The sequence below is a fragment of the Parasteatoda tepidariorum genome, chromosome 4, assembly GCF_982258835.1.
Source record: "Parasteatoda tepidariorum strain Cologne lab strain chromosome 4, Ptep-v5.0, whole genome shotgun sequence".
Classification (NCBI taxonomy): domain Eukaryota; kingdom Metazoa; phylum Arthropoda; class Arachnida; order Araneae; family Theridiidae; genus Parasteatoda; species Parasteatoda tepidariorum.
In genome coordinates, this window is record NC_141758.1 from 114,277,980 (window position 1) to 114,422,158 (window position 144,179).

The 144,179-nt window shown below is 29.7% G+C and overlaps 1 protein-coding gene across 4 annotated transcripts; it reads right to left on the minus strand.

Moving 5' to 3' along the window:
- Positions 1 to 22,705: 22,705 nt before the first annotated feature.
- On the minus strand, positions 22,706 to 73,839 carry LOC107441706 (uncharacterized). 4 transcript variants are annotated; one of them, XM_043055027.3, is made up of 20 exons: positions 73,681 to 73,839; positions 65,255 to 66,007; positions 64,898 to 65,031; positions 60,837 to 61,100; positions 58,316 to 58,410; positions 56,258 to 56,483; positions 52,714 to 52,887; positions 49,994 to 50,040; positions 49,807 to 49,918; positions 47,761 to 48,042; positions 44,349 to 44,438; positions 42,549 to 42,710; positions 38,700 to 38,792; positions 37,032 to 37,112; positions 35,522 to 35,605; positions 35,327 to 35,428; positions 33,121 to 33,285; positions 28,794 to 28,853; positions 27,706 to 27,750; positions 22,706 to 25,503 (listed from the first exon to the last, which is right to left on the minus strand). In XM_043055027.3, the coding sequence occupies exons 2-20, from the start codon at positions 65,979 to 65,981 to the stop codon at positions 25,483 to 25,485; spliced, it is 2,964 nt and encodes a 987-aa protein (XP_042910961.2). In that variant the 5' UTR covers positions 65,982 to 66,007; positions 73,681 to 73,839; the 3' UTR covers positions 22,706 to 25,482. The 4 variants fall into 4 exon arrangements, with proteins under 4 accessions (XP_042910961.2, XP_071038986.2, XP_042910963.2 ...); XM_071182885.2 differs by lacking the exon at positions 73,681 to 73,839 and adding an exon at positions 72,954 to 73,287; XM_043055029.3 differs by lacking the exon at positions 27,706 to 27,750.
- Between the last annotated feature and the right edge of the window lie 70,340 nt (positions 73,840 to 144,179).

Genomic DNA, 144,179 nt, shown 5'->3' on the forward strand with positions numbered 1-144,179 from the left:
TCCGTCTTCGAGTCAGTCTCTTTTCCGTCTTACTTCCGTCCGCGGACATTTTCGAAAGACGGAAATCCGTCCTGGGGACGGAAGACTTGCACCCATGACTGTCGATGAATCTTTTTATAGCAATCAGAAAAACCATGGACACTTCTTATACTATACAGCAGAGTTTCGGCTGAAAAGTTTCGTCTTCTAGCTTGTCGGATGAAATTGCGATTGAAGATGAATTACCATCAGCAATTATAGTTCTGCTATTGTAGCCAAGCAATTTAAATTCTTATTGCTGTTAGACATATCGCTAGCTCAAGTAGAATTTAAGCCTTCGAGATCGGAGGACTGTCGAATCTCGAGTGATGCTACATTCCTTGTGTGAAAATTGAACACTTGCTACAAAATGAAACAATTGCATTTTTTTGTCCTTCAAAATCTCCAATTAAGATCTGACAAATTAACAGTTCTCAAACTTCTCCAGATTCTGAGTCCATGTTAGTGAAGTGAACTTGGATTCAGATCACTCTGACAACACAATCTTCAGTTAATCATAAAAGATATTTGGATTCAATTTCCACAGCTTCATGTTTTCCATCCCAAATTGAAGAACTCTTTTTCCTTGTGAGAAAACCCCAAGATGTTAAAAACATGTTCATCACATCTCATAACACAGATTTCAATCTTCGTGAGATTTAAATATTTGCGCATGTTTTAATAATCTTTTTTAAAACGTTTGCTCACCATATTTGCCAACAGCAAACTCTGGGGAAACCATGGTAATTTGAAAAACAATATTTAACAAGACAAAAATTATTCATTTGCTCTTATAATTATCATCAATGGAGGGCTGTAGAAACTTCGCCCCCTGGGCCAGATGATCAGTAAAAGTGAATAGTCAAATCATATGATTGAAGACGAAGCCTTAAAAAGATCAAAGTTTACCAGTTCCATCTCGATACAGAAAATTATTAATTACAATCACTCTTTAACACAGTAACGTGAAACAACTTCAATCTTTCTACTAAAATCTAATGGATACACAACAAAGCAAAAACAGCTGATCCAAAATCGCTTTTTTATGATGGTGCACCGACAGTAACACACCACTTCAACAAATAACACCAGTTTTACGCAGCATTAGGTGCCATTTTAAAAATAAAATTGTAAAATTTAGCGTTGTTATGAGTAAAATTCTTCCATGTTTGCGTCTTGTGATAAAAATAGGCACTATTTCGGATGCATTCATTAACCGTCAATTCAAACTAAGGTAAACAACTTTAAATAGCACAAAAATATTATTAAAAGCAGACAGCTGTTTTGGATGCTCAAAGGGCAACCTTCATCAGTGCAACAGTTGCACTGATGCACTGATGAAGGTTGCCCTTTGAGCATCCGAAACAGCTGTCTGCTTTTAATAATATTTTTGTGCTCTTTAACGTTGCTTACCTTAGTTTGTATTTTAGCACAAAGGTCGCCCACTTGTGTATTTAACCGTCAATTATTAAATAGTGTTAAACATGTTGATTCGCTTTCACGCAGTCGGAGATTTGCGATATTAAAACTGTGTTCGGAAAAGGCTCAATACTTTAAAGACAACCTAATAAGAACATGACAACCATTGTGCAATGTTTGCAAATAACCAACTTAACATATTTCCCCAGCATGCACAGATAGAACCATTTTTTTTAAACAGGGGTCTGTCCAGACATTTTGTGAAAGGTCCGTTTTTCGTGAAATTGTGAAAAAATTACTCACATTCTTTCAACCAGGATCAGCTTTTATGAATTTGTGCAAATAGGGTCCGGTTATTGCAAAAAACTTTTTCAAGGAGTTTTTAAATTGTAAATAGATACAAGATTATGCTCGGCACTGTAAAATTATAATAAAAAAATTAAATTTTCAAAAATTAATAAATTAGAGATGCAACACGCAAATATTTGGTATTTAGCCTATACTGCTGAACGCAGAATATTCATTTCGGACGAATAATGGAAGAATCGTCTGCCGAAGACAAAACTTAATTCGTTTACATCCATCTTTCTTGTTTTCTGCCCTGGGAAGGGTTTATTCAATTAACAAAACAATAATGAAGATAAACAAACTTGTGAAGGGTCCGATTAAACGAAAAATCATTTTGTGAAGGGTCCGTTTTTAAGTTAAAATATTTTGTGAAGGGTCCGTTTTTATGAAAAGATATTTTGTGAAGGGTCCGTTGACGGACCCAAATTTCTTCTAAACAGACCCCTGTTAAAGTATAAACTGAAGCTCACAGAAGAAAGATACGGCAGTCCAGAGAGTAAACAACCTTAACAAACCTGCTTATGCATATTCTCAGGGGCATACGCAAGGGAGGGGTTTAAACACCCCCCTTGAGCTCAGACAAAATGGCAAAAATAAACATTTTAGTAGAAATTATGCGGACTATTATTTTTTAAGACTATATATTTTAATTTGCCTTGTGCCTGCTTTTTTTTTTCTCACGATATTTCTCAGAATACTGAAAAAACATTTACTATAATAGGGTTATACTTTTGAAACCAAATTCACGTGATACTGTTACGGACTGGTTCCTTTCTGACCTGCCAGTATAGTTTTCGAGACTGGCTGTCATTCGCGACGCTATGATTCTGGAATCCTAGACGTTCTGTCGTCTTTGAGACAATTCGAGAATTTTGGAGATGCGGTGAAAAATTATATGAAAAAGGGGAAACGGAGTACAGTGGAGTTAGTTTGTCAGACAAAGAGTTATCTCTGCCGCTTGTCTTTCGGAGCTCGTCGCTAAATCTGTTTCGTTTTGTCTTAACAAAAAGCTAATTCAATCGCCGAACCCGTCGTCGCCACTATTTCGACTAGTGAAGAAATCAGTAACAGTACCATTGGAGATACTGTGCTCGTTGAAGTTATTCATTCCAGCTGGAAACTTCGAGATCGTAGCATAGCGGATATATCTATGCCAATAAATATATGTATATATTTGGTGCTCTTGGATCTTTAGGATGCCAAAACGCAAGAATTTAACAATTTTTAATCATTTTGAGAAAAAATCACGACCTGAAATTAGTGAGGTGACAGCATCTGGTACCAATGTAAGTTTTTCTATTGAACAGAAATGTGATACTTCCGTTGAAGAAAACGTTTCTAGCATAACAAAATCTGATGAATGTGAAAGTGGCCCTCAAAGTGTTACTTCCCATATGACATTGGACTTTTTTCAGAAGATATTACATGCGAGAAAATATTACACCATAGTTCTTAAACTTAAAAAATCAAATCAAAATTTACCTAAACAATGCTGTCTATATAAGAAGTCAAAATTGTTAGCTGTCTAAATTAGGGAATTAATAGTGCTTTATTACATACTCGAATTTCTTTTAGTAATTTCAGAAAATTATGAACACCCCCCTTGAAAAAATTCTGCGTACGCCACTGCATATTCTTATGCTCGTCATGAAACGAATAACAGAAAACCTTTTATATTACAAAATGTTATACCGCCAATCTTACAATACAAAAATGTTATACTGCCATTTTGCTTTAGTAACAGTATTAGTACTTAAGTACTCTCTGTCTCCGTTACCGAAGTAAACAGTGAGCGTGGTTTTTTTAAATCCTTCATGTCTACACAGGTAGAGAGAATTTGAAGCCCTCGCTTTCACGGCATTGGGAATCAATTGAAGAATTTAGTTACGTTTCCGTTTGGCAAACTAAAGAAGTAATAATTAAGTCTTACATTCTATTTAAGCAAATGCAAATAGCTGTTAAGCAAATGGCTTTCTACTAAGCAAATGGCTGTCTGGAGATTAAACATAATAGAGATAAACAAACGCTATTATCTTCCAAAAAAATATAGAATTTCATGCTTTGTTATTTGAAGGTAATTTATGAGCAAGGTAGGATTTTAGACAGGATATCGAAAACCAATAGCAAAGTGTGACCGCGTGTAATTTTATATGTACTTATATAATCACTTCATATTTATTATAGATAATTTTTTTCTACAACGCAAGTTCTGATTTTAGTCAAATATAGTATTTCATATTTTTGCTGTATCTTTCTTATTTACGAGTATAGTAAAATAAAGTGCTGTATCTTTCATTTCTATAAAACTCAGTTTATACATTTAGGCCTTTTTTCCTCATAGCATACTATCTCAAAAGTAATAAGACTGGTCAGATATTTAAAAAAAATCGGGCGGTACATATCAGGCAGACGCTTTACTATATTTTTTTTCAACAACAGTGAGAAATGATACTTGATGCCAAGAATGATTCAATGAGTTCTTCTCAAGCCCTACTTCTACTAAATTAGGACTTCTACTGAATTAGGGCTTATAACATAAGCTATGCCAATGTTATAAGTCCTAAGTAAAATGTACTCGCTTCACATTTTCATCTGTTTTAATTAATGTATACTGGAATACTGGAGTGTTCCTTTTTTTCCATGTGTTCAGACCATATTTGGTAGCAATATGCCACTTAAAACTAATGGGCGAGACAGGATATCCCCTCTGCAAAATTCTGAACGTGTTCACACGGAAGCTGTCGAAACTTAGTTTCAGAATTCGTTAGCATAACGTTGCTCCAATTTGTCTTTCTGTCTTGAATCGTGTCGAGACGAACTAAAATTCTGCAGCAAACTGCGATACCTTGATCATTCCAAAGTTGTAGCGAAATCACATTTTATTCGTTAGAGGGCGCTCTACTGCTGGAGAAACGTTGTATGAAAAATTCTGTTTTACTTAAGTTAGTAATTTAAAATTTAAAGTATAAAAAAGAGTTCAGATAAACTATGAGTCAAACAAAGTATCAAAAGCTGAAACTCTTTTTTTAAATTATCAAAATACAAACAAATTCAGTCAGGATTAAGCAGAAGGCGATTAATCCTGCCATAATTTGTATTTTGATAGTTTGAAAAAAAAACTTTTCCGCATTTGAAACTCCAAATTTTACTCTTAATTTAACTGTTTATAATCAATAATGTAGGTATTTCAGCATTATAGCGTCCTCTTAAGACCATCCAGCATCAAATCCACCCAGTTCTTTCATCAATCCTAACCCAACATGCGCTTTGTACTTAGAAAGCGTACAACTTATGTACGCTTTCTATGCGATGGGTGACCATAGAATATTAGTCTCATTACTTTTGAGGCAGAGCCCCACATGTATCAATAACAGAACCAGTTTCTGAACATTTCACAATGGTATGCATTCCATTAAAACAATTACAAAGAACAAAGATTAACAGGGCTGCTAGTGAGGTATCATTAATTTAAATAATAGAAAAAATGAAATTTTACCTTTCAAAATGCGAAATATGTGGATCGATTTTTGACGCAGAATAAAAATAGTAACTAGTTAATCTTGAAAAATATTTACCCTTTATTACAAAAATACTAATAAAACAAGTTTTAAAATAAAATAAGAGGATGATTCCGTATGCATCTTGAAGAGGATCAATAACGAGCAACGTGCTCGTTTCTAAAATACTAATAAAGAAAAAAAACCAAGCAATCACTAATTTTTCTCTCTTTGGGCTACTTCTGTTAATTAGCCCAACTATATATTTTTACAGCAAAACAGCAATAAATTGATTGCAAATATCTTTTTTTCAAAGAACAGAACAAGTTCAATAGTACAAACAAAGTAACGAAGGGAGAATTTGAAAAAGGAATTTCAAAAATATTAACGAAGAAAAAAGGATTTTTAGCATTCTATAAAAGGATTTTTAGCATTGAATTTGAATAAAGGTATTGAAATGAAACCTTGGTCAGAGGTTACGAGTGAGTTTATTACAAGTGAAACACTGAAATTGAATAAATGTATTGGAATAATACCTTGCTCAGAGGTTTAATTCCTGTTAGAAATTAAACTATTATTTTTATCTTTAAAAACTAAATTACTTCATTCTTATACTTTTGAAAGGATAACGTCTACACCCCTGTAAACTACCTCAAAATTTATTTTTTGTATTAACATTATTCTAGGTATTTTAAACAGCACATTATATGCAGTGTTATAATTCGAATTTTAAATATACTTGTTTTTTATATTGAGTACGAAAAAAACTATTAGAATTCATAACTATTAGAATTCAAATTTAAGGTATCCGGCCGGTTTGGGCGAAATACTTTTTTAAAAAAAGACATGATTAAAATTTTAATTTTATGTTTGGTAAGCAAGCAGGGGTCCTAAAATTTTAAATTTAAAGTTTAAGAATTTTTAAAATAATTTTTCAAAATAAGGGCAAGTTTGAGCTTAAAAACTACAAATTTTTCATGTCACGCTAACAGCTCCACAACAAATTGTAATGCATATATTTCAAAATATTTTTTGTACAGATCAATAATATGTTTACCTACGTTTCGAACTAAAATCCTAAAATTAAAAAAAAAGGAAATAGCTTTTAGTTAAAAACGCTTAATTTATACAAAAAAAAATTGAAAAATTCTTTAATAAACTTTTTTTCTTGTAATGTGTGTCAGAGTAAAGAAATTTTCTCAAAACCAACGTTCTCCGGAAAATGCCTTTTAAATTAAAGAAAGTTTGAAATGTAAAATTACTCTGACAACATAACAATTAAAAATCCAAAAATTTCATTCTGAAAATGAATTTTATTTATCGCATATATATATAATTTATTCAAATAAATAAAGGTTCCAATACTCAAAGCAAAACAAAAAAACATTTTAATTTCGTTTTCGTGAGTTTAATTTTGTTTTGGTTTCACCTGACAACATATGTAAAAATAACTTCATTTCTAAAAATCGGAGATTAAAATTTTAAGGGTTTGGGAAAGCTAATGAACAAAAGTTTAAATATGGAAAACAAAATAAATCAAAAAATTTTTTATCGTAATTGCAGATTTTCACCCAGTTGGATACCTAAAAAGAAAAGTTATTGATGTAATATTCGAAAATTACCAGTTTATCTAAGCAACATCCAGCTATCAATTTAGCTATAAATCACAAAAAAAAGCAGAATAAATGTGAAGTTGCTTTAAAAAAATTATAATTAATGAAAAAGATGTTTAAATATTTTAATACCAATACTATTTTTTTTTTCTTTAATACAATCTTAAATGAAAAAAGCAAAGTGTATTTTTTTCTGTAAGCAAATACAAATTTTAGAGTAATTTCTTATGCAAAAATTTGCTATAAAAATACAAAATTAATTATGTAGATATTGAAACTAATATGTGGCTTAAAAACCCCATTTGATGTCTTCAAGGTTTTTTTTTTTAATTAATTCTAATATGGAACCAAGTTAAAAAAATTAATGGAAGTACAGAGTTATCATTTTGTAATTATGCATCATTTCAAATATTTTTCCCCTTAAGAAATATTCTGTTTAAAAAACCAATCCGATGTAATGCATAATATAAAAGTTGCATCAAATCTTAAGATTCCTTAAAAAGATGAACTAAAGGAAAACAAAAAAAAACTTACATAAAAAAGTTTTTACACAACAAAACATCAAATGTAAAGAAGTGAAAAAGTAAAATCTTATTTGCCATTATACTTGAGAACGCTTTAATTGAAAAAAAATTTTATATATATATATATATATATATATATATATATATATATATATATATATATACAGTAGGGAACCGATTATCCGGAACGATCGGGACCATCGATATTCCGGATAACTGATTTTTCCGGTTTTCTGAATCGCAACAAAAAGCAGTTTTTTTATAGTTAAACCCAACGAAAAATTTTTTTTTAAATAATCTTAAAAAGAAGAAAAAACGATGAAGTAATACATTAATGATTATTTCCAAAATGATGGTAAGGATCTTTCAAAAAAGAACGAAAAATCCTAAAATCTTATGAGGAATTTTTTTTTTTTTTTTTTAAAAATGGCGGGGAAACTAATCGAATTTCGTTCCGGTTTTTTGGTTTTCCGGTTTTCTGATTTCAGGATAACGGGTTCTGTACTGTATATATATATATATATATATATATATATATATATATATATATATATATATATATATATATATATATATATATATATATATATATATATATATATATATATATATATATATATATATATATATATATATATATATATATATATATATCAGTCCCAATCACTCATGTCAAAATCAAAAACCGAAGGGTTAAAGAATCCTTGTCTTCTGGGTTAGATACAGAAGTACAAGGCGACAGAGTTGAACTTAGATAGTCGTAAGGAAGGTCAAAAATGGATCGGCTTCTCAAAGCCGGTTATAAAATAAAATCTAAATATGCATTGTTCACATAATTTAATCATATTTTAGTGACCCCTAGCAGCCCTGTGACATTTAAATACAATTAATAAGAATTAATACAAAAAGTACTTATCCATAATATTCCTTTAACATCAGAGTATGGCATTCACTTATGTAGTCCAGCTTTCAAAACAAGTTGAGACGAGACGAATCTAAAATATACCAAGTAAAATAAAATTTCAAAGAGGAAAACATTCCATTTTTTACTTTGTTTGTAATTACAACTTCATACCACTCGGCAACTAAATATGACAAATGGGATTTTTTAAAAAAATGCATCCAATGTGCACTTTATTATTAATTTTAATAAAAATGAAATTATTGAGAACATTTTATAATATTCTAAAAATTACTTTATTTCAAGAATTTTTCTTAAAAATTTTCCTTCATTTTTAAGAGTTGTTCAATGTTTTTAAAAGAGAAATCAAGTTAATAAGAGATTAAGTCATGTTTATATTTTTACAGTTTTAAAATTCTTAGTAAACATATTGCTGTGTTAATCAGTTTCAGGGAGCAAAATCATATTTCTAATTCTTTCGAATAATCTTTCAATAAATCAAAATTACAACACTCATAAAACGACATTTTAAAAATCTTACAATTATTTGAATTTTGCAGTATAAGAAAAAAGGAATATTTTCATGCATTTTTGTTTTATACTTCAGTAAATAGTATGGAATGTTTCGGAAAAATTAAAATTCCATACCAATTCCCTATATTAAAACACAATGTTCAAAAACACATTTTATATTAATACTGCAAGTATATTTCTGAATTTTAGTTCATAACTAGGAATTTTTGGGCGATTTCTTTTATGATTAAATTTTTGTAAGTATTCTGTGTATGTTTTGTATGCATTCATGTATGTTTCTAGCAACATTACTTAAATTTGTTACTTACATATTTTGTCATACCGATGCAGGCAACAGAAACCTCTGAATTGATGTGTAACGTCATGAGAAAAACGTTACTTCTTAGAATATTCCTTGAGATAAGGTTAGAACCCTTATTATACTAAAAATAATTGCTCACGAAATAACATAAAATTTATTAAGAAAAATTCCTATTACTCCTGTAACAGTCAAATTAAAATCAAAGATTTTTTTTAAAAAAAATATCAAGCGATTTAACTCATTTGTGCTTGGCGTCCTTTTGAAAATATTCAAAAAAGAAAAAGTGGTAGCACGAGCGTCTCAATTTCACAAATTAGTTTGTAGAAACTAGATAGTTCTATACATTAATTATGTATATATATTTATGTTTCGATCTCATTTCATCGAATAATTCTTTTCTTAAGCTTAAGTGGTTGGCAACAGAATGAAATATCCACTAGATGTAGTGTAGATAAATATGCACTATAACTTTTTTCACCCAAGTAGTTTTCATATACAGACCACTATTTGTGGCTAGGCATATTTAGTACTTAGCTGAATTTTAAACTTTACTTAATGAATAAGATATAAGAAAACAGTGGGACAATATATTTTTAAAATACTGAAGAAATTTCAAGCCTGTGTTTACTAGGAGATAAATCCCCCTGAAAAGGATGAGGGGGATTACTCATATTGAATAAAATACAATAGAACGTATACAGTATGAAATTTTAAATATCTGAACATTTAACACAACGGTTCAGTTTTTCCATAAAAAGCGTCTAAAATTAGATGTGGAATTATAAACGCAAAACTTTAAAAAAAAAAAAATGGAACGAAGAAGGTGGTGGAAAAAAGATCATATTACATTCTGACATAGGATGGGCAGGCGGAAAGAAGCTCAATGAATTATTTGTTGATTAACTATTATCTAAATCGATTAGAACAGCGGTTCCCAAGCTGTGTTCCGAGGAACCCAAAATAATTCTTTTACTATTTCGCATCGATTAAAATTAACCGAATTCCACCTTTTTCATTTTCAGTCTATGCATGCATTAAAATCAAATTTAGAACTTATACTACTCTAGAACGGTGAATTAATTCAACTATCAGACGTTAAAAACTCCATTTTAAGACTAATTCTCTTAAAACGATATAAAGAACATATTTCTCTCACTAAATATTTAAAAGCCTTTCGTTAATTTATGTGTTTTTAAAATTGCCAAATAAATTTATTCATTTAGTCTCGGGGTTCCGCCAAAAGAATGTCGATCATTTAGGGTTCCACAATCGAAAAAATTGGGAATTGCTGCATTAGAAAACCGCCTTCGATTTCGATCAACAAAAAAAAATAAAGAAAAAACTTTAATGTAACAAATGCAATTACAACTTCAGAGTGTCAAAACTCATAACTCAGTTTTAAAAAAAAATGAAAAAAAAAAAAACAATTTTGCTTTTTATTCTTAAATCCTAAAAATGTGAATACATTAATAATATGGAGTATGCTTGCAATTGCTAAAACCTACAAATGAAATTTTAAAACAATTATCGCATTGTCCTAAAACCTAAAAATTCCAAATAAAATTTCATTTCTTCAATATGAGAAGCAGCTACATTAATTAATTATATGTGTAAACAGCTGCGTTTAAAAAATTTCAATGTTAAAACTTAAAGCAGAGCACTAAATCAAAGACGTAATATTTGACTTGCATTTTAGATTTTGATAATAACGAGTTTAACATTTATTTAAAATCATTATATCTATTAATATTTTTTATAGCGAAACAGTGCAAAAACTAATTAAATTGAATAAATCCTAAATTTAACGTTATCGCCATAAATAAAAAACTTATTTCTTTTCCAACTTTGAAAATAAAATGTTCAATTTTACAAAACTTCAATTTCATCTTATCAAGATTTGTTACCAGATTTTTTTACTTCAAATTTGACATCGCTAAATCTATCAAATAATTAAAGAAACATAGAACTCACCAAATTTCCTTATTAAAAAGCGTTAAACAGTAAAATCATAAATTTCAAAACTTCGATTTTCTAATATGAAAACACAAAGGGAAAATACGTCAGAAAATGCATGTATATGTATAAGATTTTAGCTGTCATTGGTTAAAATAGCATTGACGTCACAACGAATGATTAACTAGCATTAAAAAGTTTTTTTTTTTCCGAATGAGCATAACAATACAAGTGATCGAGATTTTTTTTATTATTATTATTATTTAAACCACGTGGTCTCAGAAACTTTCGTCTGTCAAATTTAAAGAAACTGGAAATTAGATACTCCGCAGCTATGAAAGAGGGTAAAATGATGAATCCGCCACGGACTGAAATTAACTTTCACTTTTCAAACAATAAATCGAAGTTCTGCAATTTATCACCCAATGTAAATCCGTTATACTAAATTCTAGTATATATATATTTAAAATTAAAGATTTTAGAAAATATGCAACGTACTAATTCTTTACTCAACTTTTGCGTCACTTTTATTAGAACATTTTTTTTTAAGAAAGTCGAACCTTTTACAGCATATTTTGATTAAACATTTTTTTACAGCAAAGGGATTGCGTAAAGATGATTTCAACAAATTTGCCGCATTATAAGAGTATTTTAAAAGGCTAAAATTAAAATTTCAAGAACATAGATATAAAATTGGTCCAGTCCTCGTATAATTTTTTGTTTTAAATTATTACTTATATAGAGTATGAAGCTTGATCGACTGAAAGTAGTATTTTCCGGTTCTCGTAGCACTAAACTCAACATTTATCGTATCTTTTTGTTTATTTTACTATTTGTTTGTTGCCTTGATCACTTTTTCCAATGTATTTATTAACTCGCTTTCCTGCATGTAATGTTGGAATCTTGAGAACGACATTTCGATCACTTTTATACTAGCTAGAGTTCTCAAAATTTTGTGCATGATGGCAATGCAAGTTCTGTTTCATGATCACTACAGACAAATTGTATCGCCATTTTATTCCCAAATATCGTTATTTGAAATTTAAACCACTTTTCGATAGACTAGATAGCTCAAACTTCATCTGAAACATATAATTTCACTATTAAATTAATTAAATGTTTTGCTTTTTAGGTATTACAATTATTATTTTAATACAAAACTCATTTTACACATGTTCCAAAATTTGTATTTATTTTATTTACGGTCCTAAAATCGCATCATAAATTCAGAGCTCTTATCTATATATTAATAGGCTAGCAATATTTTGTCTCGCTAAAAACTCCCAAACTACGCAACAGAATTAAACAAATAAGGTGTCGTTTTAAAGGTATTGTTATGTAGATGTGCAATAAGGTCTTAAATTATGAAAATTTCCTTTAATTAATTAATAATATTAATAATTTAGTTTCAACCAATGAGAATTCAGCAAATCATTTTTCGGGAGGTTCGCATAAGCATTGTTTCCGTAAGCATCGTTTGATTTAAAGCATTTCTGAATTAATAGATTGATAAACAAAAATAAGAGTGGATAAAAAAAAACGGAACTGAATTTCTTAAAAAAAGAATTCAATATCTTTAGTTCCTCTGATAAATTTTTAGTTTTATGATAAATTTTTTGTTTCGTTACAATAGAATGGCAGTGGCATCGTGCGAATATTCAAACCAAAACAAACGTGCGAATATTCAAACCAAAACAAACTTTCTACAAACAATTATTTTGATTTGAGATTTAAAACGATATCTTAGTTATTTAGTTCTAATTTTATTTACTTAGTGTCTGCTGCCTAAATAAAATGCCTGCTATCAGGCGTCGAAATATCTCTGGCGGACATCAGAGAAATGAATGGCGGAATTCTAAACGGGAAAGCATTTCTTATTGAGATATATTGTCTGCTACAGCTCCAAATTTCTCAGCTACATGAAGAAAAGATAATCAAATTGTGAAGGGGGCAGAGAAGTGTATAAATTTCATTAAGTAATTGATTTCAATATCTGGCTTTTTTTTTTTAAATTTAAATTTGTTAAAATGCTTTTATAAGATTGCGAAGCAATATGCAATGGAACTGCGAAGCAGTTCTGGGGGTTGGCGAGCAGGGGGAGGAGCCCCCTAGTAGTATTTAAGCACAAATTGGACATAATTTGGCTTGAAAATAAATGCCTCAAAAGAGCTATACCAATGGGTTATCGGCGACTGTCTAGGATTCATATGTAAGGTTCCTTGGGGTATTCATCGACTTTTCCTTCGAGGTTAATATCTTCCTTACCTGTACTATGCATGATTCTTTATCACCTTACAAGATCATCGCCAACAAAACCAATTATTTTTATTTTTTGAAATGCCGGATGCTATTTAGGCAAAGTATTAAATAATCGTCCTGGTGAGGTTATTATGTAAATGATGTGCATGTTACTGTGAATGACCAAAATCGGTGGTTGTTGACTTTCACCGGTGAATGTTGACAATCAAATTAGTCGCTTTGGTGAATGTCCGAAATATTTATTATTAAATATTTGATATTAATTTATTCGTGGATATAATTACATTTATTCGATATTTTAATACTTACTGAGGATAGATTAGAACAAACATCAGTGTTTGGAGTATCGGGCAAATATATACCGGGCAATGGCACTTGACTTTAAAAAAACGTCAGTGTAGGGTATACCGGGCAAATGTATACCGGGAAGTGGCACTTGACCTTAAAAAAACATCAGTGTAGGATATACCGGGCAAACGTATACCGGGCAGTGGCACTTGACCTTAAAAAAACATCAGTGTAGGATATACCGGGCAAATGTATACCGTACAGTGGCACTTGACCTTTAAAAAACATCAGTGTAGGGTATACCGGGCAAATGTATACCGGGCAGTGGCACTTGACCTTAAAAAACATCAGTGTAGGATATACCGGGCAGTGGCACTTGACCTTAAAAAAACATCAGTGTAGGGTATACCGGGCAAATGTATACCGGACAGTGGCACTTGACCTTAAAAAACATCAGTGTAGGGTATACCGGGCAAATGTATACCGGGCAGTGGCACTTGACCTTAAAAAAACATCAGTGTAGGGTATACCGGGCAGTGGCACTTGACCTTGAAAAAACATCAGTGTAGGGTATACCGGGCAAATGTATACCGGGCAGTGGCACTTGACTAAAAAAAACATCAGTGTAGGATATACCGGGCAGTGGCACTTGACCTTAAAAAAACACCAGTGTAGGGTATACCGGGCAAATGTATACCGGGCGCGTATTGACAAAACATACCGTAGATTATAAAGGGGTTGGCGAAACTTTCAATTGGCGTTAAAGGAGCGTTCTCGCAAATCGCCAAACAGTTGGGTGCTTATGTTTTTGTTTTCGGTATCGCATAACATGCAACAAATTAAATATGGGTGCGACATTTCAATTAAGCGGGTCTTCATTAGATTCTTCTGCATTAAATGAAATATAAAGCGTATTTTTTTTTATAGCTCCGACATAATCGTTTGTATCTGTTGTTGACATAATTGTGTTTATTAGCGTTTTTTAGAAGGTCGTAATAAAACTAAGATAAAAAAATTATATATTATTACCTCCATAATTCTGTATTTTCATAACTTTCATTAAATGTATTTCGAGTAGTGAACTTCTTTACCTACTCATCCACTAATTAAAATTATAATTTCACAATAACATCTAATCCTTAATAATGAAATGATTTTATTACAATAAAGTTTGTTTACTTAAAAGATTTAAAAAAATTTATTGTTTAGCAGAGACTTTGTTACTAATTCTATATTCATTAATTAAACTTAATGGTTCTGCTCGATAACCATTTACAATTTTTTTGAAATTTGATTTAATTTTCAGTTATTATGGGATTCCTTAAATATTTTTCGACGTAGAGATTTAGCAATAATGCGAAAAGCTGAAATTTATAAATGTATAATATTTATAAATGTTTAAGAGAATTTTAGCAGCTATTTTGTACTAATTATTTTAGTTGAAATGTTCATTATACACAGTTTTATAAAAATAATCGTAAAATTCATTGAACGATTGAGTATTACATTTTAAAATGCAAGTAGAATTCAATAATTATTTCATTTTATATATGTAAAACGGTAGATAAGTAACTTCGTCATAAAGTTTTACATGATACGAGATTATTATGCGATTGCTTTATAATGAAAGAACAACAATTTAAGTTTTAAACTTTTTGTGGAAAAGAAGAAAAAAACGAAATTTTTTTCCTGTCATCGGTTTTAGCGATTAGAGAGTGTTTTATCGTATAAATATTCAGTCAGCACTGTTCCATTTTAAATAAAAATGCATTTTGCTCCGGAAAAAAAATTATTTGAATTTGTCAATAGAAATTCCCTAATTATCGCTACAAGAACTTTTAAATTTCTAATCAAACTTTTTCCTTTATTATAATTTTGTGCAAATAATTATTATTAATAATATAAATGACTATTAAAAGGAATTAATTGAGAATGTTCAATTTTAATAAATTAACTGTTTACGCAATCAGATTAATAACTTTTTTCATAATTTACAAATGGAGAAAAAGTCTTTTACAGTTTAAAAGTGAAAAGAAAAATAAAGTTGAGATTAAATTTATAAAGTAAGCATAACTCGAAGGAGGTTGAAGTAAGGGCATTAAAATCAAAATTTCAAAAGAAAAAAAAATCACCTTTTAGTGTACAGTGAGCAATAAACGAAAAATCTAAAACTAACTTTTGATCTAATGATCAGATCTTTACGTTCTAGGACTCAAACTTTAGATTTAGAATTTCCTTAATTCCCTACCACTATTGTAGATATTTACTTTTCACCTAACTTGTAAAATTGTAAAGTTTAGAATTTCTTACAGAATCACTCAGACGAAGTGATTGTGTTTTATTTAAATATTATTTAGAAAGAATTTTTCTAAAAGTATTTCTTTTAAAGTTTTTATCAAACTTTTGTTTTTTATTTATCTATAGTTATTGAAAGTTAAGTTGATGATTTTTAAGTTGAAATGAATGCCGCCCTGCTTTGCATATTTCAAATATTATCTCTAAAGAAATGTATAACTTAACATTAAACACCCAGGAAATTACAATTGTAAATCAAACAATCACTACATTTATTTATTAAAAAACACTCTTATGACCTGATAATAAATTGATCTAAATCTTAAATGTGAGTTTTATAACATATAATTTATTTAAACTCAGCACATACATCTAACCTCTGTGGTCGCCAATGTCTCAATTTTAAAATATAGTTTTTCTTTTATAAATTTTCTGATATTTTCATATAAAGGATAGTATTAAGTTCGAGAATTAAAAATTTGTGCCCAAAAAAGTTGCTAAAAATTATGATTATTATTAATATATGACAACAGGAAGTTTTTAATTGAAGGTTGAAATTTTTTTTAATTAAGTTATTTTTTAATTATGTTATTTTTTAATTATATTTTTAATTACCAAACTCATATAACAGTATTTAGGAATCTATAAATTTATGTTACGTATGATAGTTGCATTATAACCTGTATGCAATGCGTGTAAATAAAATATATTTTTAAAATTGTGAATTTTCTATTAATTGCATTTATTATTCTTATATTGAAAAGGTATCAAGTTATCTATGACCTCCATAATGAATGAAGTATTTACCGACTTTTATATATATTAAGGGATTGAATCAATTTTTCACAAAGTTTAAAATCTCATCTCATTCCAAAAAAAAGTTATTTCATAAAATTATGCAAAAAAGTAATTTAATATATATTTTTTTTATAATGAATGCTTCTAGTAATGAAACAAACGCTTTCAAATTTTATTTTAAAAATATTGATTATTTCGTTTACAAGAAACTATTACTTTAAAGAGTGATAACATTTTTGAAAACGCAATTTTTTTTCTAGTAAATAATATGTCTTTGTTAATTTCTAAAAAAATAATCTTTATAAAAAAGCTTACATTATTCTTTTCTAGAGAATATTGATTTCATAGAAAATATCACTAAAATAAAACAGGTTATGTTTTCTTACAATAAAAGTTAAATAGAATTAATTCTTCAAAATAGCGTTTCAATAAAACATAGTATTAAAATGTTACGTTATTTTTTGTGATTGGTTCATTAATAAATTATTTTTATTTCTTCGCAAACACAATTCTTGTAAAAAAAATTAAAAAATTGAATCTGTTTTATCAAAAAACTAGATCGTTTTATAAAATATAAATTATAGCGCTTAATAAAATATGAATACAGTGTATTTGTAAAGTGATCCTGACAATAAAAAGGTGTTATTTTATTTTTTATTTTCTCTGCTAAAAGGAATTAATGAGTTATTTTTATTCATAATGGCTAGTCGAGGAGAAGAAGAAAATATCGAATTACACTGCTTAGGTTAATGTAATTTCGTTCTCCCACCACATTTACGCGTAATCCATCGCCAACTCCACCTGCAATCGCCACGTTTACAATCTACGGTATGTTTTGTCAATACGCATCCCGGACCTTTCTTTATAGGTTGCATACAAATCATGCTTTAAATCCGTTGAACTCAGTGGTCGGAATTGGCGCTCTACAAGTTGTGAAACTACTGTAGTCACTACTTTTTTTTTTCTTAGTTTGAAGTGTAGAGTACTCTTTTTTTTTCTTTTTTTTTTGCAAAAAAAGTAGTGCAGTGAGTAGTGTGATACAAAAAAAAAAAAAAAAAAAAGGAGAAGAAACAGTAGCTCATGGCGATTCCAACCAGCTACTTTTAACTTACTTTACCACTTTTAACTTTTAAAGAAACACGATTCGAACGAGATTAATTTTTCGAATTCGATTGGTACAAATCTTCGCAGGTCCATCAATGGATACACTGTGGGCCAGAAGACCATGCTCTTTGGCCAAAAGTCAAAAATTTACATTTTCAACGAAAATATGTGTATGTAAATTTTTGATAAAACAAGAAGTAATTTTACTAGCTAACTATCTAAAAGATTTGTGTTTTTCTGATTAAATTCTTTGTAATCACCACCATTGTAAAAGTTAGTTAATTTTCTTGACAAGATTTTAAATTCTACTAAGGCTTATTCCTCATTGTTAGGGAACATTACATAAGTATAATTTTCTTTTTATCGACAGAAAATTTTTGCAGCTGAAATGGCCTGTCAACGAAGAGACCTTGTCACCTATCGACCACATCTCCCAGATTCATTATATACTGTCTTTTTTTCCTTGCTACCCTTCCTTCAATCACTCCCTACATGATTCACAATAGTTATTGCTTTTGCGATGCTAATCTATAATATTGTACATTAAAAATTAATCTTAGAATTAAATGTGTTAAATATGACTAGAAAAGCATTGTGTAATATACAACTTAAATGTGTAAAATACAATTAGAACACCAAATGTCAAAAATGTTTCATTTTTGCAACGTGATGTGAATAGAGGAGTGGGCAATTTTCAAATAAAATGCTTCTTTTATAGCAACTTCAACATACATCTCATGGTGTTCTTAGGTTGGATTTGAACTGTCCTCGTCATTCACACCATTTTAATCCACTTTTACTATTTCAACACTATTTTGATGATTTTACTATTTGTAACTCGTTTAATTGTTTCCTTAATAGGCAATTTGCCCTATGATTAGTTTTTAAATTTTATGCCATTTGATTGCCTCAATATAAGGGTCTGTTGACCTGGAATGGCAATTTATATTTTAATTTGCTTCTAATATTGCTGGTGGTTTAAATTTAATTGTGCTTTTAATCCTTATTTTAGGGTCTGTTGACCTGGACTTTTCATGGCATACATGCCAGATATATCTGTCAAGTTTTCTTAAAGATTTAATATTCTGACTAATTGTAGATAACTAATTTTGTTCAAGAGTATTGTTCACCCGCAAAGTTCACGGTCTGTTGCCATTTGACTTTTGTATCTTATGTATTTTATGCATTTTATGTTCCTTAATGTTCTTTTTTACTTGGTTTTTAATAAACATTTACCCGTATGCCCTCAATTGGGGCAGGTCGGGGTAAATATTTTCATACCATTAAGATTCTGCATCAGGCTAAGTTTAAAAAATTTCGACGATGACCTTGTCGATGAAATGGTCTGCCGATGAAAAGGCTTGTCGACCCTTAATAATCCAGAATCAGGGCGATATTGTCGCAGAGCGTTAGATAGTTTTTGAAATAAGAGAGAGGAAGTAAAAAATTTTAAACTTGTTCAAAACATAACATGAATTCAAAAGATGTCTTATTATGATAGGAAAGAAATACTTATGATTTTTCTCTTCTCATTTGAGACGAATGAAAAATAAAGAACAATCAAGTAAAAAAGTTCTGTTTTTCTTTTCTCCGGAAATTTTCGAAATATTTTTTTTCCCCATCCTGATTTGTAATCAAATGATGTCTTTCTCGCGTATAGAAGGGAAAAGAAATAAATGCTCGCGATTTTTTCATTTTCATTTGTTAATAATGAAAAATAAAGAATAATGAAGTAAAAAATTTTGATTTTCTTTCTGCAGAAATTTTCGAAAGATATTTTTTACTTTGTGGAACTAGTTTCAAAAAATGTCTTTCTTGCCCATCAAAGGGAAAAGAAATAATCCTTATTTTTCTATTCTTATTTGAGAAAAAAGAAATTCGATTACAGCTTCAGGTAGAATTTCAACTAGATAATATTTTTTAAAAAAAAGAAATTCGAAATCACGAAAGTTTAAATAATAAGTTTGCTCTAGAAATCATGTTCTTTCATTTTTATTTTCATAAAGCACTCCATATTGTACATTTAAATAAAATCTGGGAATTTTGTTACCATTTCAGATTTGTTGCAAGATAATTAATTAATACATGTGTGCTTATTCCATCGTAAACATGTGTATTGTTTTGATCATTGTTCACTTGTTTTTTTTAAATTTATACTCTTGTGATTTTTCTTAAAAAAATATTAAAATTATTACGGCACGCTGAAACTTAAAATCACAGATTCAGAAAACACGCTCGGTTTGTGCAGATATCCTCGTTAATCTGTGCGGGTTTCAATTGTTCTTTAGATTATTATAAATTGTTTGCTAGGAATTTTCCCTGTTTTTTTTTTTAAAAAAAAACTAATCCCGTTGCTTTTTAACTGATTTGAAAGAAGAAAAAAAAGAAACCTCGAATCACTTATCACCAATCGCAAAACTCAAATTACTTATTTTTTAAAAAACTATTTGTAATGTGAAAAATTTCATTTTTTTTCATTGCTGGTGCTCAGGGCCTGAATATCGCCTAAGCATGGGTCGAGGGCCCACAGTTTCTGGGGGGCCCCAAAAATTAGTAAAAAGTCTAATGATGGGTGGGATAGCTTTTTGGTAGTTTATGTACAAAATTAAAAATTATTACAGCTTACAATAAATAAAAAAAATAATTGAGCTAATCAGTGACTTATAACAAAAATCACCGATTTCAATTGTTTGTGGTCACCAAACTATTTTTATTTAACATTGTTTTGTTGCTTTAATTTATAGATACGTAAACTTTATCTTAGAAAAATAATCTTCAATTGTCTGCTTTCAATATTTCTTAGAATGTTTTATCTTGAATCATGCAGTTCAATAGATTATTTTCTGATATTAGGACTAATTACTCAAAATATTATGTAAACTTCAGTATAATTTCAAAATATTTTGTAAGGGGCCTGTCTTGATCGGTCCCTGCTGGTGCTCTTTCGGTTAGCTTATTTATCAGTTAATGTTGTTATTTCTACGTGTGAAATTTGAATCACGCATTTAAATACACTTCTTGATGCATTGAATTTATGCCTATAGTATCATTAATCCATCTAATGTTTTCGGCAATAATTGTTAATTATTTTGGGGGTTTTAAATATCCCAATATATTTCAGAAAATATGGGAAATTCGAATCGCGCATTTGAGTATTTAATTTTTATCGTCGCGATTCTGTCAATTTTTTGTTGCAACTATTGATTTATCCTTAGTTTTTAAAATCCGATGGTATTTATTATATCAACCGATTCTCTAAACTAAAACTGGCATTTAGTAACCAGTTTTTGAAGGATTCGTTTTGCTGTTGATCTTTTTCTCGATAATTATAACTATGGATTTCATAATTTTTTAATGTGTGGATTATTTAGAAAATGCACAAAAAATAATAATTCATACGTTTTCTTCAGACACAAATTGGGAGAATATCGCCCATTTTAGAATAAAAAATATATATATAATTTTAAAAAAATTCTTTACAATTTTATTTTATCCGAAAAAGTTTTTTTCTAACACGTTTCTATTATGTTAAATTAGTAACTTGTATGTCTGTTATTAAGAGTATTTGACAGAAAGCCAGATGAAAAATTCTGCCACAGAGATAATATTAATTGTAAATTAATGATTGTAAAATTCAATAAATGACAGAACATTAAAAATGCATTTAAATGAATGCATTTTTAAATTTTATAAAATAGTTTTTACTATAAAAATATTTCATTTATAAAATGCAAATTCGGCAAAAACAAATTTTTGATAAATTTTCATAGCGCAATTTTATACATTGTTTACACAAATTACATATATGCATCATAATTATACTCTTAAGGCTACAATAAAAGTAATATCTGTCTTACTATAAAAATATTTAATCTTTTCAGCAATTTTATTTTTAATTACAGTTTTAAAATTTATATTGGCTATGTAGGGAAATATATATTTTCTTATTTAAATTAATATTCATGAAAATTTATTAAATTACTTTAAAGTGAATTTTTTTATCTGTTTTTCAAAACTCTTATTTATTTATTTATTTTTTTTAAATCCTATTTTCTGAAAATTTTGGCTGCTGTCTCTGGCTTTGGGAACTTGGAGGACATTGTGACCCAAACATTTTAAGTTGCACCCGCCACTATTTAATAAGCGGGTTTCTTCGGGCAGCGGGATTCGAACTTTCGTTCTCACATGCAAGAGTCCAACGTCCTACTAGCCAGCTCATGCTACTAAGGTAAAAAATAAATTTTTAATATTAAACCTGTTCTCTATTAAAATAACTTGATTAAAATGTGAGATCTCACTTTCAGCTCTATAGCTTCTGTTTCACTGTCAAAATGAGGCGTAGATATTATTACATAAGTATTTTTTAATTTTATACTAAGTACTGTCTTTCAGATTTCAGGGGTGATTGTGAGTCAAACTCAAAAATCCTGAAACTGTCTTGAGCAAAATCATTAAGGAAGCACATTTCATAAAATTTATATCTTTATAAATTTAAATCATTGATATTTTCAAAACATGAAACTCTTGTGAAATTATATGCAGCACAATTTAAATGAATAATTATTTATAAGTTTGCTTTTTATCTCTAATCACATTTATTATTCTACTAGAAAAAAAATATTTACAAATGAAAGAGATGCCATGTATAAATTCTAGTCCTAATATTTTGAAATAAAATATACAAGAATTGTGAATATATGTGGTCGATGATTTCTCGAAACTTCTGGACCTCGGATCGCGATTAATGAAAAATCCAGTTTTTTTCTGGAGCACAATCATCTCTGAGATTTGAAAGGAAAAAAAAGGTCAAGTGATAAATACCATATGGGTAGTTCATAATCAAACAAATACACTTTATGAATAATAAACTTTATTCCATAACAACAAAGCAAGCATATTATTTTGAGGAAACAAAAAAAAAAGGTATGAGGTTACACTGCCAGCGTGGCAACCATTGATTCTTTGCACACAACACAAAACAGTGTTGGTAACAACACATGCAATAGCAAAAACATTGGTCCCACTTGCCCATTTTATTATTATTTTTACTGCAATCGAGAACATCAATTCACGATATTTATAATAAATGCAAATTTACAACACATACAGAAAAAAAAAATTAATGAGATTTTTTTAATAATTAGGATAAAAAATTTAACTTTCAAGTGTCACAAAAATTTGTTGATCTTTTGATAGACAAAAAAAAAATATAGTGTTAAAGGAAAGATAAGGAGTTGATTAAATATACTCAGAAAAGCTAAAAACCTCAGTCGCAATTTAGTCAATATAAATAAATTTTTGACAATATATTAATTTATAAATAAAAGATTAAGGAGATATACAAACTCGCCAGGAGTTTATCGGATTGAATCATTCCAGTTATCCTGCGGGGAGAACAATTTTTTTTTTCTTCTTCCAGAAATAATAAAGATGTCAATGATATATTGCTTAAATCTTTAACCAAAAATTATGATTAAACATATAAATTGAGACTAATTAAATTTGAAAATCATGCAGTTAAACCTAGCTAGTTAGAACTCAAAAATTATACAAAAAAAAAATTAAGAAAAACTTCATAGTAGTCATGAGTTATTGATTTATAATTCTGTCAATGAAATTTATTGCAATAAGTAATTGTTTCATAAAAATTCTGAATCAAAATCAAAGAGAAAAAAAAAAAGCAAGCTTAAATGAAGAGAAGCATTTAAATGAGGGTCAAAAAATAATTCGTTTAATATTCTGTATGACAGCAAACCAACTGAATCAGATTTCTAAGTACTTAAATACTAATAATCATATAGAAATAAATAAAAACCTTAATTTCTATGTTAAAAAAAAAAAACTAAACTTATTAAAAAAATGTGTAATTTAAAATCATGCTTCTTCAAAATCCCTAAAAGAATTTTCATAGCAAATCAATAGCAATTTCTCATTTATCTGCTTACCATTAACAGCACTTCAATTTATTGTACTTAACACAAATGTTTGACTAAAAATATCAAAATATTTTTAAAAGTATGCCAAAATCATAATTTAAATGTAAGAAAAGAAAAGTAGAAGAAGCCTTATAAATTGAGGACTAGGGAGAAATATGTTATTTAAAAACATGAGATTTTCAGCAATTTTTGAAAATTTTCCAAAATAAACAATGACTTCTTATTAATCCTATTTTTAACAACACTGAATTATAATAAACTTAGATATTACAGGGTGCATAGCCAAATTTTTCAAAAATAATAAGTACCTTTTAAGCACTCAAAAAATATTTTTCAGCACTTTAAAAAAATATTATAATTAGGATATACTAATAATTTTTTTCCCCTTCATATTGTTGAAAGTTCATATATATATGTTAACAAAATGCAAAATAATTTTCTAAGTTACTTGATCATGATAAAATAACTAGTTTCTGACAAAGAATTATTTTCGTGATTATATTAGCCACCATAAAAACAATTAAGCCCAATTTTAAATATATTCAATAGTGAGTGAATCATTCAATTTTTTAGATTAATATTACTTTACACAATTATATAAAAAAAAATTTAATCTAAATTCTAAATAATTAAAATTTTATTTAAAAAGCTCAGCATTCAAAACTCGCAAGTATCTGCTAAAATGATTGGAGCTTTCATTACGCTACAGATGCATGGTATGTCGAAATAGATTGTGGTTGAATGAATCATGAAAACGTTGAATAGAACAATGTCAAAACTACGTATTTTGCAAAAATTGATATGGTAAAGAAATATCTCATTTTGGAAAAGGGAAAATTTAGCACCCTACGCACCCTATAATAAAAACATATCTAATAATATTACGAAATAATCATCCAAATAGAAGTCATTTTTAATTAAGAATAAACACAATTTAATAGAATTTAAAAACAATTCAGATTATCACAATTTTTTTTTTTTTAAATCTTCCAAATCAGAACAATAAATTTAGAAATGAAACTTCTTACTTTTAACAGCGCCTGAATGAATTTTAGAAAGGAAAAAATATATATAATTACAACACTTTAAACATAAAAAAAAAACCTAAAGAAGTTAAAACTAACTTAGATTTCCTTGATTCTTCAGAATTTTTTGAAGATAATCCACAACAGAACACAAAAATCAGTTAACTATGAAGAATTTACAGCATTGACAACAAAAACAAAATATAAAAATTAATGTTCTCCCACCAGAAAAGTTGATAACTGATATATGTCACGTAATATATAATTTCTAACAGTCATCCATCTCTCATATAAATCATAAAACACTGTCAATATATAATATATATTTATATATAATTCCTGTATTGGCCACATCAAGTCGACACAATTTAAATTACGAAGCTAAACTTGATTTTGAAAGAAAGAATGTTCCACGAAAAATGGCTTTCACATGTAAAAAAATAGGACAGGCACTATTGTAAGATATACAAGAATATTAAATTTTCACATTCAATGTAACATTGGCTCTTTTTAAAAGATTTCATTTTAACTTGAACAACATTGGTAAAACAATGAGAGTATATATATAAAGTCTTTAGTTATAACAGTCTTATTTTCTTCAAAATGCACTTTTGAAAAATATTTCTTTTTTTTTTTTTCTTTCACATTCGCAGCCATGGTTTTAAACATCTACTTCTTAGCCGAAGCATCCTGAAAAAAAAATGAGAAAATTATTTAGCGAAAATCTTTGTGAGAAAAATTTATGATAACTGGATCAAAATAAAATTAATAGGTTGCTAGGCTACACACATCAAAACCAATGTTACAAAAATGGAGTGAGAATTAAACTAAAAAACTTTTTTGTTGTTTGGAATTCAAAATCTAAATTAGCAAAGGATTTAGTTGTAATACAAAATATCAACAGAGGTTATTTTTCTGTAACAGCCACAGCTTTTTAAGCATCTTATTCAGGTAAAAATAACTTAGTTTTTTATTTATTTGTATTGATTTTTAATAATATTTAAAATTTAGTTTTCAAAATAGTAAACATATCTACACTTGGATAAATATAATTATGTAAAACTAATTAACAATTAAAAAATTAACTTTAAGATTTAAATTATTATTTGAATACAATTTTTTTTAAAAAAATGAATCCTTGATAACATTTAAAAATCATACTCAGACAATAAATTTTTTACTTAATCAAATTTTTCTGTTGTGTAATAAAATTGATCTTTATAAATATGTTAATGAAGAATAAAAATGTTATTGAAGAATATAACTTTTTGAGTAAAATGATGGATAATGCTTAAACTAAATGCTATGAATATCCAAAAGAATTACCTAAATACTAAAAAACTAATTGAAGAAAAAAAAAATAATTTTTAACATTTAGCAATATATATTATTTTTTAAAAACAAAGTTAAAAAAAATTATTTTTAAAATAATAATTTACATGAAACGTTAAAACTAAGTTATGTTTAATGACAAATGTGAGTTCTTGTAATATAAATTTATTTAAAAAAAGAAAAAATGCTTTTAAATCTATTCGGTTAAGTGTACGCAGTTTCTTAATTAATTTTTCCATACATTTCAAAAAAATTATATATCATTATCTAAAAATAAAAAATTTGACTCAGAAATCATTTTGAATTATTCACTAAACTAACAACTGAAAAAAAAAATATTCTACTAAAGTGCAAATAGCTTAAGCATACAGAAAGTGCATCAATAATGAGCAAACCCTTTACTGTTCAAAAGTATTCTTACTTATAACAATGTAAGATGCATTTAATCTCATATAAATAACTAAAATTGGCATTGCATCAATGAGAAAATGAAATTTGTCAACCATCTATTAACCCTTATCTGAAATATTTTATTGACAAACACATGTGAAACTTCCTTGCAACAATTTAAACTCATCATTTTTAAAAAGCAATACTTGAGCGACCGCCGGCTAAGTTTTCCTCCAGGCAAAAGAGAAGTTTTACTGCAATTTTTTTAAAATCCCTGTAATTAAAATAAAGAGCTTTTTGTTGATCGTATACCTATCTAGCAAAAACTTGTCCAAACATTCTAGTTTTAGAAATTTCTGCATTTCATGAAGTTAACATAATTCAGTCTACTCTGTAGTCAAAAAGCTTTCTAATCTAGATATGTTTATTTTAAATCAAAATAAAAAGAGGTAATTATGTATTTTATTTTTTAATGCTATTTTCGAATTAAATATGTGTATTTTTTTATAACAATAAGCTCACTGTAACAACATTTTCATTTGTTTTTATAAATTGTCTTGATAGCGGACTTTTACAGTCAATACAGTTAACAATTATCAATACAGTTAACAAAATAAATTAAACCATAAATTAAGTAATTAAGCAATAATCAAACACATTTAACACAAAATACAATACAAAGAATGTGCAATGATTATGCTATTTTATGATTAGAAAAAAAAGAAACAAACTCAAAAAAGTGTGCTATTATTTTACATCCGCTGCAGGTCAAAACAACTGATTATTTTATGGTGAACCCAAACTACAGTTCATTTAAAGCCTGGCATATGTTTATTCGAATGAAGATGCAGAAATCTGAAATACTTTTGAACAGTATAACACTTATTTATAAATGATAAAAAAACAGTTAAATATTTGCTATAAAAAAAACCCCACAACCAATAGAAAAGAGAGAGGAGAATCAGGCAAGGAAAATGTTTTGGCAAAAATGAACATACCTGTCATTTTGTGCCTCCCCTAGGATGCAAAGATTTAGAAACAAACAGAATTAGAGGGAAAGAATATTCAGGTAAATTAACTTTCATTCAAATTGAATTCTACCAAAAGACTACATGCAGGACATCATGCAAAAATAAAGGGGTTTATCTACAATGGATGTACATTTCTTACCGATTTCTTTTTAGATTTTTCAGAACTCTTGCTCTTTGCTTTAGACTGGAAAAATATTATAAATGTTTGTAAGAGATGCGAATGGTAAAATTAATCAATGACTTTTGACTGTTATATTTTTTTTTTTAAAAAAGAAGAGAAACAGAGGTACAACTCTTATTGTATACTATAATGACAAAATCACACTAACTTCTCATAAATTCAAATTGAATAGCCCCCTATCAATCATTCACTGCATTTAAAATTTAGAGATATACAATTAAATAAAAAAAATTCAAACTAAATAAAAACTACAAGAATACTATAAAATAATTTTTCAACAGAAGTTTGATTGTTAAGAATCCTTGATTTTAAGAACAGCAGCATGGTGGAAATGTAGTCAGCATTGCCTAATTGCTTTTCTTAATTTTTAGGCAAGATAGTAACAATTGATCTACAACTAAGTGGACTTCAAATAGCCACCAGGACTAGAACCCCAGTCTTCACAATGACAGCTCAGTGCCTTAACAAAAATACTTTGAATATTATGAATGGAATTGTTAGCCCTGAATATGTTAATCTAATAATAGAATATTAGATTGAGAGCCTAAAATTTTATTTTAAATTCTTTAAAGAAATATAAAGTATGTCTTAGGTTGAACTTTAGCTCTCAATGGGACAATTGAAAAGTAAAATCTGTGAATAGAAGACCATCATCATAGTAGGCCAGACAGCTCAACGTGGGCCAATGCCTTCCTCTGAAGATTTCTCCATAATAACTTTCGATTTGAATAGAAGACCACCCACAAATTTAAGTTGCCTTTTAGTTTGAAGGATTTCTAACACAGCTATATTTTGTAATTTTAAGGATCTTTAAAAATTCTTTTAAATGTCAAAGAATTCCTACATTATTTCTTAAGATAAATCGAGCAAGTTTATAAATTGTTGTCTATAAATAATTATAATTAATGTTGATAAATCTTCAATATGATACTGAAGATGGTTAAAGATTAATGTTAGGATGAATAACAGGTGGTTAAGGTTAATAATTAGTAATTGTTAGGTAAACATTCATGCACTGAATAGGAAACTAATATTTATCTACTAACCTCACTATTTGTAACAGAAGTCTGCTCACTTGCTGGTGGGCTTCCATTTGCTGATGATGACTAAAAAAAAAAAGTAAAAAGAGTTAGTTGATAAAGAAATATTCATAGCTATTATAAATTAGTCTGACACAGTATTGTAAATTAAAAAGTAAAATGTCAGACTGCCTGGTTCAGATAATAAATACGAAATATAACTGCATCCATTCAAATAAATATCAAAGTAAAAGCAAAACAATATATAGTGCAATTTTAATCCCCTTGTTTCGGTTTTATGCTGCAAGTTAGGATAAAACCATAGCAGGGATTTCAAGTACATTTAACAACTGCCTATAAGACAGAAGTTTCTCAAAACTCAAGATGTAGAAATGAGAGTGTATATAAATTTTTGTACAGTTTTCTCATAAACATTAGCAATTTCAAGTTTCTACATCTTAGTTCTTGCACAGTAAAACAAAATGTAATGTTAGGTTGCGCCATTTTCATAAAGCCTTATAATTTTTTAATATAATGAGAAATATTGTTGAGTATTAATGCTCAGAATGAATTTAAATTAAGATGAGGTATTCAGTTTAAAATTCTGTAAAAGAATTTTTAAGAAATATGTAACTAGCTTTTTCTGAAAAAGTAAATTCGAAAAATTTAACTTTCTAATACAATATTAAATTTAATTTGGGAAAATTAGAGCTAGTCTTACAATATTTATAAATAGACATTTATATTGATCATTTTAGTTTTTTCCATTTTATACAGCTTTTTCCAGTGTCTAGTAAGAAAGAAGTTTTTACAGACAAACTGCCAAACCAGAAATGCAACGAATCATTTACGTTATCATTAATTATATCTATATACTTTTTTCTTATGTGGCACCATTAACTAGTACATTTCTCTATTGGCAACATTAAAGTTATTATCCATTTGGTTAGGTTGTCTTAAGTAATAATTTAGGTATCGTTATAAAGTTATAGTTCTAAAGCTAAAAAAAGTTTGAACTTTTTTTAGCGTTAAAGATATATAATTTTCCCCAGCTTTGCATTTATTTTGAATAATTTTGTATTTTTATATAAATAAAATCTTAGCTACTAAGTAATTACTTAGAATAATTTTAGATTCTTTCTAAAATAGCTGTATATATATATATATATATATATATATATATATATATATATATATATATATGAATATACATATATATATATAGATTAAATGATTCTAAAGTTATAATTTTAATACTTTTGCATGTTTTACTGAAATGTTACTAGCTCATATTATGATGGTTTGTGTGATTTAATGGCTGCCGGGCAAATTTTAAATTACTGAATTTTAATGCATAGAGAACTTTGACAATATCGCAGACATCTCTTAAAAAAAGCTAAATCTGAAATAAAAGTTCATTTCAGTTAGCAGACTCAGGCCCGACAGCTAGACACAGAAAAAAAAAAAATAGTTTGTATAATGTTTAAAACTAATTAAGGCCTTAACATTGGAAAAGGGGTTGAAGAATTAGAATATTTAAATACAGTTGTGCTGCGCAGTCAGCTTGATTACCATTGAAGTTTATATATCATAAAAGATAATTAGAAAGGAGATCAAGCTGGTCACCAAAGGCGACTATTATATACATATTTTTTTACAATAACACAATATATATATATATATATATATATATATATATGGGTCATTCTCACAAAAACAGTCATTTTCATGTCCCCAGTATATTTTATGTTTGTTTTACAACTTACGAAAAAAATTTTTTCAGGGAAAGTGTCCTTCAGAATGCAAGCTAACAAAAGAATAAAAATAAAATTATCAATTTTTATTTTTTATTAATTTTAGGTAATAAAAATATACCAATATGTCATTCCCTCACTTGTCCCCACTGCTGATTTAAAAAAAGAAAAAAATTGTTTCTTAAATAAATATTTTTTTTTTACAAATTTGTGTTTTTTATTTGAGAATATTGAAATATAGAATTCAGAAAATAAATTTTAAATTTAATTTCTGATAAAAATATTAACACAGCACTATTTTAAACTTTGTCCCCAGTGTTTCGCGTCATTCCCTCACAACAATGTTCTCATCACCTGCAATCATCTTAGAATAAAAATATTTTAATAAAAACTTCAGAAGTTAACAACTGGCATCATAGAACAAAATTGCAGTATGTTTCCATCTTCAACTTAAAGAAGCTTTTCTGTGGAATAAATTTGAATGAATCAAACCAGGTAAAATTTTTTACATTTGTCATTCCCTCATGTCGTTTTTTAGAGTAAAATAAAATGCAACTTCATCGAAAAAGTGGATAATTATATGTTGCTTTCTTGTATGAATATAATTGTATGTGATTGACTTCAGAAATTAATAAAGCGTAACTGTTATTTTTAAATTTTATTGAATTCGTCATTCCCTCACTAGTGTATAAAGTGAGGGAATGATTCAAGATGAGTATATTATAAAATTTTTTTTTGTTCAATCGTGCCAGCCAATTTTATTTCCCAAACCTGTAAAAACTATTAAATATATAAGACTAAATTATAATAAATATTAGATATACTTAGTATGTTATCATTTTCAAACTTTAGGTAGATGTAACTTAGATAAAAACATGTATTAAAATAAAATATCATTCCCTCACTATTAGTGTCAGTCCCTCACTTTTTAAATAGTGAAAATAATTAATTTACTTATTAATTAATTTGAAAAATAAATTAAAAAATTAGTAAATTGATTTATTAAACTAATTAATTTATTTATTAAATTAATTAATTAATTATTAATTATTATAAATTAAAAATTATAAATTAATTATTTAAAAAATTAATTAATTTAAATATTAAGTATAATTTATAGGATATATACTTTCTTTATAATGCCATTACATATTTCTATTAATATAGAAAGTTTCAGAGCTTTTTATTCACTTTACTTTTTTGGGATTTTATGAACTGAAAAATGACAGTTTTCGTGAGAATGACCCATATATATATATATATATATAGATATACACACATAAATATATATATATTCAGGATACACATAAATATATATATTGTGTTAAACAAATTATATCCAAGTGAAAGAATACTGCAACAGAAAGAAAGTTTGCTGTTTTCTGAAAAACTATAATGCACAGAGCAAGAAATTTATCACTATAGATTAAGCTCAAAAACGCGAGTCACTACAGTTAAAATCTGAGAACCCCAGTACTGAAAAAAAAAAAATAATAACTTTAAATGAGTTGCAATTTTATAATTACACAATCACAATAGGATTTTACAAGGGAATTCTTATTTAGTGTCCCAAAAATAACTGACAATTTTTAAAAATGAATTAAGAAAATCAGAAGCAGATAGCATTCTGCTAAGGTAAATAGTTATTTTATTCTCACCAAATTAAAAAATTGGCCATAAGCTTTGTCAACAGATAACATTGCTAACTGCAAGAACTAGAAAATGTTATCTGCAGATTATCAGACACTCCAAACTGAAGTATTTGTACACTGTTTCATGGCTTCACTCAGTTAGTAAAACTATCTCAGGGTGCGTAGTCATATCTTTGAACAAGCACCTTTCAAGTACTAAAAAATATTTTTAAGCACTATGCACATTAACAAAATGCAAAATAATTTTTAAAGACCTTACATGATCATGATAAAATAACTAGTTTCTAACAGAGAACTCTTTTTTTTATTATATTAGCCGTTACAAAATTATCAAGAGATTTTCGGTTCAATATCAGAGGGTGAAAAATGAAGCCTGAAATTAAGAGTATCTGGCAAAATGCAGCAGAATTGCACATGAGAGTGCAAAAATCTCACCGAACGCAGCTCAGTAGATGCACATGCAGACTCACAAGTATTTCATCTAACATGTAAAATAAATGGTGCTTTCATACGGTATGACCAAAGGGATTGTTGTTTGAATGAATTGTGCATATGTTGGATAGAATGCATAATAAAAAAGCACACTTTACCATGGCGAAAATCAACATGGTAAAGAAAACTCATTTTGTGAAAGGGAAAATTCAGCACTTTTTAAAAACACTCAATGAAAAAAGCACCTTTAGAGGGGTTTTTTTTTTTAAAATCGAAAATAAGCACCTTTGAGCATTTTTTTTTTAAAAACGCTACGCATCATGTATCTGTTAAAGAACTTTGGTACAAATTTTGAAATTTAGCTGGCAGACACTACATTTTTATCATCCTATACAATTTTCACTAATTGATTTTTCAAATCGTAAATCAGTTTTGGAACGCACGGTAAGAGATATTCTGCCTACAGTATAAAATTAAAAACCTTTATAAAAAAAATTTTAAAAACATTTTTTTTACTTGTAATGTCTCTATTTGGCTTTTTAGTTTCTTCACAGTCTCTTGCTCAGCAGATAAAGAGTCTTGACCAATCTTGACTAAAGAGTTTAGACGAATCATTTGAGAAGAAAAGTCTTTATTAATTTTCTTTTCTTTTTCTAATTTAGATTTTAAATCTTCAATCTCCTGAAATGGAAAAAGAAATATACTTTGTAATGAACATGATCACTTGATGAAAATATTTAATGTTTTGATCATAGCTTGGATAGGAAAAAATCCAATAGATTTTAAGAAATATAAATTTCATGATAACTGTCCCAAAATGTACTAAATATTTTACACATAGGGAATTTTAGGGATTTTTATAGTCATAAAAATAGAAAAACTTCAATATTTTCCAATTATGATTAACATTAAATGAACTTGAAACATTATGTATTATGTTGACTCACAATTTTAAATAGTAATAGGCATTTAATTCATCAAAGATAGTTAAAAGATTATTTAATTAATTGAAAGAAGTAGTTATGTATAAAAATAAACTTAACATTTTAGAACAAATAAAATTTTAAGCTGATTTTTATAAATGAGTACTCACTTCATTGTGTATTAATAACACTTATTTAAATATTCAAGTAAGCAAGAATCTACGCAAAAGTTCTATTTTAATAGGAATTTTTTTAACTGTACAAAAACCACAAGAATTTTTGTGAAAACAGTAGAAACTGGAAAAATCCAGTAGTCTACTGAAAAACCAGTAGAGTAGGCAGCTATGTTTGATATATTAACCAATAATTTATAAGAAAAACTTTTGTAAAATAACTAATAATTCAAAAACTTTCTTTATGAGGCATAAGAACTAAATTTATTCTTGATTAAAAGTAAAAATTTATAATTTGCCCTGCATATTATGTAATGGACATGACAAAAATTACAAAACTTTTTTATAAAGGGACATGAGAATAACTAATATTTTATAAAAGGCTTTTTCGGTGAATTAAGAATGTCTAATAATTTTTAAAAGCTTTCTAACCACAATTAAAACATCAGTCAAATGGCGGGCCGCAACTTTATCAGCATTTTATATAGGACTCTTATTTTTGAAGGAACATTAAATATTACCATCAGAATTACAAATTAAAATAAGAAGTAGATTTTTAGACAACATACAGGATTAATTTTGTATTAGAATAAATATTTTCTTGGATGCAAAACCTGAGAAGTAAATTTTTTTTGCACCGTTGGTATGTTAAATATCACAGAAACAAAGAAATTAGTAGAAAAGTATTTTAAACCCATATAGATTTTTTACGAAAATTGACCGCAAAAAATGAAAGCCAAAATATTTTAGTTTGCAGGTCACAAAAGAAAGAAAAAAAAAAAAAAAAAAGAAAAAAAAAAGCTTCAAGAGGCCAGATGCGGCTTGCCAGTTAGTAACCACTGTTCTAAACTATGGATAGTGTTCTTAGTATTGTTTTCCAGTTTTAAAAAATTAATTCGATGGTTAAAAGGTTATTTATGAACCCCGACAAACCCAGATTTTTTTTTTTACTGCTACCTACTATAAAACTTAATATTATTCAAATTTGGTTGTTTATACCATATTTACAAATTTATAAGCCTACTTTTAAAGCCCTTAAAGTAACACTAACAATACATTTCCATTCTAAGATTTTTTCCCCCCAAACATATATCATAATTGATTAAACGATTTTTAAACACTTTGATAGTTGTCAAATCTATATTATGACCACATAAAATGCTAATTAGTTAAAAATTATTTTTTTAAAAACAAGTAGAAATTCAAAGGTTCAACTTTTATAAGGAACTAACACAAACTATTCTTATGTTGAAAATAATTGATTGACTTAGTTTGACAACCGTGTTACGTGTAGGAAGATTTGATAGATTAAAATGTAAAATTTCCAAACATATGTAAAAAATCCTAAAAAATTAGTAATTAAGATACACAAAAAAACATTCTTTAATCTAAAATTACTTAAAATGTACATTTTTATAGCATATGCAATTAAAAAAACAAATTATCTTTAAGTAAAATTTTGTAAATGTCTACTTAAATTAAATTTAACATTAGTAATTAAATTTTCATTCGTAATTACATCTAAACAAAAAATGGAAACGATTTTAACTGAGTATGCTATTTATAAAATTAAATCACATTTTGTTCATAAACTAACTGGAATAATAATAAAAAATAACACTGTACCTGAGCCAAATGTTCTGTACTATTTTTCCCTTTTTCAAGCTCTGCTAATAGGTTTTCTTTATTTTCTAATTGGTCCCTAAGATTTATACAGTTTTTGTTTATCTGTAAATATATTAAAATTTTAGCATGATCTATTTTTCCTTTCATAAGAAAAAAGACTCAAGGAAATCACTTTTGATGTAAAAAAATTTTTACCTCTTCATATTTTTGCTCTAAGTGAGATTTTTCACTCTCCGAGTTTTGAATAGTTTCTTGAAGCAATTTTAATTTCTCTTGCAGCTACAAAAATAATAGTACATTTTAATAACAGTAGGTACTTAAACTAAACTCAGTGGCACAACAGCGTGCAAAGGGCCATGGCCTAATGTTAGTTTTCTTGTTATGAGGTAGAGGAGCAGATGTTCCTGTTCGGTGGTCAACCCACAGTGTTAAGTATACAAGCATGTTTGCAGTAGGTACTTAAAAGTATAAAAATGAAATCTAGCTACAAGATTTTAATTGTTAATCGCTTTTCCTTACCAATTTTTTTGAAGAAAAAAAATGCAAAACATCAAGACATTTTTTTTATTTCATTAATAAATACAAGCAACTAAAACAAAACATAATACACAAATCCTAAGCTGAAATTTTAATTTTTTTAAAATGTGTAAAATGTAATGTGTAAAAAATATTTAATTTACCAACAGTTTACTGTCTTCAAGACCAAATATTTTTTGAAAAGTTTATCTAGAAAAAGACTACAATGGTGATCATGTGTTTACACTGTTTTGCAGGAAACATTATTTTACATCCTTAGAACTTGCTTACTCTTTATGAGCAATTGTTACAATAGGGTAAGATTATGAGGATATAAGCAAAGTTGCAATCACATTTTTTTAAACCTTCTAATTGAGGATGAAAAAGCTTTTATTACATATCTGCATTTTTAGTTCTATACTTAATCGTGTAAACTTTACGAGTTGATAATCCTTAAAATCTCCTTAAAAAAAGTGAATTGCTTCAATCCATAAGACTTTAGCGAGGAAGTGTTCCATCGAATAAGCAGATTGTAAAATAAACTATTTCTAGAATATGGCCAGTTTTATTTTTTTCAATTTGCCTGAATTTCTTTTAAAACGTGTAACTCTTTACAAGTTTCTAAAAAGTCATTTATTATCAGTTTTGTCAAATTAAGATTGTTAAATTTTTCTATAATGAAAGTATGACTCCCGACTTTTCTGAAACTACAAGTAATAAATGGCATCAATGTTCTTCTGCCAACACAAAAAAAAAAAAAAATGATTGTCATGCGCTAATATCTACAATAGTATGTTTAATATTAATATTTTTCCAGAGAATAAAAGTAATTTTTTATACAACATTAAAATTAATAGAATTAAAAATACATCAGAAATTTAAAATTATTAAAAATAAGCTTTTCGAACTTTTTATAATGATATTTGAATTAAAAATCAAATATTTATGCTCCTTTTCTGATTGGGGCAAAATGACTGCAATGGTTGTTTTAGGTCGTCTAACATTCTAGTGCTAATAATATCTATACTCTGATTTTTAATGTCATGAAAGAGTACATTTTTTTTAAATTAAATTTTTATTTTAAAAGAAGTAAATCATGCTAAACATAACCACACAAAAAAAATATTTAAAAAGAATTATTAAAATTGCATAAGGCAAAGCAGATGCATTAAAACACATGAATACATACTTCTTCAAGCTGTTCCATTTGTTGGAATGTAGATTGAATAGCTTCTTTTTCAGATAATAAGGAATCTCTCTCTGAAATCACCTGTTTATAAGAAATAAAAACAAGTTCATTTACAAACTATTAAGATCTCATAATTTTTATAGCTGTAGCAACATCATACATTTAATCTTCACAAAAGATTGGTAGAGAGGTGGTAGTAAAATTGCATGTCCAGAAATATACCATTTATTTTGCAAGAGTGCACTAGCATAGAATTATCATACTTTTATATATATATAAATATATATATATATATATATATATATATATATATATATATATATATATATATATATATATATATATATATATATATATATATATACATATATATATGTTTAATTTATTTAGATACAGTGAAAGTCAAAATCATTTTAAATTTATAAATCCAAAAAAGAAATAGAAAGCATAAATTTTACTACAATAATAACAAATTTTTGCAAAATTCGTAAAAGTTGGCAGCTATGTAACAAAAAACAATTCAATACCTTAACAAAAATAATTAAAAAAATATCAATTGAATCTTTGTACATTTTATGTATGAAATTAAATCAAAGAAATTTATTCTTGGTGTTAAGAGTTGAAAAAAAACTTTTTTCATTATTACAAGACCTATATTTTAAAAAAGATTTTGGACTCTTAGGTATCTGAAACATAAATTGAAATAAATTTCCCTGACTGTTTGGGTATTGAAATTAAATTCCCTAACTTTCCCAGATCGAGAAAATTACTTGAACTTTCCCTGTTCTCCTTGCTATCCCTGTTTTGTAACCAACCTTATTTGACTTTGAATGAAATTAAGACCTGACATTTCAGATCGAAAAGCTTAGTTAGGTTAAAAATTTAGCTTTTCACTATTGTATCTTCAATAAAAAATATTAACAATTTTTTAAATTTTAATAGGTGTCTGTAAGATTAAAAAAAAAATTAGATAAGCTAAAAACAGTTAAAGAGGAGGGAAATAAGAGAAAAAATGAAGTGGTTGATTCAACATTTTCATTCTAAATTAAAAATAAATGTTAAGAACCCTTTTTAAAGCACTTTGAGCTTAGACTGTTTAAGGCACAATGATTTGAGCTTATTAACTCTCCGAATGTCGAACTTTCCCATTCAAATACCAATTTTGCAGTGCAAGAAAACCTCCACCTGAAAAAAGTCTGAAAGTCAATGAGAGGATGCACAGTGAATTAAGACACCATGATCTGAGCTCTTTTTAATTATAAATTTACGAGGATTACTTTATAAATTTTAAAACTAAGTTTTATTCAATAGCTTTACTGTAGCTATACACTAATTAGCAATGTCTTCATTGCAATTGTTTAATCAAGGTCTCAAGGACACATGCCTAATTAAGATATGAGAATAAAAGATCTCTTAAATTACAAATTATACATGTGTAGGTTGCAAATCATAATAATTGCAACATCTTAAAATAATAAATGAATAGTAATGATTTAAATTTATCTTATGATATTTCTGCACTGTTGTAGCATTAAAATGGTATAAATAGAAAAGATTAATTAAATACATCTCATATAAATAATAGTCCCACTTCTTTAATAATAACAAAGTTTTTCATTCAAATGGTTTTTCTTATGTAACAAATGCTTTTAAAAAAATTAAACTAACTTTTTGTAACTCATTGTCTTTTTGCTGCATACTCTCTCGCCATTTCGATTCATTAGCTTCTGCACTTTCTTGCAGATTTTGGAGGGTAGACATCTAGAAGAAAGAAAAAAATATTCATCATTTTCAAAATACATGCAACCCAATAAAGATACTTCAAGAAAATACTTGCACAACTTAAAAATACTGGTGTAAAATTACATGCCCATTTTCTGAACTCAAAAACAGCTTTTTGTTAAAAATTATATACATTTTTTTTAAACTTCATACTGAAACATTATGGGCAACATTATAATGTTTCCAAAAATAGAAACCTGTTAATGTAATAAATAGTATCATAAGTAATTAGGCTTTAATGCAAAACAGGCAACCTATGCCTGAGGGGCCAAAAGTGATCTACAAAGCTTCTTAAATCCCCCTCTGAATTTTCATTAAATCTAATGAAAGATTTTTTCTGTTACAATTCTTTCTTTTAATATTTCAGATAAATATTTTTTTAACCATGTCCCGCAACAAGCATAAATTACTGATCTACTTTGACTTTCCTCAGAGTACTGAAGGGAAACAATTTCTTTTAAACTCGTTAAACCTAAATGTTAAGAACACAAAATTTCAAAAAAAAAAAAAAAAAAGATTAAAAAATTTGGAATTTAAAATTTATGATCTTCACAGAGATTCTTACAGAGGTGAAAAATTCTGTGAGAATCAACAATGCAGGAAACAAAAATTCATTTAACAAGAAATTTGAACTGATTTGAAATAAATTTTATTTAATCATGCATTTAAGCAAGCACTACTTTTTCTGACATATTTAGCAAAGATTCTACCATAAATTCACATGGTTTTGTCAATCATTATTTTGGTAGTCATTTTTCAAATGGTTTTTAAAATCTCAATAATTTAATAAGATTATTAATTTGTTTAATGAATTTTCAACCTTGCATTTGAATAATCACTTTTTTATGCACTAGATTAATTATCATTTAACGTAAACCCACATGGATCTATAAATCGCACTTATGTTAGTTATTAATATGAATTTTTTACATGTTTTTTAAAATTTTGATTATTTAATGTTACATTATACAGAGCTCATTCTAGGCAGGGTAAACAGGGTGCAGCATCCTGTTGCCCTTTTATCCAAAAGGATCCACCCTGTTGCCCCCTGAAGTAAGTTAGTGCCCTGATGTAATCGACTCCATACCCTTTTTGCCCTTTCTTTCCTCAACCTTTCTTTATTTTTTCCCTAAGCTCTACAATGGTTTTCTTAAGCTCTTGTTATTTTCAATTCTTTTTATTTAGTTTGTCATTGCTGTCAATATATAGATTTATATGGGAAAGGAAAAATAGCCATCATGCCCCCTTGTTGCACTTGTCTTTGAAAGTTTGCAGTTACTTCCACTATCTTCCAGAGCAGAAAAGTTCAATAGGGGCCTCTGAGTTGTCCAACAGGAATTCATTAGTGGGGAGAGGGATAAAGATGCCTTTCTCTAATTCTTGGTATACTCCCAAAAAGAACATAAATCTGTTTTTCTCACGCAATGTTCTATTGTAAGAGTGGTCAGCAGGTGTGGAAGGTCATCCTTTTGGTGAACGAGAACTGTCTTTTGGAAAACTCACAGTTTTAACAAGCAATAAAAAATTTTATGACTGTAATTGAACTACCATAAATTCAGGAACACCACTTACATTTCAACTAAACTGAACTCCAACACAACAAAATATCACTATTTTATTTCAACAATATGCTTACTATAATCAAAAGCATAAATGGTAATAAGATGCTTCATTGAATTTTGTACGTTATTTTTCAGTTAATCTTAAATTTTTTTTAAAAATTTGTATGGTATTGAAAACAGTTTTTTATGAAAATATTTTTAATAATTTAAATTCTTATTTCTGTTACTGGCATAAATAGTTTTCAATTTAATATAATTAAAAAAAATATAAACTTTTAAATTTTAAAAAAAAAATTTTGAACTTTACTACAAAATATTACTATAAAATATGTTCATTTAAGCAGATTTTAGGTTCAGGCTTATCTAAAAAATGGTGGAAATAAAAATAGACCATCATTAACTGTTGAGTCGCAAAGTCCTCCATGTTCCCATATACCTCTGGAGGTACTGATCCAGGAGTTTCCCAGTCTTCTGGATTGGTTCAAAATAACAAGGCTACGGAGTTGAACATTAGTAGTCGTAAATCCAAAATTGGGTCGGCTGTTCAAAGACTGATATAAAATAAAATAACACTGGCGATAGTCGCGATGGCTCCAGGGATAGAGCGTTTGCCCTCCAATGAGGTGAACTGGGTAAGAATCTGAGTATTGGCTGATCCATGCAAATTTTTGATCTAGAGGACACTGACCACAGTGCTGGCTTAAAATATCTTCAGCAAAAATGGATAATGGGTGAGAGTCCCCTTGAGTCAAGCTAACCATGGGAGGTTTTCCTCTCCATGCAACGCATATGTGGGTTAGTTCCATCAAAAAGTCTTCAACCAAAGTAAATTTCTCCAAGGACACATGTCCAAGTGGTTGTGGGTTCGATCCCTGCTGGCCGAAGACTCCCCGTTTAGTAAATGGTGACTGGTGGACATTAAATCTGTTGAGTCCCAAAGTCCTCCATGTTCCCAGAACAAATCAATACCTGTGGGGGTACTGATCCAGGAGTTTCCTAGTCTTCTGGATTGGTTCAAAATGACAAGGCTACGGAGTTAAACATTAGCAGTCACAAACCAAAAAAATAGGGTGGGCTGTTTAACGACTGTTATAAAATTACAAAAAAACATTTTAAAAAATTTTTGCTCTGGATTTACCCATTATCTGGGATATTAATTGAAGATCTATGGAAGAACATTTTTCTTCCCAGAAGAATCGACTTGATTGAAAAGCATTCTTCCACAAGGTAAGAAATACAATCTTTATTAATCTTTCATTAGGTGGAAATACAAATCTCATTATATGTCAAGTAGTAACCAAAATTTCAGATTAGAAGTCAATTAAAAAAAACTTGTTAAGTGATATGTTCGAATTTAGAAGATATACATACCTGCCAACATTGGAGAAATAAAACACCGGAGATTTAACTTGAGAAATTTTTTAGGCTACGAGTAAAGTTTTGATACATCATTAAAAAAAAAAGTTCAAAATTGGAAATAATTCTCATTGCACTTACATTTAGTGTGAAGTAAAAAATATGTATATAAATCTTAATCTAAAGAAGATTTTTTTTAAACCATTATTTATAAGTACTTAAAGTATTTTATTTTATAACTGTCATTGAACAGCTGACCCAATTTCAAGTTTACGATTACTAATATTCAACTCTGTAGTCTTGTCATTTTGAACCCAAACCAGAAGACAAGGGAACTCCTGGATCAAGTATTGGGAGAAATTTGCCTTCTTGGAAGATTTCTTGATGGAACTAACCCGCATTTGCGTTACATGGAGAGGAAGAAGTCTGATCTGAAGAAAAATGATATGTCTACCACTGAGGATATTTTATGTCTGCACTATGATCGGAGAATTCATATCGACCAACCATCTCTGGGATTCAAACTGGTTTACCTCATTGGAAGACAAACACTTTTTCCTCTGAGCCACCACTCAACATACTGTAGAACTCATAATTGCACCATACGTTGAGGAATAAGAAGTACTTTTTGTCATCAAATATTTTATCGCCAAAAAAAATTTTTATTTTTTTTAAAAATTTAATAAGAAATTCGAGAATATACGGGCAAACAGGAGATAGACGTAAAATACAAGAGTCTTCATTAAAAAACAGGAGACTTGGCAATATTTTAAGGACATGAAAAAGAAAAGAATTTAAAAAAAAATTAAGTGTTTACCATAACATCTTTTATTTGAGTTTCTTTATCTAAAAGCTCTTTATTTTTTTCTTCTAAAAGACGCTGTAACCTAGAAAGTTCTTCATCAGAGGAAGGGTTTGCAGCTTGCCCTACAAGAGTACCAGCTTGCTTCTGATATTCTAATAACCAAGCATCATAAGGCTATAAAGAAGACACTTATTAAAGGTTACATTCTTCACTAGAGATATATCACTCTTTTATCTCATTCAGGGTGTGTAGCCAAATTATTCAACAAAAAATAAGCACCTTTTAAGCACTTTTCAAGAACTCAAAAAATATTTTTAAGCACTTTAAAAAAATATCATAATTAGGCAGAGTTGAAAAGTTTTTGACAATTGGCGGTTTTCTTGTTTTAACTATCATGTCAAAAAAAAATAATAATAATAAAAACTTTTGGCATTGTTTTTGACAATTGTCAAAAATCATGAAATTTTGAATCATGTAAAACAAATGGAGTTTTAATACACTACGAACTGACAATACGCCGAAATAGATTGGAGTTGAATTAATTGTGAAAACATTGAATAGAACAATGTGAACTGCGTCTTTTTGCATAATTTGAAAGGAAAATCAACATAGTAACGGAAAAAAAACTAATTTTGAAAAAGGGAAAATTAAACACTTTAAAAGTACCCAATGAAAAAAGCACCATTAATGGCTTTTAAAAAACAAAAATAAGCACCTTCAAGCACTTTTTAAAAATGCTACGTACCTTGTCATTACAGAATACCCGACAGCAGAATTTAAGGAATGAAAATCCATATTTGTCTGCACATGTAAATTCAGCAATACATGTAGCAAATATATATTTTAAGTTTCATATATATATATATATATACATATATATATATATATATATATATATATATATATATATACATATATATATATATATATATATACATATATATATATATATATATATACATATATATATATATATATATATATATATATATATATATATTTATTTATTTTAAGTTCAGATATTTTATGTAAGTTGAACTTCCCCCAATGATACTAAAGAATGAGTTAAACCGCAGCAGAGAAAAAAGTCTTTCATTTTTCGATCTTTGCAGTGTTTTTCGCAATTAGACTTTTTAATTTTTATCACAAACAAGTCTTTAAAATGGCGTCCCAGCAATTGTCCTATCCTGTTTGTTTGCTTTTTAAAAATAAAAATTTCAGGAAAAATAATGTGCAAGGCCTAATGCAATGTTAGAGGGTTTCTGACACTGGGTATATATAAATATATACAAGAATAGATAACTGGTTAAATGAATGGTTAAGGTTTTTCCCACAATAACAATAGTTTGATTTTAATTCATATTATTATTTAAATGCTTAGAATACAGGTCGAGTATTCTCTGAGTTCCATACATGAGGTTTGAAATACCATCAGCTGGGAAATACTGTTTTATGCTCATATAAATACAAATAAAATAAGCAATTCAATACAATCATTTTAAAGAATTCCCTACCACTTCTTTGCTTTTTTCCACAATATGAATTTAAATCAAATATAACACAATACAGAACAATTTATTTTCCGTTTTTAGTTCAAATGAGACCCCCTTATAACTTATTCACTGTACCCTTACATTTGATTTACAAAACATTAAAAATTTTTATTTGAATCAAAAATTAATTAAACTGCTAAATGAAGATATTATTTATTGAGAAGTGGTAACTAATTAAATCATTTTTCTCGAGATAGATAAAAATACAATATATTTTGCAAAATTAATTAATTAAATAAATAATCTAAATTTTTCTCACCAAAGAACTATCTATTGTTACACTAGGGTGTATCCTTAATAAGCATTCTCTAGTTCTTGCTTGACAGGTTTGAATTTGAGAAGTAAGATCCTATGGGGGGAAAAAAGTTTTATAGAGCAATTTCATAGACTGCCATTTGATAGGTTTTCTTATTTTTAAACTTTTTTCATTGATAAATATTTAATATACTTCTAAAAAAATTATGTGGGATATTTTAAATACTCAATATTATTATAGATATGAGAAAAAAATAGAGAAATAATCAATGTGTTAAGCAGAATAAATGTATAAAATGAGCCGGACATTAAATAGAAAAGACATAAAACATTTTTATTGTGAAAGTCTCCTTTTTTAAATATAATCCTATTATTACTTCCATAGGCAATAATAGGACTATTTATTTAAATTTATTTTTAAAAAATTTTTCAAATTAACAGGAAAAGTGCATTAGAAACTGCATATAAAGTAGAAAATAGGGGAAAAGGTCTTCTTACTGATGCTACATATACAACCTATATTAAAATTTTGAAAAACTTTTATTATTATTACAAAGAACTTAAAAAATACAATTTTTGATTTTACATATAAAATAGTTATTAAAAAAACCAAGAAATTTGTTATAGGAGAGATGTTACTAAATATATATACATACTTAGTAACATCTCTCATATCATATCAGAGTTCCTCATATCATAGAGTTGTTGAATAAGTTACTTTATTTTCTCTATTGTTTATTCATTTCTTAAGATAAATGGATAAACTAAAATTATAAGCATATCTAAGGCTTTAGCGAGATTGTGCAAAACATAATCAGCAGGCATTGCATAATGCACCATGCATGACACATTAATGCAATTCCTTAACATATTAAAATCTAAAAATAAAAAAAAAAAAATACAAATAAATAAACTATAACCTTATCAAAATGTTAAAAGAATGTGATCAGCTTGAATCAATAAAGAAACAATTTTAAATCAAAGAAACAATAATATAGATAGAAGGAAAAAGAACAGTTTAAAAAGATGTAGCAAAAAAAAAAAAAAAAAAAAAAAAAAAAACTAATAAAAGAAAATACATGTGATGATTATTTGGTACACATTTTATGAAAGTTTTTTTTTTTATTCATTCACTTTCCTACTGACAACTAATTAATACTTTTATTGCATAATAGTTTAATTACATAATAGATTTCTACAGTAAAAAGATGCATGTGACAAATAAATTTTCAGAAAGAAAAATCTACAACATAACAAAATTTAAATAGAAACGCAATTAATTTGAATTACTGTGATAACTTGAACTTATGCAATTTTTACTAGCAATACTAAAAGTAAAAAATATGTCGAAAAAAACCCATTGTTTTACAACCCCTACTAGTGTTCATATGAACTAAGATTTTCTTGACACAAAAATCAGGAACATAAGGACAAATAAGGTCAAATTATTTTGTATCAGGAAAAATCAAATATCAAGAAAACTATGAACTCTTATATACTTAATGTCCCATAAATCATCATAAATATTTTAAAAATTGTTTGATAATGATTTGTTAATTCTTCAGTGATTTAGAAAACTAAAACAATAAAAAAAATCAGAAAACACACCTTTTAATTTATTTCTTCAAATTACAATTTGATAAATATTTGTAAAAAATTTTTAAGGTCTAGAAAACAACTGAAACAAATTAAAAAAAAAATTTATTCTAAAAAATAATCTCTCCATTTCTTTCTTCTTTTCATTATAATTTTTAAAATATTACAGTAGGAATTTAACTTAATTACATAGAATAGCGAAGGATAAGCAACTAAAAGGATTCTTAGAATAGAAAAAGAAAATGCAAATGAAAAAAAAAAAACATGAAACAAGATTTATCTGGTAACGAAAGACACGTATCTCTTAAAAAAAAACATTTATCTAGAAATTTATTGTTAAAAACATTTACATATAGTAAATAGACATTGCAGAAAAATAAAATTTATGCAAACATTCTGCTATCAAGTAGACTTTCTTATGCAACTCTCCACACTTTGCACAACCATACATAAAGTTTATGAAAATATATAATGTAATTTTAAAAAAGTTAATTAGACACATCAGAGCAAACTGCAAAAATTCTAAATTTTAAAGGTACTGAATGATTACAGTGGTCCATCCATAAAGCAAAGTCCTGCATCGAGTCCTACCTCTAAAATAAACCAAATCTTGCAGATACAAAAGAAACTGACACTAGTAATCTAATTTTAGAATTAAATTTAAATAAAAGATGTAACTGGTTTGCATGAACAAAAAAGAATTATTTTATAAAACTTTCAAGTGGAATACTCTTTAAGAATGCTTTGTCTTTTATTTTTGTTCACAATACTTTTTTTTGACCATTGAAACTCTATAAAGAATTATTCTTCCATTGTTTGGAATTCAATTTTTATTTCAAATTTAAAACTTTCGAACATGTAATTTGTTTCTGTTACATTATCATTTTTAAGAAATTTAGAAAATACTGTATTTTATTTTTTGACATAAGCATTTAATTTTAGCCCTTGTCAGGTATGATTGTGGGACAAAGTAAAAAACCCTGAAAACTTTATGTGCAAAAAATCAAAATCTATTTATTTACCATTGTTTCACATTTAACCTAACTTTTTTAACTAACATTTATAATTAAATTACTTACTAGTGCAGAATATCACACCTTTAGAGTAACTAATTTAAGAAAAAGCGTACTTTTTACAAGAATCACAATATAGGATTTTACAATTGCGTGAATATGAATCACGATATTGGATTTTAAAATCTCACAAATACGAATCACAGTGAATAATTATTAAATCCTGTGTATACGAATTGCAATACTGAATTTTAAAAATGCATAAATGTAAATCTTGATATTGGATTTTAAAATCACATGAATACGAATCGCAATGCGTAACTATTAAATCGGGTAAATACGAAATCAATGTTTGACATTAAAATCGCGTGAATAAGAATCCAAATATTAGCAGACTCCGGTGCGGTTTCAAATATATATAAAGGCGAAAATCCGCAAAACCAAAAGAATCAAATTGTAGAAAGAATCATGTAAAACGTAATTCTCCACGCAATTAGTAAAAGAATGTACATAAACGTCTCGTTAACAAGATTTAGAAAAAGCTTCAAAATTTTGTTGGATTATAAGTTTTTGATTCGCGGAAGTCCGCATCCAGTGGTCTTGATTTACGCAGAATTTTGTGACATTTGAGCAAAAATCGCAGCTCCTAGTTTTTTACCTGAAAGAATGATATGAAAAACTGGGATTTCCGGGGTACCCTCCGGAATATAATCACACCTGCCTTGTTATAAAAATAAACAAACCACAAACATTTGGTGCTAACACTTAGTTTCACTTTAAGAAGTGAATGGGGGGGGGGGAACTCACCTGAACAGTTTTATCTGATTCAGTTAATCTACTCTGCTGAGAAGCCAGCCTGTCTACTTCTGCTGCTAATTTTTTATTCTTTTCTATCTCACTATTGTAATCAGACTGAACTTTTTGCAGTCTTTCATTAAGCTCTGTAGAAATATTTGATTGATCACTAGATCTCTTTAAATCACACAAAGTTTTCTCATGTGACTTTTCAAGTTCTTTCATTTTTTGCTCAGCACTTTGCTCAGCACTTTTCAAAGCATCCATGGCTTTCCAATTTTTCTCTCTCAGCTCCTACAATTAGAAAATTACCCTTTAAAAATAAAATCACAAAAAGTAGAATGCATACACAGAATAAAATAAAAATATTTATATGCATTGATCCATGCACCGTTTTAAAACAGTTATGATTCATTTAGGTTTCTTTACACAGAATTTATAACATAAATTTTGCACCCATCACTAGATTTTTTTTACAAAGAAAATGAATTGCCAATCTCCAATTGAAATTTTCCATTTTTTCCCCCTTATACTTAGCCATCTTGCAACAATTGACCTAGATAAAGAAAATCATTCGATTTGAAAAATAATTCATCAAATTGACATCTGCAACTTATTTCTTTTAGTTTTTAAGCCAGATGCAACTTTTTCAAGAAAAAAGATTCTATAAAACTTTCATGGCTATATTCAGATTTTCTACACAATAATTAGAGCCCAGATTTGGATGACTTAAAAAATCACTAAAATGTCCTTACAAATATGAAAAAATCCCCATAAGTAAGAAATAATTATTTTCAAATTTACATGCAACTGTACCAATAAAAAAAAAACATGTACATTAAACAAAATGAGGTGCAATTTTCATTTAAGTTTAAAAATAAAATATAGGTATTATATGCAGTTAGGATAAATTATGGAAAATTTCAAACAGATTTAAAGAATTTTGTTCAAAAATTCTTGCTGTGTAGCATCTAGTTTGTTGGGGTGAGAATTACATCATGAATCAAAACATGTCTACTTTTACCACCATCATAATTGCTTAACACGCAGTTTTAGTTTTTAAATATAATTAAGATACATTTTGCTAATTTAGTTTCTTTGGATTATTCATTTAATTACACAACTGCTAAGCATGTTTAAAACTGACAATAGCTTTACTTTTGGGAAAATTACAAATTTTTATTTAACTAATTAAGAATCAAAACAACCTTAATAGTATACATATTAAGCACTAAAAACTAGTTCATATGGGACCTTTTCAAGACTGCAAAGTTACCAAAGACAAGAGACATTTCTAAAAAATAAAGATCAATATAATAAAATTTTGGTAACATTTTTGATTGGGATCTAATAAATAAATAAAAGTATTCTCCCTTTTAGTCCATTTCAAAATCAAGTACTTAAAAGTTATTCATTTAGTCGGAGAGGAGCCGAAAAAAAGGATTTTAAACATAGATAAATTGACAGGAAATTATTATTGAAACTTGAATTTGCAACTACACAAAGCTCCAGTTGGATTTAATCACTCTAAGATGAGGTACAAATTTTGTTTGATCTTACTTAGGTAACAAGACTGCAATGATCTCCTCATGTTTGTAATAACCATGGGTGCAAGTTGGAAAAAAGGCCAAGACTGAAAATGTTTTGACTGAAATACCTAACATACACAATACCCCCTCGACATATGCAAACTATCTAAGAAATCTTTACCATAATACATCAAGTTTAAATACTGTACAAAAAATATTTATTCATCTGTCTTTTGATAAAATAACAACAGGACATAAGAAAGTAGACCAATAACGTAGACCTAAAAAATATTTTTAAGGACAGAAGAAAAAAAATTCCGATTTCCGTCTTCGAGTCAGTCTTGTTTCCGTCTTACTTCTGACCGCGGACATTTTCGAAGGACGGAAATCCGTCCTGGTGACGGAAGACTTGCACCCATGGTAATAACCAAAAAAATGCTTGTCATTAAAACTAGTGTTTTCCTCTAGCTTCAGTTAAAATTTGAGAATTCATTAAACAAAATGTGGTTATAAATGAGGTATTACTTACATTATTTTTCTTTGTTTGTTCCTCTAATTCTTGCTTTAAGTTAGAAATCTTAGTCTTTAAATTAGTACACTCTTCATTCACTTCAGCTAATGAAGATTCTTTTTCTTTGAGCCTAGAAAAGAGAGAATTGTTAAATAAAATTGTGTATCAAATTTACATTAAATTGTTGAAAAGTTGCAAGACTTACAATTTTTCTTTCTCATCTAATGATTTAATTGTTTCCTCGCTTTGAACCTTGAAGAAGAAAAAAATTTAAATTAGAAAAATAAAACAAAATTCAAACATTGTATTACATTTTAATTCTGTGCTCTAACTTAAAAATAAGATATTTGGATAGAAATTATATTTATCTAGTTCAGAAATACAGAATATATACATGAAAATATCAAAATTATTAATTAAATATTTTGTAGTAAAAATAAATATTCTTCCGTAACACAATCACATTTAATTACCAAAGAATGAGCATTATTGAATTATCAACATTAAAGAAGTAAATAAATCAATTAAGAGTTAAGAAACAACTATTAGCAAGGTTTGCATGGCTGGCTGTCTAGCTTAAATTTCCACCCTGCATGCTCTTTGAACCCAATTAATCACACACCCAGATCAAATTCATCATCATAGTTGGCCAGACAGCCCAATGTGGGCCAATGCCTTCCTCTGAAAATTTCTTCATAATGACTTCCATTTTATCATTGATCTTCAATTCTTTTAATCAATTACAAGAAAATCAGACTCCCAAGAGTCAGCCCATCTCAATAGTGGTCTTCCCCACTTACTTGTTCCAATGGGTTAAAAAAAGCAGCATCTTTTTTATTATATTGTCATCACTCATTTGAATCATGTTTGCCATCCAATTCATTCTACGTATTTTTATGTATTTAATAGTATCGGGTTGCTTATAAATCTTGTACAGTTAAAAGTAAAATCTCCTCCAATTATTGTTTTCATTTACACCACCAAGTATAGTCTGCAAAATCCTTCTCTCAAATAGTGCAATAGAATTTTCCTCCAGTTTTGTCATTGTCCAAGCTTCAGAAGCGTATGTCAAGACTGACCTGACAAGAGTTTTGTAGATTAAGAACTTTGTTTTTCTAGAAAGAAACCTAGATTCAATAAATCTTCTCAGCCAGATAAAATTAGAAACAGTATATTGGAGTCGATTGTTTTCTAAATCTACTTTACCAATCATTTTGCAGAGATAATATACTTATTTATTTTTTTTAAAATTTTGACATATTAAATACTTTATTATGTCATGTGCATTTCAAATTTGAGCTACTACTTTTTTTTTATTTATCTTATCCATTAAATTGCAAAAGTTTTTTATAATAGTTTGTGCAATATAATTTTCAATTTTAATATGACCATTTGATAAATGCCTTTCAGAAAAATAAGTATAAAGTTATCTCTATTCAAAAGCACTACTGCACCAGATAACAATACTCTTTATCTTCTTTCTTTTAATAAACTATTTGCATACCTACCAACTTTTAAGCATTTGGCGTAAAATTTAATTTCTATATTTAAAGTGGTAGTAAAGTATATGCTTTCTATTATCCTTGCATTTATAAATTTAATTTATATAATCTTTTTGACCACCACTAATTTTAAAAAAATTAGGAATATATATTAATATGTAATACAGCATACAGCTTCTGCCTAAAATTATAATTTAAATTCCACTTTAAACCCTTCCTTCTCGCTCCTGTAAAAATGACGGGCTAGAATGTTCAGTAATAACGCGCTAATAAGAATAAAACTAATTCATTTCTTTTGCCCGGAAAACATTTTATTTCTTATTTTGCACACCAGTGGCAGTACCAGGATATTTTCAAGGTAATTGTAGATAATTAGTTTACTTTAAACTAGTTGCACCACTAATCAAATACATAATACAAATGCAAAAGCCAAAAAAATAGGCACTTTTATGACCGTTTTCTTGAAAATTAACCGATCGTTATTGGGTTAATACCACTGGGGAAATTCATCTTCGATAGGATTAAAAGTTGGCAAGTATGTACTTGTACCTGCAACATTTCATTCTAAAATATTAACTGCTTCCATTGATAAATATTCTTTGGCAAACTTCGTGAGGCATTCTTCAGATTCCATAGGCACAACAAAATTAAATTTTCCTAGCAAAAAATAACAGACTTCCTTCTAACAGAAATGGAAGTCACGAAGGCAAATTAATTACAAGGTACTGATTTTAATAGAACTAGAACAGGTTGTGTAGCCAAATATTTAAGCAAAAATAAAGAACCTTTTAAATACTTTTTAAACACTAAAAAATATATTTTTATGCACTATATACAATAACAAAATGCAAAATAATTTTCAAAGAATTTACTTGATCATGATAAAAGAACTAGTTTCTGACAAAGAACTCTTTTCTTGATTATTTTAACCACCATAAAAAGAGTGAGATTCTTCAATTTAATTTCAGAGGAGGGGGAGGGAGAAATGAAGCCAGAAATTTAGAATATCTTGCAAAATGCAGCAGAGTTGCACACATGAGAGTGCAAAAATCTCACCGAACACAGCTCAGTTGACGCACATGCGGACTCGCAAGTATTTAATCTAACATGTAAAATGATAGGCGCTTTCATACGCAATGGACCAACGGTGTGCCAAAATAGATTGTGGTTGAATGAATTGTGAAAACACTGAATAGAACATTGTGAAAAGTAGGTATTTGTATAATTCGTGGCAAAAATGGACATGGTAAAGTGAAAAAATCTCATCTTCGAAAAGAAAAAATTAAGCACTTTTTAAAAACATCTAATGAAAATAAGAACTTTTCAAAAACGCTACGCACGATGTTAAAAAATCCCGCCACTTCTACATTAATTTTAGATTAAAATTATGTAAAATTGTAAATGTGAGAAATATGAGTAGAACCTTTCCATTCATTTCTCCATTTTGGTGAACAATTTCCTGCCCATCTCCGGCAACCCTTTCTTTGGTTGAAACAAGTTGCTCTGTAAGTCTTTCATTCTCAGCTTGCAAGTTATTCAATTCTGTCTGTAGTTGATTCACCTTCTTCACTTGAGCATCAAGATCAGCACATCGTTTCTAAACGATAGAAAAATGAACATTTCTTAAAAGTTGAATAAATGTTTAAAAAAAAAATTAACATAAATTAGACAACCATGACAATAACACAACTGTAATAAAAAATATTAAAATAACCTCATCAACATGTTATAAAATTCTGCTTTAACTACTTACTATTAACTACTTTAACTACAGTGCATCAGTTAACCATGGAAAAGCACCTGTTTATCTGGGCTCTCTCCGTGTTTTCTCATCAACAATCTTTCTGTTTATTAGTGACCAAAGTGGGCAAGGATTAGGAGAGAATGGATTAATTCGCGGTTTAAAAACCAGGCTTTAAACTGTCCAGTTCAAAACCCCTTTGTCCAAAGCCCTTTTATTCAAATTATGTCACAATTTGAAACAATTATTGTGAAAAATAAAAGGTTAATTTTTGAACAATTAACGAAATGAAGACAAATCTTTGTTTAATTCAAAAACATTATTATTATTTTGATTTTGCATTGTTTATCCTTATGCAATAACATAATTTATCAGTATTAAAATTATTTATTCATAATTAAAGATTAAGGTTTTCGCTCGTTGTTCAATGAATTGTGGAGCTTCAAAAGTTATAAATCTTTTCCTATTATTTTATTTTCTTTTTAATAAGCTAAAGCAAATTACATAAAAAGTGTCAAATATTTATTAATTTATGTAATTATTATGTGTTACACATAAAGAATTTTTTCCTTTTACCAATGTTCAAGGTTTTTGACACTTTAGGACAGTTTTAGTCACTTTAGGAGAGTAAAACTCGGGTGTCCTGTCGAAAACCAGTTTAGGACGTGCAAAACCCCAACCCATTAGTGATATTTATTCCTGGCAAAACACATCACTCAAGAGCACATATTTATATTTCTCAGATAAACATAAAATCTCCTAGAAGTACTTCTGAAGCCCTCAGAAGTATTCTAACTGCATTATGGTCAAAAAAATATTCCATATACAGTCTAACCCCTCTATAGGACAGCGTTCCCCAACCTTTTTATCAACGCGGACCTGTCAACGTTTGATAATTTTATCACGGCCCACCGGGGGGGGGGGTGTTGATTGTTTATATTTTAGGTTACTTTAATTGATTAATTTAAATTTAAGTGTACTTAAGCATGTCTTCAAAATAAAATACAGTTACACCAAAAAATAAATATAAAGTGATTTAACATTTTAACTTACTAGAACGCTAAAACTATGAGAACCCTGAGTATGCTTCTTTGCAATGAGACGGTTCCATCTGGGGGTAATCGGAGACAATGTTACATTACAAACATTAAAAAATTTATGTCACTACCTTCGGGGGACCATTTCTTTTAAATAAATAAAATTTTAATGGAACACAGATATTTTTAATTAGGGGTATAAACCTAGGAATTTAAATTCAGTTTCAATGAAATGGGCGGCCCGGTATCATTTGATCAGCGGACCAGGGGTTGGGGAACACTGTTCTAGGAAACAAAATTTCTGTTCACTACAACCAAGAGTTCAGTATATTCGTACTGCAAAAAAAAAAAAAATTAACTCATTTTTTCTGAGCTGCTCCTTTTTATTACACATTATTTAAATAAATGATCCATAATAAGAAAAATGATTAAAAAACAATATGTAGTGACAAAAAATTAGTTAACTTTTAATTTTTATGACTCTTCGTCTTACGTACAAAAGATTTAAGGATGACCTTTATTTAGGGAAGGGAAACTGAAACAGAAGAAGCAAACAAGAAAAAATGCTTATGGCTACATTCCACGCAATAGATTTTAAAAATCGGTGTATTTTATGTAGAAATTTCAAAATTACCAAAGAATGGAAATCAGTGGAAGACAGAAAAAAGTTCATAATATCCAATTTCCTCTTTTCTTTTGGTTCCCCTATATCCACAAAAAATAACATTATATGTGTATAGCAAGGCACGAGAGTGAACATTTCATTCACTATATCTGGGAGTTCACTATAACGGGGTTTGACTATATATTAAACCAAAAATATAGTTAAATGATTCATTTCTTAACATTCAATTTAAATAAAAATAATTCTTCAGAGAAAACTTTTCCAGGTGCAATAAAAGTGTCCACTAACTTTCAATTTGTTTAAATAACTAAAAATGTTATTTCATAGTTAATTTAAATTTCTTAAACTGTAAGCAAATTATGTCTGTACAAGTCGAAAAGCTTTTTTTCAATCACTACAGTCAATTAAAGTAAAAGAACTGACTTAATACAAATATAGGATAACTGACTCAATGTAAATTCCCAGGGGCAGAATTCTACAACAAAACTTTATAGCACTAATATCTTCCTGCAAGATACTTTCAATAATAACAAAGATGTATGTTACTAATTAAAGGCAACAAAAAAGCTGTGTTTACAAAAATAATATAATTTTTTTAATTGAATATCTGATATTTTTTTTTATTCTAATATTATGGGCGATATTTTGTTGAAGGGGTGCATAATTTGTTTTCTTCATCGCATTTTGCAAATCATCATATCACATCAAAAAAATTAAACATCAGGAAATCTGTAGCAATAAATAATGAAAAACAGATCGACGACAAAATAACATGAATTGATCTCTTCAGAAAGGTGTTACTCAAATGTAACGTTTCATTTCAAGATATGTTTGTTGATTGATTGATTTCAAAAACCTTGTAGAAATCAAATGCAATAACTGCCAAAAAAAAAATCGATAAAATGATTGCCTTAAAGGAAATAATCAAATGCACAATTCGAATTTTCTATATATCCTGAAATATATCCAGATATCTGAAAGCCATGTGAAAATCAATGTCAATATAACTGTCGAAAATGCAATCAAAATGAATTTACGATATCGCCATAAACTGAGCGCTTCAAAAAGTGATTATTTAACTGTGCGATCAATTCAAATTTTGCGTGAAAATTTCTGCTGAAAAGCAAACTAATATTTTTTACTTCCCAAAAGAAAAATCTTTTTGCAAGAACTCTAAGTTCTGCGACAATGTAGCCGTGATACTGTCACGGCGTGCAAATTGAATATTTTGTTAAAAGTTCACTAAATGAGAGCAAATATTTATCAATGAATATAAATAAAGAGTCTAAAAATAAAAATCGCTAAAACATATTTAAATTTTAACATTCATTGCTCATCATGACAAAAACAGCCAGACAAAGAACTGATTGAAGCCAAACTTAACTCCATGGTTAATCAGCAGATTCTGCTATTTTCGTATATGATAGCTTCACTATGCAATTCTATGAAAAATCTGTAGTTATGTAAATCTGTTACTACCAAGGATAATTAATAATTTTAATTATTTTAAGATGTGATTGCTACATCACAAAATTTGATGGTTAATCCATAGTTACAGCCTTACCTGTTCAGTTTTCAGAGAATCTTCCAAATTAGCTTTTTTGGCACTGATTTCTTCTAATTGCTTTTCAGAGGCAGACAATTTCTTTTCAACACTCAACAAATCCTTTTTGTGAGAATTAACAAGCTGAGTATGTTGCTCAATCAAAAGATTGTGTACTTTCTGTAGTTCCTCTCTAGACTTTTTCATGGCCTCAAAATCATTCTTAGATGCTGCCCCACTATTCGACCTATTTCCAAAATAACAAAATTATTTATAAGTCAACCAAACTATAAATATTAGTGACTGTTTTTGCAATTGAAACATAAAAAATTTGTCATGCAAATCATAGCATAATTATATGTATATTTTTATGTTATTAGTAAAATAGTATACTTTTGATTGATTCTGCAATTGACTTAAGCCTTAATAGATTTTAGAATAAAAGTTTAATTCTGTAATTAAAAGCTGAATATTGCCATGTTTAGGGGCAAAACCCCTATTATCCTATACATTTCAATTTTATTTTTATAAGCAAGTTCCATAGAAATTAGGATGAAAGAAAAAAGAAGAATCAACTAGTGTTAATTATTTTTGTGATTAAAGGTATGATTTTTCATTAAAATAAATCTAAATAATAGACAAAATAATTTCGGAGAAAGCTATTTTAAAGGCAAGTAGGTATTTAAGGATGCTCTTAATTCATCTGCTTTTTTCAAAGTTAATTATTCAGTCTGAGCTCCTTTAAAAAGTCTTCTTAATAACATGAAATAAAACTGACAGCCTAAAAGCAGAAGAATATGAAAGTGAAAATCTAAAGAATTAAAAATCCTTTCTGTCATTTTTCCTGACAATTGAATGCCATTAAATTACTGTAAACATTATAATACTCAATATGCTATTAACTGCTTCTCTAACCAATTTTTTTTTTAATGCAAAAAATTAAAAAATTTTCATTTTATTAATAAATACAAGGAACTAAAGCAAAACATAATACACAAGATTTAAGTGCAATTTTGAAATTTTTTTTATGTGTAAAATTTATATAATTTACCACCAGTTTACTATCCCAAGTTATCTCGAGCAAATGAAAAAAGTGATAATTTCCAAACACTAGTGAAGTGATACGCCATTTTTGTTTATTCTTTTTTTTTTCCCTATGTAAATTAAATTCAGTGATCACCGTATATGCAATCACACTAAGTGTGCAGTCCCACAATCCAACAGCAATACTCCCAAACAAAATTTGGCAAATTTCCAAACACACCACATTATGTATTGTTTGCTTCCAGTAGAGCAAAAATGCGATAAAACAAACTTACAAATTCTGCTACGCCTTAGTTTTCTTGGGATAATAAATATTTGCAATATATGCATATCCGAATTAACTCGGGAAAATCAGGAAAGAGGTTAAAATGGAAATCCAATCACGAAGTTCTTATATTTCAGAGGATAACATCATGCATTAGTATAAGTTTAACAAAACAATGTAACTGCAAATGTATAGTGTATAGCATAACCAGGGCTCATGCTAAGAATTTCAAATTATTAGCAAATAAGTTTGCCGAACATCAAAAGTATTCGTAAATTTTCGAAATTCTTCGCCAAATGCAAATATAAACAATTTTTATGATTATTTTTTTTCACATAGAAAACTATTTTACGGTAGTTTGTTACAGGCTTATATTATTTAGATCCAATTCTAATTAGTTATGCAGCGCATCTATCGAAAATTACCGTAACTGAATAAAAAATATTGATTTGTTTGGAAAAATCAATTTTGACACAATTTAAATTTTTTTACAGTGCGAAAAAAAAAAATCTCCAACACTTTTGCCAAACACAATTTCATTCGGCAAATTTATGATTTTTGATTTGCCAAATTTACGAACTCTGGATAATCAAGGAAGCGGTTAATGAGGGCTACTAACTGAATGTTTTTTTTTTAAAAAACTGTTCGGAAGATTTTAAATTTATTTTTTTCAGAAATGTTGTATTTTCTGCAAATTAAAAATGAACTTATTGTTGAAATAAACTGAAAGAGTATAAAAGTTATTCAGATACACTTTGTGATTATCTTACTCTGTCTCCAGCTTTTTCAATTTCTGTTGCAACTTAGCTTTCTCTTCTTCACTATTTTTCAGAGTAAGGTCTTTTTCCTCACTTTGTTTGTCATTCTGAAAAGAAATAGTAAAAAATCAGAATATACAATGTTAAACATGCTACAAAATTTTAACAAACAAAAAAATTTTAAATTTAATACATTCATTTAATTGAATATAAATTAAATGTGATCAAATTATAATATTTGATAAGTAATTTTTTTTATTGAATTTTAAATTTTAATAATTTTTTATAGCTTGGCGATGCACTTTAAAGAAATTAATATGTAAAATAATATAGCCGAATAAGGTCAACTTAAATTATGTTCATTAACTAATAATTACACCATTCATTTACCCAGCATGTGCGTGATGAATCTTTTTTACTCCCAAAAAAACCCAGCCAAACTTCGTTAAAATATACTAAGTGTTTTCCTAAAATATTCTGTCAAATTTTTAATATTGTCTTTTTAGTTAAGTAGGTGCAGCACCAAATTTTTATTGTTCTAAATAATGTGTTCGAATTATTGGATTAAGTACGATGAGTTTATGTAAATAGTTCAAATGTAGTCAAGATTTTTGTTTTAATACATTTCTGCTTAACATACTAATTTGTCTTTCATTATAGACTATGTTTTATACCATTCTTTTTAAACTATAAAAAAAGCGATAGTACATGTGCAGCCTGGTACCATAAACCTCAAAGATCGTGTTTAATCCCTCTAAATAATTAATTATTTTATGAGATTGGGTAAAATAATTTAAATTAAAATTAATTCTAGTCAAAATTACAGCATGACCAAATTGATTAAAATTATTATTTGACCTCGGGGCGCGTGGCAGGTCTGCATGAGCATGTCGGAGAATGGCAATTGATGTTAAACGTAGAGCATGAAACAATTATTTTCTAATGTAAAATCACAAAGCAATATACTTGAATATTAAGTCATTTTCATAAATTTTGTTTAATTTACTCGCAACGCAAATTTTACTCTAGTTAGTTGTTCAGATTACTATACGATCTAATTAGGGGCCATTCAAAAAGTACGTACACAAAAATGGAGAAATTTTAAACCCCTCCCCCCCCCTTCGTACATTACCGTACATAAGGTCGTACTCCCCCCCCCTTCGAGTACGTACATTTTATTAGTCTACCCCCCTTTTTGATAAAAACTAAAATAATTATGTTTTTAATAAAATTAAATATTTATTTAAAATAATTTATTCATTTAAATTATTTAAACAATAACACCCAACGAAGAAATACCACCAATCGGGGAAAGTTTGGTGCTTGCAATTTTTTATTTTGCGAGACAACTTATTTTGAGAACTGATTTACTCAATCTAACAAGTGGTCGCCGTGTGAAAAAAAAAATAAAAGAACAAACATATGCATAATACGTGTGTAGGAAAAGGTCAAATTTAAATTTGGTGTATGGTTATAATGTACGTAGTTTGAATAATACCTCCCCCCCTCCCCATCGTACAAAATAGTAAAACCCCTCCCCCCCTTTCGTGATGTACGTACTTTTTGAACGGCCCCTTATATATCCTTATTTTTATTACATGATCAGTGCTAATGTCAAAATATATTAATTGTTAGCTTAAAATGAACCATAAATTAAAACAAAACTAAATTATAACAAGACCAATCTTCTCTGAACTAAGTTGACATGCATGATTCCCAGAGCCATCTATAAAGTCTTTACTTTTATACTATTAAAAATAGGGTTGGGGTTTTGGACGTCCTAAACTGGTTTTGGACAGGACACATGGGTTTTACTGTCTTTAACTATCTTAAATTGTCCTGAACTGTCTTAAAGTGTCCAGAAACTTGAACATTGGTAAAAGGTAAAAATTTTATATGTGTAACACATAACTACATATATTAATAAATATTTGATACTTTTTATACAATTTGCTTAAACTTATCAAAAGAAAATAACATAACAGGAAGAAATTTATAATTTTCGAAGCTCCACAATTCATTGAACAACAAAAGTGAATACATTATCCCTTAAATATGAATATATGCTTTTAATACTGATAAATTATGTTTTCATATATGGATAAATATTGTAATATTAAAAATAATAATTAACCTTTGTAACAAAACAAAAAATTGTCTTCATTGTGTTTCTTGTTCAAAAATTTTTTTTTCACAATTTTTTTTTTAAATTATGACACAATATGAGTAAAAGGGTTTTAGACAGTTTTGGACAAAGGGGTTTTGGGCAAAGACGGATTAAACCCTGTTTCAAAACGCATAATAATCCAGTCTGTCCTAAATTTTCCCAACTCTGCTTAAAAAATATATAACAGAATTTCTCACATAAAATAGTAATTGCTAAGAAAAGATTAGATAGTTAAATACTGAATAATAAGCAAATATCATGTTCATCCAAACATTTGTTTCCTATTTAGGAAAAAAAATGGAAAATAAGGAATGATTACTAGAATACCAATTTTAAGAGTATAAACTTAAAGGACAAGCAAAATACCTGATTATTCTTTTCTTTTTCTGCAGCCAATTGCTCTTGTAGTTGTTTTATACGAGAACTGAGATTTTGAACCTCTTGTTGATGCTTTGTCATTTTTTCCTGCAAGCTTTTTTCGTGAGCAGTAGCTTTTGCTTTGAACTGGTTGTACTCTTCTCTGACATCTTTCAACTTAAGAACAACGGCTTGCTTTTGGCTATGTTCAAGATCCAATTGCTGTTCTTTCTCTTGGAGGTCTTTTTTTGTATTGGCTAGCTGGTCATTTTTCTGAAAATAAATTCAGACTAGTTATGTTTGCTTAGTAAACACAAGAACAAAATTTGAGATAAATACACGTTTAGATTTTTAAAATATAAGAAAAAGCTGATTCAGGATTTATAATTTGATGCATTTTAACATTTGTTAAAAAAATAAAAAAAATTACATCAGAACAAAAATATAATAAAATTAATTAAAAGTTTAAAATAATAAAAATAAGACATCTAAAAGCATAATTAGCCGACAAATAAATTTTATCTGCATAATTTTGTTAAATTATTGACTTGCTGTGGTTGAAATTATTTGAAACTTTTATCCTCAAGATTTAAAATGCCAAAAAGATAATGTTGCTATCACTAAGAAAATTATTTCCCCCAATGGCTGTACAAGTTTGCAACTAAGCATTTGTGTAGTCTATTTCAAATTTGAAAATAATAAATATTTTATTTGTAAATTAATTATTTTTACTTCAAACACCACTGCTTTTGTCACAATTGTTTTCCTTTTGCTTTTTCTTTATAAAATGAAGTGAAATATAAATAAAAACCATTTAAATATTCTTTTAGGTTAATTTTGAATAATGTATTTCATCTCAGTAACCTAATAAAAGTTGCTTAGCTACGTTGTATATTAAGTTATTTAAATTAAAACTGTTAAATTAAGTCTTATTTGTTATTTATTTTACTATAATTATTCTGAGGTAAGCAACTCAATTTCAATTTTTTGAAAAACAACTTTAAATCTATCAATTAGCAGAGTTCTCCATAAGAATAAAAAAGGCTGGGTGCTTCCTCACAGAAAAAAGCACTTCGAGTTTTGAAAGGGCACTCGCCTAACACCCTAAAAATTTATCAAATATGTAATAATTATAACTAAATTTGATCCTCAACAATTTTTGAATTATCCACTCATACTTATATTTAATGTGTACAGTTCAAAACATAATACTCACTCATTATCAAAATAAGAGAAAAATGTGTAGTTATAGTTATTAGTAGTATGTAGCTTATATTATGTAGTTTATAGTTATTTTCCGATACTGGCCCTATATAGAACTGTTTGATTCACCTGTAAATTTTACATCCACTTTACAACCAATATCAGCCCTATATAGAGTTGTTAGATTCAAACACTATTTTATTTTCATTACATTATTCATCCAATATAGGCCCTATATTGATCGTATAGTGGCCCTATATAGGACCAATATTAAAAAATCTAGACATCTTAATATCATTCCCTCCGTACATGCTCATATAGAACTAATATTGAGTCAATTTTGAGACGAAGCGGGGCCAATGTAAAATTGTTGCTAGGGTTAGTTGTATTAACACTGTTAATATATGCAGCACAATTACAATTAGTCATTTTTCAATTAACTTTTACAATATGGAAAATGTTAAAAAAACACATTGATCCACCATCTCAACAGGAAATTGAGGACAATTTAAATTTAAAGAAACTCCTTAGTGGAAAAAAAAATTTTTATAGTATTAAGATTTTTAAAAAAAAATTAAAGTAATTTTCAGTATTTAAAAATTTTATTGTTAATTTTAATTTATATTCAACTTTAAGGAATTACATCTGACACACAAGTAAAATATTTTAATTCTATATCATATTTTGCAAGTTAGGATCTGCATAGAATTCTTTATTCAAATGTCAACTCCAAAATTCAGTCAAGTTTCCATTTAAATTACAAACAAATTCACAGAATTTAGATTGTTTTTAAATGAGTAATCATTTTTTGCTTTTGTGTTATTTACGCCCGCGTCTCAAGTATAAAAATAAAGTATTTAATCAACTTTTTAAAACTGTTTATAAATGCAATCTAGTTTAAATTATAGTATTAACTTTTAAGCTATTTATTTAATATATCATTTTTAAATTACTTCAAAATAAGAAGGAACAATTCAAAGAATTTCTGAAAAACTAAAAATACCTGTAGCTTTGAATATTTAATGTAAATGAGTTTAGTAAAACCTAATTATTATTAAATTAAAAGATTAATTTAATAATAATTAGGTTTTATTATATTCAAACTATACTGTATACTATACTCATATTAAAAGACATAATCAAATTTTATTATTTTAATACTTAATTTTACTTAAATTTAATAAAAAGTAAAAGTAATTATATTTTCTTTATTAAAAAAAAGTAGAAGTGAAAAACTTTGAATTTTCAGGAATTATACTAATAAAATTTAAGCCATTCTTACAAGGTAGCAAAAAACCAGGGTTTTCCCAGAAAAACCAAACCCGGTTGGGTTATAATTTTTCTCTTCTGATTGTTGTTAGTTTTTTCACAATAGGTTCCTTTTTTTAGGCTAGACTACATATATATTTCAATAGAACAGCTCTTTAATATAACAAAGTATTAAAAAAAATCAATTTTGGAAAAAGCCAGTAACACCCACTTTAAGATGGGTTTTACTCAGGGTTCACCAAGTTGGCCCACTTTGAAAAAACCCATGAAAAAATACATTTGGAACACTAAGTGGGGGTTTCTTTTAAAAAAAACTGTTTTCATTAAAACATATTGAGGCACATTTAATTTTATATAATTTATTGTGTAGCATAAATTTTTCCAATAGAGTTGTGTGCTATATAAGATTAAGTTTTTAATGTATTTAAAGTATAAGAAACTTTAATCTATAATTTTATATTACTATTGAAATCTTTAAGTGGGTTTTTTATAGGAAAAAACCTGCTTAAAAATTTTTTTTTTACTGAGTGACACATTAACAAATTTAAAGTTTTATTTTCTGATTTTAAAAAAATAAGTTAAAACTTTTTATACATGCTTTTTTTCATGATTTTAAAGATTAATTGGTTTCTTGAAATTAAAAATATAAAGTTAAAATTATTTATCTAAAAATGAAACCTTTTTCTGCACATTAAATATTTGAAAAAAATGGGACAAGTAGCTGATACTCATTATAATTATACGTCATTTTAATTTCACTTTCTATTAATCTTATTAAAAAAATATGGAAGACCATTAAATATTTATTTCAGTTTTATTTTATTAAAGTTAAAAGTCAGATGAAATTTTAGCTTTTACTGATTATAAATTTATAATGCTTAATAAATATAGTAAATAAATGTGAATGAAAACAAAAAGATTAATAAACTTGTTACTTTTATATTACATTTATAGTTATAAATTTATATTTTATAAAGCTTGAGTTAAAAATTGTGAAACCTTATGTCTTTAACAGTAAAGAAGATTCAAATATGTATTAGTGGCAATGTGTTATTTAAACTTATTTTAATTTTGTTATATGTATTATATATTATTGTTTGGATTTATTTCTATTTTTAAGCTTATACAACACTATTTAATAAATAAAATTATTTACACAGTAAAACTTTAAAGTTAATGTTTACTAAATGAAAAATCCCAATTTTCTGTGTTTTTTTAATAAAATCCAGGCAGGGTGGGGATTTTTTTTTTTCCTTTAAAAAACGGATATTTTCAAACTCTGGTTTTACTGGGTTTTTCAGAGTGGGTTTTTCTGGGTATGTGGGTTTTTTGCAGCCCTGCATTCTTAGAACAGTCATTGCTTAACAAAAATTTATTAATCATTTTAATGTCTTCTCAATTGTATCTTAAAGAATTTTAGCTGCTAAAAGATGTACCTATAATCAGGCACAATTTGCAATTAATATGCCATGTTTTGATACAAATAGAATTTAAAGACACATCATGGGTATCAGATAGCTTTCATAGTTATCATTTTATTTGAACTATGCTTCTTTGATAAAGTAATACAAAGATAAATAAAAATAACATATATTTACTTTGGTCCAGTTAGCAGAATCCTTTTGTTTATTTAGCAAAATATCAATTAAATTTTGAACTTCATCAGCATCCAGAGCAGCTTCTTTAATAAGAGAGAACAGTTTACCAGCAGTCAACGCCTCTACACCAGTGACTAAAAATATAAACAAGAGATAAACATGAATAGGATAACATCTCTAAAAATTATTTAAAAAACAATAAAAATACTTAAAGAATTTCAAAATTAAATTAACTTTAAGCACACAACAATATCTGAAGATATAAGAGGATAAAAATAATGAATTTGCGTAAACTAACTTAAAAACTTCTTCAAGTAAGAAATCTTGAAATAATTTTAGCCTTTAAAATTAACTTACTTTTTTCAGATTGTTCCTTCTTTTTCTTTTTATTAGAAGTACTCGCAAGAGTAGCAGATACATTTTCTTTGCTTTTCAGGACATCAGTTTTTATCTTTTCAACTTCTTTCTCTTCTTTCTTTTTTTCTACAATGATCACTTCTTTTTTCTTTTCTTGAACATCTTTCTTCTTTTCCTGAACAGGATTATTTTCTCTCTTCTTTTCACTCACAGATTCCTTCTTTTCAGTAGCGGCAGGAGATTCTTTCTTTTTATCAGGAACGGAAATTTCTTTCTTCTTCTCTTGTACAACAGACTTATCAGGAATGACTGCATTCTCTTGTTTCTCAACTGAATTAGAAATCTGATTAGAAGCTGGACTTGACTTTTTGTTTTTTTGCTTAACAGGTTTGCTCTCTTTGGGCTCGATTATCTCGATTTGCGGGATCTCTCTTTTCTCTTCTACGGGAGTTATATCCGGAGTAGTATCTCTTTCGGCTTTCTCTTTTTTCTTGTTTGCCCAGCTACGTTTAAAAACTTTTTCCTTTTTTGCTTTCTTCAACTTCTGCTGCTGCTCTTCCTCGAGCTTACGCCTTTTCTGCTCCTCAATAGCATCCTCAAACGATTTTTCTTGAATGCTATACTTATAAATAATAGCAACTAACACTATGACAAAGAACCCTCCAGCAATACTTGTTATGACAGGAAGAGACACAAGTCCGGTAGACAAAGCTGATGCGATTTCCATTATACTTTTAATTCTAAGCTAATTACCTAAAAATAAATATAAAAATTAATGAAATACAAAAACAAAACGAGATAGGTTGTTGTTGTTAATTTACGTCGCACTAGAGCTGCACAATGGGCTATTGGCGCAAAAATGACATAGGATATCACTAGTCCAAAGGGCCAGTAGTTTAGTTATATTGCTAATGCGTAACTTAGGGGTTCACAATTTTTTTGAGTGAAAGGCCACAGCAGGTAGATTAACTAAGGGTTGCACACATATTTAGTCACTATTTGTTCTAACATTATTTGTTCTAAGCACTGAATATTTTTATCGGTAAACTTAATAACATATTTGCAGAAAAAGAGATACTTTTAATTATTTGAATTTAACATAACATAAAAATGAAAATAAAAATCTAAAAGCACACAGTCTCTTTACATTGAAAGTTGCGTCAGGATCCCACTGATTATTGGATGCCACTATCATTTTGAAATTATTTCCTTCCTATTAAACTTGATTTTTGTTCTCTTTTAGTTCATTTCTATAAATTTCACAAGCAATGACATTTCATTGCAAACTCAGTGCCTGATTATCGTCTAGGCCCACTAGGCAAGGGCCCACAATTTCTGTGGAGCCTCAAAAATTAGTAAAAAGTTTTCATTATTACTGTTTCTTTTAAATATTGAAAAAAATAGTTTTTCTCAAAAATATTCTTGTTTTATTTAAAATTTTCTTTAGGTACATCCTGATACAACCAAACTCACGTAAACTTTGCACTAATCAAATTTGAAAGTACAGCTGAATTTCAATTAAGGTAATTTTTATGCAAATGGCTTAAACGGATGCAACGAGAATGCACATTCGCAAAGACTCTTATAAATGATTAGTGTCAACAAGAACTATATGCTAATTCCTAACAAATATATAAAGCCGTAGACGGAGAGCTACAATCTATGATGTTGATGTTTTAAACTGTTTAACCCACTTCTACAATATTAAAATTTTGATTTACTTGATAGTTTTGGAATGATAAAACCTAATTATCAATCTCGTTGAGCAGAAGGCGAAAAAAAGCTTTAAATGATAAAGTCAGCAAAAAAATGAGAAATTCTTTATCAAATTATTTATGCAGTGCGACAGGATGCCACTGAGTATTATTTTAGGGAGGTGTGAGTCAAATCATATGAAACCTCATATGAAAAATGAGTTTCATATGAGGTTTCAGAGAACCACCATTAATTTCAAGCCTTATATATAGTCTATATATGCAAAGCAGGAATGCACAACCATACCTGCTAACATTGGAGAAATAAAATAAGGAAGATTTAACTAGCAACAATTTCTTAGGCTACGAGGAAAGTTTCGATACACAAGTCAAAATTGCAAATAATACAAGAACGAAGTAAAAAATAGGTCTATAAATCTTAAACTAATGAAGATTTTTTAAACCATTATTTATAATTACTTAAGCAATTTTTTTATTTTTTATAACTGTTGTGAAACATCAGACCCAATTTTGTGTTTACGACTACTAATGTTAAAGTGACCACATTTTCATTGAGACAAAGTGGGACAAATGGGATGAAATCAGAATCACAATTTAGTTATATATATTTTATTGTATACATTCATATACTTGTACAAAAGTATATTTATTACTAATTATTGGTAACTATAAAAATATTTGTAAAAAATAATAATTTGAACATCCTGATTTTTAATTAAATGAAATTTTTTATTTTTAAAAAATTATGATTTTCTTTCACGGTCATATTTTTGTTCCGACTGAATACTTCGCAATAGATTCGGATCATTTATTAAAAAGTCGTGAAATATTTCACATGAATTGGTCAAATCATATTTTACACTTACTATAGATTTTACAGTTTTAATGTTCAACTGCGCTTTTTCAGCTGTCCATAGTTTATTGATACTAGAAAAAACAGGTTCTGTTGCTGCATTTGTTCCTGGAAGGGAGAGCGCGAATTCTACAATTTTCAAAATAGTTTGATAAGGAATATTATTCTGTTTAAAATGAAGGTTTTTTGTCTGTTTCCACATTTGCAGACAACCAACATTTAATTTTTTCATCTGTAACATATCTTTTTACCAATGACACCTCATCAAAAAGATCATCTTCGCAAATATTATTTTTCGGAAAATGGTTACTAATATATTAAAGATTTTTCCACATATTCTCATAAAATCTCTTTTTTTAATGTCACCCAAAATGGCACCTTGTTCTTCCAACCTAGTGATGTCTTTTTGAATAATTAAAGGAACATTTTTTTTTTTTATTATTTCCAATGGCAGGCCAATTTAAAAGAACAAAAAGGATAAAATAACAAGAAAAACAAGGCAAAAAGAGATAAATAGAATTGAATGGTGACATGCTTAGCCCATACGGGCCCTAGCCTCCCAGTAGCGTCCACACAAAGTAGTGGAGATGAGCGCAGGACAGACGGAAATATGGGGCCAGTCCATGTCCTCCCCAAGACAACAGAGCTTGCATTTAGGACAGTCAAAAATGTTTATACTAAAAAGGTGTTTGGCCAGACAGTCATGGCCTGTTACAAGTCTAAAGAGAGCGACTGCCTTAAACCTGGGCTGATAGGAACATAATCGTTATCAATTCTTTCTCGTAATTTTGTTTCTAAATTATTGATTTGAATTGACACTTCCGTAATAAAAATTTCGTCCCCTTCAATAATTTTCACAGCATTGCGAAATAATGTGTTGTGGATGAACTGAAGCCAAATTTGGGATGTGTCATTTCAAAAAAAGAGCTACAATATTCTTGGACATTTATCTTGTGATAAAAAGTATTATTTTAATGGTTCGTATATTTTTTAAATATTTTCTACACCTGGTAAAAGAGCTAGCCATAGTGTTTTGCAGTAACCAAGAATTTTTTTATATTCGATTTCTGCGCTTTCACAAAAATCCTTCAATCTTTCAACACGCATAGTATGTATATAAAAATATGAATAAATTTTTGCAATAATATTTTCAACATCAACTGGAAGTAAGTCAGATGCTGTTTGAATAGTATTATGTAGAATGTGCGCTGCACAACCTATCTCCAATAAACTTTTGGTTCAAATGTTCGTTAAGTTTCATAAAAACGTTATTGATGCCTCTTCTTCCACCAAAATTTACGTTAGTGTAATCCGCACAATAGGCAATAATTTTATTGTTCAAATTATTCTTTTTTAAAACAGTACTTATTGAATCAAAAATTATTTGTGAAGTTTCACCTGGCAATGAAACAAAATCTAATATTCCAATTTTAATTCCTGTTTCTGGATCACAAAATCTAACAATTGTGGGAAATAATTTTAAATCTTTGTGGTTGGAAGCATCAGAATATATAGATATAAATGCGAATTTTTCTAATTCTTTCTGCAATTGTGAAAACGAATATGGTGAAAAAACATTACAAATAATTGCTTCAGTTTTTGTCCTTGCATATGGAATTTTTTTGTTGTATAATGTTTCGATCATTTGCGACGTAGAATCTATTGATCCGAAACTTTGATTGTGGTTTATGGTGTGGAAAGCAAATAGCCCTTCCGCTAACGCTAACTGTTTTTCCACGCTGTCAACGCTAGCACTGCGAAAGAACTGTTCCGTTTTAGACCAGGAAGCGGTATTATTCAAAAATCTTTCGTGCCTCTTTGTCGCTAGATGTTTAGTAATATTGTTTTATCCACCATGTGAAACCGAGAATTGAGCATTGCATTAATCCAGTGTTTTCATTACAGAAAAAAAAAGAGAGAATTTCTCACCCTTTCTCAAAAATAGGGTGAGATCTCAAAAAGTTAAGTAAAATTTCTAAAAATTAAAAAAACACGATTAGACTTGTAAAAAAATATTTCTTCAATTATAATACATTTTTAACATCTCCTAACTTTTAAAGCATTGAATATTTTTGCTGCATCATCATATGGAAAATGTTCTATATCTACTTTTTCATCAGCTTTTCTCATTAGGTTGCTCAAATGTTTATCAGTCATTTGTATACGATATTTTGTCTTAATTCGGTTTTGAGTGCTAAATGACGTTGCAACAGATGCTGAACAATTCGGAATCACTAGTAAATTTGTAGCATTTCATTTAAAAAAATTTAAACGTCTTACATGAAGAAATCTTGCCTTCGGTGAACACGTGGTTGCAGAGAAATGTGTTCTGAAAGGGGGGGGGGGACATTGTGTTCTGCTGTTCGCACCTGTTTGAAACAATACTGGTAAATAGGGAAGCTGTATAACAAGCATCGATGTAGAAAATAATGAAAGATCAAGGAAGAGAAGTTAAACGGATTCTATTCAAAATGGCAGAAGACGAAATTTTTCCAAAATTCGCACTCTTTGAAATTGATTAATAGAGTGTGCGATCTTCTCGAGTTAATAATTTTTTAATGCGAGAAAAGTAAAAAATAAGCAAGATTCTCGCACTGTAGTGAAAACACTGATTAATCACACCGCACCATATAGTCTATTTTGGTTTTTTTAATAAATGGAAATTCTCTGCTTAGCTCTTCATTAAATTTGCATTCGCTTTTTTAATTCATCTTTTATTCTGTGGGTAAATACTAGAAATAAATAAAAAAATTACTACAAAGGCTAAAAAAGAGTAATTAAATTTTACCTTATTGACTGTTATGTTGTGGCGACTATTGGTCTACCTTTATCAATCAAATAATGAGTAAAACCGAATGTCAAATTGAAAACAGCAAACCGCACTGTCTAACGGCAGTGCGCACTTATCTGAATTAAGCCGAGACGTAACAACAATGATGGAACACCACCGAATAAATCTAACTTGACACATTGCGTAATTTAGTTTACTCGGCATGCATTTTTTATTTCTTTATATTCGCCATAATACTTAATAAATAATAGGTAATATATTTTTACAGTACATTTAAAATAAGAAACGACGTCATTTTCTAAAAAGCGGGACAATTTTAAAAATCGGCGGGACACGGGACAGTCGACCAAAAAGCGGGACTGTCCCGCCAAAATCGGGAAGTGTGGCCACTTTAACTAAAGTTCAACTCAATATCCTTGCAATTTTGAACCACTCCAGAATACAAGGAAACTTCTGGATCAGTACCCCCAGAGGTATGATTCGTTATGGGAACATGGAGGACTTTGTGACTCGACAGATTTAAAGTGCATCAGACACCATTTAGTACACGGGGAGTATCCGGCTGGCGGGGATCGAACCCATAACCTCTTGGGCATGGGCCAAGTACCCTACCCTGCGAAACAGGCTATCCCGGCCTTAAACTATTAACATTCAACATACTGCAGTACAGACTATAGCACTATCTGTTGAGAAATAAGAGAAGCATTTTTGCAATCAGCAAATAATTTATCGCAAATTTGTTTTTTTAAATCTCTGCAACAAATACGGAGAAATTTCACAATATATGGGTAAACAGGAGATAGTCATAAATTACATGAGTCTTCGTTAAAAAACTGGACACTTGGCAGGCATGCACAACCATCCTCAGACAATGGATCACAAAATAACTTTCAAAAGGGCACTCACTTAACACCGGAAAAATTTAGCTAAATGAATATTATGAAATAGCTGCATTTGATCCTCAACAATTTTTAAATTACTTACATTATTTATGTCTGCAATTCAAAAAGTAATTTTCATTAGTTATTGCAGTTAATTTATAGTTAATAAAAAATGATTAAAAGCATTCTAAAAAACAAAAACTGTGCAGAAAAAAGAAGGGTGAAGGGGTGCATGAAAGGACAAGTGGCCCTTCAAAAAAACACTTAGGGAGAACACTGATGAATGCTTGCCCCCACACACAGAACCCTCTTACATTTAATATTTTTATAAAAATCTCAGCTGCCATTCAATTTTCGGTGACTAAAAGTCAAATACATATTGGACCTTTTCTATTCTATTCTTATATAATGAGTAATATTGTAAAATTTTACATTGTGAGAAATGTTCTGCTAACAGCATCTGCATTTTTTATGCATATCTGCCCCAGGCAATGGGTTCTGATTATTATATTACAGTGCATTTGAATATTTATTATTAATAAAGTTTGCTGCGAGATATTTCTAGAATTTGAATATGGGTATAACTATAAAATATTAACCTTTCCTGAAGTGACATTTTCAGGTTTCCTTAATCTTGTGGAAATCACAAAAGCTGTATTTAAAGAAATTTAAAACTTTTCAGCACAGCTAGAGTAGTTTAAAGCAGAATTGAAAGAGGCAATTATAGGGGAGATTTCCGTATCGTGATCTGTGGCAGAATAATTGCTAAGTCTGGACAACTCTAGGCTGTGGCCAGCGAGAAACTAAAAAAAACATCACAGAAAGGGACCAACTTGAAAAGTACAACACGTAGCCACCTCAGGCAAACATATCTGCAGGTTTTTTTTTCCCTTCTTTTTTCAAAATTTGCAAATTAAAAATGGATTTGATAACTTGGCGATTGTAGTTGATGCGACAGATCAGAACATGGAAATATACCCCAATTTTACACAAATATGGCTGTTTGAGTGCAAGATGGATTAAAGCAGAGCAACAAAATATAACATTTTTATCAATAGCCACTTAAGATAGCTCATATTATTATTATTAATAGTGGGAGATAATATACCAGCTAGTGTTTCATAGATAAATAATAAGCGACCCTTATTTTTAACTTATTCAGTTCGTGTTCATAAAACCAGTCAATAAAAAGGCAAGTAAGCAAACCAGGCAAACTTTTTACACTTATTATCAATGTTGACCTACAGAACAAAATTTCTAAAATACAAATTAGCACAAGTTAAACCATATTTGAAAAACTAGTCTAACACGTATATACAATATGCATTACTCAATATCATATCAGGAGACCTGAAAAAATGTGAAGATACACTGAATTATCACAAACATTCAAAAAAGATTTATTTTAGGAAAGGGATGGATAGAATAACAATACTTATGACATGAAAATATTTCTAACCATAAAAAGCTAATAAGTCATCAATAATTCAAGAGGGGGAAATAAGTGATCTAGACAAAGTGTTATGTAAACAAACTGCTCCCCCTTCCCTCCCGGATGCCCCCTGTCAAATACCGATTAATACTCCGGTTTTGAAATAACGAAAGAAATTGGATGAAATAATGACACAGCATCCATTAAATAATACAACTTAAATTGAAAGCACAGATCTCATAAGCAATTCACATTCCAATCAACCAGCTGGTCGCACCCACATATAGTCCAACGTGGCCAAGGCCAGTGCATAGGCCTTCGACTTGCCACGTTACAGAGAGCCGCCATAGCAATCGCAAATCAGAGATCTCTTATTGATTATTAGAACTATTATTTTTTCTTTTACATAATACTAGGAAAAACTCTACCTAGTAGAAATTCAGCTGTACAATTCTAGGCTCAGAAAAAATCTCGAAACGCGGAAATGAACAATAATTATAGATAAAAAAAAAAATTGGTCGCCAAACCGGATAGCGATGACGGGGGAAAACGAGCTGGCAATTATAATTTAAAACAAAAAGTACACAAATAACTTTAAGTAAAATACAGCAAAACACATCATATATCCAACATATGTATAATAATCGCGTTATTAATAAAAAGGAATGCAACTATGGAATGTTTTTATCACTATTTTTGATAAGGTGTTTCAAAAGCAACATATTTACATTTCAATGAGGAAATTTTCGCTTACCTATAACAATTCGATTTAAGAAGTAGAAACAATATCCTAGTAGGCTTAATTCGGGGATGGATTAATTATGACGATTAATATAACTTAATTAGCCGCATAACGCCTTGAGCCAAGAGGCATCGGATGAGAGGATTACTATCAGTATATGAGACGACGAAACTGTTGTCGGTCTCATAATTCATTCGCTTGGAGGTTAATGCCATATGAAAAAACGGAGCCTTCCTATTGGGTGTGAGGTATCACGTGCTCTGTGAAAGGGATGTTATTGGCCTTTAATAAGTCTAGCAGATGATGACAGCTTTGACAGAACAGTCTAAACGAGATGTCCTATTACTATTCGATCTGGTTCTTGTTTCAAAGCTAGTAGAATCGGTCAGTTAAATTTCTAAGAAGAAAAAAAATTCCGTTTAAAATTGATTAATATTTAAGTTTGTGTTTCAGAAATTTTCCAATATGAAATGTTTTCCATGCTCTTAAGAAGATTAAAATCTACTGCATTTTTTTTTTAGAAAAATTTTTGATGCATGCTTTAAAGCTGTTATGTTTTATATTTATATTTAATTTGCAACTTTCATTATTTTTAAATTATAAAAATTACAAGGCCCGTAATTCTTAGATGCATTTAATATTTGTGAATAAATCGGAGAGATAAATAAAATTGCGATAGATATTATTTATCAAAAATAGTTATTCCAAATATTAAACATTTTGCTTATAGAAAATATTTCATAAAAAAAAAATAATAACCTATGATTTTCAAGTAAAATTTAGTAAGAAAGTTACTGTCTAAATATTCTTTACAGTAAGAAATTTAAATACAGTGCACAATTGAAATTTAGTAGGATAATAATAAATTTTTTAACCGTTGAATTCCACTTAGATCAGAATGAATTTTACAATGGATTTATAATTTTACAAACGTATGTATTTCCAATTTATATTTTTCTTTCTTTAATTGGATCTTTTTTTTAGGGACATCTAATTCGAAAATTTAACTCCAACCTAGTGTGTGGATATCCGGAATTTGAAGTAGATGTGGGGAGAGTGGTTTTCGACAATGTCAACCTTCATTTATGAAAAGGAATCTAGTCGACATGTATCTACATAGAATCGAGTTGACATGTCTTATATACTAGTGAATTGGAATTGTATTTTTGTAGTGGTATCGATACACTATAGTACTCCCCCACCAGAATTCGATGAGCGGATACCACTAGTTGATTCATCGCTGTTTTGTGAGAAGCCGGGAGAGTTGTATTAAGATCACCGTAATTTTTGAGTGCTGATCGTGAGAACTGTATTAAGTTCACTTTTGTGGTCGCTCTCGTGTTGCCATTAGCAGTCGAGTGCATACAGGCCAACGTTGTGCGTGATCAAGACTGAGTAGCAACAGCACGAGGAGGCGAATAATGTCGCAGTAGCAAGTCAACAATTCAATGTGGACCATCATCAAAGTAGCCGTGTTCAGATCGAAGTGGACGTTATTGCCAAGATAGGCGGGCTCATATCGTAGAGGGAGTTACTGTCAAGGTAGGCATGTTCACATCACGTCCGGGTCACCAATGTGGGGAGAGTATTAATCGACTATGTCAACCTTCATCTATGAAAAGGTACCCTACATAGAATCGATTTTACATGTCTTATACACTTGTGAATTGGAATTGTATTTTTTTAGTGGTAGATACACTGCAGTAGACATCATTTAGGTGTAAGCCTGGTAAGCGGCTGCGTAGGGCCGGTAAGGCTAGATTTGAAAAAAGAAAGAAAGAAAAATAACTTTTTGCCCCCCCCCCTTTTTAAAAACTTCTTTTTTTTCACTTGCCTGCAGAAAAATAAAAGTAATAATGCACTTATTTTCGTAAATAATTAAAATATTAAACTACATATATCTAATACTCTGAAATAAAATAACCCTTCAAATAATGTAGCATGCAGCATTCCTCGTCTCATTTCTTACTACTCATATGCTGGTAATACAGCACTGATGATTTACTATCTACATGTGCAGGTAATGGTCACTCATAGAGATTAAAGCCTGTGTTGAGTTTCCTTTAACGTTTCTTCAAGAAAACCCTTTGGGGGTGACTTGCCTTTAATATTTTCATTGCCCACAATGTTTTATAGGAAAAGTTTGCTTTGCGTAGGCAGGGGTTTTCTTTTAAGAAAAATGGAAAGATGAAAATTTTGGTGCACTTTACACTTGTGGGGGAGAGTTGTTACAGACAATACAGTACTCGACGACCAGAATTATAGCTGCGATAGAATTCGGTACCTGGATTCCACTAGTTGATTCAATGCTGTTTTGTGAGATAAGAGTGTTCATATCGTAGAGGGAGTTTCTGTCAAGGTAGGCATGTTCACATCACATCCGGGTCACCAATGTCGGGAGAGTTGATATCGACAATGTCAACCTTCGTCTATGGAAAGGTAGGTAGGTACACCATCGTAGAATTGAGTTAACAAAGTTTGTGAATTGGAATTATATTTTTGTAGTGGTAGATACACTACACACTCATATAACACCGCGCATAAGATCAGTTGATTTGAAGTTCTGTTATTCGAACCAAAAATACTGGTCTAGCTAAATGTGGAATATTTCTTTTTTTAATAAAAAGAGATATTTGATTTGTTTAAAGACTTTTTATAAGAAATTCTTTGATCTCAACAGGGGAAATAAAAGTACATCACAAGTACTAGCTCGTGAGTCGAAAAAAGAGCAAGACGGCAGCTTAACAATTTTGTCCACTGTAACATTAACTGAGTTTCCTTTTCAGGAAATTATAGATAATGTAACAATAACAGATGTTGTATATAGGACCTTTGATCACATTTAAAATTATTTTCTGTCCATGACACGACACCAATCAACCAATCATAGATAATGTGACAATAGACAAAGTGAACTTAATTTGTGGAAATAAGTAAGATCATTAATTATTGTTATTTTTTTTATCAAAACTCAATCTAACGAGCTTTATTAACATTAATCGTAGTAAGATTGCAATAATTACGAATGAATATTTTTAAATTATCAAAAACTGGTAAAAGTTATAATACAACTGAAACTATCAATATATATCTTTAAAAAAAGTTTTCTTAACTTTATTTCTGAAAGGAGATTTTTTTTTAAAATTAATATGTGTTTGATTGCTCTATTCTTCAATCTAATAAAATTTCCATTAAAAAAATTGTATTTTATTTTTTAAGTTAATAAAACAACCTCAAGATATAAAATTTTTTTGCTTGTTTTTTAGGAAACTGAATTAGCTTTTTCATCATTACTCTTAAAGTAACATTAGTAAGAAATGAATCATAAAACATTCCACAAATCCTATTACCGTTGTAATCGCTATCAAAAATTTGAAAAAAAAAAAAATATTATTATTTAAGTCAGCGGTGAAGTAGAAATCTTGGAAGACGTAGGCCAATTCATTCTAAGATCATAAGAAAAGAAAAATAAAAATCTATGATCAAACTTCATTTCTATAGTATCTGTTGGTATGACAAAAATAAAAGTCACAAACTTTGAATTACGTTTAAGTGTTTTTCTCTTATACATTCGTTAGTTAATAAAATTTGTAATGCATCAACTTTCAACTATCAAATTGAGTTTTAAACAATTAATAAAGTACAGAGAAGTAAAATGTACATATTTTTTTTTAAAAAAAATCCTAATTTTTTTTATATTTTTTACAATATTTTTAAATTTTGGACGAAAGTAACCTCCTGCTTCTTTGGACTTATTTCAATAGAAATGAAATACAATTCCTATGTTAAACTATTCGCACAAGAATCTGTTTAAGAAATAACTCTGAAAATTGACGAAAGAAAATACATATTTCAACGTTTAAAAAAAAAAAAAAGATTTGCAAGTTTTGAGAAAGACTTTATTTTTGCTCAGTTTGACTCAAACTAATAATCGAATCGTAATTTTTTATTATTCCATCCAACTCCTTGTACGCTTTTCAACACGATTCCGAAATTTCAAATTTCTAAGTTTCATAGAATTTTGGACATCAAAGCAAAATGTAACATAAATCAAAAAAGGGGAGAAAAAATTCTGAAAAAGCACTTAAAATTTTAATAACTTTCTAACAAATTCGAATTTTGGAAAAAAATAAAATAAATAAATAAAACTCTGTGTGGTTCCTAAACAAATGAGACCTTTTTAGTATGCCAAATTTCAACTCTGTAGTCGCATTCCTTCTAGTCTGTAGAGCAGGCCATACGATATTTCCCTAAGTTTAACAGTTGATAATTTTCGAACAAATTGTGGAATATTAATTTATTCATACCATCGTAATTCCCGTACACTTTTTTACACACCTTAGTAATTTAAATTTCAAAGTCATAGTTTTTGTGCAGCAAGCGTCATACTTGTTTGTTTTTTATCCCTATCATTATTTCCAGAAGAGTGGTGAAATTCGCAAAAAGGGAAATAACATTTAAGAATCCAAACTTTCCACCCTAAACTATTGAGGCCAAATTTTCTTAATTCAAAATTCGTCGTAAAGAAGGCGTGTTTATTCAGAAAAGATGCATTTTTATGTCTAATCTCGTAATTTAAAATATCGTCTGCAAATTAAAATTATGTCTAATATCATCTGCAATTATTATTTAAAATATCGTCTGCAATTTAATTTATGTCTAATTTCGTAATTTAAAATATCGTCTCGTAATTAATTAGCCAATTTAATGTTATACCCTCAAACTATTAAGATTGACTCCTAGTACGTGAAAATCCGATCAGTAGGTCACAGGGGTGGGGGGGGGGGTCGCATTTTTATTTTGCGCATCACTGTGCATTTACTTCTTCTTTTTCTTCTTTAAATAACATCAAATTTTGTTCATCATGAGCTGAATTGTGGTAAGATCGTGAAGTGCTGATAAAAATATCCCTCATTCTCATCATAAATTTTCTCAACCTTTTTTTTCTTCCCCTTTTTGTCTTAATTTAAGGGTCAGTTGGCAGCTTGAAGCATTTTTCTTAAACAGATTTCAAATATATTATAAAATTCTCGAAAATGGTTTAATAAGTTTAATCTGGAAAACATGTGACATTGTAAATTTATCACTTCCTTAAAATCATATCAAACGAAAATTCACCTCAGATAACGTTCATCACTCATATGCTGAGTTATTGTAATACGATCATAGATAGTGAAACATTTATTTACGGTTTGATAAATTCGTTAAAGCGATGACAACGACTGAAAATAATTTAGAAAAGTTTGCAATTTAGAGAAAGATAACTTATTAGTATCGCTTGGGTTACTCGAATGTTACGTAAGCACCTAAAAAGGGGAGAGTGTTTCGATTTACAAATTCTTTTTGCTGACCAAGGGTAGAAATTGGAGAAATACACTCAATTAAGACACTTGATTCCCTTATAAACCGTAAAAATTATTCAATTCGGAAAAAATAACAAAAAGAATCTTACGTCATTCTCGTTTGATAATTTTTGCCGAGAAGAAGGCGGGTCAAAAATCCACGACAGTCTCTGGCCTGTATATGAGGTGCACCTATATAAGGTGTATTTGGTACCTATTAAAATTACCATTATTTCAGTAACACCTATCACCAAAATTAAGCATCGATAAGGCGTTTTCTTAAGCGAATAGGTATTTTTCCTCTATTAGCTTTTAAAACAACCCTTATTTTTTTTTACTTCAATTTGTAGCTGTTACCAAAATTAATTATCATTGTCGATTTAGTACCATTTTCTCCTTAGTTTTGTTTTTTAGTTTGAAACTTTTTTATTTTTATTTCAATTGCAGTTGGTTTTAAATTATTTAGTAAAAATCCGAATAACCTTAAATAACTTTTGATCTAATGGTCGAATTTTCACATTCTAGGACTCAATCTTAACGGCTTGACTCAAATATGCTAATTAGTTAGTGAAGACGATATTCTAAGTTACAATAATTACGTATGGTTGAAAGGTTTTTTCGATTTTACAGGATTTAGATCGATTCCGCTTAAATGTAAAATTATATTCTTTAACATGATGTAAAAAATTGAATATATTACAATTAAAAAAAATTTCGACTATTATTAAATAAAATAATAAAAAATAATAAATGCTTCCTTTTCATGGAACTATCTTAGGAAATTTATAATTGTCGGCAAAAAATTTTCAAATCGTTTTTTACGAGGTATGGTGAAATACGCAAAGAGCAAAATTAACATAAAAGGCTCCAAGCTCTGGACGGCTCTACTAATAAAACTAGTGAGACCTTATCCAAAGAATATGCGCATTATATATTCTTTGCCTTATCTCCCAGATTGCGGCTACCCCCTACATCATAAGGGTTAAAAATCCGAATCCGCCGAAAAATGTTTTGTTTACTCAGAGAAAGCACGATTTTGAGTCTGATTTCGTAACTTAAAATATCGCCTACACTAATTAAATAGTTTATTTGATTTCCCCCTTGAATCATTAAGACTGAGAACTATAGAACGTGAAACTCTGATCATCAGATCAAATGTTATTCAGAAGACTCCCTTCAGAAGAAAACAAGATAAGAACTTTTTTTAGATTCGTTAGCACCTTTTCAAGCCAAAATATATTAGGTTCTCGGGTTTACAATAATAAAAAATTGACTTGGATAAAAATTTTAAAATGTTTGATAGGAGTTAGACCTTGCTTTTTTAATTGAGTCAAACCCAAATTTTTCATTGAAATAGCGAGGGTTTATTTAATCAAATCTAATCATATTTCTTAGTTTTTAAAAATTTCTCGTTTTAAATAATATCCTTATATTTCAATGTAAATTTTTAAAACTAATTAGTTACATGAATTAAAACATTTTGATCAATGATATTAATATCTGTTTATGAATAGAATGGTGAATAAAATATTTTTTTTAAAAGAGAAGCTATTTAAAATCATTCAGTATCTTCCATGAGCTTAAATAGCGGTTAATATGTAAATTTACATTTAGAAGTATTATTAAATTAGAATATGAACTTATCAATTTTGTTCAATATACTGTGATATATATGTTCTGTGATATAAGTAATATGATATAATTCTCTTTTTATTTTCAGGCTACCGAAGCTGTTGTGGCACTCTTTGTTTAAAGCCTATCCACCACGACAAGGTGGTGCCACATCGGATAGGGTCGGTTTTTAATTGTCCTGCCAAAAACCGTATAAAAAGCAGATAGTGATTCGATTTTTAATTGTCCTTCGGCCAGAAATCGTGTAAAATGCAAGCAATATTTTGATTTTTAATTGTCTTAAGGCCAAAAATCACAGAAAAAGCTACTGCAAGAAAAGGTCCGGACACAGCGTAACCCTCAGAACATGCTGATGCTACTTATCCGGACATCCAGAGAGATTAAATCAATCTCTCTGGGCCATACAGAATAATTATTCTGTCTGGCTCAGAAAATTCAATTGCATGTGAACAAGGTTCACCCTGTTCAACGCTGTGCATTGGACAGCAATTGAGTTTGGAAAAGAACTTGCAGATCCTTCTAAACCACTTCATAATACCAGTGGATATTTAAAACGGTTTTTTTGAAAAGAGCTTAATAAGGACAAGTTGATCGCACCACTATCAAAATGGAAATGATTGAAACAAATAAATATTTCATTATTAATCTTGTAACAATTAAATTAGAGTATTGTTGGTATGGAAAAAAGGAAGTTGTATTTAAATAACAAATTTAAACAATGAATAAGCTTATTGTTAAAATGAACTGTGAGTTAGAATTGTCATATTCTTAAGCACAAGCTTGAAGTGCAGATGATCATTTCCAATGAAATGGGAAAACACTTTTAAAAAAGTCACACTATGATAGGAATAAGCTTTCGGAACACAATTTTTTTTTAATACAGTAAAAACTCGATGTAACGAAAACAGTATATAACGATAAATCCATTATTACGACTATTCCAATAATCCGCTAGTTTCCGTCAAAATATTAGTATTAAAGATACAAAAATTGTATATTTAGGACAAGTTAGCCCACTTTCGTCACAAACTTTTTTAGGACTGGGCATTTTTCGGTCTTTCATGTAAACAATCCTATACGACAAAGGGGAAAATATGGAAGATATCTTTATTTCTTCTTTGAAATCATTATTTGCTTATTTATTTGAAAAATTAATCAAAAATATGAAATAAATTTTTGATTGATCGATTTGTGCACTTCCAATCATAATTTCTGTAGCTTTTACGGCTATGTTTTTAAAAATTCCATATTTTTTGAATAAGACTAATCACTTTCTAATACGTTTTATTTATGATGATTTCATTGTAAATATCATTCATACGACTTTTCGACAGTTATTGTTACGCATTTCCGCACGATTTTTTCAATACCCGATAATTTTAGTACGATATTATTACGATTCGCACTCGAACTTAAAAAATTATTCACACCAGTCCGCGGGTTTCTAAACATCCCGAAATAATACTTTTTATTAAAAAAATCTCATTGAATACTTTATCTCAAGATTTCGTGAAGATGTTTCATCTGATATGCATATGATCAAAAGTAATAAAGATGCAATCAATAGAATTAAGTTAACCATCCATGAATTTCTAAATTGGGTATAATATGAAAAAAACACAACTACTTCGATTTAGTAGGAACAACATATGACGCAATGCTAAACGAATGGAATTTAGTTGTTGTTTATTTAGTTATTGTTATTAGTAGTTGTTGTTATTTGCTTTAGTTGTTGTTGTTTATTTAGTTGTATTTAGTTTCAATAACTTTTCTTTATAATGCAATAAAATCTGGCGAGCAGCTATTTAAACGATCGAACACTTCGTTTGTTTATTTGTGGCTTGAAGTTAGGCTCGCAGAAAATGCCGTTCATGGGTTAAATTTAGTAGGAACAACACAACCTGTGACGTAGGCTATATTATACCCAATTATGTGGATAAAAATATTGTAGCATTTTATGCTATATGAAGGTATGGCTCATCCATTTTCAGGTTAAAGCAATTATATCGCTCATTTTTTCTTATTAGCAGATACCAAATGTCGACTGTAGACATTTGACTGAACACAAAATTTCACGTTTTAATGTAACTCAGATTTACATACTGTCCCTGGCTATATTATTAGAAGCACTATAAGATTCTATGTAAAATTATAATTATACTATTCAGCTATATATTCAGGGGATACTATTTAGCTGTATTGTTTTTACTCGGATGAAACCGGTTTACATTGGATTACGCTCCTGTATCTATTGGCTAACATTGTAATGCAATACGTTAAAAATAAATGCACATAGGAAGTACATAAAAATCTCCTGAATAAATACCCACTACATGTACGTTTAAATATAAAAGTATTGCCTATAAACTCGGGTGACACATGTCATTATTAAAACACTTCAGAGCGTCTAATCATTTGGTCTAATTCTTATAATATACTAACATAATACCCGATATAATAAATATTCTATAATTGGGTATAATATAAAAAAAACACAACTACTTCCACTTAGTAGGAATAACATTTACCATGACGCAATGCTAAATTCTATTCCACTATCCACATAAATGCCCCTATCCACATAAATCAATTATTAATCAAAAATCGAATATCAATTACTTTTCTTTATAATGCAATAAAATCTGACGAGCAGCTATTTAAACGATCAAACACTTCGTTTGTTTATTTGTGGCTTGAAGTTAGGCTCGCAGAAAATGCCGTTCATGGGTTAAATTTAGTAGGAATAACACAACCTGTGACGTAGGCTGTAGTATACCCAATTATATATTCTATATTTATATAATCTATCGTCTGATTTATCCAATCGTCAAATTTATATTATATATCGTCTGCTTTAACCAATGGATACACTAACGTAATGCAAATCGGTTTCAGCAGCCTGAAAACAAGAAAGCTGTAAACTATCATCTGATTATTAAAATTTTACATAGAATCTTATATAGTGCGTCTAATAATATCACCAGGGACTGAAAGTTGTTACTCCAAAAATGTCGAGTTCTCGAATATGTTATTTTAATACTAAAAAAATAAAATTGTGTCAAAAAAAGAAAACATTTTTAAAAGCAAACGATTCTTATAAAAACAATTTTTTTTTTCGTTTTTTTGTTATCGTTTTCTAAATTTTAATTCCTGTTGTTGAACGAAACAAAAACAAAAATATCTTTTACAAATTATTATTTATATTTGTTTGCAAATTATTTTAGTGCAACAGATTACAAGTTGTGCATTTTTCGAAAGCTCATTTTTAACATACTTTTTTTAATCAAAGAATTTGAATCTAGAATTTCGCTGGACCTTTGAAGGAAAAGTCTGCTTTAAACCTTAAAACGATATTTAAAGAAATATCGATTAAATTATTTAAAATATTCCCATTCCAAAAGACTGCACTCTTGTTCGACTGGCACATTTAGCAAGTGCTCAACATATTAATGATCTCTATTGATTTGTGGTAGATTAGATTTTGCTTAATGGATGGAAGGACTTTTAACCTACTACATAATTCCCGAACTTTCTACTTTACATGACTTCGATTTATTATAAAATTGCGTGAGACGAAAAAATTTAAATTTTTTGAAAAAGTAGCTGAACCGCTACCGTCATATCGATAACAAATGAATCCATTGTTATGCAATGATAGAATAATAATTTTACTATCATTACCTATACATTTTGAAGGGAGGGGGCAGAATTGAATTATATCCACCCCTAAAAAGTTTATCCGTGTTGTGTCATATATGAAGTATTTTTTTCCCCCTGCATTCATTTGTGGGTTAGTCAAAAAGTAAATGATTGCCGCTTGAATCCAGAGTGACTATAAAATTGAAAAAACTCCTTTAAGGGGTCACAGTACCCAAAAAATGACCAGACTATCGATACTTTTTTATTGCTTATAATAAAACTTCGAACTATATCAAATGCACTGAAAAAAAATCATCGCTCGATCTAAATTTTAAAAAAAATTTATGAATGATCTTAGATTGCCCTAAAACAGAAAATTGATCAACAGACAGACTTTAAAGTGCTCTTTCTCATAGATCAATGTTTCCCAAAGTGTGGTACGCGTACCCCCAGGGGTACGGGAACAGTTTAGTGGGGGTACTCGTTCTTATGCGAAATATCTTGCAACAAACGAAAATTTCAAAAAATTTTATTTAATAACAAAGCTAGCCATGAAAATTTACTATTACGTATTTTTCTATTGGCTATTTTTTGCAAAGTTGAGCGAAAGTCAACTTTGTGTGGTGTGGTGAAAATTAGTGGTGTCAACAGCCAGTTGTGATTTTTAATTTTGTGCAATTTTTTTTATCACAGCAAAAACAGTACCATCCTTCTCCTTGATGCAAATAAACTTATTAACAATACTTTGTACAAAAAAAGAAAAATAAAGATATTTTTTAAAAAATACAATCATTTTTTTTTACTAGTGGTACGCAGCGTTACGAAAAATTTAGAAAGGGTACACAAAAGTCATAAGTTTGGGAAACACTGTCATAGATGATAATTTTGCGTTTTAATCTTAAATCGCTAAGTAATTTTTTCTATTTAAGATAAATCTTTGAAGTAATCTTTTTTATCTTAAGTATAATACACTTATTTAAACTGTGCACGGAATAAGCATTTTATGAGGTATTATAATTTTAACAGCATGTTATATATTATACCTAACAATAATTTTTAATTCCTTTTTCCGCTTTTTTACAAAATAATCTATAAGAAATGTTCTAGTTTATATATCAACAAATGAATGCACAAAATTTTTAAAATGAATATTTTTTTCTTCTTTTTTTCAATGAGCTGCACAATCGAACTTGCCGATGAACAGACCTAGTGCGTTCTCCAGAGGTGGTATCCACTCTTTCAGGACCACCACAATGGGTGAGATACCGTTGGTCATGTTAATTTGGACGTCTTGTTTCTGCCACACTAGATGGCAGCACCGAGACTCTATTTGGATGCTAAAGTGCACTAGGAATTTAATTTTGCCGGAAATGCCAAGAGCCAATAAGGCATTCCAGGGATCTTTTATATGCCGCACAATCATACGACATGGCCGCTGATGATTTTCTGTATCCCAAAAATGGCCGGGGATCGAACCCGCAGACTTGGGCTCAGAAGGCCGACGACAAACCAACTACAGCACCCAGCCACAAAATGAATATTGAAGCACTAAGAAAAAATTTTAAATTCAAAAAAAAAAATTTAAACAGCTTAATTATTTTTTGAATATAAATTATTGATTATAAGTGAAATGAGCATGTAAAACATTCACAAAATGAATGATTATACCTTAATTTTAAAAAAAGGTTGCAAGGGTACTGTGATCCATTAAAATCTTTAGAATTCTAGAGCTATGCGAAGATAGCCCCCGAAAATGAGGAAAATCAAAAATTCAAACTGCATTCGTTTGACCACAAATGACCACCCTTTAAATTTTTTTGACCACCCTTATTTTGGACATAATCCTGAAAATTAAATTCGGGGGCTAACTTCGCATTTTCACGCCAAATGAATAAAAATCAAATTTTTATATTGTATTCGTTTGACCACTTTTTGACCACAAATGACCACCCTTTAATTTTTTTTGACCACCCTTATTTTGGACACAATCCCAAAAATTAAATTCGGAGGCTAACTTCGCATTTTTTCGAAAAATATATAAAAATCCAATTTTTATATTGTATTCGTTTGACCACTTTTTGACCACAAATGACCACCCTTTAATTTTTTTTGACCACCCTTATTTTGGACATAATCCTGAAAATTAAATTCGGGGGCTAACTTCGCATTTTCACACCAAATGAATAAAAATCAAATTTTTATATTGTATTCGTTTGACCACTTTTTGACCACAAATGACCACCCTTTAATTTTTTTTGACCACCCTTATTTTGGACACAATCCCAAAAATTAAATTCGGAGGCTAACTTCGCATTTTTTCGAAAAATATATAAAAATCCAATTTCTATATTGTATTCGTTTGACCACTTTTTGACCACAAATGACCACCCTTTAATTTTTTTTGACCACCCTTATTTTGGACATAATCCTGAAAATTAAATTCGGAGGCTAACTTCGCATTTTTTCGATAAATATATAAAAATCCAATTTTTATATTGTATTCGTTTGACCACTTTTTGACCACAAATGACCACCCTTTGATTTTTTTTGACCACCCTTATTTTGGACACAATCCCAAAAATTAAATTCGGAGGCTAACTTCGCATTTTTTCGAAAAATATATAAAAATCCAATTTTTATATTGTATTCGTTTGACCACTTTTTGACCACAAATGACCACCCTTTAAATTTTTTTGACCTCCCTTATTTTGGACATAATCCCAAAAATTAAATTCGGAGGCTAACTTCGCATTTTTTCGAAAAATATATAAAAATCCAATTTCTATATTGTATTCGTTTGACCACTTTTTGACCACAAATGACCACCCTTTAATTTTTTTTGACCACCCTTATTTTGGACATAACCCTGAAAATTAAATTCGGGGGCTAACTTCGCATTTTCACGCCAAATGAATAAAAATCAAATTTTTATATTGTATTCGTTTGACCACTTTTTGACCACAAATGACCACCCTTTAATTTTTTTTGACCACCCTTATTTTGGACACAATCCCAAAAATTAAATTCGGAGGCTAACTTCGCATTTTTTCGAAAAATATATAAAAATCCAATTTCTATATTGTATTCGTTTGACCACAAATGACCACCCTTTAATTTTTTTTGACCACCCTTATTTTGGACATAATCCTGAAAATTAAATTCGGAGGCTAACTTCGCATTTTTTCGAAAAATATATAAAAATCCAATTTTTATATTGTATTCGTTTGACCACTTTTTGACCACAAATGACCACCCTTTGATTTTTTTTAACCACCCTTATTTTGGACACAATCCCAAAAATTAAATTCGGAGGCTAACTTCGCATTTTTTCGAAAAATATATAAAAATCCAATTTTTATATTGTATTCGTTTGACCACTTTTTGACCACAAATGACCACCCTTTAATTTTTTTTGACCTCCCTTATTTTGGACATAATCCCAAAAATTAAATTCGGAGGCTAACTTCGCATTTTTTCGAAAAATATATAAAAATCCAATTTCTATATTGTATTCGTTTGACCACTTTTTGACCACAAATGACCACCCTTTAATTTTTTTTGACCACCCTTATTTTGGACATAATCCTGAAAATTAAATTCGGGGGCTAACTTCGCATTTTCACGCCAAATGAAAAAAAATCAAATTTTTATATTTAATTCGTTTGACCACTTTTTGACCACAAATGACCACCCTTTAATTTTTTTTGACCTCCCTTATTTTGGACATAATCCCAAAAATTAAATTCGGAGGCTAACTTCGCATTTTTTCGAAAAATATATAAAAATCCAATTTCTATATTGTATTCGTTTGACCACTTTTTGACCACAAATGACCACCCTTTAATTTTTTTTGACCACCCTTATTTTGGACATAACCCTGAAAATTAAATTTGGGGGCTAACTTCGCATTTTCACGCCAAATGAATAAAAATCAAATTTTTATATTGTATTCGTTTGACCACTTTTTGACCACAAATGACCACCCTTTAATTTTTTTTGACCACCCTTATTTTGGACACAATCCCAAAAATTAAATTCGGAGGCTAACTTCGCATTTTTTCGAAAAATATATAAAAATCCAATTTTTATATTGTATTCGTTTGACCACTTTTTGACCACAAATGACCACCCTTTAATTTTTTTTGACCACCCTTATTTTGGACATAATCCTGAAAATTAAATTCGGGGGCTAACTTCGCATTTTCACACCAAATGAATAAAAATCAAATTTTTATATTGTATTCGTTTGACCACTTTTTGACCACAAATGACCACCCTTTAATTTTTTTTGACCACCCTTATTTTGGACACAATCCCAAAAATTAAATTCGGAGGCTAACTTCGCATTTTTTCGAAAAATATATAAAAATCCAATTTCTATATTGTATTCGTTTGACCACTTTTTGACCACAAATGACCACCCTTTAATTTTTTTTGACCACCCTTATTTTGGACATAATCCTGAAAATTAAATTCGGAGGCTAACTTCGCATTTTTTCGATAAATATATAAAAATCCAATTTTTATATTGTATTCGTTTGACCACTTTTTGACCACAAATGACCACCCTTTGATTTTTTTTGACCACCCTTATTTTGGACACAATCCCAAAAATTAAATTCGGAGGCTAACTTCGCATTTTTTCGAAAAATATATAAAAATCCAATTTTTATATTGTATTCGTTTGACCACTTTTTGACCACAAATGACCACCCTTTAAATTTTTTTGACCTCCCTTATTTTGGACATAATCCCAAAAATTAAATTCGGAGGCTAACTTCGCATTTTTTCGAAAAATATATAAAAATCCAATTTCTATATTGTATTCGTTTGACCACTTTTTGACCACAAATGACCACCCTTTAATTTTTTTTGACCACCCTTATTTTGGACATAACCCTGAAAATTAAATTCGGGGGCTAACTTCGCATTTTCACGCCAAATGAATAAAAATCAAATTTTTATATTGTATTCGTTTGACCACTTTTTGACCACAAATGACCACCCTTTAATTTTTTTTGACCACCCTTATTTTGGACACAATCCCAAAAATTAAATTCGGAGGCTAACTTCGCATTTTTTCGAAAAATATATAAAAATCCAATTTCTATATTGTATTCGTTTGACCACAAATGACCACCCTTTAATTTTTTTTGACCACCCTTATTTTGGACATAATCCTGAAAATTAAATTCGGAGGCTAACTTCGCATTTTTTCGAAAAATATATAAAAATCCAATTTTTATATTGTATTCGTTTGACCACTTTTTGACCACAAATGACCACCCTTTGATTTTTTTTAACCACCCTTATTTTGGACACAATCCCAAAAATTAAATTCGGAGGCTAACTTCGCATTTTTTCGAAAAATATATAAAAATCCAATTTTTATATTGTATTCGTTTGACCACTTTTTGACCACAAATGACCACCCTTTAATTTTTTTTGACCTCCCTTATTTTGGACATAATCCCAAAAATTAAATTCGGAGGCTAACTTCGCATTTTTTCGAAAAATATATAAAAATCCAATTTCTATATTGTATTCGTTTGACCACTTTTTGACCACAAATGACCACCCTTTAATTTTTTTTGACCACCCTTATTTTGGACATAATCCTGAAAATTAAATTCGGGGGCTAACTTCGCATTTTCACGCCAAATGAATAAAAATCAAATTTTTATATTTAATTCGTTTGACCACTTTTTGACCACAAATGACCACCCTTTAATTTTTTTTGACCTCCCTTATTTTGGACATAATCCCAAAAATTAAATTCGGAGGCTAACTTCGCATTTTTTCGAAAAATATATAAAAATCCAATTTCTATATTGTATTCGTTTGACCACTTTTTGACCACAAATGACCACCCTTTAATTTTTTTTGACCACCCTTATTTTGGACATAATCCTGAAAATTAAATTCGGAGGCTAACTTCGCATTTTTTCGAAAAATATATAAAAATCCAATTTTTATATTGTATTCGTTTGACCACTTTTTGACCACAAATGACCACCCTTTAATTTTTTTTGACCACCCTTATTTTGGACACAATCCCAAAAATTAAATTCGGAGGCTAACTTCGCATTTTTTCGAAAAATATATAAAAATCCAATTTTTATATTGTATTCGTTTGACCACTTTTTGACCACAAATGACCACCCTTTAATTTTTTTTGACCACCCTTATTTTGGACATAATCCTGAAAATTAAATTCGGGGGCTAACTTCGCATTTTCACACCAAATGAATAAAAATCAAATTTTTATATTGTATTCGTTTGACCACTTTTTGACCACAAATGACCACCCTTTAATTTTTTTTGACCACCCTTATTTTGGAGACAATCCCAAAAATTAAATTCGGAGGCTAACTTCGCATTTTTTCGAAAAATATATAAAAATCCAATTTCTATATTGTATTCGTTTGACCACTTTTTGACCACAAATGACCACCCTTTAATTTTTTTTGACCACCCTTATTTTGGACATAATCCTGAAAATTAAATTCGGAGGCTAACTTCGCATTTTTTCGAAAAATATATAAAAATCCAATTTTTATATTGTATTCGTTTGACCACTTTTTGACCACAAATGACCACCCTTTGATTTTTTTTGACCACCCTTATTTTGGACACAATCCCAAAAATTAAATTCGGAGGCTAACTTCGCATTTTTTCGAAAAATATATAAAAATCCAATTTTTATATTGTATTCGTTTGACCACTTTTTGACCACAAATGACCACCCTTTAATTTTTTTTGACCTCCCTTATTTTGGACATAATCCCAAAAATTAAATTCGGAGGCTAACTTCGCATTTTTTCGAAAAATATATAAAAATCCAATTTCTATATTGTATTCGTTTGACCACTTTTTGACCACAAATGACCACCCTTTAATTTTTTTTGACCACCCTTATTTTGGACATAACCCTGAAAATTAAATTCGGGGGCTAACTTCGCATTTTCACGCCAAATGAATAAAAATCAAATTTTTATATTGTATTCGTTTGACCACTTTTTGACCACAAATGACCACCCTTTAATTTTTTTTGACCACCCTTATTTTGGACACAATCCCAAAAATTAAATTCGGAGGCTAACTTCGCATTTTTTCGAAAAATATATAAAAATCCAATTTCTATATTGTATTCGTTTGACCACAAATGACCACCCTTTAATTTTTTTTGACCACCCTTATTTTGGACATAATCCTGAAAATTAAATTCGGAGGCTAACTTCGCATTTTTTCGAAAAATATATAAAAATCCAATTTTTATATTCTATTCGTTTGACCACTTTTTGACCACAAATGACCACCCTTTGATTTTTTTTAACCACCCTTATTTTGGACACAATCCCAAAAATTAAATTCGGAGGCTAACTTCGCATTTTTTCGAAAAATATATAAAAATCCAATTTTTATATTGTATTCGTTTGACCACTTTTTGACCACAAATGACCACCCTTTAATTTTTTTGACCTCCCTTATTTTGGACATAATCCCAAAAATTAAATTCGGAGGCTAACTTCGCATTTTTTCGAAAAATATATAAAAATCCAATTTCTATATTGTATTCGTTTGACCACTTTTTGACCACAAATGACCACCCTTTAATTTTTTTTGACCACCCTTATTTTGGACATAATCCTGAAAATTAAATTCGGGGGCTAACTTCGCATTTTCACGCCAAATGAATAAAAATCAAATTTTTATATTTTATTCGTTTGACCACTTTTTGACCACAAATGACCATCCTTTAATTTTTTTGACCACCCTTATTTCGGACATATTCCTAAAGATAAAACTGGCGTGAAGTTAGTCCCCAAAATTCAGGAAAATAACAAATTTCAATTGCACTCGTTCAACTCGTTCAACTGCACAACATTTTTGACTACAAATGACGACCTTGAAGTTTTTCCGACAATTCTTATTTCAGTCTTTCTTTTAGCGATATCAATATAATATATTTTAATTATAGCTGACATCTAAACGTAGTAATTATCAAAAACTTTTTCTTGCAATATAAAAATTTTAAAAATAAATTCCAAAACGACTATGTACTTCAAATGCAATGATTATAATCCATAAAAACGAGGAATGCTGAAAACTATATGTATAAGTTTTGTTCACATTAATCGTATCTTTATTTTCTGCAATGTTATTTTAAAATTGTTTTACAAGTAGAAAAATAAAAGTTTAATAAGATGTAGTAAATCTAAAACATTTCTAAAACAATTATTAAGTAGTTATACTGTTTAAAAACATTTTTCTCAATAATGATATATAAAATTTAACATATTTCCTCTATAAAAGAGTAGAAATAGTTTCATAGCAATAAAGTTATTTTAGAAACCAACCATAACACCTTTTTCTCCAGTAGTGTTTTTGCTCGCATCAATATTATATATATATAGATAGTAAATAGTTATTTTTTTTAGCCATGGTACATAAAATTAGTTATAATTAAATTAGCATACAATAACAAGTATTATTTAGCTTTACTATCTAAGAATTCTTCATTAGCATTTAGGCATTTTATTTTAAAAAACATTGATTATTTAAAAATATAGAAATAATTATATACAAAATAGAAACACATATCTAATCACTATATTAAATTACATTCTCAAATCTAAGAGTAGCTAAGAATTCTTCATTAGCATTTAGGCATTTTATTTTTAAAAACATTGATTTTTGTAAAATATAGAAATAATTATATACAATATAGAAACACATATCTTATCACTATATTAAATTACATTCTCAAACTGACATAACTTTAATTTATGCAAAAACAATGGAGAAAACAATTTCAAACAAACTGCACAAAACTTACCAATACTATTTACAATCGGGTCTTAATCATTATTAGAATTTTAGCAATTACAAATAGAAAGGTATTTTTTTCACAATGTTGTAACCAAATAAATGTGTTAAATAAGTACTCTAATACAAGTAAGAACATATGTAAAGTATGTACAAATGAAATGAGATAAAGACAGATTGTTAAAAGCACTAAAAAAAACATAAAATAGAAGTAAATCCAATCGTGTATTAACACATTTTTCAAAAGGTATTCTTTCATGAATCATTTCGTTACTATTTTAACAATTGAACAATTCGAAGTCTCGAAACCCATTGAAATTTAAGTTTCAGAAAAGACAAATATTTTAATATTTATAATTTAATATCAAAACTTTCTTTTTCGTATTTTACAATTTAATTAATTTTCAATTGTTAAGAGTCCCAAAGAACGCGAACACCTTGAAATCTTTTGATCTTATGATCAAATTGAAAATCCGATCAAATGATCATTAGCTATTAAGAAAATATGTTTTCTTTCTGTGCACTACATTAAACAACTACTTATGAAAAATTCGAACAGTATTTAAAAAGATTAATTCGACTAATCTTCATAATTTGTATAGACCAAAATATGTGGATTAATTTTTTTATTTAATGAATCATTTAAAAGTTTACGTTCACCTAGCATATCATCTCGTATTTCCCAGGAATTCCGTATTCGTCTGCAAAAGGAAATATAATGTCCTATTGAATTGTGTTCGATTGGTCCCATATACTGTACGAATCCAGCTAATATATACTGCTGTTTCTGAATCAATATTTTTTCTGGCATATCTTGAAGTACCGTCTGTTCATTGTGATGTTGGCGAAACTGTTGAACAATTTCTATGTCGCAGAATATATGGATACCAGGCTCTTTTTTCTTTGTCATATCTGATTCGCAATTGGGACATTTCAGTTTTTTATCCAAGAAATATTGTTCCACAAAGGTTTCAATGTACTCTTTCAAACATAGCTCAATAATTTCATCATAAGGAATTTCAATCAAAGTATAATCTTTCTTCAAAATTCCACATTGAGGACACATGCCAGTTTCGATTGCTGATGGAGTTACTTTAAACAACTGATTTATAATTGATCCAATATTAATTGCGCAGTTTAAAATACTGCAGTTATCGCTATTTATTATATTCATTAAAATTAGAGCTCTATCTTTGTAGAAATTTCTTGTAAAACCAGCTGTTGCATAATTTTTTATGAATGAAAATATTTGCTCATCATTATTGATATCATTTAATTTTAAAAAATAATGCCTGTTATCCATGTAAGCTGTAGACATTATTTCCACTATGGAATCAAATGCACATGTATTTCGAATTTCCATTAATCTTGTCCCAATATATAGAGCAGACTGAATGCTACCATTCCTTATAATAGAATTTTGTTTTTTTCTGATGGGTCGATTATGTATGAAAGATATTTCTGGACAAGGTGTTAGGTATTTCCCTCTTTTTTTATTATTTTGCTTTAGTGAAACTTTTAAGTTTTCTTCATCTGCATTCGTATTATTGGAATGGCCACATTTTTCTAAAACGGTTTTTTCGCAATAAGTATCCAATAATTTTTCTAGTTTATAGATTTCATTTGTCTTATTTTTGTTTCTCCAATTCTCTTCTGCGAACAGATATCCAAAATTATCATCAAAAGCTTCACAGGTCGTACTTGTTTTTGCAGTTTTCTCTTTATTCAAATTATATAACTCATAATTTTCTGTATTATGACAAATGCGAATGCGTGAAAATGCGTGAAAATGCGAAGTTAGCCCCCGAATTTAATTTTTAAGATTATGTCCAAAATAAGGGTGGTCAAAACAAATTAAGGGGTGGTCATTTGTGGTCAAAAAGTGGTCAAACGAATGCAATATAAAAATTTGATTTTTATTCATTTGGCGTGAAAATGCGAAGTTAGCCCCCGAATTTAATTTTCAGGATTATGTCCAAAATAAGGGTGGTCAAAAAAAATTAAAGGGTGGTCATTTGTGGTCAAAAAGTGGTCAAACGAATACAATATAGAAATTGGAATTTTATTTATTTTTCGAAAAAATGCGAAGTTAGCTTCCTAATTTAATTTTTAGGATTATGTCCAAAATAAGGGTGGTCAAAAAAAATTAAAGGGTGGTCATTTGTGGTCAAAAAGTGGTCAAACGAATACAATATAAAAATTGGAATTTTATTTATTTTTCGAAAAAATGCGAAGTTAGCTTCCTAATTTAATTTTTAGGATTATGTCCAAAATAAGGGTGGTCAAAAAAAATTAAACGGTGGTCATTTGTGGTCAAAAAGTGGTCAAACGAATACAATATAAAAATTTGATTTTTATTCATATGGCGTGAAAATGCGAAGTTAGCCCCCGAATTTAATTTTTAAGATTATGTCCAAAATAAGGGTGGTCAAAAAAAATTAAAGGATGGTCATTTGTGGTCAAAAAGTGGTCAAACGAATACAATATAAAAATTTGATTTTTATTCATATGGCGTGAAAATGCGAAGTTAGCCCCCGAATTTAATTTTTAGGATTATGTCCAAAATAAGGGTGGTCAAAAAAAATTAAAGGGTGGTCATTTGTGGTCAAAAAGTGGTCAAACGAACACAATATAAAAATTGGAATTTTATTTGTTTTTCGAAAAAATGCGAAGTTAGCTTCCTAATTTAATTTTTAGGATTATGTCCAAAATAAGGGTGGTCAAAAAAAAATTAAAGGGTGGTCATTTGTGGTCAAAAAGTGGTCAAACGAATACAATATAAAAATTTGATTTTTATTCATATGGCGTGAAAATGCGAAGTTAGCCCCCGAATTTAATTTTTAAGATTATGTCCAAAATAAGGGTGGTCAAAAAAAATTAAAGGGTGGTCATTTGTGGTCAAAAAGTGGTCAAACGAATACAATATAAAAATTTGATTTTTATTCATATGGCGTGAAAATGCGAAGTTAGCCCCCGAATTTAATTTTTAGGATTATGTCCAAAATAAGGGTGGTCAAAAAAAATTAAGGGGTGGTCATTTGTGGTCAAAAAGTGGTCAAACGAATACAATATAAAAATTTGATTTTTATTCATTTGGCGTGAAAATGCGAAGTTAGCCCCCGAATTTAATTTTCAGGATTATGTCCAAAATAAGGGTGGTCAAAAAAATTTAAAAGGTGGTCATTTGTGGTCAAAAAATGGTCAAACGAATGCAGTTTGAATTTTTGAATTTCCTCATTTTCGGGGGCTATCTTCGCATAGCTGAATTCTAGTCAAAATCGGATTAAAAAAAAAAAGTGTGCACATTGGGGAGGGGGGATCACAAATTAATACTTAACAGTGGAAACTACCGAAATCTTATAAATATAAAAATATAGCATGTAAACTCGTGCAAAATATGTTATAACTAAAAAACTACAATGCGTCGAATAATTTGGGCTAATTATTATAATATACTTATAATAATACTTAATGTAATAAATATTCTTTATTTATATCATATATCGTCTAATTTAACCAATTGAGACACGAACGCAAGCAAGTGCAAACCGGTTTCAGCTGCGTAAAAACAATAAAGCTGTATAGTATCACCTAATAATTAAGATTTTACATAGAATCCTTATAGTGCGTCGAATAATTTGGCCAGGGACTATATATATATATATATATATATATATATATATATATATATATATATATATATATATATATATATATATATATATATATATATATATATATATATATATATATATATATATATATATATATTACAAAGGAATATATTTTTTTAAATCCTTTGTTCTGAATGCGTATTCATCTATTTTTGTTCGGGAGTTTTTACAACCGTAGTTAGCTTCTCAATATTAGTACATATTTGTAACCGCGTCACAGTCACAAAGCTAATAAAATAAACTGGATGAAGAAGACACGTTAACAGTAAATAACATATTTTCTCTGAGAAATTTATTCAGCTGGTGATTCCGTGGTCGTCTTGTCCTTGATATCGAAGAATCAGAAATCAGCGAGGAGTAGTAAAACTGAAAACAGACACGCGATAACACTGCTCTTTTTTTTCTTTTTTTTTCCACAGGAAAGAAAAAAAAAAAAACATTGATAATCAATGAGTATGCGTCTTATATGCTGTGTAAGTAGTAGATATCACAAAGTTCGTTTGTAATTGTCAGGAGCAAGAGGTGAGGGATATTTATATTACGCGTAGTGGCAACCTCATAATCGTTTGACAGGGTGCGTAAAAAATAGCTTCAAATAAAATAACCTCGTTGCTTTTAATCGAGTTCATTAATATTCATGATAATACTGCATCCATCGTGCTTTTGAACTAGAATAAAAGAAAATTATGATGTTTTGCTTTGAGTCTGGAATACCTTACAACTTTACGTGTTTTGTAGGGCAAATTATTTATTATAGCATTTTATTGCAAAAAGGAGAAATATAAATGAAAGTTAAAGAACGACTGTACCTGGCCAAATTGTGAGACGCACTATAAGATTCTATGTAAGATCTTAATACTACTTGATATAATAATATACTACTTAATATACTTAATATACTACTTATAATAATATACTTAATACTTGATACTCTATGCAGCTTTATCGTTTTTACGCAGCTGAAACCGGTTTGCACTAGTTTGCATTCGTGTATCAATTAGTTAACTGAGACGATATATTATATAAATTTGAGGATAGGATAAATTTAGACGATATCTTATATAAATATAGAATATTTGTTATATCAAGCATTATATGAGTATGTTATAATAATTAAACCAAATTGATGGTCTCACTGCCGTGTTTTAATAATGACATGATTGGCACTAGTTCATATACAATACTTTTATATTTAAACATACATGTAATGGGATTTTATTCAGGATATTTCTAATATGCTTCCTATTTGTATTTATTTTTAACGTATTGCATTACACTGTCAATCAATAGATACAGGTGCGTAAACAAATGAAAACCGGTTTCATCCGGGTAAGAACAATACAGTTGTATAATATCATCTGATAATGATAATTTTACATAGAATCTAATAATATGGTAAGGAACTGTAGTTCACATAAATATGTTTTTCTCTGTATTAAACAGTCTTTTTTAATTCACTGTGCAAAATCTATAAGACTTAGAAACATGAAACTACAAATGCGTGTACTGAAATGTACAGGAAGTACTATAGATTTAATTTAATAATATAACAGGAGTTCAACAGCCGAACCTTTGCTGAGTTAACGAAAATTCAACTCCGTAGCCTTGTGGATAAACCCACCTACTCCAGAAGACAAGGGAACTACTTAATCAAAAATTGGGACAAACCTGACTTCCTGGAGGACTTTTAGATGGTATTAACCCGCATTTGCGCTGCACGGAGAGGAAAACTACGAAAACCTCCCAGTGTTAACTCTACGGCAAGGCCATTCTAACTCATGATTCGTCTACCTTAGAGGATATGTTACGTCAGCACTGCAATAGAAGCAATCCGTGAGCAGAATTCGTATCGACAAGCTAGTGATAGGATTCGAACCGAGAATTATTATTTCTAGAATTATTAACAGTTAAATTTCTAGTTAAATTTCTAGTTAAAAAAACTTCTGCAGCCGGCAGAAATCAAACTCTAGAGTTGAAATTTTACAGTCTAAAAGGGCCATTTTTATTTATGATTTTATTTATTAACACTATTAAGGCCTGTCCTTTTTCGAAATTCTAATTTGTTAGGAAGTTATTGCAGATTTAAGTGCTTTTCCACTAATTTTTTCTCACTTTTTTTTTGCTTTAAATAATGCTTAATTGTCCATTTAAACAAAATACAACGTGAAAAAAAAAATAAAGTTCAGAAATGGGCATACTATAGTTTCGATTCTCTAAACAATTCCTCAATGCTTATACTTTAAAGGACAGCAAAAAGTAAAGAGACAGACACTTGCAAAATAGTTTAAATAATAGGGACAAAGAAGCATATTACCCTTCTTTTTTTTAATCTTGTTCAAGTTTGGTCTTTTGTTATACTAATTTGCATGTGTTAATATCTTTACTTTCTGCCGTCATTTAATGTTTAGACACTGAGAAAGATCTTGTTTAGACCTTTTGTTTGGATTCTTTATTTCTGCTTTTTTTTTCACTAGAGTGCTTTTTGTGGAATATGCTTTTTGCTTTAGTCTACGTATCTCAAAGCATACCCGATCCTCCGTTTAGATATTTATCTCTTGTTGTAGAAAAATCTGTTTATCTTTATCGAGATCTTTATTTAATGCCCTCGCGATGGAGTTGACGTCGAATGCAACTAAATAAATGCAATCGAAAGAGATTAAATGTTATTAGACATCGCTTCTTAATTTATGTTGAAATTTCTATAAATATAAAACTTTAATTCAAGAGCAATTATATCCGTTTCCTATTTGAATTGAAATAATGTCATAAGGTTACTATTCGTGGTTAGCCTGGTTGGTAGGACGTTGGACTCGTGTTCGTGAGAACGTGAGTTCGAATCCCGACGGCCGAAGAATCCCCGCGTATTAAATGGTGACTGGTGTACGTTGAATCTTTTACAAAATCCTCAAAATTCCCATAACGAATCAATACCTCTGAGGATAGTGAATTGGAGATTGATCGTTCTCTCGTTCATTTCAAAATTACGATCAGCGGATGAAAGAATGGAGTATGATTGGGTCCTCCCTGTAAAACTGGCTATGACGTGAATGTGCCTGAAGTCGTATTCTTGGTTATAGATGGCGCCACAGAAAAAGCAAGAAACGCACCCTCTACCTAAAAAACATTTGTTTGATTTCAAGCAGACTTGCGGATATTGGCAAGTCACATATGAAACAACAGCAGCAAGTTACTACTAACGAATGAAATCAATTATCTTTTATTTATTCTTATTAGGTCTCACGTTCTGTTTTCGTTAGATTTATCTCTTAAGATAAAGTTGATTATTTTTCAAAACCAAATAATTATTCATTTCGTTTCGACTTACATGACAAAATGTTGTTACATAAACTTATAATAAGTTTTAAAGTTAAATGTACTGTTTGAATTCATATTAGAATATAATTTCATAGTCTTTTATAACAACAAGAATTAAACAAAATTGTAAAGAGACTAGTCATAAAACTTGGACTTCAATAAATAGAACTATTTTGTTAGTCAAAATGGCGAACAATGAAAGCTTCTAAGTGAAGGAGAAGTATTTTTTTTCCGGATGACAATGATTAAATTACTTAAACTTTTTTTAAAAAAGAACTTATACAATGAAATGAATTTATTTCTTACATAATAAAATGCCTGAAATAGGAATTTTGAGACAATGATTATTTTCGAATTGTTTCACTAGTTTAAATGAGTGAATACTGCTTTAAATTTCTCTTCTTTTTTTAAAAAAAATAATAAGAATGAATTTTTTTAACAGCTTGCCTTATCAATTGTTTTGCAAAAAAATGCAAAAAATCAGCACATTTTTTAATTTTATTAATAAATACATGGAACTAAAACAAAACATAATGCACACGTACTAAATTGAAATGTTGACTTTTTTATGTGTAAAAAAACCCATTTAATCTATAGTTTCCTATCCCGAGTTTACTATACCTAAAATACAAAATCTATAGTTTACTATCCCGAGTTATCTCGGACTAATGGAAAAGTTAAATACCGGCCTTTGTAAGATAGTTTTTAAAACAAGGGAAAAACGCAAAGTGCAAACGCCAGGAAAGTGACACGGATTTCTTTTACTCCATTTTCTTTGTAAATTCTGCAACAATCGTCTATACCAAGGATGGCGAACCAATGGCACGAGACACAATATTTCGGGCACGCCACCGATCACAATTGTTATTACACTATAAATTGTTATTACACAAAAGTTATTACACTATGAAGCATATGAAACTAAATTAAAATTCACAAAAACGAACAAAATAAACAATTATTAATAAAAAAAATTAACAATTAATGCTAAAAAACAATTAATAACCATAAAAAACAAGCCAACAATAAATAACTAGCAAAAAAAAAAAAAAAAACTACAGTCCTGCTTAAACTAACATCTTACAACCTAATAATATAAGTTATTTGTCATCTAATCTGCAACAACAAAAGTCACACTGATGTTACTTTAAGTTGTTTTAAGACATGGCAAAATGTTCTTTTTTTCAATGTAAATAAAGAGTTTTGATTTGATAGTATTTAGTATTATTATTTTTCCAATAATCACGAAGTGCAAATTATTTGACGGCACGACTATGACCTCATTGAACAATTTTTTAGAAAAAAATGGCACGTTGGTGTATAAAGGTTCACCATCACTGCCCTATAATATTAACCGATAAATTTCAAACTCCGCCCAAAATTAGAGTTTAATGTTTCGAGCATTTGAACCGAAGGATTTTTTTATAGACCGATTAGTGGGCCCACAATGGGCCAAAATAAGTATTGTTTACTAACCGGGAGGAGGTGTTTTAAGCCTAATATTCGGACGGTTGACATGTGAAGCGTGGCGCAGTTGGTAAAGCTGAGTGGCATGTTAGATTAGTAGTCCCGGAGGCCCTGGGTACGATACCCTGCGAGGGTCGATATTCAAACTTTTTTAATTTTTTTTAGTATTATTATTTAATATATTTTTTAGTATTTTCAAGTGAATAATGTGTTCTGTATCTAAAAATATCTATTTTTTCTTTAGGAAATAGCGAATAATAGCAAATAAACGGATAAATTTCGGTATAATTTTTATTTATTTATTTATTTTATTTTATACTATTTTTTTAACTTCTTTTTCAATATTTTAAAGCGAATAAAGTGTTCTATATATGAAAGGAATTATTTTTCTTTGTTAAAGAGCGATTAATGACTGAAAAGGGGACGAAAGTCGTATCAGGATGCACACACATATCACAACCCGTAACTCCCTAAAATATTAACCTATAAATTTCAAACTCGGACCGAAATTATTACTTTGATGTAAGTTAGAGTTTAATGTATCTAGCAACTGTACCGAAGAATTTTTTATAGACCGATTAGTGGGCCCACAATGGGCCAAAATAAGTATTGTTTACTAACCGAGAGGAGGTGTTTTAAGCCTAATATTCGCGTGGTTGGCATATAAAGCGTGGCGCAGTTGGTAAAGCTGTGTTGCACGTTAGATTAGAAGTCCAAGAGGCCCTGGGTACGATACCCTGCGAGGGTCGATGTTCAAACTTTTTAATTTTTTTTAGTATTATTTTTTTAATATATTTTTCAGTATTTTAAAGTGAATAATGTGTTCTGTATATAAAAATATCTATTTTTTCTTTGGGAAATATCGAATAATAGCTAATAAACGGATAAATTTTGGTATAATTTTTATTTATTTATTTATTTTATTTTACACTATTTTTTTAACTTTTTTTTCAATATTTTAAAGAGAGTAAATTGTTCTATATATGAAAGGAATTATTTTTCTTTGTTCAAAATCGATTAATGACTGACAAAGGGACAAAAGTCGTATGAGGAGGCACGCAAACATCACACCCCGTAAATCCCTATAATATTAACCTATAAATTTCAAACTCCGCCCAAAATTAGAGTTTAATGTATCGAGCAACTGTACCGCAGAATTTTTTTATAGACCGATTAGTGGGCCCACAAAGGGCCAAAATAAGTATTGTTTACTAACCGGGAGGAGGTGTTTTAAGCCTATTATTCGCATGGTTGGCATGTGAAGCATGGCGCAGTTGGTAGAGCTGTGTGGCACGTTAGATCAGTAGTCCCGGAGGCCCTGGGTACGATACCCTGCGAGGGCCGATGTTCAAACTTTTTTAATTTTTTTTAGTATTATTTTTTTAATATATCTTTCAGTATTTCAAAGTGAATAATGTGTTCTGTATATAAAAATATCTATTTTTTCTTTGGGAAATAGCGAATAGTAGCTAATAAACGGATAAATTTCGGTATAATTTTTATTTATTAATTTATTTTATTTTATACTATTTTTTTAACTTCTTTTTCAATATTTTAAAGCGAATAAAGTGTTCTATATATGAAAGGAATTATTTTTCTTTGTTCAAGAGCGATTAATGACTGAAAAAGGGACAAAAGTCGTATCAGGAGGCACCACAAATCACACCCCGTAAATCCCTATAATATTAACCTATAAATTTCAAACTCCGCCCAAAATTAGAGTTTAATGTATCGAGCAACTGTACCGAAGAATTTTTTTATAGACCGATTAGTGGGCCCACATAGGGCCAAAATAAGTATTGTTTACTGACCGGGAGGAGGTGTTTTAAGCCTAATATTCGCACGGTTGGCATGTGAAGCGTGGCGCAGTTGGTAAAGCTGTGTTCCACGTTAGATTAGTAGTCCCGGAGGCCCTGGGTACGATACCCTGCGAGGGTCGATGTTCAAACTTTGTTAATTTTTTTTAGTATTATTTTTTTAATGTATTTTTCAGTATTTTAAAGTGAATAATGTGTTTTGTATATAAAAATATCTATTTTTTCTTTGGGAAATAGCGAATAATAGCTAATAAACGGATAAATTTCGGTATAATTTTTATTTATTTATTTATTTTATTTTATACTATTTTTTTAACTTCTTTTTCAATATTTTAAAGCGAATGAAGTGCTCTATATATGAAAAGAATTATTTTTCTTTGTTCAAGAGCGATTAATGACTGAAAAAGGGACAAAAGTCGTATGAGGAGGCACGCACACATCACACCCCGTAAATTCCTATAATATTAACCTATAAATTTCAAATTCCGCCCAAAATTAGAGTTTAATGTATCGAGCAACTGTACCGAAGAATTTTTTTGTAGACCGATTAGTGGGCCACAATGGGCCAAAATAATTATTGTTTACTAACCGGGAGGAGGTGTTCTAAGCCTAATATTTGCACGGATGGCATGTGAAGCGTGGCGCAGTTGGTAAAGCTGTGTTGCACGTTAGATTAGTAGTCCCGGAGGCCCTGGGTACGATACCCTGCGAGGGTCGATGTTCAAACTTTTTTAATTTTTTTTAGTATTATTTTTTTAATATATTTTTCAGTATTTTAAAATGAATAATGTGCTCTGTATATAAAAATATCTATTTTTTCTTTGGGAAATAGCGAATAATAGCTAATAAACGGATAAATATCGGTATAATTTTTATTTATTTATTTATTTTATTTTATACTATTTTTTTAACTTCTTTTTCAATATTTTAAAGCGAATGAAGTGCTCTATATATGAAAGGAATTATTTTTCTTTGTTCAAGAGCGATTAATGACTGAAAAAGGGACAAAAGTCGTATGAGGAGGCACGCACACATCACACCCCGTAAATCCCTATAATATTAACCTATAAATTTCAAACTCCGCCCAAAATTAGAGTTTAATGTATCGAGCAACTGTACCGCAGAATTTTTTTATAGACCGATTAATGGGCCCACAATGGGCCAAAATAAGTATTGTTTACTAACCGGGAGGAGGTGTTTTAAGCCTAATATTCGGATGGTTGGCATGTGAAGCATGGCGCAGTTGGTAGAGCTGTGTGGCACGTTAGATCAGTAGTCCCGGAGGCCCTGGGTACGATACCCTGCGAGGGCCGATGTTCAAACTTTTTTAATTTTTTTTTAGTATTATTTTTTTAATATATCTTTCAGTATTTTAAAATGAATAATGTGTTCTGTATATAAAAATATCTATTTTTTCTTTGGGAAATAGCGAATAGTAGCTAATAAACGGATAAATTTCGGTATAATTTTTATTTATTTATTTATTTTATTTTATACTATTTTTTTAACTTCTTTTTCAATATTTTAAAGCGAATAAAGTGTTCTATATATGAAAGGAATTATTTTTCTTTGTTCAAGAACGATTAATGACTGAAAAAGGGACAAAAGTCGTATCAGGAGGCACCACAAATCACACCCCGTAAATCCCTATAATATTAACCTATAAATTTCAAACTCCGCCCAAAATTAGAGTTTAATGTATCGAGCAACTGTACCGAAGAATTTTTTTATAGAACGATTAGTGGGCCCTCAGTGGGCCAAAATAAGTATTGTTTACTAGCCGGGAGGATTTGTTTTAAGCCAAATATTCGCACGGTTGGCATGTGAAGCGTGGCGCAGTTGGTAAAGCTGTGTTCCACGTCAGATTAGTTGTCCCGGAGGCCCTGGGTACGATACCCTGCGAGAGTCGATGTTCAAACTTTTTAAATTTTTTTTAGTATTATTTTTTTAATATATTTTTCAGTATTTTAAAGTGAATAATGTGCTCTGTATATAAAAATATCTATTTTTTCTTTGGGAAATAGCGAAAAATAGCTAATAAACGGATAAATTTCGGTATAATTTTTATTTATTTATTTATTTTATTTTATACTATTTTTTTAACTTCTTTTTCAATATTTTAAAGCGAATGAAGTGCTCTATATATGAAAGGAATTATTTTTCTTTGTTCAAGAGCGATTAATGACTGAAAAAGGGACAAAAGTCGTATGAGGAGGCACGCACACACCACACCCCGTAAATTTCTATAATATTAACCTATAAATTTCAAATTCCGCCCAAAATTAGAGTTTAATGTATCGAGCAACTGTACCGAAGAATTTTTTTATAGACCGATTAGTGGGCCACAATGGGCCAAAATAATTATTGTTTACTAACCGGGAGGAGGTGTTCTAAGCCTGCACGGATGGCATGCGAGGCGTGGCGCAGTTGGTAAAGCTGTGTTGCACGTTAGATTAGTAGTCCCGGAGGCCCTGGGTACGATACCCTGCGAGAGTCGATGTTCAAACTTTTTAAATTTTTTTTAGTATTATTTTTTAAATATACTTTTCAGTATTTTAAAGTGAATAATGTGTTCTGTATATAAAAATATCAATTTTTTCTCTGGGAAATAGCGAATAATAGCTAATAAACGGATAAATTTCGGTATAATTTTTATTTATTTATTTATTTTACTTTATACTATTTTTTTAACGTCTTTTTCAATATTTTAAAGCGAATAAAGTGTTCTATATATGAAAGGAATTATTTTTCTTTGTTCAAGAGCGATTAATGACTGAAAAAGGGACAAAAGTCGTATCAGGAGGCACCACACATCACACCCCGTAAATCCCTAGAATATTAACCTATAAATTTCAAACTCCTCCCAAAATTAGAGTTTAATGTTTCGAGCAACTGTACCGAAATTTTTTTTTATAGACCGATTAGTGGGCCACAAGGGGCCAAAATAATTATTGTTTACTAACCGGGAGGAGGTGTTTTAAGCCTAATATTCGCATGGTTGGCATGTGAAGCGTGGCGCAGTTGGTAAAGCTGTGTTCCACGTTAGATTAGTAGTCCCGGAGGCCTTGGGTACGATACCCTGCGAAGGTCAATGTTCAAACTTTTTTAATTTTTTTTAGTATTATTTTTTTAAAATATTTTTCAGTATTTTGAAGTGAAAAATGTGTTCTGTATATAAAAATATCTATTTTTTCTTTGGGAAATAGCGAATAATAGCTAATAAACGGATAAATTTCGATATAATTTTTATTTATTTATTTATTTTATTTTATACTATTTTTTTAACTTCTTTTTCAATATTTTAAAGCGAATAAAGTGTTCTATATATGAAAGGAATTATTTTTCTTTGTTCAAGAACGATTAATGACTGAAAAAGGGACAAAAGTCGTATCAGGAGGCACCACAAATCACACCCCGTAAATCCCTATAATATTAACCTATAAATTTCAAACTCCGTCCAAAATTAGAGTTTAATGTATCGAGCAACTGTACCGAAGAATTTTTTTATAGACCGATTAGTGGGCCCACAATGGGCCAAAATAAGTATTGTTTACTGACCGGGAGGAGGTGTTTTAAGCCTAATATTCGCACGGTTGGCATGTGAAGCGTGGCGCAGTTGGTAAAGCTGTGTTCCACGTTAGATTAGTAGTCCCGGAGGCCCTGGGTACGATACCCTGCGAGGGTCGATGTTCAAACTTTGTTAATTTTTTTTAGTATTATTTTTTTAATGTATTTTTCAGTATTTTAAAGTGAATAATGTGTTCAGTATATAAAAATATCTATTTTTTCTTTGGGAAATAGATAATAATAGCTAATAAACGGATAAATTTCGGTATAATTTTTATTTATTTATTTATTTTATTTTATACTATTTTTTTAACGTCTTTTTCAATATTTTAAAGCGAATAAAGTGTTCTATATATGAAAGGAATTATTTTTCTTTGTTCAAGAACGATTAATGACTGAAAAAGGGACAAAAGTCGTATCAGGAGGCACCACAAATCACACCCCGTAAATCCCTATAATATTAACCTATAAATTTCAAACTCCGCCCAAAATTAGAGTTTAATGTATCGAGCTACTGTACCGAAGAATTTTTTTATAGACCGATTAGTGGGCCCACAATGGGCCAAAATAAGTATTGTTTACTGACCGGGAGGAGGTGTTTTAAGCCTAATATTCGCACGGTTGGCATGTGAAGCGTGGCGCAGTTGGTAAAGCTGTGTTCCACGTTAGCTTAGTAGTCCCGGAGGCCCTGGGTACGATACCCTGCGAGGGTCGATGTTCAAACTTTGTTAATTTTTTTTAGTATTATTTTTTTAATGTATTTTTCAGTATTTTAAAGTGAATAATGTGTTCTGTATATAAAAATATCTATTTTTTCTTTGGGAAATAGATAATAATAGCTAATAAACGGATAAATTTCGGTATAATTTTTATTTATTTATTTATTTTATTTTATACTATTTTTTTAACTTCTTTTTCAATATTTTAAAGCGAATGAAGTGCTCTATATATGAAAGGAATTATTTTTCTTTGTTCAAGAGCGATTAATGACTGAAAAAGGGACAAAAGTCGTATGAGGAGGCACGCACACATCACACCCCGTAAATTCATATAATATTAACCTATAAATTTCAAATTCCGCCCAAAATTAAAGTTTAATGTATCGAGCAACTGTACCGAAGAATTTTTTTATAGACCGATTAGTGGGCCACAATGGGCCAAAATAATTTTTGTTTACTAACCGGGAGGAGGTGTTCTAAGCCTGCACGGATGGCATGCGAGGCGTGGCGCAGTTGGTAAAGCTGTGTTGCACGTTAGATTAGTAGTCCCGGAGGCCCTGGGTACGATACCCTGCGAGGGTCGATGTTCAAACTTTGTTAATTTTTTTTAGTATTATTTTTTTAATGTATTTTTCAGTATTTTAAAGTGAATAATGTGTTCAGTATATAAAAATATCTATTTTTTCTTTGGGAAATAGATAATAATAGCTAATAAACGGATAAATTTCGGTATAATTTTTATTTATTTATTTATTTTATTTTATACTATTTTTTTAACGTCTTTTTCAATATTTTAAAGCGAATAAAGTGTTCTATATATGAAAGGAATTATTTTTCTTTGTTCAAGAACGATTAATGACTGAAAAAGGGACAAAAGTCGTATCAGGAGGCACCACAAATCACACCCCGTAAATCCCTATAATATTAACCTATAAATTTCAAACTCCGCCCAAAATTAGAGTTTAATGTATCGAGCAACTGTACCGAAGAATTTTTTTATAGACCGATTAGTGGGCCCACAATGGGCCAAAATAAGTATTGTTTACTGACCGGGAGGAGGTGTTTTAAGCCTAATATTCGCACGGTTGGCATGTGAAGCGTGGCGCAGTTGGTAAAGCTGTGTTCCACGTTAGCTTAGTAGTCCCGGAGGCCCTGGGTACGATACCCTGCGAGGGTCGATGTTCAAACTTTGTTAATTTTTTTTAGTATTATTTTTTTAATGTATTTTTCAGTATTTTAAAGTGAATAATGTGTTCAGTATATAAAAATATCTATTTTTTCTTTGGGAAATAGATAATAATAGCTAATAAACGGATAAATTTCGGTATAATTTTTATTTATTTATTTATTTTATTTTATACTATTTTTTTAACGTCTTTTTCAATATTTTAAAGCGAATAAAGTGTTCTATATATGAAAGGAATTATTTTTCTTTGTTCAAGAACGATTAATGACTGAAAAAGGGACAAAAGTCGTATCAGGAGGCACCACAAATCACACCCCGTAAATCCCTATAATATTAACCTATAAATTTCAAACTCCGCCCAAAATTAGAGTTTAATGTATCGAGCTACTGTACCGAAGAATTTTTTTATAGACCGATTAGTGGGCCCACAATGGGCCAAAATAAGTATTGTTTACTGACCGGGAGGAGGTGTTTTAAGCCTAATATTCGCACGGTTGGCATGTGAAGCGTGGCGCAGTTGGTAAAGCTGTGTTCCACGTTAGCTTAGTAGTCCCGGAGGCCCTGGGTACGATACCCTGCGAGGGTCGATGTTCAAACTTTGTTAATTTTTTTTAGTATTATTTTTTTAATGTATTTTTCAGTATTTTAAAGTGAATAATGTGTTCTGTATATAAAAATATCTATTTTTTCTTTGGGAAATAGATAATAATAGCTAATAAACGGATAAATTTCGGTATAATTTTTATTTATTTATTTATTTTATTTTATACTATTTTTTTAACTTCTTTTTCAATATTTTAAAGCGAATGAAGTGCTCTATATATGAAAGGAATTATTTTTCTTTGTTCAAGAGCGATTAATGACTGAAAAAGGGACAAAAGTCGTATGAGGAGGCACGCACACATCACACCCCGTAAATTCATATAATATTAACCTATAAATTTCAAATTCCGCCCAAAATTAAAGTTTAATGTATCGAGCAACTGTACCGAAGAATTTTTTTATAGACCGATTAGTGGGCCACAATGGGCCAAAATAATTTTTGTTTACTAACCGGGAGGAGGTGTTCTAAGCCTGCACGGATGGCATGCGAGGCGTGGCGCAGTTGGTAAAGCTGTGTTGCACGTTAGATTAGTAGTCCCGGAGGCCCTGGGTACGATACCCTGCGAGGGTCGATGTTCAAACTTTGTTAATTTTTTTTAGTATTATTTTTTTAATGTATTTTTCAGTATTTTAAAGTGAATAATGTGTTCAGTATATAAAAATATCTATTTTTTCTTTGGGAAATAGATAATAATAGCTAATAAACGGATAAATTTCGGTATAATTTTTATTTATTTATTTATTTTATTTTATACTATTTTTTTAACGTCTTTTTCAATATTTTAAAGCGAATAAAGTGTTCTATATATGAAAGGAATTATTTTTCTTTGTTCAAGAACGATTAATGACTGAAAAAGGGACAAAAGTCGTATCAGGAGGCACCACAAATCACACCCCGTAAATCCCTATAATATTAACCTATAAATTTCAAACTCCGCCCAAAATTAGAGTTTAATGTATCGAGCAACTGTACCGAAGAATTTTTTTATAGACCGATTAGTGGGCCCACAATGGGCCAAAATAAGTATTGTTTACTGACCGGGAGGAGGTGTTTTAAGCCTAATATTCGCACGGTTGGCATGTGAAGCGTGGCGCAGTTGGTAAAGCTGTGTTCCACGTTAGCTTAGTAGTCCCGGAGGCCCTGGGTACGATACCCTGCGAGGGTCGATGTTCAAACTTTGTTAATTTTTTTTAGTATTATTTTTTTAATGTATTTTTCAGTATTTTAAAGTGAATAATGTGTTCTGTATATAAAAATATCTATTTTTTCTTTGGGAAATAGATAATAATAGCTAATAAACGGATAAATTTCGGTATAATTTTTATTTATTTATTTATTTTATTTTATACTATTTTTTTAACTTCTTTTTCAATATTTTAAAGCGAATAAAGTGTTCTATATATGAAAGGAATTATTTTTCTTTGTTCAAGAGCGATTAATGACTGAAAAAGGGACAAAAGTCGTATGAGGAGGCACGCACACATCACACCCCGTAAATCCCTATAATATTATCCTATAAATTTCAAACTCCGCCCAAAATTAGAGTTTAATGTATCGAGCAACTGTACCGAAGAATTTTTTTATAGAACGATTAGTGGGCCCTCAGTGGGCCAAAATAAGTATTGTTTACTAGCCGGGAGGATTTGTTTTAAGCCAAATATTCGCACGGTTGGCATGTGAAGCGTGGCGCAGTTGGTAAAGCTGTGTTCCACGTCAGATTAGTTGTCCCGGAGGCCCTGGGTACGATACCCTGCGAGAGTCGATGTTCAAACTTTTTAAATTTTTTTTAGTATTATTTTTTTAATATATTTTTCAGTATTTTAAAGTGAATAATGTGCTCTGTATATAAAAATATCTATTTTTTCTTTGGGAAATAGCGAAAAATAGCTAATAAACGGATAAATTTCGGTATAATTTTTATTTATTTATTTATTTTATTTTATACTATTTTTTTAACTTCTTTTTCAATATTTTAAAGCGAATGAAGTGCTCTATATATGAAAGGAATTATTTTTCTTTGTTCAAGAGCGATTAATGACTGAAAAAGGGACAAAAGTCGTATGAGGAGGCACGCACACATCACACCCCGTAAATTCATATAATATTAACCTATAAATTTCAAATTCCGCCCAAAATTAGAGTTTAATGTATCGAGCAACTGTACCGAAGAATTTTTTTATAGACCGATTAGTGGGCCACAATGGGCCAAAATAATTTTTGTTTACTAACCGGGAGGAGGTGTTCTAAGCCTGCACGGATGGCATGCGAGGCGTGGCGCAGTTGGTAAAGCTGTGTTGCACGTTAGATTAGTAGTCCCGGAGGCCCTGGGTACGATACCCTGCGAGGGTCGATGTTCAAACTTTTTTAATTTTTTTTAGTATTATTTTTTAAATATATTTTTCAGTATTTTAAAGTGAATAATGTGTTCTGTATATAAAAATATCAATTTTTTCTCTGGGAAATAGCGAATAATAGCTAATAAACGGATAAATTTCGGTATAATTTTTATTTATTTATTTTTTTTATTTTATACTATTTTTTTAACGTCTTTTTCAATATTTTAAAGCGAATAAAGTGTTCTATATATGAAAGGAATTATTTTTCTTTGTTCAAGAGCGATTAATGACTGAAAAAGGGACAAAAGTCGTATCAGGAGGAACCACACATCACACCCCGTAAATCCCTAGAATATTAACCTATAAATTTCAAACTCCGCCCAAAATTAGAGTTTAATGTATCGAGCTACTGTACCGAAGAATTTTTTTATAGACCGATTAGTGGGCCCACAATGGGCCAAAATAAGTATTGTTTACTGACCGGGAGGAGGTGTTTTAAGCCAAATATTCGCACGGTTGGCTTGTGAAGCGTGGCGCAGTTGGTAAAGCTGTGTTCCACGTTAGATTAGTAGTCCCGGAGGCCCTGGGTACGATACCCTGCGAGGGTCGATGTTCAAACTTTTTTAATTTTTTTTCGTATTATTTTTTTAATATATTTTTCAGTATTTTAAAGTGAATAATGTGTTCTGTATATATAAATATCTATTTTTTCTTTGGGAAATAGCGAATAATAGCTAATAAACGGATAAATTTCGGTATAATTTTTATTTATTTATTTATTTTATTTTATACTATCTTTTTAACTTCTTTTTCAATATTTTAAAGCGAATAAAGTGTTCTATATATGAAAGGAATTATTTTTCTTTGTTCAAGAGCGATTAATGACTGAAAAAGGGACAAAAGTCGTATGAGGAGGCACCACAAATCACACCCCGTAAATCCCTATAATATTAACCTATAAATTTCAAACTCCGCCCAAAATTAGAGTTTAATGTATCGAGCAACTGTACCGAAGAATTTTTTTATAGACCGATTAGTGGGCCCACAATGGGCCAAAATAAGTATTGTTTACTGACCGGGAGGAGGTGTTTTAAGCCTAATATTCGCACGGTTGGCATGTGAAGCGTGGCGCAGTTGGTAAAGCTGTGTTCCACGTTAGATTAGTAGTCCCGGAGGCCCTGGGTACGATACCCTGCGAGGGTCGATGTTCAAACTTTGTTAATTTTTTTTAGTATTATTTTTTTAATATATTTTTCAGTATTTTAAAGTGAATAATGTGTTCTGTATATATAAATATCTATTTTTTCTTTGGGAAATAGCGAATAATAGCTAATAAACGGATAAATTTCGGTATAATTTTTATTTATTTATTTATTTTATTTTATACTATTTTTTTAACTTCTTTTTCAATATTTTAAAGCGAATAAAGTGTTCTATATATGAAAGGAATTATTTTTCTTTGTTCAAGAACGATTAATGACTGAAAAAGGGACAAAAGTCGTATCAGGAGGCACCACAAATCACACCCCGTAAATCCCTATAATATTAACCTATAAATTTCAAACTCCGCCCAAAATTATAGTTTAATGTATCGAGCAACTGTACCGAAGAATTTTTTTATAGACCGATTAGTGGGCCCACAATGGGCCAAAATAAGTATTGTTTACTGACCGGGAGGAGGTGTTTTAAGCCTAATAATCGCACGGTTGGCATGTGAAGCGTGGCGCAGTTGGTAAAGCTGTGTTCCACGTTAGATTAGTAGTCCCGGAGGCCCTGGGTACGATACCCTGCGAGGGTCGATGTTCAAACTTTGTTAATTTTTTTTAGTATTATTTTTTTAATGTATTTTTCAGTATTTTAAAGTGAATAATGTGCTCTGTATATAAAAATATCTATTTTTTCTTTGGGAAATAGATAATAATAGCTAATAAACGGATAAATTTCGGTATAATTTTTATTTATTTATTTATTTTATTTTATACTATTTTTTTAACTTCTTTTTCAATATTTTAAAGCGAATAAAGTGTTCTATATATGAAAGGAATTATTTTTCTTTGTTCAAGAGCGATTAATGACTGAAAAAGGGACAAAAGTCGTATGAGGAGGCACGCACACATCACACCCCGTAAATTCCTATAATATTAACCTATAAATTTCAAATTCCGCCCAAAATTAGAGTTTAATGTATCGAGCAACTGTACCGAAGAATTTTTTTATAGACCGATTAGTGGGCCACAATGGGCCAAAATAATTATTGTTTACTAACCGGGAGGAGGTGTTCTAAGCCTGCGCGGATGGCATGCGAGGCGTGGCGCAGTTGGTAAAGCTGTGTTGCACGTTAGATTAGTAGTCCCGGAGGCCCTGGGTACGATACCCTGCGAGGGTCGATGTTCAAACTTTTTTAATTTTTTTTAGTATTATTTTTTAAATATATTTTTCAGTATTTTAAAGTGAATAATGTGTTCTGTATATAAAAATATCAATTTTTTCTTTGGGAAATAGCGAATAATAGCTAATAAACGGATAAATTTCGGTATAATTTTTATTTATTTATTTATTTTATTTTATACTATTTTTTTAACTTCTTTTTCAATATTTTAAAGCGAATAAAGTGCTCTATATATGAAAGGAATTATTTTTCTTTGTTCAAGAGCGATTAATGACTGAAAAAGGGACAAAAGTCGTATCAGGAGGCACCACGCATCACACCCCGAAAATCCCTATAATATTAACCTATAAAATTCAAACTCCGCCCAAAATTAGAGTTTAATGTATCGAGCAACTGTACCGAAGACTTTTTTTATAGACCGATTACTGGGCCCACAATGGGCCAAAATAAGTATTGTTTACTGACCGGGAGGAGGTGTTTTAAGCCAAATATTCGCACGGCTGGCATGTGAAGCGTGGCGCAGTTGGTAAAGCTGTGTTCCACGTTAGATTAGTAGTCCCGGAGGCCCTGGGTACGATACCCTGCGAGGGTCGATGTTCAAACTTTTTTAATTTTTTTTCGTATTATTTTTTTAATATATTTTTCAGTATTTTAAAGTGAATAATGTGTTCTGTATATATAAATATCTATTTTTTCTTTGGGAAATAGCGAATAATAGCTAATAAACGGATAAATTTCGGTATAATTTTTGTTTATTTATTTATTTTATTTTATACTATCTTTTTAACTTCTTTTTCAATATTTTAAAGCGAATAAAGTGTTCTATATATGAAAGGAATTATTTTTCTTTGTTCAAGAACGATTAATGACTGAAAAAGGGACAAAAGTCGTATCAGGAGGCACCACAAATCACACCCCGTAAATCCCTACAATATTAACCTATAAATTTCAAACTCCGCCCAAAATTAGAGTTTAATGTATCGAGCAACTGTACCGAAGAATTTTTTTATAGACCGATTAGTGGGCCCACAATGGGCCAAAATAAGTATTGTTTACTGACCGGGAGGAGGTGTTTTAAGCCTAATATTCGCACGGTTGGCATGTGAAGCGTGGCGCAGTTGGTAAAGCTGTGTTCCACGTCAGATTAGTTGTCCCGGAGGCCCAGGGTACGATACCATGCGAGAGTCGATGTTCAAACTTTTTAAATTTTTTTTAGTATTATTTTTTTAATATATTTTTCAGTATTTTAAAGTGAATAATGTGTTCTGTATATAAAAATATCTATTTTTTCTTTGGGAAATAGATAATAATAGCTAATAAACGGATAAATTTCGGTATAATTTTTATTTATTTATTTATTTTATTTTATACTATTTTTTTAACTTCTTTTTCAATATTTTAAAGCGAATAAAGTGTTCTATATATGAAAGGAATTATTTTTCTTTGTTCAAGAGCGATTAATGACTGAAAAAGGGACAAAAGTCGTATGAGGAGGCACGCACACATCACACCCCGTAAATCCCTATAATATTATCCTATAAATTTCAAACTCCGCCCAAAATTAGAGTTTAATGTATCGAGCAACTGTACCGAAGAATTTTTTTATAGAACGATTAGTGGGCCCTCAGTGGGCCAAAATAAGTATTGTTTACTAGCCGGGAGGATTTGTTTTAAGCCAAATATTCGCACGGTTGGCATGTGAAGCGTGGCGCAGTTGGTAAAGCTGTGTTCCACGTCAGATTAGTTGTCCCGGAGGCCCTGGGTACGATACCCTGCGAGAGTCGATGTTCAAACTTTTTAAATTTTTTTTAGTATTATTTTTTTAATATATTTTTCAGTATTTTAAAGTGAATAATGTGCTCTGTATATAAAAATATCTATTTTTTCTTTGGGAAATAGCGAAAAATAGCTAATAAACGGATAAATTTCGGTATAATTTTTATTTATTTATTTATTTTATTTTATACTATTTTTTTAACTTCTTTTTCAATATTTTAAAGCGAATGAAGTGCTCTATATATGAAAGGAATTATTTTTCTTTGTTCAAGAGCGATTAATGACTGAAAAAGGGACAAAAGTCGTATGAGGAGGCACGCACACATCACACCCCGTAAATTCCTATAATATTAACCTATAAATTTCAAATTCCGCCCAAAATTAGAGTTTAATGTATCGAGCAACTGTACCGAAGAATTTTTTTATAGACCGATTAGTGGGCCCACAATGGGCCAAAATAACTATTGTTTACTAACCGGGAGGAGGTGTTTTAAGCCTAATATTCGCACGGTTGGCATGTGAAGCGTGGCGCAGTTGGAAAAGCTGTGTTGCACATTAGATTAGTAGTCCCGGAGGCCCTGGGTACAATACCCTGCGAGGGTCGATGTTCAAACTTTTTTAGTATTATTTTTTTAATATATTTTTCAATATTTTACAGTGAATAATGTGTTCTGTATATAAAAATATCTATTTTTTCTTTGGGAAATAGCGAATAATAGCTAATAAACGGATAAATTTCGGTATAATTTTTATTTATTTATTTATTTTATTTTATACTATTTTTTTAACTTCTTTTTCAATATTTTAAAGCGAATTAAGTGTTCTATATATGAAAGGAATTATTTTTCTTTGTTCAAGAGCGATTAATGACTGATAAAGGGACAAAAGTCGTATGAGGAGGCACGCACACATCACACCCCGTAAATCCCTATAATATTATCCTATAAATTTCAAACTCCACCCAAAATTAGAGTTTAATGTATCGAGCAACAGTACCGAAGAATTTTTTATAGACCGATTAGTGGGCCCACAATTGGCCAAAATAAGTATTGTCTACTGACCGGGATGAGGTGTTTTAAGCCTAATATTCACACGGTTGGCATGTGAAGCGTGGCGCAGTTAGTAAAGCTGTGTTGCACATGAGATTAGTAGTCCCGGAGGCCCTGGGTACGATACAACGCGAGGGTCGATGTTCAAACTTTTTTAATTTTTTTTCGTATTATTTTTTTAATATATTTTTCAGTATTTTAAAGTGAATAATGTGTTCTGTATATATAAATATCTATTTTTTCTTTGGGAAATAGCGAATAATAGCTAATAAACGGATAAATTTCGGTATAATTTTTATTTATTTATTTATTTTATTTTATACTATCTTTTTAACTTCTTTTTCAATATTTTAAAGCGAATAAAGTGTTCTATATATGAAAGGAATTATTTTTCTTTGTTCAAGAGCGATTAATGACTGAAAAAGGGACAAAAGTCGTATCAGGAGGCACCACACATCACACCCCGTAAATCCCTATAATATTAACCTATAAATTTCAAACTCCGCCCAAAATTAGAGTTAAATGTATCGAGCAACTGTACCGAAGAATTTTTTTATAGACCGATTGGAGGGCCACAATGGGCCAAAATAATTATTGTTTACTAACCGGGAGGAGGTGTTTTAAGCCTAATATTCGCACGGTTGGCATGTGAAGCGTGGCGCAGTTGGTAAAGCTGTGTTGCACGTTAGATTAGTAGTCCCGGAGGCCCTGGGTACGATACCCTGCGAGGGTCGATGTTCAAACTTTTTAAATTTTTTTTAGTATTATTTTTTTAATATATTTTTCAGTATTTTAAAGTGAATAATGTGCTCTGTATATAAAAATATCTATTTTTTCTTTGGGAAATAGCGAAAAATAGCTAATAAACGGATAAATTTCGGTATAATTTTTATTTATTTATTTATTTTATATTATACTACTTTTTTAACTTCTTTTTCAATATTTCAAAGCGAATAAAGTGTTCTATATATGAAAGGAATTATTTTTCTTTGTTCAAGAGCGATTAATGACTGAAAAAGGGAAAAAATTCGTATCAGGAGGCACGCACACATCACACCCCGTAAATCCCTATAATATTAACCTATAAATTTCCAACTCCGCCCAAAATTAGAGTTTAATGTATCGAGCAACTGTACCGAAGAATTTTTTTATAGACCGATTAGTGGGCCCACAATGGGCCAAAATAACTATTGTTTACTAACCGGGAGGAGGTGTTTTAAGCCTAATATTCGCACGGTTGGCATGTGAAGCGTGGCGCAGTTGGAAAAGCTGTGTTGCACATTAGATTAGTAGTCCCGGAGGCCCTGGGTACAATACCCTGCGAGGGTCGATGTTCAAACTTTTTTAGTATTATTTTTTTAATATATTTTTCAATATTTTACAGTGAATAATGTGTTCTGTATATAAAAATATCTATTTTTTCTTTGGGAAATAGCGAATAATAGCTAATAAACGGATAAATTTCGGTATAATTTTTATTTATTTATTTATTTTATTTTATAATATTTTTTTAACTTCTTTTTCAATATTTTAAAGCGAATTAAGTGTTCTATATATGAAAGGAATTATTTTTCTTTGTTCAAGAGCGATTAATGACTGATAAAGGGACAAAAGTCGTATGAGGAGGCACGCACACATCACACCCCGTAAATCCCTATAATATTATCCTATAAATTTCAAACTCCACCCAAAATTAGAGTTTAATGTATCGAGCAACTGTACCGAAGAATTTTTTATAGACCGATTAGTGGGCCCACAATGGGCCAAAATAAGTATTGTTTACTGACCGGGATGAGGTGTTTTAAGCCTAATATTCACACGGTTGGCATGTGAAGCGTGGCGCAGTTAGTAAAGCTGTGTTGCACATGAGATTAGTAGTCCCGGAGGCCCTGGGTACGATACAACGCGAGGGTCGATGTTCAAACTTTTTTAATTTTTTTTCGTATTATTTTTTTAATATATTTTTCAATATTTTAAAGTGAATAATGTGTTCTGTATATATAAATATCTATTTTTTCTTTGGGAAATAGCGAATAATAGCTAATAAACGGATAAATTTCGGTATAATTTTTATTTATTTATTTATTTTATTTTATACTATCTTTTTAACTTCTTTTTCAATATTTTAAAGCGAATAAAGTGTTCTATATATGAAAGGAATTATTTTTCTTTGTTCAAGAGCGATTAATGACTGAAAAAGGGACAAAAGTCGTATCAGGAGGCACCACACATCACACCCCGTAAATCCCTATAATATTAACCTATAAATTTCAAACTCCGCCCAAAATTAGAGTTAAATGTATCGAGCAACTGTACCGAAGAATTTTTTTATAGACCGATTAGTGGGCCCACAGTGGGCCAAAATAAGTATTGTTTACTAGCCGGGAGGATTTGTTTTAAGCGAAATATTCGCACGGTAGGCATGTGAAGCGTGGCGCAGTTGGTAAAGCTGTGTTCCACGTCAGATTAGTTGTCCCGGAGGCCCTGGGTACGATACCCTGAGAGAGTCGATGTTCAAACTTTTTAAATTTTTTTTAGTATTATTTTTTTAATATATTTTTCAGTATTTTAAAGTGAATAATGTGCTCTGTATATAAAAATATCTATTTTTTCTTTGGGAAATAGCGAAAAATAGCTAATAAACGGATAAATTTCGGTATAATTTTTATTTATTTATTTATTTTATATTATACTACTTTTTTAACTTCTTTTTCAATATTTCAAAGCGAATAAAGTGTTCTATATATGAAAGGATTTATTTTTCTTTGTTCAAGAGCGATTAATGACTGAAAAAGGGACAAAAGTTGTATCAGGAGGCACCACACATCACACCCCGTAAATCCCTATAATATTATCCTATAAATTTCAAACTCCGCCCAAAATTAGAGTTTAATGTTTCGAGCAACTGTACCGAAGAATTTTTTTATAGACCGATTAGTGGGCCACAATGGGACAAAATAATTATTGTTTACTAACCGGGAGGAGGTGTTTTAAGCCTAATATTCGCACGGTTGGCATGTGAAGCGTGGCGCAGTTGGTAAAGCTGTGTTCCACGTTAGATTAGTAGTCCCGGAGGCCTTGGGTACGATACCCTGTGAAGGTCAATGTTCAAACTTTTTTAATTTTTTTTAGTATTATTTTTTTAATATATTTTTCAGTATTTTAAAGTGAAAAATGTGTTCTGTATATAAAAATATCTATTTTTTCTTTGGGAAATAGCGAATAATAGCGAATAAACGGATAAATTTCGGTATAATTTTTATTTATTTATTTATTTTATTTTATACTTTTTTTTAAACTTCTTTTTCAATATTTTAAAGCGAATAAAGTTTTCTATATATGAAAGGATTTATTTTTCTTTGTTCAAGAGCGATTAATGACTGAAAAGGGGACAAAAGTCGTATCAGGAGGCACCACACATCACAACCCGTAAATCCCTATAATATTAACCTATAAATTTCAAACTCCGCTCAAAATTAGAGTTTAATGTATCGAGCAACTGTACCGAAGAATTTTTTTATAGACCGATTAGTAGGCCCACAGTGGGCCAAAATAAGTATTGTTTACTAACCGGGAGGAGGTGTTTTAAGCCAAATATTTGCACGGTTGGCATGTGAAGCGTGGCGCAGTTGGTAAAGCTGTGCTCCACGTTAGATTAGTAGTCCCGGAGGCCCTGGGTACGATACCCTGCGAGGGTCGATGTTCAAACTTTTTAAATTTTTTTTAGTATTATTTTTTTTATATATTTTTCAGTATTTTAAAGTGAATCATGTGTTCTGTATATAAAAATATCTATTTTTTCTTTGGGAAATAGCGAATAATAGCTAATAAACGGATAAATTTCGGTATAATTTTTATTTATTTATTTATTTTATTTTATACTATTTTTTTAACTTCTTTTTAAATATTTTAAAGCGAAAAAAGTGTTCTATATATGAAAGGAATTATTTTTCTTTGTTCAAGAGCGATTAATGACTGAAAAAGGGACAAAAGTCGTATCAGGAGGCACCACACATCACACCCCGCAAATCCCTATAATATTAACCAATAAATTTTAAACTCCGCCTAAAATTAGAGTTTAATGTATCGAGCAACTGTACCGAAGAATTTTTTTATAGACCGATTAGACGGCCACAATGGGCCAAAATATTTATTGTTTACTAACCGGGAGGAGGTGTTTTAAGCCTAATATTCGCACGGTTGGCATGTGAAGCGTGGCGCAGTTGGTAAAGCTGTGTTGCACGTTAGATTAGTAGTCCCGGAGGCCCTGGGTACGATACCCTGCGAGGGTCGATGTTCAAACTTTTTTAATTTTTTTTTAGTATTATTTTTTTAATATATTTTTCAGTATTTTAAAGTGAATAATGTGTTCAGTATATAAAAATATCTATTTTTTCTTTGGGAAATAGCGAATAATAGCTAATAAACGGATAAATTTCGGTATAATTTTTATTTATTTATTTATTTTATTTTATACTATTTTTTTAACTTCTTTTTCAATATTTTAAAGCGAATTAAGTATTCTATATATGAAAGGAATTATTTTTCTTTGTTCAAGAGCGATTAATGACTGAAAAAGGGACAAAAGTCGTATCAGGAGGCACGCACACATCACACCCCGTAAATCCCTATAATATTATCCTATAAATTTCAAACTCCGCCCAAAATTAGAGTTTAATGTTTCGAGCAACTGTACCGAAGAATTTTTTTATAGACCGATTAGTGGGCCCACAATGGGCCAAAATAAGTATTGTTTACTATCCGGGAGGAGGTGTTTTAAGCCTAATATTCGCACGGTTGGCATGTGAAGCGTGGCGCAGTTGGTAAAGCTGTGTTGCACGTTAGATTAGTAGTCCCGGAGGCCCTGGGTACGATACCCTGCGAGGGTCGATGTTCAAACTTTTTTAATTTTTTTTCGTATTATTTTTTTAATATATTTTTCAGTATTTTAAAGTGAATAATGTGTTATCTATATAAAAATATCTATTTTTTCTTTGGGAAATAGCAAAAAATAGCTAATAAACGGATAAATTTCGGTATAATTTTTATTTATTTATTTATTTTATATTATACTACTTTTTTAACTTCTTTTTCAATATTTCAAAGCGAATAAAGTGTTCTATATATGAAAGGATTTATTTTTCTTTGTTCAAGAGCGATTAATGACTGAAAAAAGGGACAAAAGTCGTATCAGGAGGCACCACCCATCACACCCCGTAAATCCCTATAATATTAACCTATAAAATTCAAACTCCACCCAAAATTAGAGTTTAATGTATCGAGCAACTGTACCGAAGAAATTTTTTAAAGACCGATTAGTGGGCCCACAATGGGCCAAAATAAGTATTGTTTACTGACCGGGAGGAGGTTTTTTAAGCCTAATATTCGCACGGTTGGCATGCGAAGCGTGTCGCAGTTGGTAAAGCTGTGTTGCACATTAGATTAGTTGTCCCGGAGGCCCTGGGTACGATACCCTGCAACGGTCGATGTTCAAACTTTTTAAATTTTTTTTAGTATTATTTTTTTAATATATTTTTCAGTATTTTAAAGTGAATAATGTGTTCTGTATATAAAAATATCTATTTTTTCTATGGAAAAAAGCGAATAATCGCTAATAAACGGATAAATTTCGGTATAATTTTTATTTATTTATTTATTTTATTTTATACTATTTTTTTAACTTCTTTTTCAATATTTTAAAGCGAATAAAGTGTTCTATATATGAAAGGAATCATTTTTCTTTGTTCAAGAGCGATTAATGACTGAAAAAGGGACAAAATGCGTATCAGGAGGCACGCACACATCACACCCCGTAAATCCCTATAATATTAACCTAAAAATTTAAAACTCCGCCAAAAATTAGAGTTTAATGTATCGAGCAACTGTACCGAAGAATTTTTTTATAGACCGATTAGTGGGCCCACAATGGGCCAAAATAAGTATTGTTTACTAACCGGGAGGAGGTGTTTTAAGCCTAATATTCGCACGGATGGATGTGAAGCGTGGCGCTGTTGGTAAAGCTGTGCTGCACGTTAGATTAGTAGTCCCGAAGGCCCTGAGTACGATACCCTGCGAGGGTCGATGTGCAAACTTTTTTAATTTTTTTTAGTATTATTTTTTTAATATATTTTTCAGTATTTTAAAGTGAATAATGTGTTCTGTATATAAAAATATCTATTTTTTCTTTGGGAAATAGCGAATAATAGCTAATAAACGGATAAATTTCGGTATAATTTTTATTTATTTATTTATTTTATTTTATACTATTTTTTTAACTTCTTTTTCAATATTTTAAAGCGAATAAAGTGTTCTTCATATGAAAGGAATTATTTTTCTTTGTTCAAGAAGCGATTAATGACTGAAAAAGGGACAAAACTCGTATCAGGAGGAACCACACATCAAACCCCGTAAATCCCTATAATATTAACCTAAAAATTTAAAACTCCGCCCAAAATTAGAGTTTAATGTATCGAGCAACTGTACCGAAGAATTTTTTTATAGACCGATTAGTGGGCCCGCAATGGGCCAAAATAATTATTGTTTACTATCCGGGAGGAGGTGTTTTAAGCCTAATATTCGCACGGTTGGCATGTGAAGCGTGGCGCAGTTGGTAAAGCTGTGTTGCACGTTAGATTAGTAGTCCCGGAGGCCCTGGGTACGATACCCAGCGAGGGTCGATGTTCAAACTTTTTTAATTTTTTTCGTATTATTTTTTTAATATATTTTTCAGTATTTTAAAGTGAATAATGAGTTCTGTATATAAAAATATCTATTTTTTCTTTGGGAAATAGCGAATAATAGCTAATAAACGGATAAATTTCGGTATAATTTTTATTTATTTATTTATTTTATTTTATACTATTTTTTTTAACTTCTTTTTCAATATTTTAAAGCGAATAAAGTGTTCTACATATGAAAGGAATTATTTTTCTTTGTTCAAGAAGCGATTAATGACTGAAAAAGGGACAAAAGTCGTATCAGGAGGCACCACACATCAAACCCCGTAAATCCCTATAATATTAACCTAAAAATTTAAAACTCCGCCAAAACTTAGAGTTTAATGTATCGAGCAACTGTACCGAAGAATTTTTTTATAGACCGATTAGTGGGCCCACAATGGGCCAAAATAAGTATTGTTTACTAACCGGGAGGAGGAGTTTTAAGCCTAATATTCGCACGGTTGGCATGTGAAGCGTGGCGCAGTTGGTAAAGCTGTGTTGCACGTTAGATTAGTAGTCCCGGAGGCCCTGGGTACGATACCCAGCGAGGGTCGATGTTCAAACTTTTTTAATTTTTTTCGTATTATTTTTTTAATATATTTTTCAGTATTTTAAAGTGAATAATGAGTTCTGTATATAAAAATATCTATTTTTTCTTTGGGAAATAGCGAATAATAGCTAATAAACGGATAAATTTCGGTATAATTTTTATTTATTTATTTATTTTATTTTATACTATTTTTTTAACTTCTTTTTCAATATTTTAAAGCGAATAAAGTGTTCTACATATGAAAGGAATTATTTTTCTTTGTTCAAGAAGCGATTAATGACTGAAAAAGGGACAAAAGTCGTATCAGGAGGCACCACACATCAAACCCCGTAAATCCCTATAATATTAACCTAAAAATTTAAAACTCCGCCAAAACTTAGAGTTTAATGTATCGAGCAACTGTACCGAAGAATTTTTTTATAGACCGATTAGTGGGCCCACAATGGGCCAAAATAAGTATTGTTTACTAACCGGGAGGAGGAGTTTTAAGCCTAATATTCGCACGGATGGATGTGAAGCGTGGCGCTGTTGGTAAAGCTGTGCTACACGTTAGATTAGTAGTCCCGAAGGCCCTGGGTTCGATACCCTGCGAGGGTCGATGTGCAAACTTCTTTAATTTTTTTTAGTATTATTTTTTTAATATATTTTTCAGTATTTTAAAATGAAAAATGTGTTCTGTATATAAAAATATCTATTTTTTCTTTGGGAAATAGCGAATAATAGCTAATAAACGGATAAATTTCGGTATAATTTTTATTTATTTATTTATTTTATTTTATACTATTTTTTTAACTTCTTTTTCAATATTTTAAAGGGAATAAAGTGTTCTATATATGAAAGGAATTATTTTTCTTTGTTCAAGAGCGATTAATGACTGAAAAAGGGACAAAAGTCGTATCAGGAGGCACCACACATCACACCCCGTAAATCCCTATAATATTAACCTATAAATTTCAAACTCCGCCCAAAATTAGAGTTTAATGTATCGAGCAACTGTACCGAAGAATTTTTTTATAGACCGATTAGTGGGCCCACAATGGGCCAAAATAATTATTGTTTACTAACCGGGAGGAGGTGTTTTAAGCCTAATATTCGCACGGTTGGCATGTGAAGCGTGGCGCAGTTGGTAAAGCTGTGTTGCACGTTAGATTAGTAGTCCCGGAGGCCCTGGGTACAATACCCTGCGAGGGTCGATGTTCAAACTTGTTTAATTTTTTTTAGTATTATTTTTTTAATATATTTTTCAGTATTTTAAAGTGAATAATGTGTTCTGTATATAAAAATATCTATTTTTTCTTTGGGAAATGGCGAATAATAGCTAATAAACGGATAAATTTCGGTATAATTTTTATTTATTTATTTATTTTATTTTATACTATTTTTTTAACTTCTTTTTCAATATTTTAAAGCGAATAAAGTGTTCTACATATGAAAGGAATTATTTTTCTTTGTTCAAGAAGCGATTAATGACTGAAAAAGGGACAAAAGTCGTATCAGGAGGCACCACACATCACACCCCGTAAATCCCTATAATATTAACCTATAAATTTCAAATTCCGCCCAAAATTAGAGTTTAATGTATCGAGCAACTGTACCGAAGAATTTTTTTATAGACCGATTAGTGGGCCCACAATGGGCCAAAATAATTATTGTTTACTAACCGGGAGGAGGTGTTTTAAGCCTAATATTCGCACGGTTGGCATGTGAAGCGTGGCGCAGTTGGTAAAGCTGTGTTGCACGTTAGATTAGTAGTCCCGGAGGCCCTGGGTACAATACCCTGCGAGGGATGATGTTCAAACTTTTTTAATTTTTTTTAGTATAATTTTTTTAATATATTTTTCAGTATTTTAAAGTGAAAAATGTGCTCTGTATATAAAAATATCTATTTTTTCTATGGAAAATAGCGAATAATCGCTTATAAACGGATAAATTTCGGTATAATTTTTATTTATTTATTTATTTTATTTTATACTATTTTTTTAACTTCTTTTTCAATATTTTAAAGGGAATAAAGTGTTCTATATATGAAAGGAATTATATTTCTTTGTTCAAGAGCGATTAATGACTGAAAAAGGGACAAAATTCGTATCAGGAGGCACGCACACATCACACCCCGTAAATCCCTATAATATTAATCTAAAAATTTAAAACTCCGCCAAAAATTAGAGTTTAATGTATCGAGCAACTGTACCGAAGAATTTTTTTATAGACCGATTAGTGGGCCCACAATGGGCCAAAATAATTATTGTTTACTATCCGGGAGGAGGTGTTTTAAGCCTAATATTCGCACGGTTGGCATGTGAAGCGTGGCGCAGTTGGTAAAGCTGTGTTGCACGTTAGATTAGTAGTCCCGGAGGCCCTGGGTACGATACCCAGCGAGGGTCGATGTTCAAAAATTTTTAATTTTTTTCGTATTATTTTTTTAATATATTTTTCAGTATTTTAAAGTGAATAATGTGTTCTGTATATAAAAATATCTATTTTTTCTTTGGGAAATAGCGAATAATAGTTAATAAACGGATAAATTTCGGTATAATTTTTATTTATTTATTTATTTTATTTTATACTATTTTTTTAACTTCTTTTTCAATATTTTAAAGCGAATAAAGTGTTCTACATATGAAAGGAATTATTTTTCTTTGTTCAAGAAGCGATTAATGACTGAAAAAGGGACAAAAGTCGTATCAGGAGGCACCACACATCAAACCCCGTAAATCCCTATAATATTAACCTAAACATTTAAAACTCCGCCAAAAATTAGAGCTTAATGTATCGAGCAACTGCACCGAAGAATTTTTTTATAGACCGATTAGTGGGCCCACAATGGGCCAAAATAAGTATTGTTTACTAACCGGGAGGAGGTGTTTTAAGCTTAATATTCGCACGGATGGATGTGAAGCGTGGCGCTGTTGGTAAAGCTGTGCTGCACGTTAGATTAGTAGTCCCGAAGGCCCTGGGTACGATACCCTGCGAGGGTCGATGTGCAAACTTTTTTAATTTTTTTTAGTATTATTTTTTTAATATATTTTTCAGTATATTAAAGTGAATAATGTGTTCTGTATATAAAAATATCTATTTTTTCTTTGGGAAATAGCGAATAATAGCTAATAAACGGATAAATTTCGGTATAATTTTTATTTATTTATTTATTTTATTTTATACTATTTTTTTAACTTCTTTTTCAATATTTTAAAGCGAATAAAGTGTTCTATATATGATAGGAATTATTTTTCTTTGTTCAAGAACGATTAATGACTGAAAAAGGGACAAAATTCGTATCAGGAGGCACGCACACATCACACCCCGTAAATCCCTATAATATTAACCTAAAAATTTAAAACTCCGCCAAATATTAGAGTTTAATGTATCGAGCAACTGTACCGAAGAAATTTTTTATAGACCGATTAGTGGTCCCACAATGGGCCAAAATAAGTATTGTTTACTAACCGGGAGGAGGTGTTTTAAGCCTAATATTCCCACGGATGGATGTGAAGCGTGGCGCTGTTGGTAAAGCTGTGCTGCACATTAGATTAGTAGTCCCGAAGGCCCTGGGTACGATACCCTGCAAGGGTCGATGTTCAAACTTTTTTAATTTTTTTTAGTATTATTTTTTTAATATATTTTTCAGTATTTTAAAGTGAATAATGTGTTCTGTATATAAAAATATCTATTTTTTCTTTGGGAAATAGCGAATAATAGCTAATAAACGGATAAATTTCGGTATAATTTTTATTTTTTTATTTATTTTATCTTATACTATTTTTTTAACATCTTTTTCAATATTTTAAAGCGAATAAAGTGTTCTACATATGAAAGGAATTATTTTTCTTTGTTCAAGAAGCGATTAATGACTGAAAAAGGGACAAAAGTCGTATCAGGAGGCACCACACATCACACCCCGTAAATCCCTATAATATTAACCTATAAATTTCAAACTCCTCCCAAAATTAGAGTTTAATGTATCGAGCAACTGTACCGAAGAATTTTTTTATAGACCGATTAGTGGGCCCACAATGGGCCAAAATAATTATTGTTTACTAACCGGGAGGAGGTGTTTTAAGCCTAATATTCGCACGGTTGGCATGTGAAGCATGGCGCAGTTGGTAAAGCTGTGTTGCACGTTAGATTAGTAGTCCCGGAGGCCCTGGGTACAATACCCTGCGAGGGTCGATGTTCAAACATTTTTAATTTTTTTTAGTATTATTTTTTTAATATATTTTTCAGTATTTTAAAGTGAAAAATGTGTTCTGTATATAAAAATATCTATTTTTTCTATGGAAAATAGCGAATAATCGCTTATAAACGGATAAATTTCGGTATAATTTTTATTTATTTATTTATTTTATTTTATACTATTTTTTTAACTTCTTTTTCAATATTTTAAAGGGAATAAAGTGTTCTATATATGAAAGGAATTATTTTTCTTTGTTCAAGAGCGATTAATGACTGAAAAAGGGACAAAATTCGTATCAGGAGGCACGCACACATCACACCCCGTAAATCCCTATAATATTAATCTAAAAATTTAAAACTCCGCCAAAAATTAGAGTTTAATGTATCGAGCAACTGTACAGAAGAATTTTTTTATAGACCGATTAGTGGGCCCACAATGGGCCAAAATAATTATTGTTTACTATCCGGGAGGAGGTGTTTTAAGCCTAATATTCGCACGGTTGGCATGTGAAGCGTGGCGCAGTTGGTAAAGCTGTGTTGCACGTTAGATTAGTAGTCCCGGAGGCCCTGGGTACGATACCCTGCGAGGGTCGATGTTCAAACTTTTTTAATTTTTTTTCGTATTTTTTTTTTAATATATTTTTCAGTATTTTAAAGTGAATAATGTGTTCTGTATATAAAAATATCGATTTTTTCTTTGGGAAATAGCGAATAATAGCTAATAAACGGATAAATTTCGGTATAATTTTTATTTATTTATTTATTTTATTTTATACTATTTTTTTAACTTCTTTTTCAATATTTTAAAGCGAATAAAGTGTTCTATATATGAAAGGAATTTTATTTTCTTTGTTCAAGAAGCGATTAATGGCTGAAAAAGGGACAAAAGTCGTATCAGGAGGCACCACACATCACACCCCGTAAATCCCTATAATATTAACCTATAAATTTCAAACTCCGCCCAAAATTAGAGTTTAATGTATCGAGCAACTGTACCGAAGAATTTTTTTATAGACCGATTAGTGGGCCCACAATGGGCCAAAATAATTATTGTTTACTAACCGGGAGGATGTGTTTTAAGCCTAATATTCGCATGGTTGGCATGTGAAGCGTGGCGCAGTTGGTAAAGCTGTGTTGCACGTTAGATTAGGAGTCCCGGAGGCCCTGGGTACAATACCCTGCGAGGGTCGATGTTCAAACTTTTTTAATTTTTTTTCGTATTATTTTTTTAATATATTTTTCAGTATTTTAAAGTGAATAATGTGTTCTGTATATAAAAATATCTATTTTTTCTTTGGGAAATAGCGAATAATAGCTAATAAACGGATAAATTTCGGTATAATTTTTATTTATTTATTTATTTTATTTTATACTATTTTTTTAACTTCTTTTTCAATATTTTAAAGCGAATAAAGTGTTCTATATATGAAAGGAATTTTATTTTCTTTGTTCAAGAAGCGATTAATGACTGAAAAAGGGACAAAAGTCGTATCAGGAGGCACCACACATCACACCCCGTAAATCCCTATAATATTAACCTATAAATTTAAAACTCCGCCAAAAATTAGAGTTTAATGTATCGAGCAACTGTACCGAAGAATTTTTTTATAGACCGATTAGTGGGCCCACAATGGGCCAAAATAATTATTGTTTACTATCCGGGAGGAGGTGTTTTAAGCCTAATATTCGCACGGTTGGCATATGAAGCGTGGCGCAGTTGGTAAAGCTGTGTTGCACGTTAGATTAGTAGTCCCGGAGGCCCTGGGTACGATACCCTGCGAGGGTCGATGTTCAAACTTTTTTAATTTTTTTTCGTATTATTTTTTTAATATATTTTTCAGTATTTTAAAGTGAAAAATGTGTTCTGTATATAAAAATATCTATTTTTTCTATGGAAAATAGCGAATAATCGCTAATAAACGGATAAATTTCGGTATAATTTTTATTTATTTATTTATTTTATTTTATACTATTTTTTTAACTTCTTTTTCAATATTTTAAAGCGAATAAAGTGTTCTATATATGATAGGAATTATTTTTCTTTGTTCAAGAACGATTAATGACTGAAAAAGGGACAAAATTCGTATCAGGAGGCACGCACACATCACACCCCGTAAATCCCTATAATATTAACCTAAAAATTTAAAACTCCGCCAAATATTAGAGTTTAATGTATCGAGCAACTGTACCGAAGAAATTTTTTATAGACCGATTAGTGGTCCCACAATGGGCCAAAATAAGTATTGTTTACTAACCGGGAGGAGGTGTTTTAAGCCTAATATTCCCACGGATGGATGTGAAGCGTGGCGCTGTTGGTAAAGCTGTGCTGCACATTAGATTAGTAGTCCCGAAGGCCCTGGGTACGATACCCTGCAAGGGTCGATGTTCAAACTTTTTTAATTTTTTTTAGTATTATTTTTTTAATATATTTTTCAGTATTTTAAAGTGAATAATGTGTTCTGTATATAAAAATATCTATTTTTTCTTTGGGAAATAGCGAATAATAGCTAATAAACGGATAAATTTCGGTATAATTTTTATTTTTTTATTTATTTTATTTTATACTATTTTTTTAACATCTTTTTCAATATTTTAAAGCGAATAAAGTGTTCTACATATGAAAGGAATTATTTTTCTTTGTTCAAGAAGCGATTAATGACTGAAAAAGGGACAAAAGTCGTATCAGGAGGCACCACACATCACACCCCGTAAATCCCTATAATATTAACCTATAAATTTCAAACTCCTCCCAAAATTAGAGTTTAATGTATCGAGCAACTGTACCGAAGAATTTTTTTATAGACCGATTAGTGGGCCCACAATGGGCCAAAATAATTATTGTTTACTAACCGGGAGGAGGTGTTTTAAGCCTAATATTCGCACGGTTGGCATGTGAAGCATGGCGCAGTTGGTAAAGCTGTGTTGCACGTTAGATTAGTAGTCCCGGAGGCCCTGGGTACAATACCCTGCGAGGGTCGATGTTCAAACATTTTTAATTTTTTTTAGTATTATTTTTTTAATATATTTTTCAGTATTTTAAAGTGAAAAATGTGTTCTGTATATAAAAATATCTATTTTTTCTATGGAAAATAGCGAATAATCGCTTATAAACGGATAAATTTCGGTATAATTTTTATTTATTTATTTATTTTATTTTATACTATTTTTTTAACTTCTTTTTCAATATTTTAAAGGGAATAAAGTGTTCTATATATGAAAGGAATTATTTTTCTTTGTTCAAGAGCGATTAATGACTGAAAAAGGGACAAAATTCGTATCAGGAGGCACGCACACATCACACCCCGTAAATCCCTATAATATTAATCTAAAAATTTAAAACTCCGCCAAAAATTAGAGTTTAATGTATCGAGCAACTGTACAGAAGAATTTTTTTATAGACCGATTAGTGGGCCCACAATGGGCCAAAATAATTATTGTTTACTATCCGGGAGGAGGTGTTTTAAGCCTAATATTCGCACGGTTGGCATGTGAAGCGTGGCGCAGTTGGTAAAGCTGTGTTGCACGTTAGATTAGTAGTCCCGGAGGCCCTGGGTACGATACCCTGCGAGGGTCGATGTTCAAACTTTTTTAATTTTTTTTCGTATTTTTTTTTTAATATATTTTTCAGTATTTTAAAGTGAATAATGTGTTCTGTATATAAAAATATCGATTTTTTCTTTGGGAAATAGCGAATAATAGCTAATAAACGGATAAATTTCGGTATAATTTTTATTTATTTATTTATTTTATTTTATACTATTTTTTTAACTTCTTTTTCAATATTTTAAAGCGAATAAAGTGTTCTATATATGAAAGGAATTTTATTTTCTTTGTTCAAGAAGCGATTAATGGCTGAAAAAGGGACAAAAGTCGTATCAGGAGGCACCACACATCACACCCCGTAAATCCCTATAATATTAACCTATAAATTTCAAACTCCGCCCAAAATTAGAGTTTAATGTATCGAGCAACTGTACCGAAGAATTTTTTTATAGACCGATTAGTGGGCCCACAATGGGCCAAAATAATTATTGTTTACTAACCGGGAGGATGTGTTTTAAGCCTAATATTCGCATGGTTGGCATGTGAAGCGTGGCGCAGTTGGTAAAGCTGTGTTGCACGTTAGATTAGGAGTCCCGGAGGCCCTGGGTACAATACCCTGCGAGGGTCGATGTTCAAACTTTTTTAATTTTTTTTCGTATTATTTTTTTAATATATTTTTCAGTATTTTAAAGTGAATAATGTGTTCTGTATATAAAAATATCTATTTTTTCTTTGGGAAATAGCGAATAATAGCTAATAAACGGATAAATTTCGGTATAATTTTTATTTATTTATTTATTTTATTTTATACTATTTTTTTAACTTCTTTTTCAATATTTTAATGCGAATAAAGTGTTCTATATATGAAAGGAATTTTATTTTCTTTGTTCAAGAAGCGATTAATGACTGAAAAAGGGACAAAAGTCGTATCAGGAGGCACCACACATCACACCCCGTAAATCCCTATAATATTAACCTATAAATTTCAAACTCCGCCCAAAATTAGAGTTTAATGTATCGAGCAACTGTACCGAAGAATTTTTTTATAGACCGATTAGTGGGCCCACAAAGGGCCAAAATAATTATTGTTTACTAACCGGGATAAGGTGTTTTAAGCCTAATATTCGCACGGTTGGCATGTGAAGCGTGGTGCAGTTGTTAAAGCTGTGTTGCACGTTAGATTAGTAGTCCCGGAGGCCCTGAATACGATACCCTGCGAGGGTCGATGTTCAAACTTTTTTAATTTTTTTTAGTATTATTTTTTTAATATATTTTTCAGTATTTTAAAGTGAATAATGTGTTCTGTATATAAAAATATCTATTTTTTCTTTGGGAAGAGCGAATAATAGCTAATAAACGGATAAATTTCGGTATAATTTTTATTTATTTATTTATTTTATTTTATACTATTCTTTTAACTTCTTTTTCAATATTTTAAAGCGAATAAAGTGTTCTAAATATGAAAGGAATTATTTTTCTTTGTTCAAGAAGCGATTAATGACTGAAAAAGGGACAAAAGTCGTATCAGGAGGCACCACACATCACACCCCGTAAATCCCTATAATATTAACCTATAAATTTCAAAATCCGCCAAAAATTAGAGTTTAATGTATCGAGCAACAGTACCGAAGAATTTTCTTATAGACCGATTAGTGGGCCCACAATGGGCCAAAATAAGTATTGTTTACTAACCGGGAGGAGGTGTTTTAAGCCTAATATTCGCACGGATGGATGTGAAGCGTGGCGCTGTTGGTAAAGCTGTGCAGCACGTTAGATTAGTAGTCCGGAAGGCCCTGGGTACGATACCCTGCGAGGGTCGATGTTCAAACTTTTTTAATTTTTCTTAGTATTATTTTTTTAATATATTTTTCAGTATTTTAAAGTGAATAATGTGTTCTGTATATAAAAATATCTATTTTTTCTTTGGGAAATAGCGAATAATAGCTAATAAACGGATAAATTTCGGTATAATTTTTATTTATTTATTTATTTTATTTTATACTATTTTTTTAACTTCTTTTTCAATATTTTAAAGCGAATAAAGTGTTCTACATATGAAAGGAATTATTTTTCTTTGTTCAAGAAGCGATTAATGACTGAAAAAGGGACAAAAGTCGTATCAGGAGCATATATGGCAGTACTTTTACTTTCGTTACTTGTACCGCCGGTACAAGTAAAAAGTACGTACTTTTACTTGTACTTCGTTACTTTTTAAATTTAGTACTTTTACTTGTACTTTCGTTACTTTTTTGGGGAAAAAGTACAAGTATTTGTAACGGAAATGTCGAATGAAATCGTTACTTTTTTCTAAAACTCGATATTCTTTCTAAAAAAAATTAAATTAACAAAAAATGATTATGTTTTTTTAATTTATAAAATTAATGTGCAATATATATGCATTCACAGCTAACTTCGTGTTTAAATATCTTGACCTTCCGTGGAGCGCTTATTCAGCGTGGATAAGCGCGTTCTGAGAAATTCTCGCAGCAGACTCAGTGACACCACTTTCGAAATGCAATTATTTTGCAAAATGAATAAAAATATTAATTAGCAAGTTATTTTCATTCATTTTCGAGTTTTATGCATTTATTTAATACATTGTAAATAAAAAATGTTAGATTTTGCTACTAAGTTTTTTAATTTTCTTTTTGAACTCACTAATAATACATTAATGACTTAACACATTTTTTACTAAATACATCTTTACCTAGTACATTTTTTACTAAAATTATGTTTATGCCCGACCTTATCAAACAACGCCCAGTCAAATCTCTAAGAACTTCAGAACTATTTGTGCTATCGAAAACTATTATACTTACTATTTTAACTCTTGAAAACTCGAAGGTATTAATTTAGCCGCTGATACTAAAAATTCGTTAACAAATTTTAATTATTCCGTTAGGCAGAAATGTTCGAAAAATGATTTTCTCGCATGACTTCAGCATTAGCCATTGTTACAAATAAAACTGTATATATATATAAACTGTATATAACTGTATATATAAAACTGTATATAACCGTATATATAAAACTGTTCTGTTTCAACTTTTACTGCACATTCAATTATTTTTTACAAGCTCAAAGATCACAAAGCTATCTGAAACCACGTGTTTGGTTTGTTTATGTTTGTGCTTTTAAAACGCGTTTCTATAGAGTCAAACAATTTTAAATCAATGGTAATTTAAATAAATAAAAATGATAAACTAAAAATTAAAATTAATAGATAAAATTTCTTTTTCATGCAAATCCATAGAAAGTTTGATATTAAAATTATATTTGATTTTAAAATTATATTATACGATTATGTTATAAAATTACATTATAATATTCCGAATTTAAAAATAAATTAATGTTCATAACTTTCAAAATTAAAAATAATTAAATAAATAACAACAATTTTGCAAAAACATTCAAGAACATAAGAGTATTATTCAATAAAATTTTAGGTTACTTTGAATTTTCGGTTTCCTAGAAATGTACTTTTAAATCGTTACTTTTTTTGTTCAGTACTTGTACTTTTACTTGTACTTTTTACTCGTTACTTTTTAAAATAAGAACTTTTTACTTTTTACTCGTTACTTTTTTTAAAATTACTTGTACTTTTACTCGTTACTTTTTAAAAGTAACGTTGCCATATGTGATCAGGAGGCACCACACATCACACCCCGTAAATCCCTATAATATTAACCTATAAATTTCAAACTCCGCCCAAAATAAGAGTTTAATGTATCGAGCAACTGTACCGAAGAATTTTTTTATAGACCGATTAGTGGGCCCACAATGGGCCAAAATAAGTATTGTTTACTAACCGGGAGGAGGTGTTTTAAGCCTAATATTCGCTCGGATGGATGTGAAGCGTGGCGCAGTTGGTAAAGCTGTGTTGCACGTTAGATTAGGAGTCCCGGAGGCCCTGGGTACAATACCCTGCGAGGGTCGATGTTCAAACTTTTTTAATTTTTTTTCGTATTATTTTTTTAATATATTTTTCAGTATTTTAAAGTGAATAATGTGTTCTGTATATAAAAATATCTATTTTTTCTTTGGGAAATAGCGAATAATAGCTAATAAACGGATAAATTTCGGTATAATTTTTATTTATTTATTTATTTTATTTTATACTATTTTTTTAACTTCTTTTTCAATATTTTAATGCGAATAAAGTGTTCTATATATGAAAGGAATTTTATTTTCTTTGTTCAAGAAGCGATTAATGACTGAAAAAGGGACAAAAGTCGTATCAGGAGGCACCACACATCACACCCCGTAAATCCCTATAATATTAACCTATAAATTTCAAACTCCGCCCAAAATTAGAGTTTAATGTATCGAGCAACTGTACCGAAGAATTTTTTTATAGACCGATTAGTGGGCCCACAAAGGGCCAAAATAATTATTGTTTACTAACCGGGATAAGGTGTTTTAAGCCTAATATTCGCACGGTTGGCATGTGAAGCGTGGTGCAGTTGTTAAAGCTGTGTTGCACGTTAGATTAGTAGTCCCGGAGGCCCTGAATACGATACCCTGCGAGGGTCGATGTTCAAACTTTTTTAATTTTTTTTAGTATTATTTTTTTAATATATTTTTCAGTATTTTAAAGTGAATAATGTGTTCTGTATATAAAAATATCTATTTTTTCTTTGGGAAGAGCGAATAATAGCTAATAAACGGATAAATTTCGGTATAATTTTTATTTATTTATTTATTTTATTTTATACTATTCTTTTAACTTCTTTTTCAATATTTTAAAGCGAATAAAGTGTTCTAAATATGAAAGGAATTATTTTTCTTTGTTCAAGAAGCGATTAATGACTGAAAAAGGGACAAAAGTCGTATCAGGAGGCACCACACATCACACCCCGTAAATCCCTATAATATTAACCTATAAATTTCAAAATCCGCCAAAAATTAGAGTTTAATGTATCGAGCAACAGTACCGAAGAATTTTCTTATAGACCGATTAGTGGGCCCACAATGGGCCAAAATAAGTATTGTTTACTAACCGGGAGGAGGTGTTTTAAGCCTAATATTCGCACGGATGGATGTGAAGCGTGGCGCTGTTGGTAAAGCTGTGCAGCACGTTAGATTAGTAGTCCGGAAGGCCCTGGGTACGATACCCTGCGAGGGTCGATGTTCAAACTTTTTTAATTTTTCTTAGTATTATTTTTTTAATATATTTTTCAGTATTTTAAAGTGAATAATGTGTTCTGTATATAAAAATATCTATTTTTTCTTTGGGAAATAGCGAATAATAGCTAATAAACGGATAAATTTCGGTATAATTTTTATTTATTTATTTATTTTATTTTATACTATTTTTTTAACTTCTTTTTCAATATTTTAAAGCGAATAAAGTGTTCTACATATGAAAGGAATTATTTTTCTTTGTTCAAGAAGCGATTAATGACTGAAAAAGGGACAAAAGTCGTATCAGGAGCATATATGGCAGTACTTTTACTTTCGTTACTTGTACCGCCGGTACAAGTAAAAAGTACGTACTTTTACTTGTACTTCGTTACTTTTTAAATTTAGTACTTTTACTTGTACTTTCGTTACTTTTTTGGGGAAAAAGTACAAGTATTTGTAACGGAAATGTCGAATGAAATCGTTACTTTTTTCTAAAACTCGATATTCTTTCTAAAAAAAATTAAATTAACAAAAAATGATTATGTTTTTTTAATTTATAAAATTAATGTGCAATATATATGCATTCACAGCTAACTTCGTGTTTAAATATCTTGACCTTCCGTGGAGCGCTTATTCAGCGTGGATAAGCGCGTTCTGAGAAATTCTCGCAGCAGACTCAGTGACACCACTTTCGAAATGCAATTATTTTGCAAAATGAATAAAAATATTAATTAGCAAGTTATTTTCATTCATTTTCGAGTTTTATGCATTTATTTAATACATTGTAAATAAAAAATGTTAGATTTTGCTACTAAGTTTTTTAATTTTCTTTTTGAACTCACTAATAATACATTAATGACTTAACACATTTTTTACTAAATACATCTTTACCTAGTACATTTTTTACTAAAATTATGTTTATGCCCGACCTTATCAAACAACGCCCAGTCAAATCTCTAAGAACTTCAGAACTATTTGTGCTATCGAAAACTATTATACTTACTATTTTAACTCTTGAAAACTCGAAGGTATTAATTTAGCCGCTGATACTAAAAATTCGTTAACAAATTTTAATTATTCCGTTAGGCAGAAATGTTCGAAAAATGATTTTCTCGCATGACTTCAGCATTAGCCATTGTTACAAATAAAACTGTATATATATATAAACTGTATATAACTGTATATATAAAACTGTATATAACCGTATATATAAAACTGTTCTGTTTCAACTTTTACTGCACATTCAATTATTTTTTACAAGCTCAAAGATCACAAAGCTATCTGAAACCACGTGTTTGGTTTGTTTATGTTTGTGCTTTTAAAACGCGTTTCTATAGAGTCAAACAATTTTAAATCAATGGTAATTTAAATAAATAAAAATGATAAACTAAAAATTAAAATTAATAGATAAAATTTCTTTTTCATGCAAATCCATAGAAAGTTTGATATTAAAATTATATTTGATTTTAAAATTATATTATACGATTATGTTATAAAATTACATTATAATATTCCGAATTTAAAAATAAATTAATGTTCATAACTTTCAAAATTAAAAATAATTAAATAAATAACAACAATTTTGCAAAAACATTCAAGAACATAAGAGTATTATTCAATAAAATTTTAGGTTACTTTGAATTTTCGGTTTCCTAGAAATGTACTTTTAAATCGTTACTTTTTTTGTTCAGTACTTGTACTTTTACTTGTACTTTTTACTCGTTACTTTTTAAAATAAGAACTTTTTACTTTTTACTCGTTACTTTTTTTAAAATTACTTGTACTTTTACTCGTTACTTTTTAAAAGTAACGTTGCCATATGTGATCAGGAGGCACCACACATCACACCCCGTAAATCCCTATAATATTAACCTATAAATTTCAAACTCCGCCCAAAATAAGAGTTTAATGTATCGAGCAACTGTACCAAAGAATTTTTTATAGACCGATTAGTGGGCCCACAATGGGCCAAAATAATTATTGTTTACTAACTGGGAGGAGGTGTTTTAAGCCTAATATTCGCACGGTTGGCATGTGAAGCGTGCCGCAGTTGGTAAAGCTGTGTTGCACGTTAGATTAGTAGTCCCGGAGGCCCTGGGTACGATACCCAGCGAGGGTCGATGTTCAAACTTTTTTAATTTTTTTCGTATTATTTTTTTAATATATTTTTCAGTATTTTAAAGTGAATAATGAGTTCTGTATATAAAAATATCTATTTTTTCTTTTGGAAATAGCGAATATTAGCTAATAAACGGATAAATTTCGGTATAATTTTTATTTATTTATTTATTTTATTTTATACTATTTTTTTAACTTCTTTTTCAATATTTTAAAGCGAATAACGTGTTCTACATATGAAAGGAATTATTTTTCTTTGTTCAAGAAGCGATTAATGACTGAAAAAGGGACAAAAGTCGTATCAGGAGGCACCACACATCAAACCCCGTAAATCCCTATAATATTAACCTAAAAATTTAAAACTCCGCCAAAAATTAGAGTTTAATGTATCGAGCAACTGTACCGAAGAATTTTTTTATAGACCGATTAGTGGGCCCACAATGGGCCAAAATAAGTATTGTTTACTAACCGGGAGGAGGAGTTTTAAGCCTAATATTCGCACGGATGGATGTGAAGCGTGGCGCTGTTGGTAAAGCTGTGCTGCACGTTAGATTAGTAGTCCCGAAGGCCCTGGGTTCGATACCCTGCGAGGGTCGATGTGCAAACTTTTTTAATTTTTTTTAGTATTATTTTTTTAATATATTTTTCAGTATTTTAAAGTGAATAATGTGTTCTGTATATAAAAATATCTATTTTTTCTTTGGGAAATAGCGAATAATAGCTAATAAACGGATAAATTTCGGTATAATTTTTATTTATTTATTTATTTTATCTTATACTATTTTTTTTAGCTTCTTTTTCAATATTTTAAAGCGAATAAAGTGTTCTACATATGAAAGGAATTATTTTTCCTTGTTCAAGAAGCGATTAATGACTGAAAAAGGGACAAAAGTCGTATCAGGAGGCACCAAACATCAAACCCCGTAAATCCGTATAATATTAACCTATAAATTTCAAACTCCGCCCAAAATTAGAGTTTAATGTATCGAGCAACTGTACCGAAGAATTTTTTTATAGACCGATTAGTGGGCCCACAATGGGCCAAAATAATTATTGTTTACTATCCGGGAGGAGGTGTTTTAAGCCTAATATTCGCACGGTTGGCATGTGAAGCGTGGCGCAGTTGGTAAAGCTGTGTTGCACGTTAGATTAAACATTATTCGCTGGGTATCGTCCCGGAGGCCCTGGGTTCGATACCCTGCAAGGGTCGATGTGCAAACTTTTTTAATTTTTTTTAGTATTATTTTTTTAATATATTTTTCAGTATTTTAAAGTGAATAATGTGTTCTGTATATAAAAATATCTATTTTTTCTTTGGGAAATAGCGAATAATAGCTAATAAACGGATAAATTTCGGTATAATTTTTATTTATTTATTTATTTTATCTTATACTATTTTAACTTCTTTTTCAATATTTTAAAGCGAATAAAGTGTTCTATATATGAAAGGAATTATTTTTCTTTGTTCAAGACGCGATTAATGACTGAAAAAGGGACAAAAGTCGTATCAGAAAGCACCACACATCACACCCCGTAAATCCCTATAATATTAACCTATAAATTTCAAACTCCGCCCAAAATAAGAGTTTAATGTATCGAGCAACTGTACCGAAGAATTTTTTTATAGACCGATTAGTGGGCCCACAATGGGCCAAAATAATTATTGTTTACTAACTGGGAGGAGGTGGTTTAAGCCTAATATTCGCACGGTTGGCATGTGAAGCGTGGCACAGTTGGTAAAGCTGTGTTGCACGTTAGATTAGTAGTCCCGGAGGCCCTGGGTACGATACCCTGCGAGGGTCGATTTTCAAACTTTTTTAATTTTTTTTAGTATTATTTTTTTAATATATTTTTCAGTATTTTAAAGTAAAAAATGTGTTCTGTATATAAAAATATCTATTTTTTTCTATGGAAAATAGCGAATAATCGCTAATAAACGGATAAATTTCGGTATAATTTTTATTTATTTATTTATTTTATTTTATACTATTTTTTTAACTACTTTTTCAATATTTTAAAGCGAATAAAGTGTTCTATATATGAAAGGAATTATTTTTCTTTGTTCAAGAGCGATTAATAACTGAAAAAGGGACAAAATTCGTATCAGGAGGCACGCACACATCACACCCCGTAAGTCCCTATGATATTAACCTAAAAATTTAAAACTCCGCCAAAAATTAGAGTTTAATGTATCGAGCAACAGTACCGAAGAATTTTTTTATAGACCGATTAGTGGGCCCACAATGGGCCAAAATAAGTATTGTTTACTAACCGGGAGGAGGTGTTTTAAGCCTAATATTCGCACGGATGGATGTGAAGCGTGGCGCTGTTGGTAAAGCTGTGCTGCACGTTAGATTAGTAGTCCCGAAGGCCCTGGGTACAATACCCTGCGAGGGTCGATGTTCAAACTTTTTTAATTTTTTTTAGTATTATTTTTTAATATATTTTTCAGTATTTTAAAGTGAATAATGTGTTCTGTATATAAAAATATCTATTTTTTCTTTGGGAAATAGCGAATAATAGCTAATAAACGGATAAATTTCGGTATAATTTTTATTTATTTATTTATTTTATTTTATACTATTTTTTTAACTTCTTTTTCAATATTTTAAAGCGAATAAAGTGTTCTACATATGAAAGGAATTATTTTTCTTTGTTCAAGAAGCGATTAATGACTGAAAAAGGGACAAAAGTCGTATCAGGAGGCACCACACATCACACCCCGTAAATCCCTATAATATTAACCTATAAATTTCAAACTCCGCCCAAAATAAGAGTTTAATGTATCGAGCAACTGTACCGAAGAATTTTTTTATAGACCGATTAGTGGGCCCACAATGGGCCAAAATAATTATTGTTTACTAACTGGGAGGAGGTGTTTTAAGCCTAATATTCGCACGGTTGGCATGTGAAGCGTGGCGCAGTTGGTAAAGCTGTGTTGCACGTTAGATTAGTAGTCCCGGAGGCCCTGGGTACGATACCCTGCGAGGGTCGATGTTAAAACTTTTTTAATTTTTTTTCGTATTATTTTTTTAATATATTTTTCAGTATTTTAAAGTGAATAATGTGTTCTGTATATAAAAATATCTATTTTTTCTTTGGGAAATAGCGAATAATAGCTAATAAACGGATAAATTTCGGTATAATTTTTATTTATTTATTTATTTTATTTTATACTATTTTTTTGACTTCTTTTTCAATATTTTAAAGCGAATAAAGTGTTCTACATATGAAAGGAATTATTTTTCTTTGTTCAAGAAGCGATTAATGACTGAAAAAGGGACAAAAGTCGTATCAGGAGGCACCACACATCACACCCCGTAAATCCCTATAATATTAACCTATAAATTTCAAACTCCGCCCAAAATAAGAGTTTAATGTATCGAGCAACTGTACCGAAGAATTTTTTTATAGACCGATTAGTGGGCCCACAATGGGGCAAAATAATTATTGTTTACTAACTGGGAGGAGGTGTTTTAAGCCTAATATTCGCACGGTTGGCATGTGAAGCGTGGCACAGTTGGTAAAGCTGTGTTGCACGTTAGATTAGTAGTCACGGAGGCCCTGGGTACGATACCCTGCGAGGGTCGATTTGCAAACTTTTTTAATTTTTTTTAGTATTATTTTTTTAATATATTTTTCAGTATTTTAAAGTGAAAAATGTGTTCTGTATATAAAAATATCTATTTTTTCTATGGAAAATAGCGAATAATCGCTAATAAACGGATAAATTTCGGTATAATTTTTATTTATTTATTTATTTTATTTTATACTATTTTTTTAACTTCTTTTTCAATATTTTAAAGCGAATAAAGTGTTCTATATATGAAAGGAATTATTTTTCTTTGTTCAAGAGCGATTAATGACTGAAAAAGGGACAAAAGTCGTATCAGGAGGCACCACACATCACACCCCGTAAATCCCTATAATATTAACCTATAAATTTCAAACTCCGCCCAAAATAAGAGTTTAATGTATCGAGCAACTGTACCGAAGAATTTTTTTATAGACCGATTAGTGGGCCCACAATGAGCCAAAATAATTATTGTTTACTAACTGGGAGGAGGTGTTTTAAGCCTAATATTCGCACGGTTGGCATGTGAAGCGTGGCACAGTTGGTGAAGCTGTGTTGCACGTTAGATTATTAGTCCCGGAGGCCCTGGGTTCGATACCCTGCGAGGGTCGATGTTCAAACTTTTTTAATTTTTTTTAGTATTACTTTTTAAATATATTTTTCAGTATTTTAAAGTGAAAAATGTGTTCTGTATATAAAAATATCTATTTTTTCTTTGGGAAATAGCGAATAATAGCTAATAAACGGATAAATTTCGGTATAATTTTTATTTATTTATTTATTTTATTTTATACTACTTTTTTAACTTCTTTTTCAATATTTTAAAGCGAATAAAGTGTTCTACATATGAAAGGAATTATTTTTCTTTGTTCAAGAAGCGATTAATGACTGAAAAAGGGACAAAAGTCGTATCAGGAGGCACGCACACATCACATCCCGTAAATCCCTATAATATTATCCTATAAATTTCAAACTCCGCCCAAAATTAGAGTTTCATGTTTCGAGCAACTGTACCGAAGAATTTTTTTATAGACCGATTAGTGGGCCCACAATGGGCCAAAATAAGTATTGTTTACTAACCGGGAGGAGGTGTTTTAAGCCTAATATTCGCACGGTTGGCATGTGAAGCGTGGCGCAGTTGGTAAAGCTGTGTTGCACGTTAGATTAGTAGTCCCGGAGGCCCTGGGTACGATACCCTGCGAAGGTCGATGTTCAAACTTTTTTAATTTTTTTTAGTATTATTTTTTAAATATATTTTTCAGTATTTTAAAGTGAAAAATGTGTTCTGCATATAAAAATATTTATTTTTTCTTTGGGAAATAGCAAATAATAACTAATAAACGGATAAATTTCGGTATAATTTTTATTT

Coding starts and splice junctions, on each gene's coding strand:
- LOC107441706 (XM_043055027.3), bottom strand. CDS start 65,981: ATGGAAATCGCATCAGCTTTGTCTACCGGACTTGTGTCTCTTCCTGTC. Junction 65,032..65,254: donor GAAGGAACAATCTGAAAAAA/GTAAGTTAATTT, acceptor TTATATTTTTAG/TCACTGGTGTAGAGGCGTTG. Junction 48,043..49,806: donor AACAAACAAAGAAAAATAAT/GTAAGTAATACC, acceptor TTCTAATTGTAG/GAGCTGAGAGAGAAAAATTG.